Here is a 121,251-nt window from a genome sequence, read left to right on the forward strand (position 1 = left end):
ATTTGATTTATTGTCACATTTATTGGGATACAGTGAAAGTATTGTGTCTGAACAGCGTGCAAGAAAATAAATACTGTTCATAGAGTACATAGCGGAGAAGGAAAGGCTGCAGAATATAATGTTGCACTTACAGATAGGGTCGAGAGAAAGATCTGCATTCAAAAGTCTGATGGTGGCAAAGAACAATACAGCACAGGAACAGGCCCTTCGGCCCTCCAAGCCCGCGCTGCTCCCTGGTCCAAACTAGACCATTCTTTTGTATCCCTCCATTCCCACTCCGTTCATATGGCTATCTAGATAAGTCTTAAATGTTCCCAGTGTGTCCGCCTCCACCACCTTGCCTGGCAGCGCATTCCAGGCCCCCACCACCCTCTGTGTAAAATATGTCCGTCTGATATCTGTGTTAAACCTCCCCCCTTTCACCTTGAACCTATGACTCCTCATGAATGTCACCACCGACCTGGGGAAAAGCTTCCCACCGTTCACCCTATCTATGCCTTTCATAATCTTATACACCTCTATAAAGTCTCCCCTCATCCTCCGTCTTTCCAGGGAGAACAACCCCAGTTTACCCAATCTCTCCTCATAACTAAGCCCCTCCATACCAGGCAACATCCTGGTAAACCTCCTCTGTACTCTCTCCAAAGCCTCCACGTCCTTCTGGTAGTGTGGCGACCAGAACTGGACGCATATTCCAAATGCGGCCGAACCAACGTTCTATACATCTGCAACATCAGACCCCAACTTTTATACTCTATGCCCCGTCCTATAAAGGCAAGCATGCCATATGCCTTCTTGACCACCTTCTCCACCTGTGACGTCACCTTCAAGGATCTGTGGACTTGCACACCCAGGTCCCTCTGCGTATCTACACCCTTTATGGTTCTGCCATTTATCGTATAGCTCCTCCCTACATAAATTCATAATGCTAAAGTGCAAAGGGACTTGGGAGTCCTAGTCCAGGATTCTCTAAAGGTAAACTTGCAGGTTGAGTCCGTAATTAAGAAAGCAAATGTAATGTTGTCATTTATCTCAAGAGGCTTGGAATACAAAAGCAGGGATGTACTTCTGAGGCTTTATAAAGCACTGGTTAGGCCCCATTTGGAGTACTGTGAGCAATTTTGGGCCCCACACCTCAGGAAGGACATACTGGCACTGGAGCGGGTCCAGCGGAGATTCACACGGATGATCCCAGGAATGGTAGGCCTGACATACGATGAACGTCTGAGGATCGTGGGATTATATTCATTGGAGTTTAGGAGGTTGAGGGGAGATCTGATAGAAACTTACAAGATAATGAACGGCTTAGATAGGATGGACGTAGGGAAGTTGTTTCCATTAACAGGGGAGACTAGGACGCGGGGGCACAGCCTTAGAATAAAAGGGAGTCACTTTAGAACAGAGATGAGGAGAAATTTCTTCAGCCAGAGAGTGGTGGGTCTGTGGAATTCATTGCCACAGAGGGCTGTGGAGGCCGAGACGTTGAGCGTCTTCAAGACAGAAATTGATAAATTCTTGATTTCTCGAGGAATTAAGGGCTATGGGGAGAGAGCGGGTAAATGGAGTTGAAATCAACCATGATTGAATGGTGGAGTGGACTCGATGGGCCGAATGGCCTTACTTCCGCTCCTATGTCTTATGGTCTTATGGTCTTATTATTTCTACCAAAATGCATCACTTCGCATTCATCAGGATTGAACTCCATCTGCCATTTCTTTGCCCAAATTTCCAGCCTATCTATATCCTTCTGTAGCTTCTGACAATGCTCCTCACTATCTGCAAGTCCTGCCAATTTTGTGTTGTCCGCAAACAGGGAAGAAGCTGTTCTTGAGTCCGCTAGTACATCATCTCACCTTTAAAAAAATGATCTCAACTTTAAACTTTAACCTGGCTTTACATGTCCAGATTCAGCACCAATCCAGGATTAAGTTATAACCATAACCTTTTCTTCATGGGATAGGAAATTGTGAATTTCTTGTTATAAACCATTCCTGAAATGCTGCTGGTCCTGGAATGTAAAAGGGAAATTTGTGCTGATCTAGATTAAAGGGAACTGACCAAAATCAGTTGATCCTTTCAATTAGGTAAATATGGAAAAATGATTTCCTCTGGTGGGGAATCAAGAACAAGGGAACATTGTGTGAAAGATTGGAGCTCAGAGTGAAATCGGGCAGTAATTCTTCAACTGTGACGAAAAGTCAAAGGACCTGAAACCTTAACTCTGCTTTCTCTCTTGATAAATATGGGCAGACACGCTGAGTTTTTCCAGTTCTTGTAGCAATTCCACATGGAAATAGAAAACAAAGGGTGGAAAATCAGATTTAGGAGAATGATTCCAGGAATGAGAAACTTCAGTGATGAAGACAGATTGGAGAATTTGGGACTCTTTCACTTGGAGAAAAGACTGAGAGGAGATTTGATAGAAACATTCAAAATCATGGCGTGCAGAAGAGATTCACTGAGACAATCACAGGGAATAGAGGCTTTAGTTATCAGAAAAGATTCTAGAAACTGGGGCTCTTTTCACGAGAACTGATTGAAAATCTGGGGATGGGTTCAAAATTTTATCAGGCAAATGAGAAAAAACTATTTCCCAAGTCGATGAGTCAGCAACTAACAGACATCAGATTTAAATCATCACCAAAAGACTCAGAGCCAAGGATGAAATATTGAACAGATTGTACAACATTGAATTGGACTCTCACTGTCCCTGTGGATTTGTGATGTGGAGTTGCTGGTGTTGGACTGGGGTAGGCACAGTAAGTAGTCTCACAACACCAGGTTAAAGTCCAATGGGTTTATTTGGTAGCATGAGCTTTTGGAGCGCTGCTCCTTCATAACGCACTCACCTGATGAAGGAGCGGCGCTCTGAAAGCTCGTGCTACCAAATAAACCTGTTGGACTTTAACCTGGTGTTGTGAGACTACTTCCTGTGGATTTGTGTCCACACTGTCCCATTAAACACTGAGGACAGCTACATGGCTGTGTTACCGACACCTCCTCAGGATATCCAGGCTAAGAGAGACACTCTTGAAGGAATGGGCAGCTGGGACTTGTCCATGAGGGTAACCAGAGGTTTGAAAACTGAAATAATCCACAGTAATGATGAGGTGTTAGTCTTGTCTCAGTGGTTGCTTTCTCATATCTGAGTCAGGAGGCTGTGTTTTCAAATCCAGAGAATTGAACAGAAATTCCAGGCTGACATTCCACTGCAGTACTGAGGGAGCCCCGCACTGTCAGAGGTCCTGTGTTCCAAGTGAGACTGAACAGTCAGGCATAAGAGATCCATTGATGCTCTTTCAAAGAGCAGGGGATTTCTCCCCAGAGTCTTGATCAACCTTTATCCCTCAATCAAGATCACTCAAATACATTATCTGGATTATATTCTATGGGATCTTGCTGCGCAAATGAGCTGCTGCATTTCCAACACTGTCTGATTGGCCAGAAAAGCTTTGGAACAACCTGATGTCAGGAAAGGCTCAACACAAATATAAATGTTCCTTCAACTGAGAGAAGACCCAGAAATGGAACAGTGGAGAACAGGATTTCAGTTAGTCTCTTAACAAATACGCAACACACCGGGTGTTTGACACTGAGCTAATTTATTTCACCTGTATTCAGAATCTTAAACTCCAGCTCAGTTCTTCGGATGATTAACATAGTCATAGAGGTTTACAGCATGGAAACAGGCCCTTCGGCCCAACTTGTCCATGCTGCCCTTTTTTTTAAACCCCTAAGCTAATCCCAATTGCCTACATTTGGCCCATATCCCTCTATACACATCTTACCCATGTAACTATCTAAATGCTTTTTAAAAGACAAAATTGTACCCGCCTCTACTACTACCTCTGGCAGCTTGTTCCAGACACTCACCACCCTCTGTATGAAGAAATTGCCCCTCTGGACACTTTTGTATCTCTCCCCTCTCACCTTAAACCTTTGCCCTCTCGTTTTAGACTCCCCTACCTTTGGGAAAAGATATTGACTATCCAGCTGATCTGGCCCCTCATTATTTTATAGACCTCTATAAGATCACCCCTCAGCCTCCTACGCTCCAGAGAAAAAAGTCCCAGTCTATCCAGCCTCTCCTTATAACTCAAACCATCAAGTCCCGGTAGCACCTGAGTAAATCTTTTCTGCACTCTTTCTAGTTTAATAATATCCTTTCTATAATAGGGTGACCAGAACCGCACACAGTATTCCAATTGTGGCCTTACCAATGTCTTGTACAACATCAACAGAAACAAACTGAAAAAGTTAGAATGAACATGGTTCAATCCAGGATGTGATTAACAGCAGCAATAACAGCAGAATCCAATCTCTGCTGTTACTTGTGAACCCGCTGGTGTCTCAGTAGGTGGGATGAATTAGTGAATCTCTTCCCACACAGGGAACAGGTGAATGGCCTCTCCCCTGTGTAAACTTCTTTGTATCTCAGTAGGTGGGATGACTGAATGAATCCCTTCCCACATTCGGAGCAGGTGAATGGCCTCTCCCCAGTGTGAACTTGCTGGTGTGTCTGCAGGTTGGATGATTGATCCCTTCCCACACGCAGAGAAGGTCTCTGCTCAGTGTGAATACGGTGGTGAGTCAGCAAATATGGTTTCCTTTTAAAACTGTTCTCAGAGTCAGAGCAAGTGAAAAGTTTGTTCTCAGAATGAACAAGATGGTGTGTCTGAAGACAGGATAACTGAGTGAATCCTTTCCCACACCCAGAGCAGGTGAATGGCCGTTCCCCTGTGTGACTGCGTCGATGAGCTTCCAGATTGGATGGAGAACTGAATCCTTTCCCACAGACCTCACATTTCCACGGTTTCTCCATGGTGTTGGTATCCGTGTGTCTCTCCAGGTTGGATGATCAGTTGAAGCCTCATCCATACACAGAATATCTGTACAGTTTCTTCTCGCTGTGAATGGTGTGATGTTTTTCAGGCTGTGTAACTGGTTAAAGCTCTTTCCACAGTCAGTTCACTGGAACACTCGCACTCTGGTGTGTGTGTGTCTCAGTGATTTTCCAGTCATACTGATGTTTGAAATCTTTTCCCACAGACAGAACAGACCAACATTTCTCCTTCCACATTCAAAGGTCGATAATATTCGGCTCCTGATGAATTGAGTGAATTTTTCAGATATTGAAATGTGTTTCTCGACTGTAACTCCCTGTGGGAAAGGTGTTGAAAAAAGCTGTCAATGCAGGGACAAGATAACATTCAGAACAAACATTTCTTTTGGTTTGAGTTTGCTGTGTGTAAATCTTCCCCTTCTAACCCTCTGTAAGAGGAATTCCCAAAATCCATCACTGTCAGTCCAGGATACAAACTCTGAATTTGGTTATCTGAAGGGGATGAATGATCCGGGTTACAGGGAGGAGGCAGGGGAATAGCTCTCCATGAATTGCTCGTTCCGAGAGCCAGCACAGACGCAATGGGCCAAATGGCCTCTTTCTGTGCTGTAACAATTCTGGGAAATTCACAACATTCCCTCCTCCGAGCCCAGGATGACGACACATTTGATTTGATTTATTATTGTCACATGTGAAAAGTAATGTTTCTTGCGCGCTGTGCAGACAAAACATACCATTCATCGAGTACATAAGGGAGAAGGAAAGGAGAGAGTGCAGATTACAGTATTTCAGTCATAGTTAGGGTGAAGAGAAAGATCAGATTAATATGTGTACATGTGACCAGCTGCTCATTGCCCCCTATGAGGATGGCGGCTGTTAACCTGGGCCCATCACCCGGGCAATGCCCAGAGCTGCCAACCCTAATGGGGCAAATGTGGATTTGGGATTTGCAGCCTGAGGGAAGTGTTTGTGAATCTTCCTCGCCCACACACTGACTCTCTGCCATCCTGCCACTGATTGTGCAAGAAATCATTTGATTTTTAAAACTGGGATGTTAACAGGAGGGAAAGCTGAGTAAATCCTGTCAGAGACAGGAAGTGTCTGAACCCTTTCTCAGTGTGACTGTCCGACTGTGTCACTGAATGGGACGAGTTAATCCCTTTCATCATGCAGCTGGTAAGCTCTCCCCCAGCAGGACTGGATCGAGCTTCCAGCTCAGATAGGTGACTGAATCCCACCCTCAGTCAATATCAACAACAAGCTGCATTTATATAGCACCTCTACCATCCTCAACACACCCCAAAACCCTTCACAGGAACGTTGACGGTCTCACAGTGGGCTCTGATGAAAGGTCATCGAGCAAACATGAAGACTGTTTCTCCCTTCATAGATGGAGACTGAACATCTGAGTATTTCCCAAACCTGGAGGATTTTGCTTTTGGCCAATGTTAAGACCTGTGATTCCTGATATGTTTGAGTTTAAATCTCCAATTTGGTCCCCAGAATACCCAGGAAAATATCTGTAAAGTAAAAAGGAGGCAGGAGTTATACAATAAATGGCAGAGCCATCAAGAGTATAGAAACACAGAGGGACCTAGGTGTGCAAGTCCACAAATCCTTGAAGGTGGCAACGCAGGTGGAGAAGGTGGTGAAGAAGGCATATGGGATGCTTGCCTTTATAGGACAGGGTATAGAGTATAAAAGCTGGAGTCTGATGATGCAGCTGTATAGAACGCTGGTTAGGCCACATTTGGAGTACTGCGTCCAGTTCTGGTCGCCGCACTACCAGAAGGACGTGGAGGCGTTAGAGAGAGTGCAGAGAAGGTTTACCAGGATGTTGCCTGGTATGGAGGATCTTAGCTATGAGGAGAGATTGGGTAAACTGGGGTTGTTCTCCCTGGAAAGACGGAGAATGAGGGGAGATCTAATAGAGGTGTACAAGATTATGAATGGTATAGATAGGGTGAACAGTGGGAAGCTTTTTCCCAGATCAGAAGTGACGGTCACGAGGGGTCACGGGCTCAAGGTGAGAGGGTCGAAGTATAACTCAGATATTAGAGCGATGTTTTTTACACAGAGGGTGGTGGGCGCTGCCAAGTAGGGTGGTGGAGGCAGACACGCTGACATCGTTTAAGACTTACCTGGATAGTCACATGAGCAGCCTGGGAATGGAGGGATACAAACGATTGGTCTCGTTGGACCAAGGAGCGGCACAGGCTTGGAGGGCCGAAGGGCCTGTTTCCTGTGCTGTACTGTTCTTTGTTCTTTGGTTACAGGGAAGGTGGAAGCTCTTCATACCGGATGACACCAATCTCTTTATACCCGAAACAAACCAAGACCACAGTCACTGACACCAATCTCCTTCTGTCTGATATAAACCCCACACTGACACCAATCTCCTCCTGTCTGATATAAACCCCACACTGACACCAATCTCCTCCTGTCTGATATAAACCCCACACTGACACCAATCTCCTCCTGTCTGATATAAACCCCACAGTCACTGACACCAATCTCCTCCTGTCTGATATAAACCCCACACTGACACCAATCTCCTCCTGTCTGATATAAACCCCACACTGACACCAATCTCCTCCTGTCTGATATAAACCCCACACTGACACCAATCTCCTCCTGTCTGATATAAACCCCACACTGACACCAATCTCCTCCTGTCTGATATAAACCCCACACTGACACCAATCTCCTCCTGTCTGATATAAACCCCACACTGACACCAATCTCCTCCTGTCTGATATAAACCCCACACTGACACCAATCTCCTCCTGTCTGATATAAACCCGTGTGGTTTTTGCTACCAAATAAACCTGTTGGACTTTAACCTGGTGTTGTTAAACTTCTTACTGTGATATAAACCCCACAGTCACTTTAACCTGGTGTTGTTAAACTTCTTACTGTGTTTACCCCAGTCCAACGCCGGCATCTCCACATCATGATATAAACCCCACAGTCACTGACACCAACCTCCTCCTGTCTGATACAAAACCCCACACTGACACCAATCTCCTCCTGTCTGATATAAACCCCAGCCACTGACACCAACCTCCTCCTATCTGATTATAATGTAGCCCCACATTCTCAGAAAGAATATACACAAGTTTGTTATTTCGATTGGACTTTTTCCATTCCTGAGCTGAGGGGATTTCTGTACCACACGGGATGGGTAACATTTGGAGCCTCTCAATTCTCCATCAATTCCCATTCCCCTTCTTTCTGGTGGATAACGGAGCTCTCACTGTGTGTAATGTGCAGGTCAGCAAGAATTGTCAGCAAGGATTAATCAGCACTTTCTAATTGGAGATGTTCATCAGTGGAACCTCTCAAACATTTGTAGAGTTTGAACCAAAGATCAATTTAGGATTCAAGTAAAAGTTTAATACTTGTGCGAAAATAATTGCTGGTGGAATTCTCTGAATTCAGGGGAATGACCATAGACACATATTCTGAAAGGGAGACTGCAGGCCCAAGAACATAATCAGCCAATTATGGTTGTTAACATCAGATAAAGAAACCTGAATTGTCAGAATGAAATGGTTCAGTACTGGGCATTGTGAATGCCAGCAACATCAGTGGAATCCAAACCCTTCAGTCACTTGTGAACTTGCTGGTGTGTCAGCAGGTGGGCTGACTGACTGAATCCCCTCTCACACACTGAACAGGTGAATGGCTTCTCCCGGGTATGAATTCGCTGGTGTGTCAGAAGGTTGGATGAAGTTGTGAACCCTTTCTCACACATGGAACAAATGAATGGCCTCTTGCCAGTATGAACGCGCTGGTGTGTCAGAAGGTTTGATGAATTAGTGAATCTCTTCTCACACACAGAGCAGGTGAATGGCCTCTCCCCAGTGTGAACTCGCTGGTGTGTCAGCAGCTGGGATAACTGAGTGAATCCCCTCCCACAAACAGAGCAGGTGAATGGCTTCTCTCCAGTATGAACTCTCCAGTGTATCAGAAGCTCAGATGACTGCGCAAATCCCTTCCCACACACACAACAGGGGAACGGTCTCTCCCCTGTGTGAAATCGCTGGTGTCTCAGCAGAGTGGTTGACTGAGTGAATCCCTTCCCACACACAGAGCAGGTGAATGGCTTCTCTCCAGTGTGACTGCGTCGATGAATTTCCAGCAGGGATGGGTATTTGAATCCCTTTCCACAATCCCCACATTTACACGGTTTCCCTGTGGTGCTGGTATCCTTGTTTCTCTCCAGGTTGGTTGATCAGTTCAAGCCTCGTACATAGTACACGTGGATTCTATCTGCTTCAAATGTTGAAATGTTTTAAAGGCTATGCAACTTGTTAAAACAATCTTCCCTCCACATTCAAAGGCCAATGATACTCACACTCTGATTCATTGAGTATCAGATGTTGATGCGATGTTTGGTTTGCATTTCCTATCTCCAAATCCTCTGCTTCTAATAACCTGATAAAGGAGTTTAAAAAGTCATCACTGTCAGTACAAGATGGAAATTCAGAACAGACAGTTCTCATTTGGTGGAATATTTTTCACTTTCATTCCCCAAATGACTTTGACCCTGAATTGATCCTTAATTAAATATTTTCTCCACAAATCCTCAGCTTCTAATATGCTGTCAATGGGGTTTACAAATGTAACCAAATGTCAGTCCAGGACAGAAACTCTGAACAGACAATTCTAGTTTCTCTGGAACATTTTATCCTATCTTGTTCCCCCAAATCTGTCAATTCCCGTCCCACACACTCTCTGGATATCCAAATTAAGTTTTAGATAATTTTTTCCAGATCCTTTTAAAGTAAAGTCCATTTATTAGTCACAAGTAGGCTTACATTAACACTGCAATGAAGTTACCATGAAAATCCCCGAGTCGCCACACTCCAGCGTCTGTTCGGGTACACTGAGAGAGAATTTAGCATGGCCAATGCACCTAACCAGCACATTTTTCAGATTGTGGGAGGAAACCGGAGCACCCGGAGGAAACCCACGCAGACACGGGGAGGACATGCAAACTCCACACAGACCCAATCCGGGAAACGAACCCAGGTCCCTGGCGCTGAAAAGCAGCAGTGCTAACCACTGTACCTGACAAATTTAACAAAAAAATCCAATTTTAACAAAAATAACAAACTGAACATAATTTCATTCATACCTTGTGACAAAACAGGAATCTGAATCTTGTGCCAGAATGGAATGTGTGGAGATTTTCTCAGAGAAGCCTCAGTCACCCTCACTGAGACTAACTTTAAATTGTAAATTGTATTAATTGAATGGATTTGAAGCCCTGTCCCCAGAACATTGTGCTGTCTCTCTGGATTACTAATGCAGTGACATTGTCACTCGGTCAGTGTGTCCCCTTCTCTCTTTGTTGGAGATGGTTTGAGGGGAGAAGCCGGAAGCAGTGGACAGGGAGAGTGGAGAATGTTCATTGTAAACCCCGCCCCCCCGGCACTGACCTCTCACCCGACACCTCACAATGCCCGGGGACTGATTGACGGCAGCTCCGGGCCAATAGAAGGAGAGGAGGCTGGACGGTCGCGAGGGAGCTGCTGGTCCTCCGACCAATCGGAGTGAATGAGGGGCGGGGCTGAGTGAAGCATGCGCAGTGTGATTAATGGCGGTGGAGACATTCTTTCTCGGATCCACAATCAGTAAAGGTGGGAATGGCGGGGCGGAGGACGCGATAGACCAGGCGGGGGTTTGGAGAGGCGTCCTAAACATGTTACGTAAGCTGCGAACTCTTAAAAAGAACCCAGCGATATCAGAGGATGGTCCCGGCCCTCAGCGCAGAGCCTCAGCATTCTCCCAGTTACAGACCCGGGTTAATCAGGGCCATCGTCATCGGGGCACGAGCAACACGGCGCGTGCGCAGTCGCCGTCTTCAGTCGGCGCACAAGCAACACGGCGCATGCGCAGTAGCCGTCTTCAGTCGGCGCACGAGCAACACGGCGCATGCGCAGTCGCCATCTTTGTTTGGGGCAATGTTTTGGAATTACCACTGACAGAATGTGAATAATTTGACCATCAAACTGCTTTACCCTTTCACTTCCAATTTCTTACTGACGAGAACAACGATATCAGGGCAGTTGCAATCATTTATATTCATATTGTGTCTTTAACATAATAAAACAGCCCCAGACATTTTCTCACAAATATTAGACAGTGACATTTGATACTGAGCTATATTAGGACAGGTGACCAAATGTTTGGTCAAAGAGGTGGGTTTTAAAGAAAGCAGAGGTGATGGACAGGCAGAGAGATTTGAAGAAGAGATTGCAGAGCTTGTGGCCTGTGCAACTGAAAGGATGATTTGTAATGGTATAATGATTAAAACTGAGAATGCTCAAGAGGAATTAGATTATCGTTGAGATCTCAGAGGAGTGTGTGGCTGGAGAAGATTAGACACAGGAATGATTGTAACCATGGAGGAAAACAAAGATGAGAATTTTATAATTCTGATGCTTCTTAAAAGGAAGCATTTGTAGATCAGCAAGCATAGGGGCGATGGGTGAACATGATTTGGTGTGAGTAAGCATATGGGCAGTTTAGGATGGTTTGGAGGGGGTTGCTTAATGTTGGAGGCCGGTTGGAACTGTATTGGAATTGTTTAGTCTGGAGGTAAGAAAGGAATGGATGATGGATTCTGCAGCGACATGATGGCACAGTGGTTAGCACTGCTGCCTCACAGTGCCAGGGACCCGGGTTTGATTCCCAGCTTGGGTCACTGTCTGTCTGGAGTCTCCACATTCTCCCCGTGTCTGCGTGGGTTTCCTCCGGGTGCTCCGGTTTCCTCCCATACTCCAGAGATGTGTGGATTAAGTTGATTGGCTATGCTAAGTTGCCCCTTAGTGTCAGGGTTTAGCAGGGTAAATACATGGGGCAATGGGGATAGGGCCGAGGTGGGATTGTTGTCGGTGTGGGCTTTATGGGCCGAATGTCCTCCTTCTGCACTGTAGAGATTCTATGATTAACTGAGGCTAAGGCAGAGTTGGGGGATGTTACTGAGGTGGAAATAGATGATTTTGGTGATGATGATGATGTGGATATGTGGTCGAAAACTCTTCTCAAGTAAGACACCATGGTTGTGAACAACTTAGTTCAGCTTCAGATATTTAACATGGAGAGGGTGGAGTCAGTTATGAGGGTGGTGAAGTTTGTAGTGGGGACTGAAGACAATGACTCCAGTCTTCCCGATATTCAAATGCTGGAAACTTCTGCTCATGCAGTAATTGATGTCAGACAAGTCAGGATGTTGTATGAGTTGGAGGGGAACTAGGAGGTGATAATCTTCACATGCACCTACTACCCTGGTCCAGCTAAATGGTGGAGGTTGAGAGATTAGGAGATTCTCTCAGAGTTCTGGTCAGGATGTAGATGTAGAGAAACCCTCTCCTTCACCCTCTGATTCTTCCACCTCTCTCTCACCCCTTCGATAGATATTGGTTCATGTGTCAGTCCAGACCAGGCGGCAGGTTTCCTTCCCTGAAGCACATTAGTGAATCAGTTGGGTTTTTATGACTATCCAGCAGTTTTCATGGTCACTTTTTCTTAATGCCGGCCCCACAAATTACCCCATTCATTCAGCTCAATTTCACAACCTGTTTTTGTGTGTTCTCTCTCACTCCCTTTTTTTCTGTTTTAAATCAATTTCACAGTGTCTTAGAAGATTAGGATTTGCAGTTGGGAAACTGAAACCAAATTCCACATCAGGATCTCAGAGTCGCCTAATTTTTTGTGACCGGAATATCATCGGATTTTGAACATGGAAGGAAAAAGCACCGTTCACAGTGGGGAGAAACCGTACTCGTGTTCCGTTTGTGGACAAGACTTCAACCAATCATCTGGCCTGTTCAAACATAAATGCAGTCATGATGGGGAGAAGCCGTGGAAATGTGGGGTCTGTGGGAAGGGATTCAATTACCCATCCCAGCTGGAAACCCATCGGCGTGGTCACACCGGGGAGAGGCCGTTCACCTGCTCGGACTGCGGGAAGGGATTCACTAAGTTATCCACCCTGCAAAATCACCAGCGCACACACACTGGGCAGAGGCCATTCACCTGCTCTTTGTGTGGGAAGGGATTCACTCAGTCATCCACCCTGATTAAACACAAACTAATTCACACTGGGGAGAGGCCATTCACCTGCTCTGTGTGTGGGATGGGATTCACTCAGTCATCCACGCTGCTGACACACCAGCGAGTTCACACCGGGGAGAAGCGATTCACCTGCTCTGAGTGTGGAAAGGGATTCACTCACAAATCCACCCTGCTGACACACCAGCAAGTTCACACGAGGCAGAGACCATTCACCTGCTCCCAGTGTGGGAAGGGATTTGTTAATTCATCCATCCTAATTACACACCAAAGAGGCCACACTGATGAGAGACCGTTTAAGTGTCTGAAGTGTGGGAAATGTTTTAAAACCTCGCAGGAACTGGTGTCCCATCAACAAGTTCACACTGACGAGAAACCATTCAGATGCTCTCACTGTGGGACTGGGTTCAGGCGATCATCTCATCTCACTGTCCATCAGCGGGTTCACACCGGGGAGAGACCATTCACCTGCGCCAAGTGTGGGAAGAGATTCACTCAGTCATCCGCATTGCTGAGACACCAGCAAGTTCATAAATAACTGGAGATTGGATGTTGTTGTCAGTCACACTGGTCTGCACCTGCTGATGTTAATAAACTTCAGGCCAGTTATAGAGGCGAATATTCTGAACAACATTCAAATACACCGTCTTTGTGTTAATGTATTCGCTGTTGTCTTTTTAAAAAATCTGTGAATGGTTCTCCTTTTGAAGGGCCTCTCTCCCGTCTCCTCCGTCCTCATCTTCAACAACAAGTGTGAGGAGCTCGTGGAGCTTCTTTGTCTCTCAGATTGAGACAATCTGATCAGCTGCCTCCCTCCCTTCCACTGGACCACCAGACAAAACTCTCTCTGAAATTTCCCTTTCTCCAAGTACTGAACTCACATCTTTCTCCAATTCCTCTGCTATCTCCCATCAAACCCTCTCACTGCTCATCTTGTCCATGAGACCTCCCTTCATCTCCCTTTACCCTCTAAACCACTGATAACCCAACTTCCCCACATTATCTAATATTGTCAATGGTTCTCTCTTTTGACACTGTCCCTCTCATCTGTAACTCACCTTCACTGGTAAATCTCCTCTGCACCCCCTCCAATGTAATCACATCCTTCTTATAATGTGGCGACCAGAACTGCACACAGTATTCTAGCAGTGACCTCACCACAGTTCTATGCAACTCCAACATGACTTCCTTGCTTTTGTAATCTATACCTCAATTGATAAAGGCAAGTGTCCTACATGCCTTTTTCACCAGCCTACTAACATACACTTCTGTCCTCAGAGATCTATGGACAATCACACCCAGGTCCCTTTGTTCCACAGAGCTTACTAGTGTCATGCCATTCATTGAATTTTTCCTTGTCAAATTACTCCTTCCAAAAAGTGGAGCACTCTGAGCAAACCTATGCAGACACAGGGAGAACGTGCAAACTCCACACAGAGAGCTGTGGCACAGTGGTTAGCACTGCTACCTCAGAGTGCCAGGGATCCGGTTCAATTCCGGTCTTGGGTGACTGTGTGGAGTTTGCACGTTCTCTCCGTATCTGCATGGGTTTCCTCCGGGTGCTCAGGTTTCCTCCCACAGTCTGAAAGACATGCTGGTTCGGTGCATTGGCCGTGCTAAATTCTCCTTCAGTACACCCAAACAGGCGTCGAGTGTGGCGACTAGGGGATTTTCATAGTAACTTCATTGCAGTGTTAATGTAAGCTTACTCGTACTACCTGAGCCCAGGATTGAACTCAGGTCCCTGGTGCTGCTGATCACTGTGCCACCCTGCTGCCTGTGTTTTGAAAAATCATGTTAAAATCTGGAACTCAGATGGAACTATAGATTGGTGTTGAGTGGGGAGGTGTGGATCACTGCATTACTCCAGAGTGCCTTGGAATCAGATTTACAGAATGGATTCCTGTAATAGCAACAATCCCATTGCTATATGTTGGTCAGACTGAGGAAAGTATTTAAACTGGACACCACAGGTGTGTTAAAGGATAACGTACTCATGGAATTTATGAACTATCTGAAAGAATATTGAGAGCAAAGAAATCAATCTGGAAAATTGTAGTCACTTCACGTTGTTCCAGGAGAAGTGGGATTAGGTTGTGTAGATGTCAGGTTTTACACAGCACACAGTCAGCCTGTGGTTTCACCCTGGATGAAGAATCTCTGAATTGTACCATTCAAATCACTCAATGGGTTTATCAGGGGCCAGAATGTCTGCTCAGAAAGAGGAAGGTTGGTGTGAAACCAATGAGAAGTAACACACACACTCACAGACACCCTTACACACACACTCACAGACACCCTTACACAGACACCCTCACACACACACAGACTCTCAGATGCCTCAAAATATCTCCTGTTACTTTATTCTTAGTTTTTTTGAAATAAATCCTGAATTATAAAATCACACACAAATACTTGTTGAGCTTCCCCTGAAAGACATCGATACTGTTCATTTCACTCCCTGTGGTCATGATTTCCATATTCTCACCACTCTTTGGGTGGAGAAATTTATCTTGGATTTCCTATTGGGTTTCTTGGCGACTGTCTTGTATTGATGGTCTCCAGTTTTGCCTTTCTCCAAAAGAAGAAACATTATTTCAAAACCTTTTATAATTTTGAAGCCCTCTATTAGGTTCCCCCTCAGCCTTAATTTTTCAAGAAAGCGTGAGCGTGTCAATCCTTTCCTGATAGATAACCAAACACACAGTTTAAAAATCATTTATGGGATGTGGACATCGCTGGCTTGGCCAGCATTTATTGCTCACCTCTGATTGACCTTGAGAAGGTGGTGGTGAGCTGTTTTCTACATTTCTGGTATCATCATTAAAAATCATCTCTGTACCCTTCTCCAGTGCAGAGATATCTTTTTTATAATACGGTGACCAGAATGGCATGCAGTGGTCGGTAAGATTCTTGATCAGGGAGTCACAGGTTATCCAAAAGTGGTTTGAGCTTATCCATGGTTTTAAATCAGAATATTAAGAAGCAACAATTTAGAAATGATGCATTGTAAACAGGGAAAGAAAAACAGAAGACCCATGGCAGGTGACTAGCTGGGGTCTCAGCACTGATCCTGCATTACCCCAATAATCACTGCCTGCCAGTTGGAAAAAGACCTGTTTAATCTTACTCTATTTCCTGTCTGCCAACAAGTTTTCAATCTCAATACATTCGCCCCAATCCCATGTGCTTCAATTTTTATGAAGAAGTTGCTGTGTTGGTGGACGAGGGGAATCGGGTTCACATTTTCTATCTCAGGGCATAATCATCAACAACTTGTATTTACACAGAGTGTTGTGGGGCTGGAGGAGGTTACTGAGATACTGAGGAACTTTTTTAAATTAATTTTTACTGGATATAGGGGTCACTGGCTGGGCCAGCATTTCTTGCCCATCTCTAACTGCCCTCCATTTCAGAGGGCATTTGAGAGTCAACCACATTGCTGTGGGTCTGGAGTCACATGTAGGCCAGACCAAGTAAGGATGGCAGGTTTCCTTCCCGAAAGGACATGACTGAACCAGAGTGGTTTTGACAACGATCAACAATGGTTAAGGTTTGTCATTAGACTTTTAATTCGAGATTTTAATTGAATACAAATTTCACCATTGACTGTGGTGGAATTCGAACCTGGGTCCCCAGAGCCTTACCCTGAGTCCAGTGAAAATTCCACTGTGCCACTGCCTCAACTATTGATCCAATTGTTATTGTTTATCTCAGGGCGCAGAAACAACAGAATCCAACTTTGCCGGTCACACATGAAGTCGTCTATGTTTCAGCAGGCTGTAATACTGATTAAATCCCTTCCCACACATGGAGCAGTTGAAAGGTTTTGCCCCAGTGTGAACTCGCTGGTGTCTCTGCAGGCGGGATGGATCAGTGAATCCCTTCCCACACAGGGAGCAGGCGAACGGTTCTGTCCCAGTGTGAACTCGCTGGTGTCTCTGCAGGCTGGATACCTGAGTGTATCCCTTCCCACACACAGAGCAGGTGAACAGTCTCTCCCCGGTGTGAACTCGCTGGTGTCTCTGCAGGCAGGATGAATCAATGAATCCCTTCCCACACACAGAGCAGGTGAACGGCCTGTCCCCTGTGTGAATGTATTGGTGTCTCAGCAGGTCAGACGACTGAGTGAATCTCTTGCCACAAATGGAGCAGGAGAACGGCTTCTCCCCTGTGTGAGTGCGGCGGTGTGTCCGGAGGCTGGATGACTCGGTGAAAGCCTTCCCACACTCGGAGCAGATGAACACCCTCTCCCCGGTGTGAACAGGCCGATGTCTCAGCAGGTGTTGTGAAGAAGCAAATGCTTTCCCGCACACAGGGCAAACGTAAGGCCTCTCCCCTGTGTGAACACGCTCGTGCATCACAAGCTGGGATGAACAAGGAAACATCTTCCCACACACGGAGCAGAGGAATGGCCTCTCCCCAGTGTGAACTCGCCGGTGCCTCAGAAGATAGTAAGACCGAGTGAATTCCTTCCCACACACCGAGCAGGTGAACAGCTTCTCCCCAGTGTGAACTTGTTGGTGTGTCAGCTGGTCAGTTGATTGAACTTCTTCCTTTCTACACATTGAGGAGGTGAATGGTTTCCCTCCAGTGTGAATACTCTTGTGTGTCAAAAGGCGTGAAAATCGAGTGAATCTCTTCCCACACAGGGAGCAGAGGAAAGGCCTCTCCCCAGTGTGAACTCGCTCGTGTGTCAGAAGATGAGATGAATGAGCAAATCTCTTCCCACAAACAGAACAGGGGTACGGCTTCTCCCCGGTGTGAGTGCCCTGGTGTCTCAGCAGACTAATCCTTCTTTTGAAGGTCTTCTCACATTTAAAGCATTTAAAATGTCTCTTCTGAGAATGAACCAGTTGGTGAACGGTGCAGTGGGAGGACTGAGTGAATCTCTTCCCACACTGGGAGCAGCTGAATGGCCTGTCCTTGGTGTGAACTTGTTGGTGCTCAGTGAGATGCACTGAGTCACTGAATGACTCTCCACAATGAGTGCAGCTGAACGGTCTCTCGTGTGTGTGAAGGAGCTGGTGCTCTGCAAGGCGGGAGGACTGGCTGAACCTCTTCCCGCAGTGGGAGCAGCTGAACGGTCTCTCGTCAATGTGAAGGAGCTGGTGTTGGGCCTGTTCCTCAGACGTCTCAACGCTGTCCCCAGAGTCAGAGCTTTGAAGAGGCTTCTCATCAATGTGATCGAGTTGGTGAGCCAGCAGGTTGGACGAACACATGAATTTCTTCCCACACACGGAGCAGGTGAATGAACTCTCACTGTTGCGAGCTCGCTGTCGTGTCAGCATGTTTACCAGCTGATCAATCCCTTCCCACACGAGGAGCAGATGAACGGATTCTCACCAGTTTCCAACTGAGATGGTCAATTAAATCCCTTCAGATGCACAAATTTTCAGATCCCGATGAACCGATTGACTCTGTCAGACGTGAGATTCGATCATCCAGACTGCAGATCCTTCTCTTCAATTTCCTGCAAAATAAGTTTACAAAGAATTACATGGATGGCAGAGTGGTTAGTACTCCTGCCTCACAGCACCAGGGACCTGGGTTCGATTGTAGCCTTGGTTACCTGTCTGTATGGAGTTTGCACATTCTCCTCGTGTCTGTGTGGGTTTCCTCCGGGTGCTCCGGTTCCCTCCCACTCTCCAAAGATGTTCAGGTTAGGTGGTTGCCCCTTTCTGTCCCAAGATGTGTAGGTTAGGGAGATTAGCGGGGTAAATATGTGCGGTTACGGGAATATGCCTGGGTGGGGTGGTCTGAAAGGCCTCCTTCTGCACTGTAGGGATTCTATGAATACATGAGATACACAAAACACAAACAGGCCAGTCTATTTTTTAAATTCATTTTTAACGGGGTGTGGGTGTCGCCGACTGGGACAGCATTTATTGCCCATCCCCAACTGCCCTCCATTTCACAGGGCATTTGAGAGTCAACCACATTGCTGTGGGTCACATGTAGGCCAGACCAGTTAAGGCCAGCAGATTTCCATCCTTAAAGGACATCAGTGAACCAGATGGGCTTTTACGACAATCAACAATGGTTTCATGGTCAATATCAGACTTTTAATTGAATTTAAATTTCACCATCTGCTGTGGTGGGATTCGAACCTCGGTCCCCAGAACATTATCCTGGGTCTCTGGGTTGCTAGTCCAGTGATAGTTCCACTGTCTCCCCCGCCACCCCACCCCTGCCCTGATCTGTACTGGAATTTCTAATCCACACAAATCTCCTCTCATTCTGCTCACCTCAACTCAGCTTTTCAGTTCAACTTTTTAATCCTTTTTCTCTCATGTTCTCATCTGGTTTCCTTTTTAAAGCATCTAAGGTATTTGTCTCAACCACTTCCAGTCGCAGTGAGTTCCATATTCTAACAACTGTCCGAAGAAATAAATATCTCCTCCTGTTGATTTATTCGTCTCTGTTGTCTGTTCATGGTTCCCAGTATTGGAAACACCAACAAGTGGAAACATTCCATTCACATCCTCCGACTTATCCCATTCAGAAAGCCTATATCAGAAGAGACAACATTTTTCTCTTGGTTTGAGCTTGTTGTGTGTAAATCCTCCCTTTCTAACCCCCTGTTTAAGAAAAAGTATCCAAAATCCATCACGATAGAAAATCGCAATATTGTCTCAGGTACAAGTAATTCAGAAAACTATTATTTATTATGAGGGGAATTGAGTAAAAGCAGGGAAGTTATGTTTCAGTTGCACAGGGCATTGGTTAGACATATCTAGAGCAGTGTGTACATTATTGGTTTCCTTATTTAAGAAAAAATATGAGTGCATATTATTCCTTAACTGCTTTACAAGAAGCAGTTCATAGAAGGTTTAGTAGATTAATACCTGGAATAGGTGGATTGTCTGATGAGGAGCAGTGAGACAGGCTCTGCTTGAGTTTAGCTTCTGCTCGACTTCAAAAGAGTAAGAGGCAACCTCATTTAAACCTTCAAGATTCTGAAAACTCTTGACAGGGTGGATATGGAGAGAAGGGTTAAAGCAAATTACTGCAGATGCTGGAATCTGAAACCAAAAGAGAAAATGCTGGAAAATCTCAGGAGGTCTGGCAGCATCTGTGAGGAGAGAAAAGAGCTGAAGCTTCGAGTCCAGATGACCTTTTGTCAAAGTATAAAAAAGGCATAGAAAGTGGGAGATATTTACACTGTGAGGGAATGAAAGATGGGTCCAAGCCACAGGAACCAGGGGAAAGGATGCTAATGGCAGTCCATAGAGAGAATAGAAAGTGTGAATGGCCAAACAGCAGAGAAGCTGAAGAAGTTGTGATGGATGAAGATGTGGGGCGGGGGGGGGGGGGGGGGTGGATTGGAGGGAGGACAAATTGAGAAAAAGGGGGAAAGGCGAAGCAAAGGGGGAGAAAAGGTGCTGCCTGACCTGCTGAGACTGTCCAGCATTTTCTGTTTTGAATCTGGAGAGGATGTTTACTCTCAGGGGAGAATCTAGGGGGTCGCTGTTTTAAAAAACAGCATTGCCCATTGAAAACAGAGATGAGATGTTTTTCTCTCAGAGGGTCATGAATCTTTGGATTCACGTTCTTCAAAAGTGGAGGTAGAGCCTGATTTGAACGAGATAAATCTCTTGGGGCGACAGGGATCAGGGTATTGAATTTGATAATCAGCCATGACAATAATGAATGGCGGCGCACGCTCGAAGGGCCGAACGGCCGACTCCCAGCTTCTATTTTCTGTGTATGTTTCTATGGAAGAAGTCTCACCAGGTTGACTTGGTAGCAAATACAAAATAAACCTGTTGGATTTTAACCTGGTGTTGTGAGACTTCTTACTGTGTTCACCCCAGTCCAACGCCGGCATCTCCACATCATGTTTCTATGTAAACATGAGGAGCCTGGGGCTGAAGTGTAACCAAAAGCTGTGTAACTGCTTTAGGTAACTACACAGGATTTTCAACTCTCACCCTGAATATGTACATGGCCCATGGACTCATCGAGGCTGCAAACAGCAGCTGCAGCCTGGGTGGGTGAAGCTGTTTAGAAACCTATTGCTCGTTGTGCTAATGGACCGGGAGCTAGGACCTGGAGGGGAAGCAGAAACATGAAGCCCCGCCCAGTCGATGTTGCGTCACCGAGAGCATGCGCTCTCCTCCCTGCTGAATCAAGATGGCGGCCGTTAACCTGAGTCTCGTCTCGGGAAAAAGACCGGAAGCTGCAAACACAGACCGACGGGCTCATTTTCGAGATTTGAGGCCTTGACCAGGTATTTAGAAACCCTCTACGTCCATCCGCCGGTTCCATTACTCCCTCTATGTTTCCGCATCCTTACCGGCTGCTGATGAGACAGAGGAACTTCTCTCCGATTGCGATCACCCACACTGCGTGCTGCAAACGCCGTTGCTTACTGCGCATGCTCCAGACTGTAACATTACTGCGCATGCGAACCCCTTCCCGTGCGTTCCATGGGGACACCTCAGCCCCGGCCCTCATTCAGTCCGATTGGATGGAGGACCAGCCGCTCCCGCTCGGTCCTCCAGCCCCGCCCCCTATTCCTATTGGTCCGGAGCTGCCGTCAATCAGTGCCCGGGCATTGTGATGTGGAGCATGCGCAGTGTCATTGCTGTCCTTGGCGCTTGTTTGTCCCGGAGAAGCGGAGTCAGCGTTAGGCGGTGGCTGGGAGGATTTGGAAACACTTTGTGGATCCGCAAACCCTTCAGAATCATTGTCAGCTCCCTGGTTTGCAGCTGCGGGGCTTCTCCCTCCCTCCCTCCCGGGAACAGGCCCAGGTTAACGGCCCCATCCTGGCTCAGCCACTGGAGGATGGTTCACATCAGAGGATGGGGGAGGGGGACAATAAATAAGAGGTTACACTTTGGCCTCAAATCAATGAGGACTCTGATCTCTGGGAAGGAAGGAAACCCTGGGAGGTGGGCGGGGAGGATTCACAAACACCCGCTGGAGGCCCCAGTACCCCCAATAAGACCCATTGGTTTTATTGTCAGTCTGCAGACAGGAGCTGGAGAACTGAACCCATGATGTGGAGATGCCGGCGTTGGACTGGGGTAAACACAGTAAGAAGTTTAACAACACCAGGTTAAAGTCCAACAGGTTTATTTGGTAGCAAAAGCCACACAAGCTTTCGAGGCTCTAAGCCCCTTCTTCAGGTGAGTGGGAATTCTGTTCACAAACAGAACTTATAAAGACACAGACTCAATTTACATGAATAATGGTTGGAATGCGAATACTTACAACTAATCCAGTCTTTAAGAAACAAAACAATGGGAGTGGAGAGAGCATCAAGACAGGCTAAAAAGATGTGTATTGTCTCCAGACAAGACACGTTTACCCCACTAATCCTCTAACCTGCACATCTTTGACTGGGAGGGAAGCAGAGCATCTGGAGACAACCCCTAAAGTCACAGGTGGAATGTGCAAACTCCACACAGACAGTGAGGCAGCAGTGCTAACCACTGTGCCACCCTGTAGAGATGAACCTTTATTTTGAGATTGCTGTGTGTAAATCCTCCTCTTCTAAGGAGTTTCCGAAATCCATCCAGGATAGAAATTCACAACATTCTCTCCTCCTGCTCCAGCTTTGTCACCGGGATAATTCCACTCGTGTCTACTCAGTAGCTTCTCATTTGGGGTCTGCGGTTTACACAACATGTTTTCGGAGAATCTCATCCACCCACAGATCCATTGCTCCCGCCATCCCACCTTTACCCGTCGTGGATCCGAGAGAAAAGTGTCTGTTCATAATCATGGCTGACACTGCGGGTGTTCCAAACACAGGGCAGAACCAGGCCTGCCCACTGCTCTCCTGAGCTGTGGATAGGGGTCTCAACCAGGGGAATGATGGGTAAAAACACCACCACTGATGGTCCCAATTAAATGGTGAGAAAACCCAGAGGAAGATGCAGGTTCAGGGCTCAGTCAATGAGGAACTTTAGAGGCAGGTTTTTTCTGGTGGGCTGTTGGAAATAGTGGAGGTAGTTCATTGAGTGTTCACAATCTTGAAGTTATATGAGCTGCTTACACTTGTTATTGGGTGTGAGGATGCAGGAAAGAGGGAATGGGCAGAGCACCTCAAAACCTCCTAACATGTTGTAGATATCAAAAAGATTGACACTCAGCTTAACATAAAGCTGATTTATTTAACTTTTAACCAGAAGATTAAAAACATAACTGGCCGGGAGTTTATCATCAGTAGTAGAAACAGACCCCAAAGAATATGGTTCAGTAGTGGCTGTGATTAAAAGTAAAATACAATCAGTGTATTTCTGATTTATTTCTGAAATCACTGGGTCTCAGTGGATGAGACGAATGAGTGACTCCTTTCCCACATTCAGAGGAAGTGAACATTCTCTCCTCAGTGTCAATCCACTGGTGTACAGTGAGATGAGATTACCTGAACTCAGACCAAAATGACAACACTTGAATCATCTCTAGTCAGTGTGGATTTGTTGATGGGACAGCAGTTCCCCAGAACTTTTGTTGCACTTCCCGCAGTTCAGTCTCGTCAGTGTGAACTTGCTGGTGCGTCAGCAGGTGGGATGAATTAGTGAATCCCTTCCCACACTCAGGGCAGGTGAATGGCCTCTCCCCAGTGTGAACGTGTTGGTGCCTCAACAAGTTGGATGAATTAATGAATCCGTTCCCACACACACGGCAGGTGAATGGTCTCTTCCCAGTGTAAATCAGCTGGTGTGTCAGCAGAGTGGACATCTGAGCAAATCCCTTCCCATATTCTTTGCAGGTGAGCGGCCTCTCCTCAGTGTGAATCCACTGGTGTACAGTGAGGTCAGATGATTGTGTGAACCTACTCCCACAGTGAGAGCACCTGAACGGCCTCTCCCCAGTGTGAAACATGCTGATGGCGCTTCAGTTCCCCAGAACTTTTGTAGCCTTTCCCACAGTCTGTGCATTTGAAAGGTCTCTCCGCAGTGTGAACTAGTTGGTGTCTCAACAGATGTGATGAATGAGTGAATCCCTTCCCACATTCAGTGCAAGTGAACGGCCTCTCCCCAGTGTGAACGAGCTGGTGTCTCAGCAGGCTGGTTGAATTTGTGAAGCTCTTCCCACACTCGGTGCAGGTAAATGGCCTCTCCCCAGTGTGAACGCACTGATGAGTTTCCAGTATAACTGAGTAACTGAATCCCTTCCCACAGTCCTCACATTTCTCCATGGTGTGGGTGTCCTGTGTCTCTCCAAGTTCCACAGTCAGATGAAGCCTCATCCACAAACACACGTACGGTTTCTCCCCACAGTGAATGGTACTTTCTCCTTCCACATTTACCATCCAATGATTTCAGATTTTGATAAATTGGGTGACTCTATTAGATTCTGATGTGATTAGTTTGAGTTTTCAAAAGGGAGAAAAAGGAACGAGAAAGAAGCCACAAGCAGGCTGTGAAATTGAACTGAACAAATTTGTTAATTTGTGGGGCAGGCGCTAGGGAAATGTGACCATGAAAACTGACATTGTTGTGAAAAACTCAACTGGTTCACTGATAATGGGAACCTACCACCTTGTCTGGACTTACACCAGGCTCTCCTCTATGGGAGGGGAGGGAGAGGGTGAGAAGTGGAGCGACATGGGGTGATGGGAGGGAATTTTATTTACTTACAAACAAACCAACCTCCACCACCGAGGAGGACCAGGGTAGTCGGTGTATGTGAACATCATCCCTCCAAAATTCCCTTCAAGTCACACATCATCCTGACTTATCTGGCATCTTATTCTGGATGCACAGAAATTCCCTCCATTTAGCAGCATAGAGTTTTACAGCATAGAAAGAGGCCCTTTGGCCCATCATGTCTGTGCCAGCCAGCAAGCACCTATCTATCCTAATCCCATTTCCAGTAATTGGTTCATAGCCTTGAATACTATGGTGTTTCACCTGCTCATCTAAATGCTTCTTATATAATGTGAGGATTCCTGCCTCGACCACCCTTTCAGACAGTGAGTTCCAGATTCCCACCACTCTCTGAGTGAAAGGTTATTCCTCCACTCCACTCTAAACCTCCTGCCCCTTAACTTAAATCTATCCCCCTGGTTATTGACCCCTCTACTAAGGGGAAAAGTTCCTTTCAATTTACCTGATTTATGTTCCTCATTAATCTTGTACACTTCAGTCAGGTCGCCCCTCAGCCTTCTCTGCTCTAAGGAAAACAACCTCAGCCTAACCAGCCACTCTTCATAGTTGAAATGGTCCAGCCCAGGCAACATCCTGGTGAATCTCCTGTGCACCCTTTCTGGTGCAATCACATCCTTCCTATAGTGTTCCAAACAGAACAGCACACAGGACTCGAGTTATGAGTAACAAGTGTTTTATACAGCTCCAACATCATGTAGAGGATCAGAACGACCTTGGGGTCCGGGTCCATAGGACTCTTAAATTGGCCCCGCAGGTGGAGGAGGTGGTTAAGAAGGTGAATGGTGTGCTGGCCTTCATCAATCGAGGGATTGAGTTTAGGAGTTGGAGATAATGATGCAGCTATATCAGACCCTCGTCAGAGCCCACTTGGAGTACTGTGCTCAGTTCTGTTCACCTCATTACAGCAAGGATGTGGAAATGATTGAAAGGGTGCAGAGGAGATTTACAAGGATGTTGCCTGGATTGGTTGGCAGGCCTTATGAGGATAGGTTGAGGGAGCTTGGTCTTTTCTCCTCGGAGAGACGAAGGATGAGAGGTGACCTGATAGAGGTTTACAAGATGTTGAGAGGTATAGATCGGGTGGATTCTCAGAGGCTTTTTCCCAGGGCTGAAATGGTTGCTACGAGAGGACACAGGTTTAAAGTGCTGGGGAGTAGGTACAGAGGAGATGTCAGGGGTAAGTTTTTCACTCAGAATGTGGTGGGTGAGTGGAATCGGCTGCCGTCAATGGTGGTAGTGGCAAACTCGATAGAGTCTTTTAAGAGACTTCTGGATGAGTACATGGGACTTAATAGGATTGAGGGTTATAGGTAAGCCTATATATAGGCCTTGGTAGGTAGGGACATGACCGGCGCAACTTGTGGCCGAAGGGCCTGTTTGAGCTGTAGTTTTTCTATGTTCTATGTTCTATAACCACCTTATCTACCTGTCCTGCTGGCTTCAGGGATAATTGAGAATGCTCCCCAATGTCCCTCTGGTCCTTTATATTCCCTGGCCTTGTCCTCTCAAAATTCATCACTTCATACTTTTCAGGGTTAAGTTCCATTTGCCACTGTTCTGCCCACCTGACCAGCCTGTCTGTATCACCCTGCAATCCAAGGTTGTCCTCCTCGCTATTTACCACACCACCAATCACAATCTGTTCAATCATATCACACACCCGTCCCTGCTTTCTGTACCTACATTGTCCTTCCACACAGTGAAAACAGATGCAAAATATTCCTTTAATGCTTCAAATACATCTTCCGGCTCCACACCCAGGTTACCGAATGGGCAATTGATTCCTAACCTACCAACCTACTTACTCTTTCCCTGATTACCCTCTTGCCCTTAAAATATTTATAAAGCATCTTGTGATTTCTTTCCTTCTCTGCCACCGCTCTGCCTCATCAATAAGACATTGGGACTCAGAGGGTTGATGCAGTTTGATGGACAAGTTGTCTCCATTCTGAACACTGGGGAACAAGCCCCTCCCAGTCATTGACAATATTGCCCCCTACAAAGATGGTGATTACCCATGCGCACTGCCGCACATTGCCCCCAATAAAGATGGAGGTCGTTAACGCGCGGGCCGATCTCAGGGATCTTTGACCCGCTCGATGCAAATGGAGTAACCGGAGAATTTTGGGGGGAGTTTACAGATCCGCACAACCTGTTTATGAAGCCTTCCCGTCCACTCGCCGGTTCAATCGTACCCACCGATCGGCGATTTTCCGCTGACAAATTACGGATCCTAGGTAATAAGCATTCGCAGTCGCCATTACCCGTAATGCGCATGCTTCAGTCGGAGCCCCTCTTTCACGCTGATTGGTTGGAGGACCAACTGCTCCCCCCCCGCGGTCCTCCAGACCCGCCCTCCTCCTCCTATTGGTCCGGAGCTGCCGTCAATCACCCTCCCCGGGGCATTGCGATCTGGCACATGCGCAGTCCGGTCAGGCTGATGAGGCCGGACACGCGATCTGAATGTGGAGCATGCGCAATTCCTTTGTTCGCCTCGGGAGCGAGAGTCCTTTGTCCCGGAGAAGCGGAGTCAGCGTTAGGCGGTGGCTGCGAGGATCCGCAAACCCTTCAGAATCATTGTCAGCTCCCTGGTTTGCAGCTGCGGGGCTTCTCCCTCCCTCCCGGGAACAGGCCCAGGTTAACGGCCCCATCCTGGCTCAGCCACTGGAGGATGGTTCACATCAGAGGATGGGGGAGGGGGACAATAAATAAGAGGTTACACTTTGGCCTCAAATCAATGAGGACTCTGATCTCTGGGAAGGAAGGAAACCCTGGGAGGTGGGCGGGGAGGATTCACAAACACCCGCTGGAGGCCCCAACACCCCCAGTAAAAAGCTGCAGCTCCCGGCAGTGACCAGGAGAGAAAATAATTGATTTTATTTTCACTCTGTACAAAAGAACTGAACCCAGCCAGAATAGAGAGTGGGAGAAAAGATTTGTGAAGATATTTCACACTGGGTTTGCCAGGCTGACCAACTCTCTCAGAGAAAATGAAAGGACATCCTTCATGAGTCTGTCAGAGCAGGTGAGCAGTATTGTGTGCGGTGCTGCTGGAACTGCGTGGGTGGACAGGGGCTGGTTGGCAGCCAGAACAGTTGGAAGAGGGTGCTGCACACATCTATCTTATGGGTGAAACAGCACCATACGCCATGCAGCCTGGCACACTGGACTCAAACACGGGACAATCCAGTGAAATATGAGATGGTTGTTCAATGTGCGAGTTGGTTGCAGGACAGGGAGGAGGGAAAGTGTTCAGGATGAGGATTTACTGCTTTACAGGAACAAGTGAGGAAACGATGTTCCACAGAAGGTAGAAATGTCTGTTCTGAATTTCTATCCCATACTGACAGTGATGATGTTTCTCAACTCCTTTGACAGGATATTTGAAATATACAGACATTAAATCATCCAACCTGGAGAGACACGAGGACATCTACACCATAGAGAACCCATGGGAATGTGGGGACTGTGGGAAGGAATTCAGTTCTCCATCCCAGCTGGAAGCTCATCAGCGCAGTCACACTGGGAAGAGTCTGTTCATCTGCACCGCGTGTGGGAAGAGTTTTAGTCGAATGTTCAACCTTCGCACTCACCAGCGACTTCACACTGGGGAGCGGCCATTCACCTGCTCTGTGTGTATGAAGGGATTCAGCAGTTCATCTCACCTGCTGAAATACAAGCGTGCTCACACTGGGGAAAGGCCTTTCACCTGCTCCGTGTGTGGGAAGGGATTCACTAACTCATCTGATCTCCTGATACACCACGACTTCACACCGGGGAGAGGCCGTTCACCTGCTCCATATGTGGGAACAGATTCACTCAGTCACAAAACCTAATGAGACACCAGCAAGTTCACAAGTCTTCTGGAGGCAGATTCCCCAGTTATTGAACAGGTAATCACATCCTGCACTGACCCATGTTCATTCTGATAGCTATGGTGTGTTTCTGCTGCTGTTAATAACTGCTGTAACCAGCTTGAGTTAACAATTCAGGTATTTGTTCAAGTTCAGATGGACTAATGGATCAACCAGGGTCTAATTGAATAACAGAGCAGACTTGAAGGGCTGAACAACCTATTCCATTTCCTGAGTAGTCTGTCCACAGGACAGAACCGCTTCCCACACAGAGTAGGTGAATGGCCTCTCCCCAGTGTGAACTCGCGGTGTATCCGCAGGCTGGATGAAGCTCTGAATCCCTCCCCACACTGAGAGCAACTGAAGGGCCTCTCCCCGGTGTGAACTCGCTGGTGTCTCCACAGGTGGGAGGACCGAGTGAATCCCTTCCCACACAGAGAGCAGGTGAACGGCCTCTCCCCAGTGTGAACTCGCTGGTGTGTCCGCAGGCTGGATGAAGCTCTGAATCCCTTCCCACACTGAGAGCAGGTGAACGGTCTCTCCCCAGTGTGAACTCGCTGGTGCGTCCGCAGGCTGCACAACTGACTGAATCCCTTCCTTCACAGCACGCAAGAAACAATACTTTTCACTGTCTATGAATACATGTGACAATAAATCAAATCAAATCAAACCCTGCACATTCTTCCTTTTCTGATAACAGTCTAAGTCCCTCCTGAATGCCTCAGTTGAACTTGCTTCCACCCAATCTAGGCAGTGCTTCCCAAATCCGAACATTTGTGCTGGAAGGGATTTGCTCAGTCACCGTGTCTCATTGAACATTACCTTGCTCACACTGAAAGGAGTGTTTACATGTTCCCAATGTGTGAAAACCTTTAAAAGCAGACATGAAATGCGCATCACCAACTCATTCACATGAGGGAGATATCATTCACCTGATCCATGGATGCAAAAGGACTTTCCCTTTCTTCCAACCTGTTGAGACACCAATTAGTCCACAGAGGGGAGTAGTTTTTATCAGCTTTGGGTGTGGGAAAGGCTTCATTCAGTCATCCAACCTGGGTGGCACGGTAGCACAGTGGTTAGCACTGCTGCTTCATAGCTCCAGGGACCTGGGTTCGATTCCCGGCTTGGGTCGCTGTCTGTGTGGAGTTTGCACATTCTCCTCGTGTCTGCGTGGGTTTCCTCCGGGTGCTCCGGTTTCCTCCCACAGTCCAAAGATGTGCGGGTTAGGTTGATGGGCCGTGCTAAAATTGCCCCTTAGTGTCTTGAGATAGGTAGGTTAGAGGGATTAGCGGGTAAATATGTAGGGATATGGGGGTAGGGCCTGGGTGGGATTGTGGTCGGTGTAGACTCGATGGGCCGAATGGCCTCTTTCTGTACTGTAGGGTTTCTATGATTTCTATGAACCTGGTTAGACACCAGTGACTTCACAGGTGACTGTAGAGGTTGGCTTCTGCTGTCATTACTGCTGTTTTTTAAAAAAGTTTAAAGTTTATTTATTAGTGTCACAAGTAGCCTTACATTAACACTGCAATAAAGATACTGTGAAAATCCCCTAGTCACCACACTCTGGCGCTTGTTCGGGTACACTGAGGGAGAATTTAGTATGGCCAATGTACCTGACCAGCATGTCTTTTGGACTGTGGGAGGAAACCAGAGCATCCAGAGGAAACCCACACAGACATGGGGAGAACGTGCAGACTCCACAAAGACAGTGACAAAAGCTGTGGATCGAACCCGAGTCCCTGACACTATGAGCCAGCAGTGTTAACCACTGTGCCACAGGGCCACCCAATTGGACTGAACAATGTTCATTCTGCGAGTCAGGTTTTGCTTCTGACAATAATAACCGTCCTATCTTGACTGGGCTTTACTTCTGGATAAATATGAAATTCATCAACTTTTTAAAAAATATATATTTTTCTGGATTTTTTCTTTTCCAAAGACTACAGAGCTTTTACATTATTTCTGCTGAGGAACCATTATCACTCTCCATCCATTTCAGGAAACCTCATCTGGTAAAGATCTGTTCCCACAGGATTTTAGCTGTAGTGTCTGCATCATTTTTACAAACAGGGAAAGCTTCAACCACCAGCTAAATATACCTGTAATTAGCAGGATATACCAGTCTCCTCCTTTTAGTGTGGAGAGTGAGCCGGTATAATCAAGCTGCATTGTTTCCCAGGGAAGATCAATAATATGGGATGTGTTCATTAGGACAATGCATTTTGCAGGACCTGATTAGTTTAGACACAGATGAGGCACAGCTTCAGGTGCTGATGGACATTCTGACGCATCCTCAGCTGCTGATAGTATGATCATCTTGTATAATATTGAGGAGTCAAAAAACAAGAAATATGCCTTGCTTTGATCTTATACTACCTTTCTAAGGTGTGACTAAAGTCAAATTCAAACCATGCTTGTGATTTTAAAAAAACTCTATGTCAGATGAGTGAGTCCTTGCTGTGAGTGATGAGGAAAAGTTTTTTCTATGGTGCCCACCCTCTTTGCCCACAGTCACATTTGGGTCAGCGTCCTGATAAGTTTTTAAAAGACATTTACCTGGAGTCTGTCGTACAAGTCCCAACAATTGTGTTTTGAGTGGATCCCATGGAATCTCCTCTAGAGCAGCATTCCTGGTGATTCAGTTTGCCTGGTTATTACCATCACTCCCTTCACTAACTCCTGCTGCTGATCTACCTTCACCTCACAAATAGCAATTGTCCTGGACACTTACCAGCAACATCCCCAATCTTTCAGTTTGGAGTGGTGAGCAGTGGTTTCCTTTCTGCTGTGGAGAAGCCGTGTTTTCTCCCCCAAAGGGGTAGGTTTTCTGTGAGGGAATTACAACCAAAGGAGCTTTCAGAATATTTGGTGATTGTATCAGTAACAGTTTGAAGGCTGTGATCACAATAAATTCAGATTTCTGGGCCAACTGTTGTGGTTGTGGTGGATATTTAGTGAGGATATGACAACTGTTGTGGAGAATCAAAGACACAGCTCCAGTCTGATACGGACCTTGTTCATAAAACCAGATCACATAAACCCCAGTGCAATCTAACAGTGATTTGTATTTAACAGGTCCATTGGACATGAACATAGAACATAGAAAGCCACAGCACAAACAGGCCCTTCGGCCCACAAGTTGCGCTGATCATATCCCTACCTCTAGGCCTATCTATAGCCCTCAATCCCATTAAATCCCATGTACTCATCCAGAAGTCTCTTAAAAGACCCCAACGAGTTTGCCTCCACCACCACCGGCATCAGCCGATTCCACTCACCCACCACCCTCTGAGTGAAAAACTTACCCCTGACATCTCCTCTGTACCTACCCCCCAGCACCTTAAACCTGTGTCCTCTCGTAGCAACCATTTCAGCCCTTGGAAATAGCCTCTGAGAGTCTACCCTATCCAGACCTCTCAACATCTTGTAAACCTCTATCAGGTCACCTCTCATCCTTCGTCTCTCCAGGGAGAAGAGACCAAGCTCCCTCAACCTATCCTCATAAGGCATGCCCCCCAATCCAGGCAACATCCTTGTAAATCTCCTCTGCACCCTTTCAATGGCTTCAACATCTTTCCTGTAATGAGGTGACCAGAACTGCGCGCAGTACTCCAAGTGGGGTCTAACCAGGGTCCTATAAAGCTGCAGCATTATCTCCCGACTCCTAAACTCAATCCCTCGATTAATGAAGGCTAGTACGCCGTACGCCTTCTTGACCGCATCCTCCACCTGCGAGGCCGATTTAAGAGTCCTATGGACCCGGACCCCAAGGTCCTTCTGATCCTCTACACTGCTAAGAATGGTACCCTTCATATTATACTGCTGCTTCATCCCATTGGATCTGCCAAAATGGATCACTACACACTTATCCGGGTTGAAGTCCATCTGCCACTTCTCCGCCCAGTCTTGCATTCTATCTATGTCTCGCTGCAACTTCTGACATCCCTCCAAACTATCCACAACACCACCTACCTTGGTGTCGTCAGCAAACTTACCAACCCATCCCTCCACTTCCTCATCCAGGTCATTTATGAAAATGACAAACAGCAAGGGTCCCAGAACAGATCCCTGGGGCACTCCACTGGTCACTGACCTCCATGCAGAGAAAGACCCCTCCACAGCCACTCTCTGCCTTCTGCAGGCAAGCCAGTTCTGGATCCACAAGGCAACAGCCCCTTGGATCCCATGCCCTCTCACTTTCTCAAGAAGTCTTGCATGGGGGACCTTATCGAACGCCTTGCTGAAGTCCATATAGACCACATCCACTGCTCTTCCTTCGTCAATGTGTTTGGTCACATTTTCAAAGAACTCAACCAGGCTCGTAAGGCACGACCTGCCCTTGACAAAGCCGTGCTGACTACTTTTGATCATACTAAACTTCTCTAGATGATCATAAATCCTGTCTCTCAGGATCCTCTCCATCAACTTACCAACCACTGAGGTTAGACTCACCGGTCGGTAATTTCCCGGGCTGTCCCTGTTCCCTTTCTTGAATATAGGGACCACATCTGCAATCCTCCAATCCTCCGGAACCTCTCCCGTCTCCATCGACGATGCAAAGATCATCGCCAAAGGCTCCGCAATCTCCTCCCTCGCCTCCCACAGTAACCTGGGGTACATCCCATCCGGTCCCGGCGACTTACCAACCTTGATGCCATTCAATAGTTCCAACACATCCTCGTTCTTTATGTCCACATGCTCGATCCTTTCTGTCCACCGCAAACCAGCAGTACAACCACCCAGATCCCTTTCCACCGTGAATACCGAGGTAAAGTATTCATTAAGTACCTCCGCCATTTCTAACGGTTCCGCACAAACTTTTCCCCCTTCACCTTTTAAGGGTCCTATGCCTTCACATCTCATCCTTTTACTCTTGACATATTTGTAGAAAGCCTTGGGATTCTCCTTAATCTTACCCGCCAAGGCCTTCTCATGACCCCTTCTCGCTCTCCTAATTTCCTTCTTAAGCTCCTTCCTACATCCCGTATACTCCTCTAAATCCTTAGCACAATCACAAGGCTGCACAATACAGAGGGAACACTAATCTGTTTCATTCTGCGACTATGTCGTGGTTACACGAGTGATACTTTCCACTAATTCGCTGCCAGCACCAAAAAGGCATTCAGCCTCCCACACAAATGAGCAAGACTGGGTATGAATCTCCACATCATGAATATCTTTGCCAGTGCAGTGCCGGGTACTGGGCTGTACATCCCAGTGAGTGGCTGATAGAATAAAACAGCATGTTCCTTGATTTGTCATAAGAGGTAGTTATTTCTTTCAGCAGCCCACACTCACAAAACCAAAAATACAATGTTTACTGGGATTACAGATTGGGCAGCACTTGCTGAACAATCCTGAGTGTGCCAATACCTACACTCATAATCAATTGAAGATAATCAGTCGAGTTCATAATACAGCTCAGTTATAGTTGCGAGAAGCAACTTACATTTATACGCAGCGATCCTTTCCCTGCAAACAAAAGGAGAATTTTCAAGTCTTGCACCTTTTTTGAATTTCCCAGAAGCTTGAGAAACCTACAGTCTTCTATTGATTTCTCCATGGTGATGCTTCAAGTCAATGACAGTCCACCTATTGAGATCATTTGAAATTTGGAATTCTTCTGTTTGTCCTGATGAGTGCATGATGAAGAGATTCAGCAACAGGTCTCTCTTTTCAGCAATATTCAAGTTCAGTTCTAACAAGTATCTGTGCATTGTTTTATGTTCCTTGATAATTAAATGTGATCGTGGAAGTGTCACTGTGAATAATGTGCAAGTCAGTAAGAATTGTCAGCATTTTCTAATTGGAAATCTTAATCAGTGGAACCTTTCAGACATTGAATTGTACAGTTTGCACCAAACATCAATTTAAGATTGCAGGAAAAGTTCAGAAACTTATTATAAACAAGTTGCTGTTGAGAGTTCCTGAATTTAAAAAATCACAGATGGTGCTTTTAAAAAGGGACACAACAGCCCTGAAAATCAGTGACATCTCAGAATATTAAACTTCAGCCAGTTGCAGCGATTGTTAATGTCAGCAGAAACAAACCAAATATTGTCAGACTATCAATCCTGGATGTGATTAACAGCTGCAGTAACTGCAAAATCCAACTCCTGCAGGCAATTGTGAACTTGCAGATGTGTCAGCAAGTGGGATAACCGAGTGTATCCCTTCCCACACACAGAGCAGGTGAATGGCCTCTCCCCAGTGTGGGTGAGCTCATGTAAATGCAGGCTGCCAGACTGAGTGAATCCCTTCCCACACATGGAGCAAGTGAATGGTCGCTCCCCAGTGTGAGTGCGTTGATGAGCAGTGAGGATTGATAACTGCCTGAAACCTTTTCCACAGTAGGTGCAAATAAATGGCTTCTCCTCAGTGTGAATTCGCTGATGTGACAGGAGGCCGGATGAATTGGTGAATTCCCTCCCACACGTGGAACAGGTGAACGACCTTTCCCCAGTGTGAACTCGCTTGTGTGCACTGAGGTTGGATGAAGACCTGAACCTCTTTCTACAGGAAGTGCAGCTGAACGGTCTCTCCTCTGTGTGAACCCGCTGGTGTGACAGCAGGTTAGATGACAGAGTGAATCTCTTACCACAGACAGAACAGGTGAATGGCTTCTCTCAAAGAACAAAGAAAATTACAACACAGGAACAGGCCCTTCGGCCCTCCAAGCCTGCACCGACCATGTTGCCCTTCCGGGGACCATATCCCTCTATTCCCATCCTATTCATGTACTTGTCAAGGCGCCCGTTAAAAGTCACTGCCGTATCCACTTCCACTACCTCCCCCGGCAACGAGTTCCAAGCACCCACTACTCTCTGTGTAAAAAATCTGCCTCATACATCTCCTTTAAACCTTGCCCCTCGCACCTTAAACCTGTGCCCCCTAGTAATTGACTCTTCCACCCTGTGAAAAAGCTTCTGACGATCCACTCTGTCCATGCCGCTCATAAGCTTGTAGACTTCTATCAGGTCTCCCATCAACCTCCGTCGCTCAAGTGAGAACAAACCAAGTTTCTCCAACCTCTCCTCATAGCTAATGCCCTCCATACCAGGCAACATCCTGGGAAATCTTTTCTGTACCCTCTCCAAAGCCTCCACATCCTTCTGGTAGTGTGGCGACCAGAAATGAAAACTAGATTCCAAGTGCGGCCTAACTAAGGTTCTATGAAGCTGCAACATGACTTGCCAATTTTTAAACTCAATGCCCCGGCCGATGAAGGCAAGCATGCCGTATGCCTTCTTGACGACCTTCTCCACCTGCATTGCCACTTTCAGTGACCTGTGTACCTGTACACACAGATCCCTTTACCTATCAATACTCTTAACGGTTCTACCATTGACTGTCAATTTCCTATCTGTATTAGACCTTCCAAAATGCATTACCTCACATTTGTCTGGATTAAACTCCATCTGCCATCTCTCCACCCAAGTCTCCAACTGGTCTATATCCTGCTATATCCTCTGATGGTCCTCATCGCTAATCACAAATCCACCAACCTTTGTGTTGTCCGCAAACTTACTTATCAATCCAGTTACATTTTCCTCCAAATCATTTGTATATATTATATATATCCTGTGTGAATTTGCTGGTGTGACCAAAGACCGGATGGCCTGGCAAGCTCCTTCCCACCCAAGGAGCAGGTGAACGATCTCTCCCCAGTGTGAACTCGCTGATGTGCACTGAGGTTGGATGAACATGAGAACCCCTTTCCACAGGTGGAGCAGCTGAACGGCCTCTCCTCAGTGTGAATTCGCTGGTGTAACAGCAGTTGGGATGAGGGAGTGAATCCTTTCCCACACACAGAACAGATGAATGGCCTCCCTCCAGTGTGACTGTGCCTATGGTTTTCCAGCAAGTATGGATAATTGAATCCTTTACCACAATCATCACATTTCCATGGTTTCTCCATTTTCTCAGCCCCATTGTGACCATGTTGATCGGTTTCCAACCGGGATGGATAATTGAATCCTTTACCACAATCCTCACATTTCCACGGTTTGTCCATGGTGCTGGTGTCCTTCTGTCTCTCCAGGTTGGATGATTAGTTGAAGCCTCATCCACATACAGACCACGTGTATGGGTTCTCCCCACTGTGAATGGTGTGATGTTTTTCAGGCTGTGTAACTGGTTAAAGCTCTGTCCACAGTCAGTTCACTGGAGCACTCTCACTTGGGTGCGTGTGTGTGTGTGTCTCAGTTCGTTTTCTGTCACATTGAATTTTGAAATTTTCTTCCACTGACAAAAAAGGGAACGATTTCTCCCTCCACTGTCAAAGCAATCATATTTAGGTCATGATGAATCGAATGGCTCTGTCAGACCTTGACCTGAAGTTTGGTTTGAGTTTCCTGTCTGTGAAATTCCTCTTCTAGTTCCCAGCAAAAAGAGTTTTTAAAAAACTGCTTCAGAACAGACAATTTCAGTTTCCACGAAACATATCTCCATCTCATTTATCTTGAGCTGTATTCCCCATCCCACACACTCTCTCTTGTCCCTGAGCTGAAATCAAACTCATTGCCTCATCTCCACTCTGAGCCCAGCTCCCTCTCCCTCTCATTGCCCCATCTCCTCCCCGCCCACCTTCCAGAGTTTCCTTCCTTCCCAGAGATCAGAGTCCTCATTGATTTGAGGACAAAGTGTAACCTCTTATTTATTGTCCCCCTCCCCCATCCTCTGATGTGAACCATCCTCCAGTGGCTGAGCCAGGATGGGGCCGTTAACCTGGGCCTGTTCCCGGGAGGGAGGGAGGGAGAAGCCCCGCAGCTGCAAACCAGGGAGCTGACAATGATTCTGAAGGGTTTGCGGATCCACAAAGTGTTTCCAAATCCTCCCAGCCACCGCCTAACGCTGACTCCGCTTCTCCGGGACAAACAAGCGCCAAGGACAGCAATGACACTGCGCATGCTCCACATCACAATGCCCGGGCACTGATTGACGGCAGCTCCGGACAACAGGAAGAGGGGGCGGGGCCGGAGGACCGAGCAGGAGCGGCTGGTCCTCCAACCAATCGGAGTGAATGAGGGGCGGGACCTGAAGCATGCGCAGTGCGGGTAATGGCGACGGGCAGACGGACGGTTTTAGTTTGGAAGCGAGATCAATACGAGGTAGAGGGCGGCGTGCGGGGCATGATAAATATGGCGGGTGGGTGGATAGACTTTGCAAACATGTTGTTCAAACCCAAACCCCGGAAATGAACTTCCCGGTCCCCCCCTTTGTACCAAATGGAGCGGCAGCTTGTAGTGTTAGACCCGGGCTGACTGCCGCCATTGAGGCTGCATGTGGGAGGCCAGCAGGGATTGTGATCGGAGAGGGAAGCCCTGACGTCACAATGGAATGGGTGATAGTGTGACGTCACAATGGAATGGGTGTGGGTGTGACGTCACAATGGGATGGGTGAGGATGTGATGTCACAATGGAATGGGTGAGAGTGTGACGTCACAATGGAATGGGTGAGAGTGTGACGTCACAATGGAATGGGTGAGAGTTCCAGATGAGCTGAGACTGGGCTGGAGTCGGGCGATGGCACTGACATGTGGCCCGGTGGCACAGTGGTTAGTGCAGCTGCCTAACAGCGCCAGGGACCCGGGTTCAATTCCAGCCTCGGGTCACTGTCTGTGCAGAGTTTCTACATTCTCCCCGTGTCTGTGTGGGTTTCCTCCGGGTGTTCCGGTTTCCTTCCACAGTCCAAAGATGTGCCGGTTAGACGGATTGGCCATGATAAGTTGCCATTTGGTATCAGGGGGATTAACAGGTAAATATGTGGATAGGGCCTGGATGGGATTGTTGTCGATGGGCTGAATGGCCTCCTCCTACACTGTACTTTATTATTCATTATTATTAATTAATTACTATTCTGATTTACAGCTGTTTCTGAGTTTTAACTGTATCCTCTATTGTGAACACCGAGGCAAAATACTTGTTCAATTCATCTCCCAGCTCCTTATTTTTCATTATCAATTCCTGGACTCACTTTCTATTAGACAGTTAAGAAATGAGGTGGAGCAAGTGACTGAAGTGTCAGTCAGGGAGCACTATTGGGAGCACCAATAGTTTCAAAATAGCTCTGGAAAAAGATAGGACAGGTCCACAGGTCAAGGCCCTAAGCTGGAGCAGGGCCACTTTTGTGGGCATTCGGCAGGATCTAGCAGATGTCGATGAGGTGAGTTTGTTTGAAGGGAAAGGAGTGACTGGCAAATGGGAGGTTTTGAAAGTGTGATATCAAGAGTCCAGGGGCAGTATATTCCTGTTAAGATGAAGGGAAAGAATGGTAAATTTAGGGATCTCTGGCAGACAAGGAACGTTGAGGCTCTGGTCAGGTAAAAGAAGGAAGCATACATTGGGTTTAGGCAATTGGGGACAAGTGAATCACTCTGACTATAAAAAGTGTAAGAAAATACTGAAGAGGGAAATCAGGAGGACAAAAAGAGGGTATGATATGGATCTGGCAGGTAAGATTAAAGACAATTCCAAGAGGTTCTATAGCTATATTAAGAGTAAAAGGGTGGCTAGAGAGAGAATAGATCCCCTTAAAAATCAGTATGGTCATCTGTGTGTGGAGCCACAGGAGATGGGTGAGATTTTTAACGAATACTTCTCCTCTGTGTTTACTGCAGAGAGCACCATGGGTGCTAAAGAAATAAGGGAAACAAGTGGTGATGTCTTGGGCACACGCATGTTACTTGGGAGGAGGTATCTGCAGCCTTATAAAAACAAATTACTGCGGATGCTGGAATCTGAAACCAAGAGAGAAAATGGTGGAAAATCTCAGCAGGTCTGGCAGCATCTGTAAGGAGAGAAAAGAGCTGATGTTTCTTGTCTAGACGACCCTTTGTCAAAGCTCTGAAACATCAGTTCTTTTCTCTCCATACAGATGCTGCCAGACCTGCTGAGAATGGGGAGAGAGTGTGTGGGATGGAGATTTCCAGCTTTTGGGGAATGAGAGAGGAAAGAATGTTCCATAGAAATTGTCTGTTCTGAATTTCTATCCTGTCCTGACACTGATGACTTTTGGAAACTCATTTTACAGGATATTGAAAAAGGAATCACAGGCCGAAATCTCAAACGTCACGTCTAGACGTGACAGAATCGTGTTCCTTGGGACCTCAATATCATCGGACTTTGAATCCAGAAGGAGAAATGATTGTCCAGTCTGTCGATTTGAAAGGATTTGAAATGTCAGTGTGAGTGAAAAAGCATCAACACTCTGCCACACTTGAGTGAGAGTGTTCCAATGCACTGACTAAAGAGCTTTAACCAGTTACACAGTCTGAATAAATATCACACCATTCACAGCGGGTAGAGACTGTAATCTTGTTCTGTGTGTGGACGAAGTTTCAACTAATTGTCCACCCTAGAGAGAGGTAAGGACACCTGCACCATGGAGAAACCATGGGAATGTGTGGACTGTGGGAAGGGATACAGCTACCCATCCCTGCTGGAAGCTCATCGGCGCAGCCACACTGGGGAGAGGCTGTTCATCTGCTCTCAGTGTGAGAAGGGATTTAATCAGTTATCCAACTTACGGGCACACCAACGAGTTCACACTGGGGAGAGGCCATTCACCTGCTCTCAGTGTGGGAAGGGATTCACTCAGTTATCTGACCTGCAAAAACACCAGCGAGTTCACACTGGAGAGAGGCCGTTCACCTGCTCTCAGTGTGGGAAGGGATTCGCTCAGTCAACCAATCTGCGGGCACACCAGCGAGTTCACACTGGGGAGAGGCCATTCACCTGCTCTCAGTGTGGGAAGGGATTCGCTCAATCAACCAACCTGCGGGCACACCAGCGAGTTCACACTGGGGAGAGGCCGTTCACCTGCTCTCAGTGTGGGAAGGGTTTCAGAGTTTCATCCCGGCTGCTGAAACACCAACAGGTTCACGAGTGATGACAGGGGTTGGATTCTGCTGTTATTGTTTCTGCTCTCAGTTGCCTCCAGGACTGCATTTTGTTCATTCTCACAGTTGGTCAATGGGAAGGGTCAGAGGGTTTCTTTGTGCTGGACTGGCTGGTCTCAGCCTCCAGTGGGCTGATGCTCTTTGAGTCTTTTTGCGAATACCTGGTTTCAAATGTCACAAGGATCACAGAGTGACAGGGTGTTACGAAGTTTAGAGATATTTAGTCAGAAGAAAACAGAGGTTGGCAGTGCAAAGGTACATTTCTGAATGGAGGGCTGTGACAAGTGACATTCCTCAGGGATCAGTGCTGGGACCTTTGCTGTTTGTAATATATATAAATGATTTGGAGGAAAATGTAACTGGTTTGATTGGTAAGATTGTGGACGACACAAAGGTTGGTGGAATTGCGGATAGCGATGGGGACCGGCAGAGGATACAGCAGGATATAGATCAGTTGGAGACTTGGGCGGAGAGGTGGCAGATGAAGTTTAATCCGGACAAATGTGAGGTAATGCATTTTGGAAGGTCTAATACAGATGGGAAATATACAGTAAATGGCAGAACCCTTAAGAGTATTCATAGGCAGAGGGATCCAGGTGTACAGGTACACAGGTCATTGAAAGTGGCAATGCAGGTGGAGAAGATAGTCAAGAAGGCATACGGCATGCTTGCCTTCATCGGCCGGGGCATTGAGTTTAAAAATTGGCAAGTCATGTTGCAGCTTTATAGAACCTTAGTTAAACCGCACTTGGAATCTAGTGTTCAATTCTGGTCACCACACTACCAGAAGGATGTGGAGGCTTTGGGGAGGGTACGGAAAATATTTATCAGGATGTTGCCTGGTGTGGAGGGCATTAGCTATGAGGAGAGGTTGGAGAAACTTGGTTTGTTCTCACTGGAACGACAGAGGTTGAGGAGGGCGACCTGATAGAAGTCTACAAGATTATGACAGGTTGGACAGAGTGGTTACTCAGAAGCTTTTTCCCAGGGTGGATGAGTCAGTTACGAGGGGGCATAGGTTTAAGGTGCGAGGGGCAAGATTTAAAGGAGATGTACAAGGCAGGTTTTTTACACAGAGGGTGGTGGGTGCCTGGAACTCGTTGCCGGGGAAGGTAGTGGAAGCAGATACGATAGTGACTTTAAGATGTGTCTTGACAAATATATGAATAGCATAGGAATAGAGGGATATGGTCCCCGGAAAGGTAGGGGGTTTTAGTTCAGACGGGCAGCATGGTTGCTACAGGCTTGGAGGGCCAAAGGGCTTGTTTCTGTGCTGTAATTTCATAGAGAATAGAATAGAATCCCTACAGTACAGAAGGAGGCCATTCGGCCCATCGAGTCTGTACTGACCACAATCCCACCCAGGCCCTACTCCCGCAACCTCACACATTTACCCTGCTAATCCCCCTGACACTAGGATCAATTTAGTATGGCCAATCAACCTAACCTGCACATCTTTGGACATTTATTGGTGAAACTAACAATGCAATAACACGAAGGGCCGATAGTTAACAGTGCTATAAAACAGGTGGATGTAATCGTCAACAGAGCCCAATTCCCTAAACCTTTCTCATATAGACTTTCACCTGCGACCCCACAACATCTCCATCTCCCATGGTCCAGCGCCACATCAACACGTCCCCCCAGGATGCACATCAGAACTGGAGGCAGCTAGCTGCACTCCGCACCCATTTGCCTGTGATGCCCCTGGCAGGCGTCTGCTGGAGAGCTGGGACCGAGAGGGGTCCAGCCGTCTTCCTGGTGATACGGATGTATCCTTGCCTTGCCGTTCACCCTGCTGCTCTTGAGATGCACCGGTGTCAGGAAAGGGGGAGTCGGAAAGCCCTGCATCCCATCGGCCGGAATTCCCCTGGGTGGAAGGCCCCAGCACCGTCCCCAGGGCCCCCCTCCTCCCTCGAGGCGCCAATGGACCCCTGGATCACTCCATGGGACGGTGAAGCTGACTAGGGGGAGGGAGTGGTGATTGGGAAATTTTGCAGGGGTGGTGATTGAGGAGAGGGTTGGGGGGGGAGCTCTGCAGGAGTCCTGATGGGGGAGGGAGCTGGTGATCGGGGAAACTCTGCAGGGGTGGTGATTGGGGAGGGGGCGAGAGGGGGAACTCTGCAGGGATGCTGATTGCGGGGAGGGGTTGGTGATTTGGGGGAAACGCTACAGATGAGGAGATTGGCGAGGCGATTTCTGTGGGGAGGGGGGATGTCCACTGAAGATGGAAACTGGGAGAATGGAGCGCATGCACAATGACACCCCTCCAGATCAGCAGCTGGCTAGTTAGAGTTTGGAACATGCTGTGAAAACAGCCTTGGTGATTCCTTGCAGTGTATCTAATATGTGGGATACACTGCCACCATTGTGGGCTAATGGTGGAGAGTGAATGTTTAAGGTGGTATTTGAGATGCTGATCAGGCGAGCTACTTTGTCCTGGATAGGATTGACAAAATTGTTGCAGATACACTCATCCAGGTAGGGAATATTCCACCTTACTCCTGATTTATACCTGGTGAATCATGGCAAGTCTTTGGGGAGTCATTAAGTGAGTAACCTGCCACAAAATTCCCAACCTCTGATCTGCTCCTGTAACCTCAGTATTTAAATGACTGGTCAATGGTAACCCCAAAGTTATTGCTGGTGGGACATTCACTGATGATAATGCCATTGAATATCATGGGAAGATGGTTAGATTTTCTTGCTGGAAATAGATATTTCCTGATAATTATGTGGTGTCAGTATGAATTGACAGTATTAGCTGCAACCTGAATGTTGTCCTGGTCCTGCGCTGCATGCGGGCAGCTTCAGTATTCAGAGTTGTGAATGGTCATATACACTGCAATCATCAGTGAACATCCCCGTTTCCAACCCTACGATGGGGAGATGGTAATTAATGAAGTCGCTGAAAATGATTAGGCCCAGGAGACATGAGGAACAACAAAATATATTTATATAGCGCCTTAAAGTAATAAAACATCCAAGGAGCATTGTAAAATAAAGTATGATATTGAGCCACAAAGAAGATATTAGGTTAGATGACCAAGGTTTGGTCAAAGTGGTAGATTTTAAGGGGTGTGTTAAAGGAGTAAAGCGAGGTGGAGAGTTGGAGACGTGTAGGGATGGTATTCCAGAGGTTGGAGCCGAAGCAACTGAAGGTAGAGCTTGCAATGGTGAAGCAAGGTCAGGGACAAACTAAAGACCAGAATTAGAGCAGTGTAATATATTGAGGGTTGTGGGGCTTATCGGAGATTATAGATATTGGGACAGGCAAGGTCATGGAGTGATTTGAAACCAAGGATGAGAATTTTAATATTAAGTTGTTGCTTTACTGGGTGGATCATCGTGCACGAGGGTGATAGTGGAATAACACTTAATGTGAGTTTAAACATGGCCAGCAGAGTTTTAGATGAACCCTGCAGTGACCCTTGCAGTGATGACTGACCTCCAACAACCACAGCCATCCTCGTCTGTACCTGGTATATCCCCAACCGGTGGAGAGTTCCCCCCTGCCAAATCCCACCGACTCCAACCCTGTGTAGGTCCCTTTCTGCCAAACTCAGCCAAATGGTGTCTTGATGGATTTTCTTTGTTCTTTTTTTTGTTTTTTGTTTGTTTTCTTTGAGAAAACAAAATTTTCTTTGCTCTTTGTTCTGTTTGGAACATCCCAAATGCCCATCCAATTTCCTTTGTAATTGTTTATTGTCTCCACTTCCTCCACCCTCGTAGGCAGCGAGTTTCAGGTCATTACCATTCGCTGCATCAGAATATTCTTCCTCACATCTCCGCCCCCCCCACCTTGCATCTCTGACCCAAAACAAGTAATCTGTGTCCCCCCTCGTCCTTGTCCCTTCAGCTAATGGGAACAGCTTTTCTTTGTCCACCTTATCTAAACCTGTCAGAATCTTGTCCACCTCTATCAAATCTCCCCACAACCTCCTTTGCTCCAAGGAGAACAACCCGAGCCTGACATTGACAATAAAGAACAAACTAACAGAATATGTTAATACCTGAAATCAAATGGGAATGTTTAATTTCTGTTTTAAAGATATTGTGAATATCTTGTCCTGGACAATAAAGGAATCAGCTATAACTGAGCAAGAAGAAGACAGTTTCAATGTGGAATTGACTGGAATATTCTCTCTGGATTTAAACAATGGAGGAACTACAAATATGGAAGAAAATAAATTTCAAAACGTGAACTCTGAACAGACTGTTTTCAAAATAGAACTTGAAAATTCACAAATGAACAGCAATGAAGACTCTCCTTTTGCAGGAGGAACTTTGGATTATAATTATTGTAAGAAGAAAACCATCAGAAAAGACTGCAAGCAGTAATTTCCATCTTCAGTGGACTGAATTCCTGGACATGGAACCCAGCAGTGTGCTGTTACCAAGCTGGACTTGTGACTGTGAAGTGGACAATGGAGGGATTATTATGTCTGTTGCAGGTTATAAGATAGATCAACAGAGGAAAACATTGGATTTAGGAACAGGAGGAGGCCATTTGGCCCTTCGAGCCTGCTCCACCATTCAATAAGATCATGGCTGTTGTTAAGATATACAGCATGTTGTATATTGTAATATTCTAAATGGGATATTATGAAGGTGATACATTTTCATTTCTTCCTGTTTTTGTTACAAAAATCTAATTTCATAATTCCTATGTTTTAGAAATATGAATTTGTTGCAAGAATTGCTTTTAAAAAATGGAAAACCTGGATTGAGAATCTGATGAAAACACCCTCAGGGAATTCGCAGTCACAAAGCATGGCCCATGTTGGTTTAAGAAGTCAAAACTCGAGAGGTAAGAACTGTAAAAGGTCAGCTGGGATCTTTTAGCTGGAGACATTGGGTCTGACAATTATTGTACTGTTTTTGTTCAGTGAATTCTTCATGAAGACCTCAGGAAAAAGGTTTAGTTTTGAAGCTAAATATCTGTCGGACATTCCACCTGGTCTCTGTTACCATGGGGATATGTGATTCAGGGTGGCGCCTTGGTTAGAATTAGACCATAAGTTATAGGAGCAGAATTAGGCTATTCGGCCCATCGAATCTGCTGTGCCATTCGATCATGGCTGATAAATCTCAACCCCATTCTCCTGCCTTTTCCCCGTAACCTTTTGAGTCCTTTCCAATCAATGACCTGGTTCCAGCGGACAGTCTGCAGTTAGCTTGGAAGCCACCACTTGTGGGACCAGGAGCTGTGAACCAGCTGTGGGACTAGAAGCCTAGAGGACCATTGGAAACCAGGGGTGTTTCCAACATTTAAATCCCTCAGCAAGAATGCAGTGAAGCCCATGTTTGGACTGAGGAGTCCACAGTTTGAGAGCTTAAAGGAAAATTGGAAGCTTGATCCCGCCCGAGCGTTCCCCTGTTCGATCGGAATTCCACATTGGCCCAAAGCCTCAACCCCCCTCCCTGGGTGAGGTGCCCCACAGCCTGAGCCGCCTCGCGGAAATGTCCTCCGTGCCTTTTCCTACCGCGCGGAGGCGTTTCCTGTGCGGGCTGCTGCTGCACACCTTCCACTACCGCCTCCTCGCCTGTTGCCCGGATACACCTTGGCGGGCCTTGTTGCAACCGGGCGGCGGAGGTCCCCGCTGGAGGTCCCTCTACGGAGGGATCTCCCCCAATTACGTCGGGGACCTGGGGTGGAGGGTGATGCATGCAGCAGTGCCGCACAACCGTAGGATTCACTGGTTCACGGGCTCCGAAGACTGCCCTTTCTGTGGCCTTGTGGAGTCCGTGGACCATGTCTATGTTGTGTGTCTTAGGCTGCACTCCTTTATGTTTTCCTAAAGAACCTTTTATTGGTGTTTTGTTTGCACTTCAGTCCCACGCTCCCCTGATCTACGGACACCCGGTGCGGAGAGGGGAGGGGAGGGATGGCGACCTCCTCGTGAACCTGCTCCTGGCGATACGCGCCATTTACCGGTCCAGGCAGCGGGCGATCGAGGGGGCCGTCCATTCTGACTGTCTTCCCCTCTACCGCAGCTACGTTCGCGGCCGGGTGTCCCTGGAGAGGGAGCATGCGGTGTCCACGGGCGCGGTTGACGACTTCCGCGCCCGCTGGGCACCGCAGGGGTTGGGGTGCATTATTGACCCTAATAATCACATTTTAATTTGATGTTTTTAAGTTTCCTTTGTATTTTGATTTCTGTTCGGGCTGTTCCCCCTCCTTTTAGGGGAGCTGCCCCTTTTACTTTGTCCTGACTTAGAATATAGAACAGGACAGCACAGAACAGGCCCTTCGGCCCACGATGTTGTGCCGAGCTTTATCTGAAACCAAGATCAAGCTATCCCACTCCCTATCATCCTGGTGTGCTCCATGTGCCTATCTAATAACCGCTTAAATGTTCCTAAAGTGTCTGACTCCACTATCACTGCAGGCAGTCCATTCCACACCCCAACCACTCTCTGCGTAAAGAACCTACCTCTGATATCCTTCCTGTATCTCCCACCACGAACCCTATAGTTATGCCCCCTTGTAATAGCTCCATCCACCCGAGGAAATAGTCTTTGATCTGAGTTAGTTTATTTGGTTTGACCTAAAAAGAGGGCAACACCTGGGAGGAAATCAATGTTTCCCCCTTTCCATTTCTTTTCTCATTCTGGGGGAAATTGGGGACTTGCAGCAACTGAAGGGTAAGGAAGTGAATCCAGTCTGTATGTCCAGTCATATGGGCATAGACCTGTCTGGCAGCCTGCATGGAGATTTTCAGCTCTCTGTGTCCAGGACAGGAAGCAGTGAGCATGGATCTGTCAATCAGCCTCAATCAGCACCTTCAGGAGAATTGGGAGGGTGAATATTAGATACAGCAGAGTGAGAATGGAGGGAGAGTGTGTGGGATGGAGATTCACAGCTTTGGGGAATGAGAGAGAAAGAATGTTCCATAGAAACTGGAATTGTCTGTTCTGAATTTCGATCCTGTACTGACACTGATGACTTGTGTCAACTTGTTTTACAGGATATTGAAAGAGGAATCACAGGCTAAAATCTCGAACGTCACGTCGAGATCTGGCAGAGTCATATTCCTTGGGACGTGAATATCATCGGCCATTGAATCTGGAAGGAAATTTGAAAAGATTTCAAACATCAATCTGACTGAAAAAGCATCAACACATGGCCACACTCGAGTCAGTGTGTTCCAGTGCACTGACTGAAGAGCTTTAACCAGTTACACAGCCTGAATAAATATCACACCATTCACAGCGGGGAGAGACTGTACACGTGTTCTGTGTGTGGACGAGGCTTCAGCTGATTGTCCACCCAAGAGAGAGGTAAGGACACCTGCACCATGGAGAAACCATGGAAATGTGCGGACTGTGGGAAGGGATACAGAACCCCATGTCTGCTGGATGCTCATCGGCGCAACCACACTGGGGAGAGACCATTCACCTGCTCTCAGTGTGGGGAGGGATTCATTCAGTCATCCGTCCTGCGGGCACACCAGCGAGTTCACATGGGGAGAGGCCGTTTACCTGCTCTCAGTGTGGGAAGGAATTCACTCAGTTATCCCACCTGCTGAGACATCAGCGAGGTTACACTGGGGAGAAACCGTTCACCTGCTGAGTGTATAAAAAGGGTTCAGAATTTCATCCCAGCTGCTGAGGCACCAACAAGTTCACAGGGTTGGATTCTGCTGTTATTGTTTCTGCTCTCAATTACATCCAGGACTGCATTTTGTTCATTCTCACAGTTGGTCAATGGGGAGGGTCGGAGGGTTTCTTTCTGCTTGACTGACCAGTCTCACAACTTGGCCTCCAGTGGGCTGATGCTCTTTGAGTCTTGTTGCGAATACATGGTTTCAAATTTCTCTAGGATCACAGGGTGACCGGGTGTTGGGAAGTTCAGAGATATTTAGTCAGCATTTCTGTCTGAAACCCCACCAATGCTCATCCAATTTCCTTTGTAATTGTTTATTGTCTCCACTTCCTCCACCCTCGTAGGCAGCGAGTTCCAGGTCATTACCATTCGCTGCATCAAAATATTCTTCCTCACATCCCCCCCTACATCTCTGACCCGAAACTTTATATCTGTGACCCCCTCTCCTTGTCCCATCAGCTAATGGGAACAGTTTTTCTTTGTCCACCTTATCTAAACCTGTCAGAATCTTGTCCTTTGCTCCAAGGAGAACAACCCGAGCCTGACATTGACAATAAAGAACAAACTAACAGAATATGTTCGTACCTGAAATCAAATGGGAATGTTTAAATTCTGTTTTAAAGATATTGTGAATATATTGTCCTGGACAGTAAAGGAATTGGAATAACTCACCTTGGGTGTGGTTGAATGGAATATATCAATCTGGTATCCACCTACAGTCCAGTGAAAGTCTGGAATGTGTAGCTGGAAATCTTTCCCTCACAGCACTGTGGATGTACTTACACAACCTGGAGATGCTGGTGTTGGACTGGGGTAAACACAGTAAGAAGTCTGACAACAAGTTAAAGTCCAACAGGTTTATTTGGTAGGAAACGCCACTAGCTTTCGGAGCGCTGCTCCTTCGTCAGGTGAGTGGGATTTTTTATGATCAGAACTCCCACTCACCTGACGAAGGAGCAGCGCTCCGAAAGCTAGTGGTGTTTGCTACCAAATAAACCTGTTGGACTTTAACTTGGTGTTTTGAGACTTCTTACTGTGTACTTACACCTCAGGCATTGTAGCAGTTCAGGAAGGCAGTGTTGGGGTTGACCATGGTCGAGGCAGCTACATACAGCCACATATTCTGTTAGAATTGAAGAACTGCAGATTGAATGTGAGGCATTGTGGGACTGGACTATCTTGACCACATTCCTGTGACTGCTCAGTTTCTGCAATCACGGACCATTGAAGCTGCTTCGCAGAGCCCCGACAGAGGACCTGGTGAGAATATTTACTCAGAATGAGTTAGAATTAAACTTATTCCAGGACCAGCTGGTGTTCAGTGGCTGAGATTCCTGAATCTGTAAAAAGGGGGTCTGACCAATCAACAAACAGTGGTAGATAGTTGGTTAAGAAGTTAAAAAGCGTTCTCAGGCATTGTTTAAATTATTTTATCCCAAATTTGTGATCAGAACTGTGAGGGACTTGTGATCCGATATTCAGTGAAGTGACGATATACTCCAAGTAGCACTGGACTGAAAAGCAGACCTCTGAGAGTAGATTCTAATGGTTATAATCCTACCCAAGCATGGCCAGTGAAAAATCAGAGCTCTTACCTGCTATTTGGAAACTAAGAACAAGAAACTTATTGATAAAATTATTAGAGAATACAGCCAACGTTTCGAGACTGGAAGACATTTCATAACAGCTCTTATGAAGGGTCATCCATACTTGAAACATTGGCTCCACTCTGTCTCCACAGATGCTGCCAGACCTGCTGAGCTTTTCCAGTATTTTCTGTTGTTGTTTCAGATTCCAGCATCCACAGTATTTAACTTTTATGATAAAATGATTAGTTCTGATTGGAAACCCCACGACCCTCCCGCAAAACAGAGGGAGTGGTGGCAAAAGGGGAAAAAGGATAAGGATGATAAAGTCTGGGTTCTGATTCTCCGAGCCCATGTAGAATCAACAAAATGAGTGAAGCAGTTTATAAAGAACAGAAGTTATCCATCCCTAAAAAAATTCATCAAATAAAAGTAATTAAGTTATGGAATATAACAAAAAAATTCAGAGATGAAGTTTACAATCTAGTTTGTTTTGATTTTTTACTTGTGTAAAGTGGTATTATTGTGGGCCAATTTTTGAATATAACATCCCTGCTGTTCAATTCTATCTCTCGAGAATGGAACCCTATTTATGGGCCCCAGACCTTAGGGAAGATGTGAAGTTCTTAGAGAGGGTGCAGACGAGATTTGCACGAATGGCAACTCACATCATTAAAAAGTAGCTGGATCAGCACTTGGCAAGTCAGAACAGTTAAGGCTATGGGCCAGGTGCTGGTAAATGGGATTCGGTGGGAGGTCAGGTGTTTCTTGCGTGTCGGTGAAGACTCGATGCGCTGAAGGGCCTCTTCTGCAGTGTACGATTTCATGATGAGGCAATTCAGTTAGTTGGAGAGAGTGGAGCAGCTGAAATTTCTCTCTTTAAATCAGTCAAGACTTTAGGGTCTAGAATGGGGTCATTCGGTCCACTGATTCAATGCTGGCACTTTGCATATCAAACTCTTGTCCGTTCTATTTATTGACAGATCCATGCTCACTGCTTCCTGTCCTGGAGTGGAGATGCCGGCGTTGGACTGTGGTAAACACAGTAAGAAGTTTAACAACACCAGGTTAAAGTCCAACAGGTTTATTTGGTAGCAAAAGCCACACAAGCTTTCGGAGCCTTAAGCCCCTTCTTCAGGTAGAGAATAGAGAAACCCTACAGTACAGAAAGAGGCCATTTGGCCCATCGCGTCTGCACCGACCACAATCCCACCCAGGCCCTACCCCCATATCCCTACATATTTACCCACCATTCCCTCTAACCTACGCATCCCAGGACACTAAGAGGCAATTTTAGCATAGCCAATCAACCTAACCCGCACATCTTTGGACTGTGGGAGGAAACCGGAGCACCCGGAGGAAACCCACGCAGACACGAGGAGAATGTGCAAACTCCACACAGACAGTGACCCAAGCCGGGAATCGAACCCAGGTCCCTGGAGCTGTGAAGCAGCAGTGCTAACCACTGTGCTACCGTGCCGCCCCACCACTGTGCGACCGTGCCACCAGGTGAGTGGGAATTCTGTTCACAAACAGGGCATATAAAGACACAAACTCAATTTACATGAATAATGCTTGGAATGCGAATACTTACAACTAATCAAGTCTTTAAGATACAAACAATGTGAGTGGAGAGAGCATCAAGACAGGCTAAAGAGATGTGTATTGGACACTTTCAGCTCTCTGTGTCCTTGACACAGCTGGAAATCTCCATGCAGGCTCCCAGACAGATATATGTCTATCTGACTGGACTAACAATGTGTGGAATGTACAGACTGGGGGAACAATGGGTGGGGGCGGGACTCCCGGGTCCGCGTGCCTGAACCCGGAGACGTCACCGCGGAGCAGAGTGATTGCTATTGGCTGATTCAGGCAGGGCTCCATTGTGCCGTCACAATGATTCAGAGGGGCGTTCCCAGCACACAGTGTCCCATTGGCAGCAATATCACTGGTTACAGAAGCGAAATACTGCGGATTGGACACCAGCTCAGCGCGGCTGGCGGTCAAAGCCCCGCCCACACCCCACGTGGGCTCGGGTTCCGCCCCCTCATTGTCCACATGCGGGAGATTAGCCAATGGCAACGCGTGGAGGACCGGATGGGCGCTGGTCCTCCAGCCAATCAGAATCCGGGCCCTGTGTCAATGGCTGCGCGGAGCTTGGTCCATTGTCTGTGAGTAAAGTGTTTGAATTCTGCGCTCCAGAGGACTGTGGAGCCTCAGTCATCAAATATTTTCAAGAGAGAGATTGGTAACTTTTGAGGCATTGAGCAACCTGGGGGCTAGTTTGGGAAATAGTGGCCCTATGGAAATAGTGTGAGGTAGATCAGCCAATTCTCAATGAATGGTTGAAGCAGTTCGATGGGCTGAATGGCCAACTGCAGCTCCTATTTGTTATGATTTCTGTGCTGGACAGGAAGCAGTGAGCATGGATCTGTCAATCAGCTTCAATCAGCACCTTCAGGAGAATTGGGAGGGCGAATATTAGATACAGCAGAGTGAGAATGGAGGGAGAGTGTGTGGGATGGAGATTTACAGCTTTTGCACAATGAGAGAGGAAAGAATGTTCCATAGAAACTAGAATTGTCTGTTCTGAATTTCTATTTCTATTTCTAACTCATTTTACAGGATATTGAAAGAGGAATTACAGGCTGAAATCTCAAATGTCACGTCTAGATCTGGCAGTCATATTCCTTGGGAGTGAAATATCATCGGCCTTTGAATCTGGAAGGGGAAATGTTTGTCCAGTCTTTCGATTTGAAAAAAAATTCAAGCATCAGTGTGACTGGAAAAGCACCAACACACTGCCACACTCGAGTGAGAGTATTCCAATGCACTGACTAAAGAGCTTTAACCAGTTACACAGCCTGAATAAATATCACACCATTCACAGTGAGGAGAGACCGTACTGGTGTTGTGCTTGGACGAGGTTTCAACTGATTGTCCACCCAAGAGAGCGGCAAGGACACCTGCACCATGGAGAAACCATGGAAATGTGCGGATTGTGGGAAGAGATACAGCGCCCCATCTCAGCTGGACGCTCATCGGCGCAGTCACACTGGGGAGAGGCCGTTCATCTGCTCTCAGTGTGGGAAGGGATTCACTCTGTCATCCAGCCTGCAGACACACCAGCGAGTTCACACTGGAGAGAGGCCATTCGCCTGCTCTCAGTGTGGGAACAAATTCACTCAGTTATCCAGCCTGCAGACACACCAGCGAGTTCACACTGGGGAGAGGCCATTCACCTGCTCTCAGTGTGGGAAAGGATTCAGTCAGTTGTCCAGCCTGCGGACACACCAGCGAGTTCACACTGGGATGAGGCCATTCACCTGCTCTCAGTGTGGGAATGGTTTCACTCGGTTATCGAACATGTGGAGACACCAGCGAGTTCACACTGGGGAGAGGCCATTCACCTGCTCTCAGTGTGGGAAGGGATTCAGTCAGTTTTCCAGCCTGCAGACACACCAGCGGGTTCATACTGGGGAGAGGCCGTTCACCTGCTCTCAGTGTGGGAAGGGATTCAGAGCTTCATCCAGCCTGCGGACACACCAGCGAGTTCACACTGGGGAGAGGCCATTCACCTGCTCTCAGTGTGGGAAGGAATTCACTCGGGACTCCCACCTGTGGAGACACCAGCGAGTTCACACTGGGGAGAGGCCCTTCACCTGCTCTCAATGTGGGGAGGGATTCAGAGCTTCATCCAGCCTGCGGACACACCAGCGAGTTCACACTGGGGAGAGGCCGTTCACCTGCTCTCAGTGTGGAAAGGGATTCACTCGGTCATCCAGCCTGCGGACACACCAGCGAGTTCACACTGGGGAGAAGCCGTTCACCTGCTCTCAGTGTGGGAAGGCATTCATAACTTCATCCAGCCTGCGGACACACCAGCGAGTTCACACTGGGGAGAGGCCGTTCACCTGCTCTCAGTGTGGGAAGGGATTCACTCAGTCATCCCACCTGCGGAGGCACCAGCAAGTTCACACTGGGGAGTGGCCTTTCACCTACTCTGTGTGGGAAGCGGTTCAGTGATTCATCCAGCCAGCAGAAACACCAACAAGTTCAAACTGGGGAGAAACCGTTCACCTGCTCTGTGTATGGAAAGGGGTTCTCTCGGTTATTCTGCCTGCAGACACACCAGGAAATTCACACTGGGGAGAGACCGTTCAGCTGCTCTGTGTGTGAGAAGAGATTCAGTCTTTCATCTCAGCTGTTGGTACACCAGCGAGTTCACGAGTGGTTCCAGTGGTCGATTTTGCTGTTATTGTTTCTGCTTTCAATTATATTGGTCAATGGGGAGGGTCGGAGGGTTTCTTTCTGCTGGACTGGCTGGTCTCACAACTTTGCCTTCAATGGCTGATGCTCTTGTCTTGTTGCGAATACCTGGTTTCAAATTTCACAAGGATCACAGAGTGACAGGGTGTGAGGAAGTTCAGAGATATTTAGTCAGCATTTCTGTTTGAAACCTCCCAAATGCCCATCCAATTTCCTTTGTAATTGTTTATTGTCTCCACTTCCTCCACCCTCGTAGGCAGCGAGTTCCAGGTCATTACCATTCACTGCATCAAAATATTATTCCTCACATGGGCAGCACGGTAGCACAGTGGTTTGCACTGCTGCTTCACAGCTCCAGGAACCTGGGTTCGATTCCCGGCTTGGGTCACAGTCTGTGTGGAGTTTGCACATTCTCCTCGTGTCTGCGTGGGTTTCCTCCGGGTGCTCTGGTTTCCTCCCACAGTCCAAAGATGTGCGGGTTAGTTTGATTGGGCATGCTAAAAATTGCCCCTTAGAGTCCTGAGATGCGTAGGTTAGAGGGATTAGCGGGTAAATGTGTAGGGATATGGGGGTAGGGCCTGGGTAGGATTGTGGTCGGTGCAGACTCGATGGGCCGAATGGACTCTTTCTGCACTGTAGTGTTTCTCTGATTCTGTGATCCCACCCAAAACTTTAAATTTGCTTGTCATCCTTGTCCCATCAGCTAATGGGAACAGCTTTTCTTTGTCCACCTTATCTAAACCTGTCAGAATCTTGTCCATCTCTATCAAATCTCCCCTCAACCTCCTTTGCTCCAAGGGGAACAACCCCAGCCTGACATTGACAATAAAGATCAATCCAACAGAATATATTACTGTCTGAAATCAAATGGGAATTTTTAATTTCTGTTTTAAAGGTACTGTGAATATATTATCCTGGACAATAAAGGAATTGGAATAACTCACGTTGGGAGTGGTTGAATGGAATATATCAATCTGGAACCCACTTCCATTCTAGTGAAAGTCTGGAATGTGTAGCTGGAAATCCCTCCCTAACAGCACTTTGGGTCACCTACACCTCAGGCATTGTAGCAGTTCAGGAAGGCAGTGTTGGGGTTGACCATGGCCGAGGCAGCTACATACAGCCACATATTCTGTTATAATTGAAGGACTGTAGTTTGAATGTGAGGCATTATGGGACTGGACTATGGAGTCATAGAGGTTTACAGCATGGAAACAGGCCCATCAGCCCAACTTGTCCATGCTGCCTTTTTTTTAAACCCCTTAGCTAATCCCAATTGCCTGCATTTGGCCCATATCCCTCTATACCCATCTTATCCATGTAACTATCTTAAAGCTTTTTAAAAGACAAAATTGTACCCGCCTCTACTGCTATCTCTGGCAGCTTGTTCCAGACACTCACCACCCTCTGTGTGAAAAAATTACCCCTTTCGACACTTTTGTATCTCTCCCCTCTCACCTTAAACCTATGCCTTCTAGTTTTAGACTCCCCTACTTTTGGGAAAAGATATTGACTATCTACCTTATCTGTGCCCCTCATTATTTTATAGAGCTCTATAAGATCACCCCTCAGCCTCCTGCGCTCCAGAGAAAAAAGTCTCAGTCTATCCAGCCTCTCCTTATAACTCAAACCATCCAGTCCCAGTTGCATCCTAGTAAATCTTTTCTGCACTATTTCTAGTTTAATAATATCCTTTCTATAATAGGATGACCAGAACTGCACACAGTATTCCAAGTGTGGTCTTACCAATGTCTTGTACAACTTCAACAAGACGTCCCAACTCCTGTATTCAATGTTCTGACCGATGAAACCAAGTATGCTGAATGCCTTCTTCAGCATTCTGTCCACCTGTGACTCCACTTTCAAGGAGCTATGAACATGTACCCCTCGATCTCTTTGTTCTGTTACTCCCCAACGCCCTACCATTAACTGATTAAGTCCTGCCCTAGCTCAATCTACCAAAATGTATCACCTCGCGTTTGTCTCAATTAAACTCCATCTGCCATTCGTCAGCCCACTGGCACAATTGATCAAGATCCCGTTGCAATTGGAGATAACTTTCTTCACTGTCCACTATGCCACCAATCTTGGTGTCATCTGCAAACTTACTAACCGTGCCTCCTATATTCTCATCCAAATCATTAATATAAATGACAAATAACAGTGGACCCAGTACTGATCCCTGAGGCACACTGCTGGTCACAGTCCTCCAGTTTGAAAAACAACCCTCTACAACCACCCTCTGGCTTCTGTCAAGAAGCCAATTTTGTATCCATTTAGATACCTCACCCTGGATCCTGTGAGATTTTAACCTTATGCAACAACCTACCATGCGGTACTTTGTCAGAGATCTTGCTAAAGTTCATGTTGACAACATCAACTGCACTGCCCTCATCTATCTTCTTAGTTACCCCTTCAAGAAACTCAATCAAATTTGACCACAGCTCAGTTTCTGCAATCATCGACCATTAAAGCTGCTTAGCAGTGCCCTGACAGAGGACCTGGTGAGAATATTTCCTCATTGAGTTAGAATTAAACTTATTCCAGGACTGGCTGGTGTTCAGTGGCTGAGATACCCAAATCTGTGAAAAGGGGGTCTGACCAATCAACAAACAGTGGTAGATAGTTGATTAAGAAGTTAAGAAGCGTTCTCAGGCATTGTTTAAATTATTTTATCATAAATTTCTGATGAGAACTGTGAGGGACTATGACCCGATAGTCACTGAAGTGACGGTATACTCCAAGTAGCACTGGACTGAAAAGCGAGAGTAGATTCTAATGAATGGTTATAATCCTACCCAAGCATGGCCAGTGAAAAATCAGAGCTCGAGTGATCAAGAATAATAATGTGATAAGGTGCGAAGGAATAAGATCTCACTGTGTAAAAATCAAGTTGGGATGACATTTGTATCACATAGGAGTCAATGAATGGAATACATTGGGTATTGCACATCCCCTAGCCTGGCCTGATTGAACACATGAATGGGCTATTGAAACAATAAATCAAGCTTGACCACACACTCAAAGAGTGGCAAAGGCCTTACATAATTTGAATAATAGGCCACAAAAAGGAGGGGTGGCACGGTGGCACAGTGGTTAGCACTGCAGCCTCACAGCACCAGGGACCTGGATTTGACTCCTGGCTTGTGTCACCATCTGTGTGGAGTTTGCACATTCATAGAACATAGAACATAGAACATTACAGCGCAGAACAGGCCCTTCGGCCCACGATGTTGCACCGACCAGTTAAAAAAAAAAACTGTGACCCTCCAACCTAAACCAATTTCTTTTCGTCCATGAACCTATCTACGGATCTCTTAAACGCCCCCAAACTAGGCGCATTTACTACTGATGCTGGCAGGGCATTCCAATCCCTCACCACCCTCTGGGTAAAGAACCTACCCCTGACATCGGTTCTATAACTACCCCCCCTCAATTTAAAGCCATGCCCCCTCGTGCTGGATTTCTCCATCAGAGGAAAAAGGCTATCACTATCCACCCTATCTAAACCTCTAATCATCTTATATGTTTCAATAAGATCCCCTCTTAGCCGCCGCCTTTCCAGCGAAAACAATCCCAAATCCCTCAGCCTCTCCTCATAGGATCTCCCCTCCATACCAGGCAACATCCTGGTAAACCTCCTCTGCACCCTCTCCAAAGCCTCCACATCCTTCCTGTAATGTGGGGACCAGAACTGCACACACTACTCCAAGTGCGGCCGCACCAGAGTTGTGTACAGTTGCAACATAACGCTACGACTCCTAAATTCAATCCCCCTACCAATAAACGCCAAGACACCATATGCCTTCTTAACAACCTTATCTACTTGATTCCCAACTTTCAGGGATCTATGCACACATACACCTAGATCCCTCTGCTCCTCCACACTATTCAAAGTCCTCCCGTTAGCCCTATACTCAACACATCTGTTATTCCTACCAAAGTGAATTACCTCACACTTCTCCGCATTAAACTCCATCCGCCACCTCTCGGCCCAACTTTGCAACCTGTCTAAGTCTTCCTGCAAACTACGACACCCTTCCTCACTGTCTACCACACCACCGACTTTGGTGTCATCAGCAAATTTGCTAATCCACCCAACTATACCCTCATCCAGATCATTAATAAATATTACAAACAGCAGTGGCCCCAAAACAGATCCTTGAGGTACACCACTTGTAACCGCACTCCATGATGAATATTTACTATCAACCACCACCCTCTGTTTCCTATCCGCTAGCCAATTCCTGATCCAATTTCCTAGATCACCCCCAATCCCATACATCTGCATTTTCTGCAGAAGCCTACCATGGTGAACCTTATCAAACGCCTTACTAAAATCCATATATACCACGTCCACTGCCTTGCCCCCATCCACCTCCTTGGTTACTTTCTCAAAAAACTCAATAAGGTTAGTAAGGCACGACCTACCTGCCACAAAACCATGCTGACTATCACCTATCAATTCATTACTCTCCAAATAACTATAAATCCTATCCCTTATAATTTTTTCCAACATCTTGCCGACAACAGAAGTGAGACTCACCGGTCTATAATTCCCGGGGAAGTCTCTGTTCCCCTTCTTAAACAATGGGACAACATTCGCTAACCTCCAATCTTCTGGTACTATACCAGAGGCCAACGACGACCTGAAGATCAGAGCCAGAGGCTCTGCAATCACTTCTCTTGCCTCCCAGAGAATCCTTGGATAAATCCCATCCGGACCAGGGGATTTATCTATTTTCAGACCCTCCAGAATATCCTGCACATCCTCCTTATCAACTCCCCGTGTCTGCGTGGGTTTCATCCAAGTGCACCGGTTTCCTTCCACACTCCAAAGATGTGGGTTAGGTTGATTGGCCATGATAAATTGCCTCTTAGTGTCAGGGTGTTATAGGGTAAATAAGTATGGTTATGGGGATAGGGCCTGGGTGGGATTGTGGTCGGTGCAGATTGGATGGGCCGAATGGCCTCCTTCTGCACTGTAGGGATTCTATGAACCCTCTTGAGTAAGATGATAAAACAACCTGTCCCTTCAATTCTTCCCCCAGACAGGGAATATGACACACCTGTATGTAAGGGTGGCAAGGTGTGGGTACATATCTCAAACCAAACCCCACAGAAAAGGGGAGATAATTGCTGCTGGACATGCTTGGCTTGTATCTCCTAAGCTGCGTTCACTCCCTATGCATGGGGGATGGAAGGCATCCAGTAAAATATGCACTCAAAACAAATGTACTTGTGGAGAAGGACAGAAATATTATTTGTATAACATCACTGTCCAGGCACCCGTGCTCAGTGCGGCGGATTGTAGCCAATGGCCTTTTGTGATGGTATGTCCTCTACATAACTCCTCATACATGAAGCTTGTACCTTACAGCTGAGTCATGGCCAATGTCAATAGGAATTATCGCCAGTTAATGATACTATTATGCATGAATTTGGACAGGTTTGGTGGGGAGGTGATGGCCTCATGATATTATCGCTAGATTACTAATTCAGAACTCAGCTCATGTTCTGGGGACCCAGGTTCAAATCCCACCACAGCAGATGGTGACATTTAATGAAAAAGATCTGGAAATAAGAATCTCCTGATGACCATGAAACCATTGTCGATTGTCAGAAAAAAAAACATCTGATTCACAATGTCCTTTCGGGAAGCAAATCTGCCGTCCTTAACTGGTCTGGCCCACATGTGACTCCACGAATAATTTTTTAAAACTATGTCTGCATTACCAGCACTCACAATGTGCATCTGAATGCCAGATAGCTTGAACCCCCTGTAAACCAATGTTGGAAAGATGCATGGGACATATTTGATGTACATACTAATAGAACATATTATTTGATATAGACACACCCACGGTATTGTGCATCTGCCTTCAATTGAACTTAATAAATTATGCAGGTTTATTGAACAAAATACACACATTTCTGCACACCTAAGTCAAGACAGGCAACATTTTCTTAGGCAGAGTGTGGAAATGACCTATGCTTAAGGCAAACTTCACCAAACATCGGATGAACCTAATTGCCTCAGTTTTCATCTTTGGTGGGATGTTTTTAATGTATGGTCACCCAAAGCATCCACTGTTTTTACTTTAATGTTACATCCTGTTGTCATACTGCTACTTTGTACCCTTTTGTTGTTCATTTTAATTGTCTTAGAACCATAGAACCATAGAAAATTACAGCTCAGAAACAGGCCTTTTGGCCCTTCTTGTCTGTGCCGAACCATTTTATGCCTAGTCCCACTGACCTGCACTTGGACCATATCCCTCCACACCCCTCTCATCCATGAACCCGTCCAAGTTTTTCTTAAATGTTAAAAGTGACCCCGCATTTACCACTTTATCCGGCAGCTCATTCCACACTCCCACCACTTTCTGCGTGAAGAAGCCCCCCCTAATATTCCCTTTAAACTTTTCTCCTTTCACCCTTAGCCCATGCCCTCTGGTTTTTTTCTCCCCGAGCCTCAGCGGAAAAAGCCTGCTTGCATTCACTCTATCTATACCCATCAAAATCTTATACACCTCTATCAAATCTCCCCTTGTGGCACAGAGTGCGTGCAATGTTCACACAGGTCATTGCTGTGAAGGAACTTATACAGGTACAGATGGGATTGCTGCGTTGACTGCCGAATCTCAAGGTGGAATGTATAGAAAGTAAAGAGTTAAGATATTCACCAGTCAACTCAGCATTTATTCATGCTGTGAGAACCTAAAGAAGCAGCTGCGCTACAGAAACAAGCTGACCTTCCAGTGCTGTATTTGTATATTGTTTCCCAAGCCTGGGAATTTACCAAATCTTGTGTCAGGTTGTTTGTGCCGCACTGTAAAACACGGGGGGGCTTCGACCCGGGTACGTTGGTCTTCACCTTGGACCGGGATCACAAATGTTGCCAGGACCTCTCGAGCTCCAGACCAGCTGTCGTTAGAAGGGTCCCCGACAGGCAGAAGGCAGTGAGACTCATTGTTTTAATTTCTCTCGTATTATTTACTCTTTTTGAATAAACCATTATAATAGTTGAGAGATCATAATTCTGGTCTGTCTCTTATTTAACATTCACCTGGATCATTGGTGGCACGGTGGCACAGCAGTTAGCTGCCTCACAGAGCCAGGGACCTGAGTTTGATTCCCAGCTTGGGTCACTGTCTGTGTTCTCCCCTTGTCTGTGTGGGTTTCCTCCGGGTGCTCCGGTTACCTCCCACAGTCTGAAAGACGTGCTGGTTCGGTGCATTGGCTATGCCAAATTCTCCCTCAGTGTCACCGAACAGGTGCAGGAGTGTGACGACTCGGGGATTTTCACAGTGACTTCATTGCAGTGTTAATGTAAACCTACTTGTGACACTAACCGGAGGAAGCCCATGCAGACATGGGGAGAACATGCAAACTCCATGCAGACAATCACCCAAGGCTGGAATTGAACTCGGCTCCCTGGAGCTGTGAGACAGCAGTGCGAACCACCATGTCAGCCCATGTTTGCGACCAGGTGTCCCTGGAAAGGAAGCATGTGGTGACGACCAACACAAGGTCTTCAGTGGGCACTGTGGGGGCTGGAGAGCTTCATTCCTCCCCAGAACCACATCATAGTTTTACGTTTGTAACTTTTCATTCAGGGTTTAGTTTTTGGCTGTCCCTTTGAAGGATTCTCCCTCCCCCCCCCACCCCCCGCCCCTCCCCACCCCCCGCCCCTCCCCCCCCCCACCCCCCGCCCCTCCCCCCCACCCCCACCCCTCCCCCACCCCCGCCCCTCCCCCACCCCTCCCCCACCCCCGCCCCTCCCCCACCCCCCCTCCCCTCCCCCACCCCCCCTCCCCCCGCCGCCCGCCTTCCCATTCATTTGATTGTTTAATTTGATAATTTGATCCAAATTTCAATGTTAAAAAGAGAAGGGGAATTCATTATTGACCCCAAATCACAGAGAATATGGAACTTGGTCCATGGTGAGTGGTTGAGGTGAACAGCATGAATACATTGAAAGGAAAGTTAGATACACACATGAGGGAAAAAGGAACAGAAGGATATGCTGATCGGGAGGAGATGCAGTGGGGGAGGTGGAGGCTGATGTGGAGCAAATTACTGACAGGCCGATTGAGCCGGCTGGCCCGGCCCTGTGCTGGAGACTCAATGGAACAGAGACTCATGTATTTATCTGAGATCTGACTGCAGGATCGATCAAACAAACTCAGGCCAGTCTTAAGGATCATGGTGTTGTGATCTCAGTGAAAACAGTGTGGAGTAGACACAGCATCTCGGTTACAATGAATATTCATCTTCTGAAAGCCCTTGTGTTGCCGTGACAATGTGTGTCTGTGAAAGCTGGACTATCAGTAAGAGTGACGAGGCTCCAATAAAAGTGTTTGAAATGAAAGGACTCGGACGGATATTCCGTGTGTCACGGACGGCAAAGTGAATGACTGAGTGGGTGCTGGAGAAAGCTGGTGTTCACAGGAAGCTGTCTGAGGCTCTGACATCCCGGAAGCTCACCTATTTTGGACATGTGTTGTGAATAGGGAGGGAGTGTTTGGAAAAAGAGGTCGTGTGAGACAGAACACCTGGAAAATGTGTACAAGGAAGGCCCGAGATGGGTGAATAATATCAGAATGTGGACCGGCCTCTCGATGGGACAGGCAGTGGAGAAAGATTGTTCAGAGCGCGGCCAACCCTCAGAACGAGGACGGATGAGCGACAAGACACCTGTAGTGGTAGGAAAAAGACTATTTATTATCCAGGGTAAAATTAATGTACTCGATAGAAACTAGGAGCAGGCTATTCGAGTCTGCTCCACCATTCAATATGATCATGGCTGATCCTCGATCTCAATGCCATATTCTCCCCACACCGCTTGAAGCCATTAAAATCTAAAAAAAATCTATCTCTTCCTTGAATATATTCAGTGACTTGGATTCCACAGCCTTCTGTGGTGGAGAATTCCACAAGTTCACTACCCTTTGAAGAATTTTTTCCTCATCTCAGTCTCATCTGACACCTGCTTTTGTGGATCATTTCAGTGGAAATGTGCCCTCACTCAAAGGGAATCAGCCACTGGAATTAAAATTGAGACACCAGTTCAGCCAAAAGCAAGAAACCCTCTGACCCTCCCACTTCACCAACTGTTAGAATCAATCCTGGATATGATTAACAGCAGCAATAACAACAAAATCCAATCCCTGTAATCACTTGTGAACTTGCTGGTGTCTCAGCAGGTGGGATGACCGAGTGAACCCCTCCCCACACTGAGAGCAGAGGAATGGTCTCTCCCCAGTGTGAACTCGCTGGTGTCTCAGCAGGTTGGATGATTGAGTGAATCGCTCCCCACAGTCAGAGCAGCTGAATGGTCTCTCTCCAGTGTGAACTCGTTGATGTGTCTGCAGGTTGGATGATTGAGTGAATCCCTTCCCACACTGAGAGCAGGTGAATGGTCTCTCCCCAGTGTGAACTCGCTGGTGTGTCAGCAGCGTGGATGGCCGAGTGAATCCCTCCCCACAGTCAGAGCAGGTAAATGGTCTCTCTCCAGTGTGAACTCGCTGGTGTGTCTGCAGGGTAGATAAATCACTGAATCCCTTCTCACATTCTGAGCAGGTAAATGGCCTCTCCCCAGTGTGAACTCGCTGGTGTCTCCGCAGGGTTGATAAATCACGGAATCCCTTCTCACACTCTGAGCAGGTGAATGGTCTTTCCCCAGTGTGAACTTGCTGGTGTCTCAGCAGATGGGATGACTGAGTGAATCCCTTCCCACAATTGGAGCAGGTGAATGGTTTCTTCCCAGTGTGCACTCTCTGGTGTCTCAGCAGACTGGAGGAATCTCCGAATCCTTTTCCACACACAGAGCAGGTGAATGGCTTCTCTCCAGTGTGAACTCGCTGGTGTGTCAGCAGATGGGATGACTGAGTGAATCCCTTCCCACAATTGGAACAGGTGAACAGTCTCTCCCCAGTGTGAACTCGCTGGTGTTTCAGCAGAGTAGATAAATCACTGAATCCTTTACCACACACGGAGCAGGTGAACGGTCTCTCCCCAGTGTGACTGCGTTGATGTGTTTCCAGCACAGACGGGAATCTGAATCCCTTTCCACAATCCCCACATTTCCACGGTTTTCCCATGGTGTAGGTGTCTGCGTCTCGGTGCATTTCCTGACACTCTGATGGTTAAACAGGCAATGGTTTCCCCGTCCTAATGAGTGACTCTGTCAGAGCTTGGTGTGAAGCTTTGAGATTTCTGTTGCCAAATCCTCCCCTTTTAATATCCTGTAAAAGGAGTTTAAAATCTCATCACAGTCAATACAGCTCAGAAACTGAGAACAGACAATTCAAGTTGCTGTGGAACATTCTTTCCTCACTGGCTTAAAGTGAATAATGAATTTAAAACATTATTGCAAGTCAGCAAATCAATCAAAATGCTCACAAAGGAGTGGAATTTCTCTCCAGATGTACAGAAATCAGAAATAGTAAAATTATGTTTAATTCATACAGAATTTTAAGAACTCATAATCTCTACAGAGCAGAAAGAGGCTCTTCAGCCCATCAAGTCTGCACTGATGACTCAGATGAATGAACATGGTTCAATCCTGGATGTAATTAACAGCAGCAATAACAGCAGAATCCAACCCCTGTAACCACTTGTGGACTCGCTGGTGTCTGAGCAGGTGGGATGACTGAGTTAATCCCTTCCTACAGACATAACAGGTAAATGGCCTCTCCCCAGTGTGAATTCACTGATGTGTCAGCAGATGACACTAAAATAGGTGGTATTGCAGACAGTGAGGAAGGTTATCAAAAATTGCAGCAGGATCTTGATCAGCTGGGGAAGTGGGCCGAGAAATGGCAAATGGAGTTCAATACAGATAAGTGTGAGGTGTTGCATTTTGGAAAGTCAAATCAAGGTTGGACTTTCACGGTGAATGGCTGGACCTGAGGGAGTATCGAGGAACAGAGGGAACTTGGAGTTCAAGTGCACGGTTCTCTAAAAGTAGAGTCACAGGTAGGTAGGGTAGTGAAAAAGGTTTTTGGCATGCTGGCCTTCATCAGTCAGGGCATTGGGTATAGAAGTTAGGAAGTTATGTTGCAGTTGTACAGGAAGTTGGTGAGGCCGCAGCTAGAATATTGTGCTCAGTTTTGGTTGCCTTGCTATAGGAAAGATGTTATTAAAGTGGAAGGAGTGCAAAAGAGATTTACAAGGATGTTGCCAGGACTCAAGGGACTGAGTTATAGAGAGAGATTGGATACACTAGACTTTTTCCTTTGGAGCGTAGGACACTGAGGGGTGATCTTATCGAGGTGTATAAGATCATGAGAGGCATGGATAGGGTGAACATACTCAGTCTTTTTCCCGGGGTTGGGGAATCAAGAATGAGAGGGCATAGGTTTAAGTTAAGAGGGGAAGAATTAATGGGAACCTGAGGAGCATCTTTTTTACACAGAGGGTGATACATATGTGGAATGGACTGCCACAGGAAGTGGTTGAGGCAGCGACATTGACAACTTTTAAAAGGTATTTGGACAGATACATGGATAGGAAACGTTTAGAGGGATATGGGCCAAATGCAGGCAAATGGGGTCAGCTTGGGTGGGCATTTTGATCGGCATGGACCAGTTTGGGCCGAAGGACCTGTCTCCATTCCATCGATTCTATGATTGGATGACTGAATCCCTTTGCACACACAATGCAGGTGAACGGCCTCTCCCCAGTGTGAACTTGCTGCTGAATCACACCAGCCCCAGAGCCAAGGAACCTCTCACAGATAACAGAGCACAGCACTAAAAACTCTGAATTGTAGGTGAATGTTCAATAATACTCACCTCTGGAACAATTTCACTCTTTTCAAATTTAAAACCTCCTCCTGGAGCCTGCAGCTGGAAAGATATCAGAAGTACTGGAGTCAGGGAAAAATTGCAGTCATCAAATCTTCTAACTCCCTGTAAAAGGAGGTTACAAGAGTCATGTGTCAACTGTGGTTAGAAATTATGAGATAAACATTTTCCTTGTTTGAGATTGCTGTGTAAATCCTCCCCTTGCAACTCCCTGCTAAAGGAGTTTCCAAAATCCATCAGTCAGTCCAAGATAGAAATTTGTAACATTCTCTCCTATTTCCTTGTGTACGATTATTTAAGATCAATAAGCTTACATTGGGAGCAGTTCAGACAAGATTCACTAAGCTGATTCCAGGCATAAATGTGTTTGTTTTATGAAGAAAGTTTGGGCAGGGTGCATCTGTACTCATTAACTTTTAGATAAATGAGAGATGAGCTTACTGAAGCATGTAAGATTATGTTGGTGCTTGACAAGATAAGTCCTGAAAGAATGTTTCTCCAAAATGGGAAATCTAGAACTGCAGGCAATTTAAAAATAAGGCTCTAAGACAGAGATGAGGAGAAATTTCTTCTCTGAGGACCAATAGCCTGTGGAATTCTCTCCCCCAGTGAGCAGTCAAGGCTGGTTCATTGAGTATATTCAAGACTGCTTTCGACACCATTTTCACTCCCAGTCATGGGTTAGGGAGGTTGGGGCTGGAGGAAAATACAATGATCAGATGAGACATGAGTTTACTGAATGGTCGAGCTGAATGTGTCAATGGCCTGCTCCTGCTCCTAATTCTGATGATCCTTTTCTTCTGTTATTCGGATGGCCACACATTCACCCTGCATAACCACCCCCTCTGAAGAGGGTGTACAGTAACCCAGCCCTGTTAGTCAACGAATCAAACATCTTCTCTCCTGGTCACCAGGACCCTGGAGCTCCACCCATTGCAGATGCCAGAATCTGAAACAAAAAGAGAAAATGCTGGAAAATCTCAGCAGGTCTGACAGCATCTGTGGAGAGAATAGAGCCAACGTTTTGAGTCTGGATGTCCTTTCGTCAGAGCTAAGGACAAAGAAAATCAAAAAGAAATTGAGGGTGGGGGAGGGGGAGCTGTAAAACGACAAAAAGAATGTAAATTAGGGTAAAGATGACAGAGAGAAGTGCTAAAAGTGTCCATTAAGGGATCATAATGTGTGAATGGCAGAATAGAGATACAGATGGTTCAGGCAGTTGGCTTGAACGGTGGGGTGGGGGTGGGGGAGGCAAGGAGAGTGGGATTGGAAAAGTGGAAAAATGAAAGAGAGAAAGAAGGATGATAAAAATGGATGAATGAGATGAAAAGAAGAAACAGGATTAAATAAAATAAATGGAAATGGGGTGATGGTGGAGGGGAGTGTTCATGCTCTGAAGTTGTTGAACTCAATGTTCAATCCAGAAGGCTTTAAAGTGCCCAATCGTTCCTCCAGTTTGCGTTGGGGTTCACCAGAACATTGCAAGGATGGACATGTGGACTAGAGCGTAGTGTGGTCTGTTGAAGTGGCAAATGACAGGAAGGTCTGGGTCCTGCTAGAAGGTGCAACACCTGCCCCTTTACCTCCTCTCTGCTCACCATCCAAGATCCTAAACACCCCTTTCAGGTGAAGCCGTGCCATCTTTATCCTAATTACATTCCCTTTGTCCCATTCCACCCCATAGTATAAATCTTTTCTGATTCTCTTTACTCTTAGCTCTGACAAAGGGTCATCCAGACTGGAAACATTAGCTCCATTCTGATTCTGTCCCCACAGAAGCTGTCAGACCTGTTGAGCTTTTCCAACATTTTGTCTGGTTTAGCTCCGCCCACTGACTGCGCATGCGCCCTGCTCCCCGCGGAACAAAGATGGCGACCGCGGCACAGGGCCTGATCCCGGATAAAATCCCCGCAGCTGCAAACCCGAGACCCGTCGGGTCTGATTCCGACCTTGCGGCCTCCAGCGGGTGTTTGTGAAGCCTCCGCTCCCTCCCCACCCCGGCTCTGCACCGCCCTCCGCCCCATCGACTCTCACCGCTGGAAAAACCGTCTCCCGCACTCGCAGGGCTCCGAGTAAAGTGACACTGCGCCTGCGCATTGGGCGCCTGTGGCGTGAATAGGGCACCTTCACACCCGCAGCGAATGCTGGGTGATAACTGCACCATTGAATTCTCAAACAGTTAATACAAAATAAAATTGTTAACATTTGAGATAACAAAATATTGTGAATTGGTGATTTGCTGTGCTCTATTTCTGGAAGATCCGCTGTGGATCACACAGAGGTATCAAAGTTTTTACACCGTTTCCCCTCTCACTCATAGAGTCATAGAGGTTTACAGCATGGAAACAGGCCCTTCGGCCCAACTTATCCATGCCGCCCTTTTTTTAAACCCCTAAACTAATCCCAATTGCCCGCATTTGGCCCAGATCCCTCTATACCCATCGTACCCATGTAACTAAATGCTTTTTAAAAGACAAAATTGTACCCACCTCTCCGACTACCTCTGGCAGCTTGTTCCAGACACTCACCACTCTGTGTGTGAAAAAATTGCCCCTCTGGACACTTTTGTATCTCTCCCCTCTCACCTTAAACCTATGCTCTCTAGTTTTAGACTCCCCTACCTTTGGGAAAAGATATTGATTATCGAGCTGATCTGTGCCCTTGATTATTTTATAGACCTCTATAAGATCACCCCTCAGCCTCCTACACTCCAGAGAAAAAAGTCCCAGTCTATCCAGCCTCTCCTTATAACTCAATCCATCAAGTCCCGGTAGCATCCTAGTAAATCTTTTCTGCACTCCTTCTAGTTTAATAATATATCCTTTCTATAATAGGGTGACTAGAATTGCACACAGTATTCCAAGTGTGGCCTTACCAATGTCTTGTACAACTTCAACAAGACGTCCCAACTCCTGTATCCAAACTCCTCTGTTGATGGTGCTGATTCTGGCGGGGTTCAATCGCACAGTCACTGGTTCCTCTCTCTGTCCCTGATACTGAATATTCACTCTTCTATATAATGATACAACACAAATAGAAACCATTTGGCCCATTATGTCTGTGTTGGCTCTCTGGAAGATCTATCCAATTAATTCCACAGCCCTGCTGGCAGAGTCAGAACAATGTATATCTGCTGCAGTAATCTGAGACCTTAATGGAAAAAGTTTTCCAGTCGGATAGTTCTCAGACACAATTGCCCTGTGGAAAGATTGATTATCCAATTCATTGAGCAGATATAAAGTGCCCATTAAGCACACAAAGTGCCTGCCAGAGATTAATTATACATTTCTGCAGACCCCCATATACTGTAGTGATATTATCCTAAAGGGACAAGGGAGTATTCCAGTGTGTTAAGAGTAATTGATTGATGGAATTACAAAGAAAAAGAATTAATGTCCTAAATCTTCAGAATTATTACTTGGCTGGGATGTTTCAGTATGAAAGAATCCCACATATTAGTCAGGCAAAGAGGTCATGTCCAATGGACCTGTTAAATACAAATCACTGTTAGATTGCACTGGGGTTTATGTGATCTGGTTTTATGAACAAGGTCCGTATCAGACTGGAGCTGTGTCTTTGATTCTCCACAACAGTTGTCATATCCTCACTAAATATCCACCACAACCACAACAGTTAGCCCAGAAATCTGAATTTATTGTGATCACAGCCTTCAAACTGTTACTGATACAATCACCAAATATTCTGAAAGCTCCTTTGGTTGTAATTCCCTCACAGAAAACCTACCCCTTTGGGGGAGAAAACACGGCTTCTCCACAGCAGAAAGGAAACCACTGCTCACCACTCCAAACTGAAAGCTTGGGGATGTTGCTGGTAAGTGTCCAGGACAATTGCTATTTGTGAGGTGAAGGTCGATCAGCAGCAGGAGTTAGTGAAGGGAGTGATGGTAATAACCAGGCAAACTGAATCACCAGGAAAGCTGCTCTAGAGGAGATTCCACGGGATCCACTCAAAACACAATCATTGGGACTTGTACGACAGACTCCAGGTAAATGTCTTTTAAAAACTTATCAGGACGCTGACCCAAATGTGACTGTGGGCAAAGAGGGTGGGCACCATAGAAAAAACTTCCCCTCATCACTCACAGCAAGTAAGGACTCACTCATCTGATACAGAGTTTTTTTAAAATCACAAGCATGGTTTGAATTTGACTTTAGTCACACCTTAGAAAGGTAGTATAAGATCAAAGCAAGGCATATTTCTTTTTTTTTGACTCCTCAATATTATACAAGATGATCATACTATCAGCAGCTGAGGATGCGTCAGAATGTCCATCAGCACCTGAAGCTGTGCCTCATCTGTATCTAAACTAATCAGATCCTGCAAAATGCATTGTCCTAATGAACACATCCCATATTATTGATCTTCCCTGGGAAACACTGCAGCTTGATTATACCGGCTCACTCTCCACACTAGAAGGAGGAGACTGGTATATCCTGCTAATTACAGGTATATTTAGCTGGTGGGTTGAAGCTTTCCCTGTTTGTAAAAATGATGCAGACACTACAGCTAAAATCCTGTGGGAACAGATCTTTACCAGATGAGGTTTCCTGAAATGGATGGAGAGTGATAATGGTTCCTCAGCAGAAATAATGTAAAAGCTCTGTAGTCTTTGGAAAAGAAAAAATCCAGAAAAATATATATATTTTTAAAAAGTTGATGAATTTCATATTTATCCAGAAGTAAAGCCCAGTCAAGATAGGATGGTTATTATTGTCAGAAGCAAAACCTGACTCGCCGAATGAACATTGTTCAGTCCAATTGGGTGGCCCTGTGGCACAGTGGTTAACACTGCTGGCTCATAGTGTCAGGGACTCGGGTTCGATCCACAGCTTTTGTCACTGTCTTTGTGGAGTCTGCATGTTCTCCCCATGTCTGTGTGGGTTTCCTCTGGATGCTCTGGTTTCCTCCCACAGTCCAAAAGACATGCTGGTCAGGTACATTGGCCATACTAAATTCTCCCTCAGTGTACCCGAACAAGCGCCAGAGTGTGGTGACGAGGGGATTTTCACAGTATCTTTATTGCAGTGTTAATGTAAGGCTACTTGTGACACTAATAAATAAACTTTAAACTTTTTTAAAGAACAGCAGTAATGACAGCAGAAGCCAACCTCTACAGTCACCTGTGAAGTCACTGGTGTCTAACCAGGTTCATAGAAATCATAGAAATCCTACAGTACAGAAAGAGGCCATTCGGCCCATCGAGTCTACACCGACCACAATCCCACCCAGGCCCTACCCCCATATCCCTACATATTTACCCGCTAATCCCTCTAACCTACCTATCTCAAGACACTAAGGGGCAATTTTAGCACGGCCCATCAACCTAACCCGCACATCTTTGGACTGTGGGAGGAAACCGGAGCACCCGGAGGAAACCCACGCAGACACGAGGAGAATGTGCAAACCCCACACAGACAGTGACCCAAGCCGGGAATCGAACCCAGGTCCCTGGAGCTATGAAGCAGCAGTGCTAACCACTGTGCTACCGTGCTGCCCAGGTTGGATGACTGAATGAAGCCTTTCCCACACCCAAAGCTGATAAAAACTACTCCCCTCTGTGGACTAATTGGTGTCTCAACAGGTTGGAAGAAAGGGAAAGTCCTTTTGCATCCATGGATCAGGTGAATGATATCTCCCTCATGTGAATGAGTTGGTGATGCACATTTCATGTCTGCTTTTAAAGGTTTTCACACATTGGGAACATGTAAACACTCCTTTCAGTGTGAGCAAGGTAATGTTCAATGAGACACGGTGACTGAGCAAATCCCTTCCAGCACAAATGTTCGGGTTTGGGATGCACTGCCTAGATTGGGTGGAAGCAAGTTCAACTGAGGCACTCAGGAGGGACTTAGACTGTTATCGGAAAAGGAAGAATGTGCAGGGTTTGATTTGATTTATTTGATTTGATTTATTGTCACATGTATTCATAGACAGTGAAAAGTATTGTTTCTTGCGTGCTGTGAAGGAAGGGATTCACTCAGTCATCCAGCCTGCGGACGCACCAGCGAGTTCACACTGGAGAGAGGCCGTTCACCTGCTCTCTGTGTGGGAAGGAATTCACTCGGTCCTCTCACCTGCGGACACACCAGCGAGTTCACACCGGGGAGAGGCCCTTCAGTTGCTCTCAGTGTGGGGAGGGATTCAGAGCTTCATCCAGCCTGCGGACACACCAGCGAGTTCACACTAGGGAGAGACCATTCACCTGCTCTCAGTGTGGAAAGGGATTCACTTGGTCATCTAGCCTGCGGATACACCAGCGAGTTCACACTGGGGAGAGGCCGTTCACCTGCTCTCAGTGTGGGAAGCGGTTCTGTCCTGTGGACAGACTACTCAGGAAATGGAATAGGTTGTTCAGCCCTTCAAATCTGCTCTGTTATTCAATTAGACCCTGGTTGATCCATTAGTCCATCTGAACTTGAACAAATACCTGAATTGTTAACTCAAGCTGGTTACAGCAGTTATTAACAGCAGCAGAAACACACCATAGCTATCAGAATGCACATGGGTCAGTGCAGGATGTGATTACCTGTTCAATAACTGGGGAATTTGCCTCCAGAAGACTTGTGAACTTGCTGGTGTCTCATTAGGTTTTGTGACTGAGTGAATCTGTTCCCACATATGGAGCAGGTTAATGGCCTCTCCCCAGTGTGAACTCGCTGGTGTGTCAGGAGATCAGATGAGTTAGTGAATCCCTTCCCACACACGGAGCAGGTGAAAGGCCTTTCCCCAGTGTGAGCATGCTTGTGTTTCAGCAGGTGAGATGAACTGCTGAATCCCTTCATACACACAGAGCAGGTGAATGGCCGCTCCCCAGTGTGAAGTCGCTGGTGAGTGCGAAGGTTGAACATTCAACTAAAACTCTTCCCACACACGGTGCAGATGAACAGACTCTTCCCAGTGTGACTGCGCTGATGAGCTTCCAGCTGGGATGGAGAACTGAATTCCTTCCCACAGTCCCCACATTTCCATGGGTTCTCTATGGTGTAGATGTCCTCGTGTCTCTCCAGGTTGGATGATTTAATGTGTGTATATTTCAAATATCCTGTAAAAGCAGTTTAGAAACATCATCACTGTCAATACGGGATCGAAATTCAGAACAGACATTTCTACTTTCTGTGGAACATCGTTTCCTCACTTGTTCCTGTAAAGCAGTAAATCCTCATCCTGAACACTTTCCCTCCTCCCTGTCCTGCAACCAACTCCCACATTGAACAACCATCTCATATTTCAATGGATTGTCCCGTGTTTGAGTCCAGTGTGCCAAGCTGCATGGCGTATGGGTGCTGTTTCACCCATAAGAAAAATGTGTGCAGCACCCTCTTCCAACTGTTCTGGCTGCCAACCAGCCCGTGTCCACCCACGCAGTTCCAGCAGCACCGCACACAATACTGCTCACCTGCTCCGACAGACTCATGAAGGATGTCCTTTCATTTTCTCAGAGAGAGTTGGTCAGTCTGGCAAACCCAGTGTGAAATATCTTCACAAATCTTTTCTCCCACTCTCTATTCTGGCTGGGTTCAGTTCTCTTTTGTACAGAGTGAAAATAAAATCAATTATTTTCTTTCCCGGTCACTGCAGGGAGCTGCAGCTTTTTACTGGGGGTGTTGGGGCCTCCAGCGGGTGTTTGTGAATCCTCCCCGCCCACCTCCCAGGGTTTCCTTCCTTCCCAGGGATCAGAGTCCTCATTGATTTGAGGCCTCTTATTTATTGTCCCCCTCCCCCATCCTCTGATGTGAACCATCCTCCAGTGGCTGAGCCAGGATGGGGCCGTTAACCTGGGCCTGTTCCCGGGAGGGAGGGAGGGAGAAGCCCCGCAGCTGCAAACCAGGGAGCTGACAATGATTCTGAAGGGTTTGCGGATCCACAAAGTGTTTCCAAATCCTCCCAGCCACCGCCTAACGCTGACTCCGCTTCTCCGGGACAAACAAGCGCCAAGGACAGCAATGACACTGCGCATGCTCCACATCACAATGCCCGGGAGCTGATTGACGCCAGCTCCGGACCAATAGGAAGAGGGGGCGGGGCTGGAGGACCGAGCGAGCGGCTGGTCCTCCAACCAATCGGAGTGAATGGGAGGCGGGGCCGGTCTGCGACTGAAGCATGCGCAGTGCGGGTAATGGCGACAGACGGACGGTTTTAACCTGGAAGCGAGATCAATACAAGGTAGAGGGCGGCGCGCGGGGAATGATAAACATGGCGGGTGGGTGGAGAGACTTTGTAAACATGTTGTTCAAACCCAAACCCCGGAAATGAACTTCCCGGTCCCCCCCTTTGTACCAAATGGAGCGGCAGCTTGTAGTGTTAGACCCGGGCTGACTGCCGCCATTGAGGCTGCATGTGGGAGGCCGGCAGGGATTGTGATCGGAGAGTGAAGCCCTGACGTCACAATGGAATGGGTGAGAGTGTGACGTCACAATGGAATGGGTGAGGGTGTGAGGTCACAATGGAATGGGTGGCGGTTCCAGATGAGCTGAGACTGGGCTGGAGTCGGGCGATGGCACTGACATGTGGCCCGGTGGCACAGTGGTTAGTGCAGCTGCCTCACAGCGCCAGGGACCCGGGTTCAATTCCAGCCTCGGGTCGCTGTCTGTGCAGAGTTTCTACATTCTCCCCGTGTCTGTGTGGGTTTCCTCCGGGTGTTCCGGTTTCCTTCCACAGTCCAAAGATGTGCCGGTTAGACAGATTGGCCATGATAAATTGCCACTTGGTATTAGGGGGATTAACAGGTAAATATGTGGATAGGGCCTGGATGGGATTGTTGTCGGTGCAGGCTCGATGGGCTGAATGGCCTCCTTCTACACTGTATTTTATTATTCATTATTATTAATTAATGACTATTCTGATTTACAGCTGTTTCTGAGTTTTAACTGTATCCTCTATTGTGAACATCGAGGCAAAATACTTGTTCAATTCATCTCCCAGCTCCTTATTTTTCATTATCAATTCCTGGACTCACTTTCTATTAGACAGTTAAGAAATGAGGTAGAGCAAGTGACTGAAGTGTGAGTCAGGGAGCACTATTGGGAGCACCAATAATTTCAAAATAGTTCTGGAAAAAGATAGGACAGGTCCACAGGTCAAGGCCCTAAACTGGAGCAGGGCCACTTTTGTGGGCATTAGGCAGGATCTAGCAGATGTCGATTAGGTGAGTTTGTTTGAAGGGAAAGGAATGACTCGAAAATGGGAGGTTTTAAAAGTGTGATATCAAGAATCCAGGGGCAGTATATTCCTGTTAAGATGAAGGGAAAGAATGGTAAATTTAGGGTTCTCTGGCAGACAAGGGACATTGAGGCTCTGGTCAGGTAAAAGAAGGAAGCATACATTGGGTTTAGGCAATTGGGGACAAGTGAATCACTCTGACTATGAAAAGTGTAAGAAAATACTGAAGAGAGAAATCAGGAGGACAAAAAGAGAGTATGATATGGATCTGGCAGGTAAGATTAAAGAAAATTCCAAGAGGTTCTATAGCTATATTAAGAGTAAAAGGGTGGCTAGAGAGAGAATAGGTCCCCTTAAAAATCAGCATGGCCATCTGTGTGTGGAGCCACAGGAGATGGGTGAGATTTTTAATGAATACTTCTCCTCTGTGTTTACTGCGGAGAGCACCATGGGTGCTAAAGAAATAAGGGAAACAAGTGGTGATGTCTTGGGCACACGCATGTTACTTGGGAGGAGGTATCTGCAGCCTTATAAAAGCAAATTACTGCGGATGCTGGAATCTGAAACCAAGAGTGAAAATGCTGGAAAATCTCAGCAGGCCCAGCAGCATCTGTAAGGAGAGAAAAGAGCTGATGTTTCTTGTCTCGATGACCCTTTGTCAAAGCTCTGAAACATCAGTTCTTTTCTCTCCATACAGATGCTGCCAGACCTGCTGAGAATGGGGAGAGAGTGTGTGGGATGGAGATTTACAGCTTTTGGGGAATGAGAGAGGAAAGAATGTTCCATAGAAATTGTCTGTTCTGAATTTCTATCCTGTACTGACACTGATGACTTTTGGAAACTTATTTTCCAGATATTGAAAGAGGAATCACAGGCCGAAATCTCAAACGTCACGTCGAGATCTGAGAGAGTCATATTCCTTGGGACCTCAATATCATTGGACTTTGAATCCAGAAGGAGAAATGATTGCCCAGTCTGTCGATTTGAAAAGATTTGAAATGTCAGTGTGAGTGAAAAAGCATCAACACTCTGCCACACTTGAGTGAGAGTGTTCCACTGCACTGACTAAAGAGCTTTAACCAGTTACACAGTCTGAACAAATATCACACCATTCACAGCGGGGAGAGACTGTAATCTTGTTGTGTGTGTGGATGAAGTCTCAACTGATTGTCCACTCAAGAGAGACGTAAGGACACCTGCACCATGGCGAAACCATGGAAATGTGCAGACTGTGGGAAGGGATACAGAGCCCCATCTAAACTGGAAGCTCATCAGCGCAGCCACACTGGGGAGAGGCCGTTCACCTGCTCTCGGTGTGAGAAGGGATTTAATCAGTTATCCAGTTTACGGAGACACCAGCGAGTTCACACTGGGGAGAGGCCATTCACCTGCTCTCAATGTGGGAAGGGATTCAGTCAGTTATCTGACCTGCAGACACACGAACGACTTCACACTGGGGAGAGACCGTTCACCTGCTCTCAGTGTGGGCAAGAATTCACTCAGTCAGCCGACCTGCAGAGACACCAGCGAGTTCACACTGGGGAGAAACCATTCATCTGCTCTCAGTGTGGGAAGGGATTCACTCAATCATCTGACTTGCGGACTCACCAGCGAGTTCACACTGGGGAGAAACCATTCACCTGCTCTCAGTGTGGGAAGGGTTTCAGAGTTTCATCCCGGCTGCTGAGACACCAGCAAGTGCACGAGGGGTTGGATTCTGCTGTTATTGTTTCTGCTCTCAGTTACATCCAGGACTGTATTTTGTTCATTCTCACAGTTGGTCAATGGGAAGGGTCAGAGGGTTTCTTTGTGCTGGACTGGCTGGTCTCAGCCTCCAGTGGGCTGATGCTCTTTGAGTATTTTTGCGAATACCTGGTTTCAAATGTCACACGGATCACAGAGTGACAGGGCGTTAGGAAGTTTAGAGATATTTAGTCAGAAGGAAACAGAGGTTGGCAGTGCAAAGGTACATTTCTGAATGGAGGGCTGTGACAAGTGACATTCCTCAGGGATCAGTGCTGGGACTTCTGCTGTTTGTAATATATATAAATGATTTGGAGGAAAATGTAACTGGTTTGATTGGTAAGTTTGTGGACGACACAAAGGTTGGTGGAATTGCGGATAGCGATGGGGACCGGCAGAGGATACAGCAGGATATAGATCAGTTGGAGACTTGGGCGGAGAGATGGCAGATGGAGTTTAATCCGGACAAATGTGAGGTAATGCATTTTGGAAGGTCTAATACAGATGGGAAATATACAGTAAATGGCAGAACCCTTAAGAGTATTCATAGGCAGAGGAATCTGGGTATACAGGTACACAGGTCACTGAAGGTGGCAATGCAGGTGGAGAAGATAATCAAGAAGGCATACGGCATGCTTGCCTTCATCGGCCGGGGCATTGAGTTTAAAAATTGGTAAGTCATGTTGCAGCTTTATAGAACCTTAGTTGGACCGCACTTGGAATCTAGTGTTCAATTCTGGTCACCACACTACCAGAAGGATGTGGAGGCTTTGGAGAGGGTACGGAAAATATTTATCAGGATGTTGCCTGGTGTGGAGGGCATTAGCTATGAGGAGAGGTTGGAGAAACTTGGTTTGTTCTCACTGGAACAACAGAGGTTGAGGGGGGGCGACCTGAAAGAAGTCCACAAGATTATGAGGGGCATGGACAGAGTGGATAATCAGAAGCTTTTTCCCAGGGTGGAAGAGTCAATTACTAGGGGCATAGGTTTAAGGTGCGTGGGGCAAGGTTTAAAGGAGATGTACAAGGCAGGTTTTTTACACAGAGGGTGGTGGGTGCCTGGAACTTGTTGCCGGGGAAGGTAGTGGACGCAGATACGATAGTGACTTTTAAGATGTATCTTGACAAATATATGAATAGCATAGGAATAATAGAACAGTACAGCACAGAACAGGCCCTTCGGCCTACGATGTTGTGCCGAGCTTTATCTGAAACCAAGATCAAGCTATCCCACTCCCTATCATCCTGGTGTGCTCCATGTGCCTATCCAATAACCGCTTAAATGTTCCTAAAGTGTCTGACTCCACTATCACTGCAGGCAGTCCATTCCACACCCCAACCACTCTCTGCATAAAGAACCTACCTCTGATATCCTTCCTATATCTCCCACCATGAACCCTATAGTTATGCCCCCTTGTAATAGCTCCATCCACCCGAGGAAATAGTCTTTGAACGTTCACTCTATCTATCCCCTTCATCATTTTATAAACCTCTATTAAGTCTCCCCTCAGCCTCCTCCGCTCCAGAGAGAACAGCCCTAGCTCCCTCAACCTTTCCTCATAAGACCTACCCTCCAAACCAGGCAGCATCCTGGTAAGTCTCCTCTGCACTCTTTCCAGCGCTTCCACATCCTTCTTATAGGGAGGTGACCAGAACTGCACACAATATTCCAAATGTGGTCTCACCAAGGTCCTGTACAGTTGCAGCATAACCCCATGGCTCTTAAACTCCAACCCCCTGTTAATAGAGGGATATGGTCCCCGGAAAGGTAGGGGGTTTTAGTTCAGACGGGCAGCATGGTTGCTACAGGCTTGGAGGGCCAAAGGGCTTGTTTCTGTGCTGTAATTTTCTTTGTTCTTCATTCTGTTTGGAACATCCCAAATGCCCATCCAATTTCCTTTTTAATTGTTTATTGTCTCCACTTCCTCCACCCTCGTAGGCAGCGAGTTTCAGGTCATTAACATTCGCTGCATCAGAATATTCTTCCTCACATCTCCCCCCTCCCCCCCACTCCCCCTCCAATCCCCCCCCCCCCCCCCCCCACCCCTTGCATCTCTGACCCAAAAGAAGAAATCTGTGTCCCCCTCGTCCTTGTCCCTTCAGCTAATGGGAACAGCTTTTCTTTGTCCACCTCATCTAAAGCTGTCAGAATCTTGTCCACCTCTATCAAATCTCCCCTCAACCTCCTTTGTTCCAAGGGGAACAACCCCAGCCTGACATTGACAATAAAGAACAAACCAACAGAATATGCTTCCTCCCTTCCATTTCTTTTCTCATTCTGGAGGAAATTGGGGACGTGCAGCAACTGAAGGGAAAGGAAGTGAATCCAGTCTGTACATTCCACACATTGTTAGTCCAGTCATATGCACATATATGTTTCTGACAGCCTGCATTGAGATTTTCAGCTCTGTGTATCCAGGACAGGAAGCAGTGAGCATGGATCTGCCAATCAGCCTCAATCAGCACCTTCAGGAGAATTGGGAGGGTGAATATTAGATACAGCAGAGTGAGAATGGAGGGAGAGTGTGTGGGATGGAGATTCACAGCTTTTGGGGAATCAGAGAGGAAAGAATGCTCCATAGAAACTAGAATTGTCTGTTCTGAATTTCTATCCTGTATTGAAATTTATTTTTTTTGTAAACTCCTTTTACAGGATATCAGAAGGTGAGGATTTTACAGACCGAAATCTCAAATCAAACATCACGTAAACATCTGACAGAGTCACTCAATGCATCGGGACCTGAATGCTATCGGCCTTTGAACCCAGAAGGAGAAATGTTTCTCTGTTCTGTCTGCTTTAGCAGTCTTTAAACATCAGTGTGACTGGAACAGGACTGACACACACACACAATCAACTGAGATTTTCCCATGCAGTGACTGTGGAAAGAGCCTCCCAGTTACACAGCCTGAAAAAATATTGCACCATCACAGCAGGGCACTATAATCTTGTTCCGTGTGAGACTTCAACTGATGGTCAAACCTGGAGCAACACAAGGATACCTGCACCATGGATAAACCGTGGAAATGTGGGGACTGTGGGAAGGGTTGCAAAACCCCCTCTGAGCTGCAAACCCATCGACGTATTCACACTGTGTGTGGGAAGAGATTCACTCGGCTATATCATCTCCAGCGACATCGGCTGGTTCATACTGGAGAAAGAGCATTCATCTGCTTTGAGTGTGGGAACGGATTCGCTCATTTACCCGATCTGCAGAGACACCAGCGCGTTCACACTGGAGAGAGACCATTCACCTGCTTGGTGTGTGGGAAAGGATTTCTGCAGTTATCCAATCTGTCAAAACACAAAGTCACTCACAGCAATGAGAGACCCTTTAAATGCTCTGACTGTGGAAGTGGTTTCAAAAGCTCTCGGGAACTGACGATCCACCAGCGCATTCACACTGAGGAGAGACCGTTCAGCTGCTCTCACTGCACAAAGACATTTAGAACGTTATCTCACCTGCGGGAGCACCAGCGAGTTCACACCAGGGAGAGACCGTTCACCTGCTCTGTGTGTGGGAAGGGATTCACTCATTCATCCAGCCTGCTGAGTCACAATCTCACTCACACCCAGGAGAGACCCTTTCAATGCTCTGACTGTGGAAGTAGTTTCAAACGTTCTGGGGATCTAATGATCCACCAGCGCATTCACACTGAGGAGAGACCGTTCAGCTGCTGTGTGTGTGGGAAGGGATTCACTCAGTCATCCAGCCTGCGGAGACACCAGCGAGTTCACAAATGATGACAGGGGTTGGATTCTGCTGTTATTGCTGCTGTTAATCACATCCAGGACTGAACCATGTTCATTCTGACAGTTGGTGAAGTGGGAGGGTCGAAGGATTTCTTTTTGCTGGACTTGGCCGGTCTCACAACTTTGCTTCCAGTGGGCTGATGCTCTTTGAGCTTGGGAGAGCACATTTCCTCTGAAATGATCCACAAAAGCTGATGAAGGACATGTATTTTATCCTGGATAGTAAATAGTGTTTTTCCTACCACTACAGGTAGATCTGAAATAAATACAGAAAGGACTGGAAAAACGCAGCAGGTCTGGCAGCATCTGTGGAGAGAGAAACAGAGTTAACATTTCACACTACTGGATGGGAGTCAATCTAGTAAACCTCCTCTGAACTGCTTCCATGGTATTTATAAAATGGGGCAGCACGGCGGCACAGTGGTTAGCACTGTTGCCTCACAGCACCAGGGACCCAAGTTCAATTCCTGGGTCCCTCGTCCGATTCACTGTCTGTGTGTTGTTTGGACATTCTCCCCGTGTCTGTGTGGGATTCCTGCGGGTGCTCCAGTTTCCTCCCACAGTCCAAAGATGTGCGGATTAGGTTGATTGGCTATGCTAAATTGACCCTTGTGTCGGGGGGATTAGCAGGGTAAATGTGTGGGGTTATGGGAATAGGGTCTGGGTGGGATGCTGTTTGGTACAGGCTCAATAGGCAGAACGGCCTCTGTCTGTACTGCAGGGATCCTACGATCCTTTATTTAATTGGAGACAAAACTGCACCCAGTGTTCAAGATGCAGTTTCAGCAACGCCCTGTATAACTGAAGCATAATATCTTTACTTCTGTGTTCAATTTCTCTCAGAATAAAGGACAGCATTCCATTTGTGAGAACTTTGATTTATTTGAACTAAGATTTATGGGGTTCTCTTGTTTACAATAACTCCATAACTGTAAATCACACCAGGTTCCAGTGACTTAACCATGTGGCCAGAAAGAATACTTTAAACGGTGAATTCAGGAAGTTTATTAACCATTAAAAATGTAACAAGAAAGATAAAAAAGGAAAGTATCGATTAACAGTGAAAGGAGAAAGTTTAGCTTTAACAATTGAACATATGAACTTATGAAAGGTTATGGGGAGAAGGCAGGAACATGGGGATGAGAAGCATATCAGCCTTGATCGAATGATGGACCAGACTCGATGGGCTGAATGGTCTAATTCTGCTCCTATATGTTATGAACAGACTTCTCTCTATCCTTCTCAGACCAGGACATGAAGTGATGGCTCCAAAAACATGGATAACTTGTAAAATCAACAGCTCCCAACACCTCTCTGTAGGGCACAGTGGTTAGCACTGCTGCCTCACAGTGCCAGGGACCCGGGTTCGACTCCCAGCTTGGGTCACTGTCTGCAGAGTCTGCATATTGTCCCCGTATCTGGGTGGGTTTCCTCCGGGTGCTCCGGTTTCCTCCCAAAGTCCGAAAGACGTGCTGGTTAGGTGCATTGGCCATGCTAAATTCTCCCTCAGTGTACCCAAACAGGCGCCCGAGTGTGGCAACTCAGGGATTTTCACAGTAACTTCATTGCAATGTTAATGTAAGTCGACTTGTGACACTAATAAATGAAGTTCCTGGGAAAATCCCCCAGTCACCGCACTCTGGCATCTGTTTGGGTGCACTGAGGGAGAATTTAGCATGGTCAATGCACCTAACCAGCACATCTTTCGGACTGTGGGAGGAAACCAGAGCACCCGGAAGAAAACCAGGCAGACACGGGAACAACGTGCAAAGTCCACAGAGTCTCCCAAGCCGGGAATCAAACCCATGTCCCTGATGCTGTGAGGCAGCAGTGCTAACCAGTGTGCCACCGGGCCACCCTAACAAGTATTGTTATGTTTTTTCTATTCTGTTGGCATCAGAAGGCAATATCTTATAATTCCCACACATTTTAAACATTCTTTACATCTTTATCATTCTAAACGTTAAAAACTTTTGTGTTCAAATTTACATTTCCAGCCTAACAACTGCATTAATGAATCATTTATTCTTTAATTGTCTCTCAATTCAGGCTGTCCATTTAACTAATCTCCTGCTTTACAATTGTGGGAACTTCAGTCCACAAATAAGACAATTAAATGCATTGTTAAAAGCAGGATGTTCTTTATATAAATAAATAACAACGTTTAAAAATCATTGGCAAACAAAAGGAAACAGGAGCATTGGAACCAGCCTGGACTTGCAGACTGAAACCCCGCCCAAAGCCCGCACGTGCTCAGAAGGGAGAAAGGTTGAGAAGAACACTCTGTAACACTTCTCCTCCCCTTAAATTTCAATCCCCCATCGGACAGAAATACAACAAAGTAATGTCTTTAACAATACGGAAGTCTGTCAGGAGCTTTGTGGTTACATTGCGACCTGTACAATACCACTGGTAAATCTTGTAATGGTGTTTCTGGAATGGGAGGTGAAGAGGTAGTTTGAGAATCTGTACATGAACATTCCTCTTCCACTCCCACAGCAGAGTCAACTGGCAAAGCTGGAACCATTTCCTGGTGAACATCCACAGCAGCATGCCCCTCTGCCATGTTCTCAGTAATGGTTGCTGACTCTGAAACTGTTCCTGACTCGGGGTCACACCGCAAGCGAATATGGTCTTGGTGTCTGCGAACAACTCTTCCGTTTTACAGTCTCACCACCCAAGATACTGGACCACTTTGGTTTAAAATTATTCCCGGTAACCACCTTTGGTTACTCCCAAAGTTTCTGATGTAAACCTGATCACCCGGTTTGAACTGCCTCTCTTTGGCGCGGTAGTCGTGTCCCTCCTTCTGCTTCTCTTGTCTCCTGCTCACTTTTGCTCTGAGATCTGGGTGAAGCAGATCCAGATGAGACTTCAGCCTTTTACCTAGAAATTCCACAGGAGAGTCCGGTTGTGGATTGTGGTGTGATGTGAAACTGGAACAAAAATCTTGAGAGCTTGTTCTTAAAGTATCACCTGCCATTCTCTTCAATCCCTCCTTCAGAGTTTGAACAGCTCTTTCTGTGAGACCATTTGTACAGTAAGAAGTTTAACAACACCAGGTTAAAGTCCAACAGGTTTATTTGTTAGCAAATGCCACGAGCTAACAAATGCATTTGCGAACAAATAAACCTGTTGGACTTTAACCTGGTGTTGTTAAACTTCTTACTGTGTTTACCCCAGTCCAACGCCGGCATCTCCACATCATGAAGACCACTTGTAGCCAGATGAAACAGTGAAATGAAATAGAAATAGAAACCCTACAGTACAGAAAGAGGGCATTCGGCCCATCGAGTCTGCACCGACCACAATCCCACCCAGGGCCTACTACCATATCCCTACATATTTACCCAACTAATCCCTCTAACCTATGCATCTCAGGACACTAAGGGGCAATTTTTAGCATGGCCAATCAACCTAACCCGCACATCTTTGGACTGTGGGAGGAAACCGGAACACCCGGAGGAAACCCACGCAGACATGAGGAGAATGTGCAAACCCCACACAGACAGGACCCAAGCCAGGAATCGAACCCAGGTCCCTGGAGCTGTGAAGCAGCAGTGCTAACCACTGTGCTACCGTGCAGTACGCACACAGCGTAGACCATTCCTTTACAGGAATTCCTGAAACACCTCACTTGTAAACAGAGTGTCGTTATCTGAAACAAGTCAATCTGGTAACCCAGGGCTTGTGAAAATTTGACAGAGCTTCTCCTTTGTCACAGGAGCTGGAATATTACTCATGGTCTGTGCTTCCAATCATTTTGAATGCACATTTACAACGACCAAACACATGTGATTCATGAAAGGCCCCGCAAAGGCCACATTTAGTCTGGACCACGGCCTATCAGGCCACTCCCAAGGATGCAGTGGGAATGTACCCAGTGTGTTGTGCCTGATTCAATCGACAAACAGTTTATTGAGTTACGCCAGCGGGGAGAAGCCACAGGGGCTGACCATGTGCAACTCCACCCAACAAAGAATATCGTCAATTCTTATCCAGTTACTCAGCCCATCCCGGCTGGACACAATCCAATCAGAATGGTGATAGATTACATACATTATAGGTTCAATAAAATTAGTATCTGGGCATCATGGGGCTTTGTGATCATCTCATGGACAGGTGCCCCCATCATGATGCTTTCCAGACCCCCCTTGGGGGGGGGGGTCTTTCTTGGGCTTTCTTTGTACATAGACTCCCTTAGTTAGAAATGGGGTGGATTAAAAGTTCTCAAATGGATGTCAGCACCCTTCCTTTGTTTTAATCTAATGACCACATGGTCTGGGAATCATTTCTATTTAATACTCTCTCTTTTTAAACTCTTTTCTTCAGTATCCAATTCCAGAATTTTCCTTTTCTTTGTGTTACTTGCGTCAGGAATAAATCTTTGGACCTGACAGGAAGTTTAACCCAAGATCAATCCAACACAGGATTGGTCAGAATCATTTCACATGTGTTAAATTTTAAATAACCATTACAAATTAAAACTCTCATTCTCACATGGGTGAATTGTATCCGGATTAAAATTCCCACATGTTTAGTAAAATATCCTGGAATCCTGTCTCTGGCCAGTAAATATGGCTCCAGGTTCATAACTTCTGAACAAAAAAAGTTTTATTGATCACACTTCCTTTTTTAAAAATCTGTTTGATTTAAATCACAGACAGAAAACCTCAAAGCTTGAAGCATTCATCCCACAAATATCATCCACACACAAACAGAGAAACTTAGCATGTGCTTTACAACAACAATAACCAAAATTAATTACTGAAGTGTTCTTGTGATTCTGTTTTTAAACTTCCAAAAATGCCTTTAATTAAAGACTCAAGGTGAGGTTAATTCCCCAGAAAGATAAACCTTAACAAATGTAGCCCAAAACAATGATAAAACATATCTACAAACATCCACAGAAAACAAACAAAACACACAGATTCTCACAGCTCGTAAATTTCAAACAATGAATCCTCAGCATTCTCTCTCGCAGATATAGCTTCTTAAAGTGACAGAGCACTACAAGCTCACAACTCCTTGATTAAAATAAGATCCAAGATCCTTCATTATAACTTCACCATTTTTAAGCCAACCTACAAGGACTGATTTTAGAGGCAACATCTTGTCTTTGGTGATTTAAAATCCTAAACACGTTACACTCAAACACCAGCAAAATCTTTGTTCTTTATCTGGGGATAAAACTCTCAGTTATTCCAAATTCCTCCAGGCTCTGCTTAATATTTCCGCATTTAACTTATTCCCAGAAATCCTCAATTATAAACTAAAATAGACACATGAGTTTCCGGGCAGTCACAGGAATATGGTCAAGATAGTCCAGTCCCACAATGCCTCACATTCAATCTGCAGTCCTTCAATTATAACAGAATATGTGGCTGTATATAGCTGCCATGGCCATGGTCAACCCAACCCCAAGGGTGCCTTCTTGAACTGCTGCAATGCCTAAGGTGTACGTACACCCACAGTGCTGTTAGGAAGGGACTTCCAGTTACTGAGAGAGACAAGAGATGAAATTGCTGGGCCTCTAACAGAAATCTTTGTTTCTTCATTGGACACAGGTGAGATCCCAGAGGATTGGAGAATAGCAAATGTGGTCCCGTTATTTAAGAAGAGTAGCAAGGATAACCCTGGTAATTATAGGCCAGTGAGCTTGACGTCCGTGGTAGGGAAATTGTTGGAGAAGATTCTTAGAGATAGGATCTGTACACATTTAGAACTGAATAATCTCATTAGCGATAGACAACATCGTTTTGTGCGAGGGAGGTCATGCCTCACAAATTTGGTTGAGTTTTTTGAGGAGGTGACAAAAATGACTGACGAGGGAAGGGCCGTGGATGTCGTCCACGTGGATTTTAGTAAAGCGTTTGACAAGGTCCCTCATGGCAGGCTGGTGCAAAAGGTTAAATCTCACGGGAACTAGCTAGATGGGTACAGAACTGGCTTGGCCATAGAAGACAGAGGGTAGCAGTGGAGGGGTCTTTTTCTGATTGGAGCTCTGTGACTAGTGGTGTTCCGCAGGGCTCTGTACTGGGATCTCTGCTGTTTGTGATATATATAAATGATTTGGAAGAAGATGTAGCTGGTCTGATTAGTAAGTTTGCGGATGACACAAAGATTGCTTGTTTTGGGTCAGAGATGCAAGGGGGGGGGAGTGGGAGGGGGGGAGTGGGGGGTGGGATGGAGTGGGAGTGGGGGGGAGATGTGAGGAAGAATATTCTGATGCAGCGAATGGTAATGACCTGAAACTCGCTGCCTACGAGGGTGGAGGAAGTGGAGACAATAAACAATTAAAAAGGAAATTGGATGGGCATTTGGGATGTTCCAAACAGAATGAAGAACAAAGAAAATTACAGCACAGAAACAAGCTCTTTGGCCCTCCAAGCCTGTGGCACCCATGCTGCCTGTCTGAACTAAAACCCCCTACCTTTCCGGGGACCATATCCCTCTATTCCTATGCTATTCATATATTTGTCAAGACACATCTTAAAAGTCACTGTCGTATCTGCTTCCACTACCTTCCCCGGCAACGAGTTCCAGGCACCCACCACTCTCCGTGTAAAAAACGTGCCTTGTACATCTCCTTTAAACCTTGCCCCTCGCACCTTAAACCTATGCCCCTAGTAATTGACTCTTCCACCCTGGGAAAAAGCTTCTGATTATCCACTCTGTCCATGCCCCTCATAATATTGTAGACTTCTATCAGGTCGCCCCTTAACCTCCGTCGTTCCAGTGAGAACAAACCAAGTTTCTCCAACCTCTCCTCATAGCTAATGCCCTCCACACCAGGCAACATCCTGATTAATATTTTCCGTACCCTCTCCAAAGCCTCCACATCCTTCTGGTAGTGTGGTGACCAGAATTGAACACTAGATTCCAAGTGCGGTCTAACTAAGATTCTATAAAGCTGCAACATGACTTGCCAATTTTTAACTCAATGCCCCAGACAATGAAGGCAAGCATGCCGTATGCCTTCTTGATTATCTTCTCCACCTGCATTGCCACTTTCAATGACCTGTGTACCTGTACACCCAGATCCTTCTGCCTAGGAATACTCTGAAGGGTTCTGCCATTTACTGTATATTTCCCATCTGTATTAGTTGGTCTAGTTGGGCACATGAGTGGCGCAGGCTTGGAGGGCCGAAGGGCTTGTTCCTGGGCTGTATTGTTCTTTGTATTAGACCTTCCAAAATTCATTACCTCACATTTTTCCGGATTAAACTTCATCTGCCATCTCTTCGCCCAAGTCTCCAACTGCTCTATATCCTGCTGTATCCTCTGCCGGTCCCCATCGCTATCCGCAATTCCACCAACCTTTGTGCCGTCCACAAACTTACCAATCAAACCAGTTACATTTTCCTCCAAATCATTTATATATATCACAAACAGCAAAAGTCCCAGCACTGATCGCTGAGGAATGTCACTTGTCACAACCCTCCATTCAGAAATGTACCTTTGCACTGCCAACCTCTGTTTTCTTCTGACAAAATATCTCTAAACTTCCTAACACCCTGTCACTCTGTGATCCTTGTGACATTTGAAACCAGGTATTCGCAAAAAGACTCAAAGAGCATCAGCCCACTGGAGGCTGAGACCAGCCAGTCCAGCACAAAGAAACCCTCTGACCCTTCCCATTGACCAACTGTGAGAATGAACAAAATGCAGTCCTGGATGCAACTGAGAGCAGAAACAATAACAGCAGAATCCAACCCCTGGAATCACTCGTGAACTTGCTGGTGTCTCAGCAGCCGGGATGAAACTCTGAAACCCTTCCCACACTGAGAGCAGGTGAACGGCCTCTCCCCAGTGTGAACTCGCTGGTGTGTCCGCAGGTCAGATGACCGAGTGAATCCCTTCCCACACTGAGAACAGGTGAATGGTTTCTCCCCAGTGTGAACTCGCTGGTGTGACTGCAGGTGGGATGACTGAGTGAATCCCTTCCCACACTGAGAGCAGGTGAACGGTCTCTCCCCAGTGTGAACTAGTTCGCGTGTCAGCAGGTTGGATGACTGAGCGAATCCCTTCCCACACTGGGAACAAGTGAATGGCCTCTCCCCAGTGTGAACTCGCTGGTGTCTCTGCAGGTCGGATAACTGACTGAATCCCTTCCCACATTGAGAGCACGTAAATGGCCTCTCTCCAGTGTAGACTCGCTGGTGTCTCTGCAGGTCGGATAACTGACTGAATCCTTTCCCACATTGAGAGCAGGTGAACGGCCTCTCCCCAGTGTGGCTGCACTGATGAGCTTCCAGCAGAGATGGGGCTCTGTATCTCTTCCCACAGTCCACACATTTCCATGGTTTCTCCATGGTGCAGGTGTCCTTACCGCTCTCTTGAGAGAACAATTAGTTGAAACTTCGTCCACCCACAGAACAAGATTACAGTCTCTACCCGCTGTGAATGGTGTGATATTTATTCAGACTGTGTAACTGGTTAAAGCTCTTTAGTCAGTGCATTGGAACACACTCACTCAAGTGTGTCAGTGTGTTGATGCTTTTTCACTCACACTGACATTTCAAATCTTTTCAAATCGACAGACTGGACAATCATTTCTCCTTCTGGATTCAAAGTCCGATGATATTGAGGTCCCAAGGAATATGATTCTGTCACGTCTAGACGTGACGTTTGAGATTTCGGCCTGTGATTCCTCTTTCAATATCCTGTAAAATGAGTTTACAAAAGTCATCAGTGTCAGTACAGGATAGAAATTCAGAACAGACAATTTCTATGGAACATTCTTTCCTCTCTCATTCCCCAAAAGCTGTAAATCTCCATCCCACACACTCTCTCCCCATTCTCAGCAGGTCTGGCAGCATCTGTATGGAGAGAAAAGAACTGATGTTTCAGAGCTTTGACAAAGGGTCATCTAGACAAGAAACATCAGCTCTTTTCTCTCCTTACAGAGGCTGCCAGACCTGCTGAGATTTTCCAGCATTTTCTCTCTTGGTTTCAGATTCCAGCATCCGCAGTAATTTGCTTTTATAAGGCTGCAGATACCTCCTCCCAAGTAACATGCGTGTGCCCAAGACATCACCACTTGTTTCCCTTATTTCTTTAGCACCCATGGTGCTCTCTGCAGTAAACACAGAGGAGAAGTATTCATTAAAAATCTCACCCATCTCCTGTGGCTCCACACACAGATGGCCATACTGATTTTTAAGGGGATCTATTCTCTCTCGAGTCACCCTTTTACTCTTAATATATCTATAGAACCTCTTGGAATTTTCTTTAATCTTACCTGCCAGATCCATATCATATCCTCTTTTAGTCCTCCTGATTTCCCTCCTCAGTATTTTCTTACACTTTTTATAGTCAGAGTGATTCACTTGTCCCCAATTGCCTAAACCCAATGTATGCTTCCTTCTTTTACCTGACCAGAGCCTCAATGTCCCTTGTCTGCCAGAGATCCTTAAATTTACCATTCTTTCCCTGCATCTTAACAGGAATATACTGCCCCTGGACTCTTGATATCACACTTTTAAAACCTCCCATTTGCCAGTCATTCCTTTCCCTTCAAACAAACTCACCTAATCGACATCTGCTCGATCCTGCCTAATGCCCACAAAAGTGGCCCTGCTCCAGTTTAGGGTCTTGACCTGTGGACCTGTCCTATCTTTTTCCAGAACTATTTTGAAACTATTGGTGCTCCCAATAGTGCTCCCTGACTGACACTTCAGTCACTTGCTCCACCTCGTTTCTTAACTGTCTAATAGAAAGTGAGTCCAGGAATTGATAATGAAAAATAAGGGGCTGGGAGATGAATTGAACAAGTATTTTGCCTCAGTGTTCACAATAGAGGATACAGTTAAAACTCAGAAACAGCTGGAAATCAGAAAACAGGAGTGTGGGATGAACTCTGAAAAAGCACAATTCCCAGGGAAGTGGTCCTCAGCAAACTGTTGGAGCTGTGGGCTGATGAGTCCTCGGGTCCTGCTGGGCTTCATTCTCGGGTCTTAACAGAGGGAGATAGTTGATGTGTTGTTCAATTTTCTAAAATTCCCCATCGGGAATTGGATAAAGGGAAACCGGTGGATGCGCTGTACTTAGATTTCCAGAAGACATTTGATGAGGTGCCACATCAAAGGTTATTGCAGCAAATAAAAATTCATGCTGTGGGGATGACATATTGGCGTGGATAGAAGATTGGCTAACAGCAAACAGTGGGCAGAAATGGATCATTTTCTGGTTTGAGAGAGAGAGAAACCTGGGCCAACCTTTCCAGAGCCTGCAGCCTCCCTGGATTCACTTCCTTTCCCTTCAGTTGCTGCAAGTCCCCAATTTCCCCCAGAATGAGAAAATAAATGGAAAGGGGGAGAAAAGAAAGTGTTTTACTCACAGATGTTGGCGACAGGGGGAAGTTTGAGTCTGTCTGAAGATCAATCTTCATTCACACAAAGCCCACGCTCTGATTGGCTGGAAGACCAGAGTCCTTCCGGTCCTCCAACTCTTCCCATTGGTCAATACCTCAGCATGAAGATCAGAGGGTGGGTTCTCCCCCGCACATGCACAACTTCCCCTCTCCCTCGCACACTATTCTGACTTGTACTGAAAGAACAGAAATTTATTTCATATAAATACTGGGAAGACTGAACCCATTGTGTTCAGTCCCCACTACAAACTCCACTCCCTCACCAACAACTTTATCTCTCCTCCTGGCAACTGTCTGAGGCTGAACCAGGCTGTTCACAACCAGGGTGAAATAGTTCATCCCAAGATGAGCTTCCAGCCACATGTCCACATCATCATCAAGACCACCTTCATTCATAGAAGCATTGATAGTAATTAATTAATAACAATGAATAATAAAATACAGTGTAGAAGGAGGACATTCAGCCCATCGAGCCTGCACTGACAACAATCCCATCCAGGCCCTATCCACATATTTACCTGTTAATCTCCCTGATACCAAGTGGCAATTTATCATAGCCAAATTATCATGGCAATTATCATGGCCAGGGGCGGCGCGGTAGCACAGTGGTTAGCACTGCTGCTTCACAGCTCCAGGGACCTGGGTTCGATTCCCGCTTGGGTCACTGTCTGTGTGGAGTTTGCACATTCTCCTCGTGTTTACGTGGGTTTCCTCCGGGTGCTCCGGTTTCCTCCCACAGTCCAAAGATGTGCAGATTCGGTTGATTGGCCATGCTAAAATTGCCCCTTAGTGTCCTGGGATGCGTAGATTAGAGGGATTAGCGGGTAGAATATGTAGGGATATGGGGGTAGGGCCTGGGTGGGATTGTGGTCGGTGCAGACTCGATGGGCTGAATGGCCTCTTTCTGTACTGTAGGGTTTCTATGATTTCTATGAATCCGTCTAACCGGCACATCTTTGGACTGTGGAAGGAAACCTGAACACCCGGAGGAAACCCACACAGACACGGGGAGAATGTAGAAACTCTGCACAGACAGCGACCCGAGGCTGGAATTGAACCCGGGTCCCTGGCGCTGTTAGGCAGCTGCACTAACCACTGTGCCACCGGGCCACATGTCAGTGACATCGCCCGACTCCAGCCCAGTCTCAGCTCATCTGGAACCCTCACCCATTCCATTGTGACGTCACTCTCTCCCTCCCGTTCCATTGTGACGTCACACCCTCACCCATTCCATTGTGACGTCACACCCTCACCCATTCCATTGTGATGTCACACCCTCACCCATTCCATTGTGACGTCACACCCTCACCCATTCCATTGTGACGTCACACCCTCACCCATTCCATTGTGACGTCACACCCTCACCCATTCCATTGTGACGTCACACCCTCACCCATTCCATTGTGACGTCACACCCTCACCCATTCCATTGTGACGTCAGGGCTTCACTCTCCGATCACAATCCCTGCCGGCCTCCCACATGCAGCCTCAATGGCGGCAGTCAGCCCGGGTCTAACACTACAAGCTGCCGCTCCATTTGGTACAAAGGCGGGGACCGGGAAGTTCATTTCCGGGGTTTGGGTTTGAACAACATGTTTACAAAGTCTCTCCACCCACCCGCCACATTTATCATTCCCCGCACGCCGCCCTCTACCTCGGATTGATCTCGCTTCCGAGTTAAAACCGTCTGTCCGTCGCCATTACCCTCACTGCGCATGCTTCAGGTCCCGCACCTCATTCACTCCGATTGGTGGGAGGACCAGCCGCTCCCACTCGGTCCTCCAGCCCCGCCCCCTCTTCCTATTGGCCCGGAGCTGCCGTCAATCAGTCCCCGGGCATTGTGATGTGGTGCATGCGCAGTGTCATTGCTGTCCTTTTGGCGCTTGTTTGTCCCGGAGAAGCGGAGTCAGCGTTAGGCGGTGGCTGGGAGGATTTGGAAACACTTTGTGGATCCGCAAACCCTTCAGAATCATTGTCAGCTCCCTGGTTTGCAGCTGCGGGGCTTCTCCCTCCCTCCCTCCCGGGAACAGGCCCAGGTTAACGGCCCCATCCTGGCTCAGCCACTGGAGGATGGTTCACATCAGAGGATGGGGGAGGGGGACAATAAATAAGAGGTTACACTTTGGCCTCAAATCAATGAGGACTCTGATCTCTGGGAAGGAAGGAAACCCTGGGAGGTGGGCGGGGAGGATTCACAAACACCCGCTGGAGGCCCCAACACCCCCAATAAGACCCATTGGTTTTATTGTCAGTCTGCAGACAGCAGCTGAAGAACTGAACCCAGTAAGAGTTTGAACAACACCAGGTTAAAGTCCAACAGGTTTATTTGGTAGCAAACACCATTAGCTACCATTAGGTATTTGCTACCAAATAAATCTGTTGGACTTTAACCTGGTGTTAAAACTCTTACTGTGTTCACCCCAGTCCAACGCCGGCATCTCCACATCAGAACTGAACCCAGACAGAGGAGAGGGAGGGAGCAAACTGGGAGTGGAGAAAAGAAATGGTGAGATGGGTTTGGATTTCAGCCCAGGGAGGAGGGAGAGTTTGTGGGACAGGAATTTATTGATTTGGGGAACAAGAGAGGAAGAAATGTTCCAGAGAATTAGAATTGCCTGTTCAAAATTTCTATCCTGGACTGACAGTGATTAATTTTGTAAACTCCTTTTACAGGTGAGGTGAAGAAACATCACATCAAAATCAGACAGAGTCTCGATTCACTTGGACTTAAATATCCTCAGACTTTGAACGTGGAAGGAGAAATGTTTGTCTTCTGTCTGGAGGAGAAGATTTCAAACATCAGCGTGACTGAAAAAGCACCAAGATACACGCACACCCGAGTGAGAGTGTTTCAGTGAATTGACTGTGGAAAGAGCTTTATCCAGTTACGCAGCCTTAAAAAACATCACACCATTCACAGCAAGGAGAAACTGTACACGTGTTCTGTGTGTGGATGAGGCTTCAACTGATCGTTTAACCTGGAGAAACATAAGGACACCAGTATCATGGAGAAACCGTGGAAATGTGGGGACTGTGGGAAAGGATTCAGTTACCCTTCTCTGCTGGAAAACCATCGGCGCAGTCACACTGGTGAGAGACCGTTCACCTGCTCTGTCTGTGGGGAGGGATTCATTCAGTCATCGGGCCTTTGGTCTCACCAGAGAATTCACACTGAGGAAAAGCCATTCACCTGCACCTCCTGTGGGAAGAGGTTCAGGCATTCTTCAGCACTCACTGTGCACCAACACACTCACACCGGGGAGAGACCATTCACCTGCTCCGTGTGTGGGAAGGGATTCACTCAGTCATTCCACCTGCTGTCACACCAGTGAGTTCATACTGGGGAGAGGCCGTTCACCTGCTCCGACTGTGGGAAGGGATTCACTGGGTCATCCCACTTACTGTCACACCAGCGAGTTCACATTGAGGACAAACCATTCAGCTGCCCTGACTGTGGACAGAGTTTCAGACAAGCATCCTCCCTCATTGCACACCAGCGAATTCACACTGGGGAGAGACCGTTTACTTGCTTTGTGTGTGGCAAGGGATTCACAGTTTTACCCAGTCTGCTGAGACACCAGAAAATTCACACTGAAGAGAAGCCATTCAGCTGCACTGACTGTGGAAAGAATTTCAGGCAGTCATCCAACCTCACTGCTCACCGACGCACTCACACTGCAGAAAGACCATTCACATGCTCCGTGTGCGGGAAGGGATTCAATCGGCCATCCAACCTCTCTGCTCACCAGCGAGTTCACACAGGGGAGAGGCCATTCACTTGCTCCGTGTGTGGGAAGGGATTCGCAAAGTCTTTCAACCTGCTGGCTCACCAACGCACTCACACTAAGGCCATTCAACTGCTCTGTGTGTGGGAAGGGATTCACTCAGTCACAATGGCTCCTTAGACATCAACAAGTTCACAAGTGACTGCAGGGGTTGGATTCTGCTGTTTTTGCTGCTGTTCAGTATTGACAGTCTGACAATATTTTATTTCTGCTGATGTGAACAAACCCTATAACTAGTTGGAATTTAATATTCTGGAAATGTCACTGATTTTCGGGGCTGCAATGTCACTTTTTAAAAGCAACACCTGTGATCTTCCCTCTTAACTGAAGAACTCTCACAGGAACCTGTTGAGAATAAAATTAAGAACTTTTGCTTCAATTCTAATTTGATCTTTGGGGCAAAATCTACAACTCATTCTCTGAAAGATCCATCTGCAGGGCACAAAGTATTTATTTTCAATGCTTGTATTGAGATTTTCTGGAAAGCTGCTCTTTGATTTTTAAGGGCTATTTTTTGGTTTCCAGGGCATCGTTTTCCATTCTCAGTAACTCCTTTATTAGTGATGTAGTCACGTAGTAACATTACCTTTTGTGTTTCTGTTAGTTTACTTCTTTGAATAAGATAGCACAAATACTGAAGACTGTGTATATATTAAATCTTTTAAATTGGAATCTATGAATGATATTTTTTGTTAACTTATTTTAAAAATACTCCCATACTCTCTTTCCAAAATGAGAATTCTAACTATTTGACACAAGGTAACTGAATCAGATGTTTACTGGTTCAGACAGTGGAGCAGGAAAAATCTCTCCCGATTCTGATCTTCATTGTGTGTGGATTTACATTGATAACCCATCAATAACCTCACTACACCAGCTGAGATCCGCTCTGACCGGGGATTCTGTATGTTGTCTGTGAACGTTAAACTGCAAATCAAAGCAGTTTAGAATATGAACCTGGATGAATGGATCTCAATTTCTAATGTGACGACCCAAGTGATTGTAAGTACGTTCACAATATCTGTTTACTCAAATTCCTGAGCTGTAAACCCCACCTCCTGAGATATATAAAAATAATCAAGACTTGTTCAGCAGAATGGGGAAAGCTCTGCCGATGGTCGGATCATTCCTTTTGAGGCTCACACTGCTATGAAACTAGTTCTGTAGCAGGAAGACACAACTCCTCCACACATCACCGATAGGCTGCTGAGTCAGGGAACTTCTTTTCTCAAAATAGGTGGCAAAGCTGTTCCTCCAGTTTGAGACTGTCTATGCAGATGTAGCAACATCAGGAGAGACAGAATCTGTGATTGGAGGAGATGGTCCTCACAGTTTCTGTCTCTCCCATGTACAGGATGATTTATTTTTTCCAGTAGTTCCTCCCAAGACAGAATTTCTGCGGGCCTTTTGGCAAGTCATGTTGCAGCTTTATAGAACCTCAGTTAGGCCGCACTTGGAATATAGTGTTCAATTCTGGTCGCCACACTACCAGAAAGATGTGGAGGCTTTGGAGAGGGTGGAGAGGGTACAGAAAAGATCTACCAGGATGTTGCCTGGCATGGAGGGCATGAGCTATGAGGAGAGGTTGGAGAAACTTGGTTTGTTCTCACTGGAACGACGCAGGTTGAGGGCGATCTGACAAAGTCTACAAGATTGTGAGGGGCTTGGGCAGATGGATAGAAGCTTATTCCCAGGGTGGAAGAGTCAATTACTCGGGGGGCATAGGTTTAAGGTGCGAGGGGCAAGGTTTAAAGGAGATGTACGAGGCAGAATTTTTACCCAGAGGGTGGTGGGTGCCTGGAACTCGCTGCCGGGGGAGGTAATGGAAGCAGATACAATAGTGAATTTTAAGGGGCGTCTTGACAAATACATGAATAGGATGTGAATGGAGGGATATGGTCCCCAGAAGGGTAGGGGGTTTTAGTTCAGTTAGGCAGCGTGGTTGGTGCAGGCTTGGAGGGCTAAAGGTTTTCCCGTGCTGTAATTTTCTTTGTTTTCTTTTGAGAGTGAATTCACCATCCACAGCCGTTCACTTTGAACCCTGGTTTGAAATATTCTCACTCTGGGTTTAAGGCTTCCTGGCGTAATACACAGATTTAGATCTTACCACCGAACAGCAATTCATATCCTCATCCCAGTCCCAGATTTAAATGTTGTTGTCCAAACTAGAAAACATATATAATTTGACTCTTTTTAAACCTGATTCACCACACCCTGCCACACTAACTACAACAGATTGTGTTTGGGACCAGTTGTTCTGTTAAAGTCTGTGTTGTTCTCAATGATGACAGTTTTAACCTCTCCATAACCTGTCCTAACCCTTCTGCCCTCCAGGGGCTCTGTTTTTCTGATGGTGACATTCCCTGTTTACCCAGTCAGCCCTTGAATTGTTTGTGAATCCAGTCACATGTCGGTTAGACTGGATCAGGGCGGCAGATTTCCTTCCTTAAAGGGCATTAGAGAACCAGGTGTGCTTTTACAACAATTAATTCATGCTCATCAATATTGTTATTGAAACGTGGTGGGATTCAAACCCAGGTCCCAAAAGCATTATAATAAATAGAGAAAATGCTGGATAAACTCAGCAGGTCGGTTCTTTTCAGAACTCCAGCATCTGCTGGATTTTGCTTTACCTCCAAATCATTCCCCTGGATTACTCCTGCTCTGGCTCTAATTCCAGTCAGCTCAGACAACAAAAACAGGTTTCACAAAATCACAAACATTTAAAAAAGGAGGTAGTCAAAAGGCAGATAACTATAGGCTGGTTCGCTTAACTTCTGTAGGAGGGAAAATGCTTGGATCTATCATCAGGGAAGAAATAGCGAGACATCTGGATATAAATTGTCCCATTGGTAAGACACAGCATAGGTTCATGAAGGGCAGGTCATGTTTGAGTAATTTGGTGGAATTCTTTGAGAACATTACATGTGCAGTGGACAATGGGGAACTTGTGGATGTGGTGTATCTGGATTTCCAGAAGGCATTTGACAAGGTGCCGCACCAAAGACTGCTGCATAAGATAAAGGTGCACAGTGCTACGGGTAATGTATTAGCATGGATAGAGGATTGGTTAACTAACAGAAAGCAAAGAGTGGGAGTAAATGGGTGTTTTTCTGGTTGGCGATCAGTGACTAGTGGTGTGCCTCAGGGATAAGTGTTGGGACTGCAATTGTTTACGGTTTACATAGATGATTTGGAGTTGGGGACCAAGTGTAGTGTGTCAAAATTCGCAGATGACACTAAGAGCAAAGTGTACAGAGGACGCTGAAAGTCTGCAAAGGGATATAGATAATCTATGTGAGTGGGCGAGTGTCTGGCAGATGGAGTACAATGTTGGTAAATGTGAGGTCATCCATTTTGGTAGGAATAACAACAAAATGGACGATTATTTAAATGGTAAAAAATTGCAGCATGCTGCTGTGCAGAGGGACAGGGGTGTCCTTGTGCAGGAATCTCAAAGAGTTGGTTTGCAGGTGCAGCAGGTAATTAAGAAGGCAAATGGAATTTTGTCCTTCATTGCTGGAGGGATGGAGTTTAAAAACAGCAAGATTATGTTGCAGCTGTATAAGGTGCTGGTGAGGCCACACCTGGAGTACTGTGTACAGTTTTGGTCTCCTTACTTGAGAAATGATATACTGGCACTGGAGGGGGTGCAGAGGAGATTCACGAGGTTGATTCCGGAGTTGAGAGGGTTGGCTTATGAGGACAAACTGAATAGACTGGGGCTATACTCATTGGACTTCAGAAGAATGAGGGGAGATCTTATAGAAACATATAAGTTTATGAAGGGAATAGATAAGATAGAAGCAGGGAAGTTGTTTCCACCGGCGGGTGAAACTAGAACTTGGGGGCATAGCCTCAAAATAAGGGGAAGCAGATTTAGGACTGAGTTGAGGAGGAACTTCTTCACACAAAGGGTTGTGAATCTGTGGAATTCCCTGCCCAGTGAAGCAGTTGGGGCTACCTCATTGAATGTTTTTAAGGCAAGGATAGATAAATTATTAAACAGTGAAGGAATTAAGGGCTATGGTGAGCGGGCGGGTAAGTGGAGCTGAGTCCACAAAATGATCAGCCATGAGGGCTCGAGGGGCCAGATGGCCTACTCCTGCTCCTAGTTCTTATGTTCTTCCCACAATCCCCACATTTCCATGGCATCTCCCTGTGACTGCAAATTATGTTCCAAAAGGCCAGATGATTGGTTGAAGCTTTCACCACACCTGACTAAACCTCTGACTAACCTGACTAAAACGGAGGATAAAGTATTGGTGTCTGTAAGGGCTAAAACAATACCCTTGGCTTCCTTGTAGATCTGTGGCACCAAGTTCAAGACTGCTTCATGAATCATCCTCTTGGCCTCCAGCCTGTCAACTGTCCATGAGAATCTCATGTTTCAGAATGTTCACTGCTCATTCTTCCAAAACCAATGAGTATCGGTGCAACCCTTCCCCAAAAGACAACGAGTTGGATTCTGCGAGGTCAAAGGATTTTTGTGTGGTGCACCCCCTGGCCTGCTACGATTCCTGTGGTGGGTGGGATGGGAGAATTCTCCCCTACACCTTCACAACCTTTCCTCAAAAGCCAACACCTTCATCTTAGGAATGGGCCTGGTGAACGTTCTCTGAACTCATTCCAATGAAAGCATGTCATTCCATAAGTAGGGAGACCAAAACCGCACACAGTATTCCAGCTGCTATCTCAGCAATGTCCTGTGTAGGTGCAGCAAGTTCCCTTTTTCAAACTCCACCCCCTTGCAGTAAAGTCCAACACTCCATTTGCCTTCTTCTTTACTTGCTGTACCTTCATCCTATTTTTTCACGATTCATGTACAAGGACACCCAGATTCCTCTCTACGGCAGTATTCTTCAGTTTCTGTACATTTAAACAATTTTTTGCTTCTCTATTCTTCCTGCCAAAGTGGAAAAGCTCCCACTTTCCCGCACTGTACTCCATCTGCCATTTTTCTGTCCATTCAGGTAACTTATCTGTGTCCCTTACAGATTTTTTGTAATAACCTCACAACTTGCTTTTCTACCTATCTTTGTATCATCAATTCTGGCTTCATCCAAGTCATTGATCAAGGTGGCTGTTTTTCTCTCTCTCAGTTGTGGGTGATATTTGTCCCTATTCTCCTGGAAACTGAATGAATCTTGTTCCAAACTGGGTTCAATATCAGACATTTCAGGGAGTCAGGAATCATTCGCCCCTGAACCTACACTGGTAAAACCCCAGGCAGTTCCTCAGTAAGGATTTTTCTGGTTCCTCACCATATATTAGTCAGGATACTGAAACCCAGCTTTTTTACAGTCCACTCCTGGAGGCCCCACTCCCTGAGCCGACAAAATTCAGCAGTGTCAGTGCTGAAGTTTCACAGTGGGAGTGATTCCCAGAGTAACTGTCAATCAGATCACCATTGATGTCCAGGTTTGTGTAGTTTTATTTATCCTGATGTCTAACACACACACATCAATAAAACAGGGAATTCCTGCAAACAAACTGCAGCTTCTTCTCTATCTGGAGATCCAATGTTTGTTGAATAATTGTCCCAGCGGTTAACAGGCTCCTGTGAACTCATCCAACTCGTATTTTAATACTGACTTTAACAAATATATTTTAAATAGGTTTATTTTAAATGAGTTAAAACCAGCCTTAAAATGGTATATATAGTATAACAACCATAGTACGTTTCAGACTGGAAACTTTAACCTGCTGTTTCACTTTCATTTAGGAGCAGATCCCAGTTTTACACCAATCTCTGATTCATGTATCCAGCATTCACCGTCATTCTAAAAGCAGAAGTTGCTGCAAAATCTCAGTAAGTCTGACAGAATCTGTAAAGACAGGAACAGTTAATGTTTCCAGTTGAATGTGACTCTTCTTCAGTGTCAAAACATTCGCTCTGTTTCTCTCTCCAGAGATGCTGTCAGACCTGCTGAGTTTTTACAGCACTTCTTGTTTTTATTTACGAGTTCAGGACTCAGACAAGACAATCCACAATACAAATCTTACAACTGGGCCAGGGTTTATTAACATCAGCAGAAACAGACACCAATGAAAATGGTTGGGACCTCGATGTGATTAACAGCAAAATTCAGTCCTTGCAGTCACTCGTGAACATGATGGTGTTTCAGCAGGTGAGGTGACTGAGTGAATCCCTTCCCACACACGGAGCAGGTGAATGGCCTGTCCCCAGTGTGAATTCGCTGGTGCTTTACCAGGTTGGATGATTGACTGAATCTCTTACCACAATCAGAGCAGGTGAATGGTCTCTCCCCAGTGTGAACTCGCTGGTGTCTCAGCAAGGTGGATGAATCAATAAATCCCTTCCCACACTCGGAGCAGATAAATGGCCTCTCCCTATTATGAATTCTCTGGTGTTTCAGCAGGTCGGATGAATCAGTGAATCCCTTCCCACAATCAGAGCATCCTCCCCATTGACCAACTGTGAGAATGAACAAAATGCAGTCCTGGATGTAATTGAGAGCAGAAACTATAACAGCAGAATCCAACCTCTGGAATCACTCGTGAACTCGTTGGTGTCTCAGCAGGTGGGATGAAACTCTGAATCCCTTCCCACACTGAGAGCAGGTGAATGGTCTCTCCCCAGTGTGAACTCGCTGGTGTATCCGCAGGCTGGATAATCGAGTGAATCTCTTCTCACATTGAGAGCAGGTGAACAGCCTCTCCCCAGTGTGAACTCGCTGGTGTCTCTGCAGGCTCGATGACTGAGTGAATCCCTTCCCACACTGAGAGCAGGTGAACGGCCTCTCTCCAGTGTGAACTCGCTGGTGTCTCAGCAGGCTGGATGAATCACAGAATCCCTTCCCACACTGAGAACACGTGAACGGTCTCTCTCCAGTGTGAACTCGCTGGTGTGACCGCAAGTGGGATAACTGAGTGAATCCCTCCCCACACTGAGAGCAGGTGAATGGCCTCTCCCCAGTGTGGCTGCGCCGATGAACTTCCAGCTGTGATGGGGCTCTGTATCTCTTCCCACAGTCCCCACATTTCCATGGTTTCTCCATGGTGCAGGTGTCCTTGCCTCTCTCTTGGGTGGACAATCAGTTGAAGCCTCGTCCACACACAGAACACGGGTACCGTCTCTCCCTGCTGTGAATGGTGTGATATTTATTCAGGCTGTGTAACTGGTTAAAGCTCTTTAGTCAGTGCACTGGAACACTCTCACTCGAGTGTGGCAGTGTGTTGGTGCTTTTCCAGTCACACTGATGTTTGAAATCTTTTCAAATCAACAGACTGGACAACCTTTTCTCCTTCTAGATTCAAAGGCCGATGATATTCAGCTCCCATGGAATATGACTGTCAGATCTGACGTGACGTTTGAGATTTCGGCCTGTGATTCCTCTTTCAATATCCTGTAAAACAAGTTTACAAAAGTCATCAGTGTCAGTGCAGGATAGAAATTCAGAACAGACAATTCTAGTTTCTATGGAACATTCTTTCCTATTTCAGTCCAAAAAAGCTGTGAATCTCCATCCCACACACTCTCCCTCCATTCTCACTCTGCTGTATCTAATATTCACCCTCCCAATTCTCCTGAAGGTGCTGATTGAGGCTGATTGACAGATCCATGCTCACTGCTTCCTGTCCTGGACACAGAGACCAGAACAAATAGGAGCTGCAGTCGGCCATTTGGCCCATCGAGTCTTTTAAACTATTCAATGAGATAATTCGTTCATCTACCTCAGCATCATTCTCCCCACACTAAACCCATATCCCTTGATATCTTCAATATCCAGAAACCAATCAATCTCTCTCTTGAAAATAGTTGATGACTGAGGTTTCACTGTCCTCAGGGGTTGAGAATTCCAAAGCTTTACCACATCCTTGAGTGAAGAAATCCCCCCACATCTTAGCTTTTGCTCCATCTTCTTGTCTGTTCCCCATAACCCTTGACACCCTTGTCAGTCAAAGATCTGTCTAACTGGAATATATTCAATGATCCTCAGCCTCCACTGGTCCCTGGGGAAGAGAAATCCAAAAGACTAACAAGCCTCTGAGGGAAGAGATGTCTGGAAATATATAACGTAGCTACAGTTCCATATTACAAGATATTCAGATCCCAAGGAATATGACTGTCTAGACGTGACGATTGAGATTTTTGCCTGTGATTCCTTGTTCAAAATCCTGTGAAATGAGTTTGCAAAAGTCATCACAGTCAGTATAGGACAGAAATTCAGAGCAGACAATTCTAGTTTCTATGGAACATTCTTTCCTATTTCATTCCCAAAAAGTTGTAAATCTCCATCCATATCTATGGATTCTATTTAAAAATGAAAGTGGATGGGCACTTGAAGGAAATAAACTTTCAGGAGAATGGGATATAGAGTGGGAATGGGACTGGAATGTTATACAGAGAGTCAGCATGGACTCGAGTTACCGAATGGATTCCTTCTGTGCTGTAATGACTTTATGACTGGAAATGTATAACATCGCTGCAGTATTATATTACAATGCAAGAAATAATAATAAATATATTTTATTACAGAAACATAAATAATGTATCTAATCTGGGTACCATATAATAACACTAGACATATCTCTGTCCTATATTAACCTTCTGTCCCCTTAAATGTCAGCCATCTCCTGCCCTTTAATTGTGAACATTAGGAAAGAGACCATCCTTTTAGACAGAAAGAAGATTAACGTTTCAGGGTGGGCAGAATGAATTGCAGGGAATAAAAATGTATCAGATTTTGTTGGTCAATATAAGCTCAGAAGTGGAAAGGAAATGATCTCCAGTGGAAGAGAAACAATTCCTGAACATTGTAAGACTAAGCTGGCAAATCAGCAGTGAATAGAGTTGTGAAGTGATAAAAACCTCATCAAGACATTGCTTGCGGAAATAATAGTTAAAATACACCCATTATTAGAGGCAGAGGAAGGTAGACAATGTCAGAGAGCTGATCAGGGAGGGCAGAGGTGAAACAGAGAAATGGATGGCCGTTTAAAAATTCATAAAAAGCATGGTTAGCAAGTTTGCAGACGATATTGAATTCGGAGGTATCGCTGATAGTGAAGAAGGTTATCAAAAATTACAGGGAGATCTTGATCAGTTGATCGGTTAGGGAAGTGGGCCGATGATTGGCAAATGGATTTCAGTACAGATAATACAGAGTACAGAGGCACAACCTCAGGCTAAAGGTCCTTTAAAACAGAGATAAGGACGAATTTCTTCAGCCAGAGAGTGGTGAATTTGTGGAACTCTTTGCCGCAGAAGGCTGTGGAGGCCAAGTCATTGACTGTCTTTAAGACAGAGATAGATAGGTTCTTGATTAATAAGGGGATCTGGGGTGATGGGAAAAAGGCAGGAGAATGGGGGGAGAAAAATATCAGCCATGATTGAATGGCGGAGCAGACTCGATGGGCCAAGTGGTCTAATTCTGCTCCTATGTCTTATGGTCTTAAGTGTGAGTGTTGCATTTTGGAAAGTCAAACCAGGGGAGGACTTGTACAGTGAATGGTAAGGCCCTGGGGAGTGTTGAGGAACAGAGGAACCCAGGAGTACAAGTACATAGTTTGTTGGAAGTGGCAGCACAGGTAGACAGAGTGGTGAAGAAGGCATTTAGCACACTGGCCTTCATCAGTCAGGGCACTGAGTTTAGGAGTTGGGACATTATGTTATAGTTGTATAAGTTGTTGATGAGGCTGCACTTGGAGTACTGTGTACAGTTTTTGTAACCCTGTCATAGGAAAGACATTGATAAACTGGAAAGAGTGAAAAGAAGATTTATGAGGATGTTGCCGGGACTAATGGGCCTGAGTGATAGCGAGAGGTTGGACAGGTGAGGGCTTTATTCCTTCGAACACAGGAGAATATGGGGTGACTATATTGAGGTGTATTAAATCATGGGGGGCATAGATAGGATGAACCCACATTGCCTTTTTGCCAGGGTAGCGCAATTGAAAATTAGAGGGCATAGGTTTAAGGTGAGAGGGGAAAGATTAAAAGGGACCTGAAGGGCAACATCTTCATGCAGAGGGTGTACATGGAATGAACTGCCAGAGAAAGTGGTTGAGACAGGTTTAAACATTTAGAAAGCATAAGTACATGAATTGGAAAGGATTAGAGGGATATGAGCCAAACATGGGCAATTGGGACGAGCTGGGAGGGCACCATGGTTGGCATGGATCAGGTGGGCCCAAGGGCCTGTTTCCGTGCTGTATTGCTCTATGACTCTATGTGTTGGCTGCGTCAGCATCTATTGCGCATAACTCATTGCCCTTGAACTGAGTGGTTTGCATTGCTGGGGGATGTGGTAATTTCCTTCTTTAAAGGACATTATTAAATTGGATGGATTTTTACAACAATTGTCATCAATGGACTTCTAATTCTGGATTTTTACTGAATTCAAATTTCAACATCTGCCATTGTGGGATTCGAATCCAGGATTCACAGTGTATTGCCCTGGATCCCTGTATTACTAATCCAATGACACTGTCACTGCACCATTGCCTGCCCATCCATGGTAAAGGAGTCACAATAGCCTGAGATCCATGGAATCAGAGCATGCTCTAAATTTAAATTAATGCTCACTCACACTCACCCCAAAACAATTTCACTGTTTTCAACGTTTTAAATCTGCTGGAGTCTACGTCTGCAAAGATCTCAGGGAGATTGGTGTCTGGGAAAAATGTTGCAATCTTCAAATCTTCTCCCTGTAAATGATGAAAATTATAGGTGCAATTCAATGTTAGAAATTCAAGACAGACAAACATTTCTTTTGGTCTGAGTTTGCTGTGAGTAAATCCTCCCCTTCTAACCCCCTGTAAAAGGAGTTTCCAAAATCCATCAGCATCTGTCCAGAACAGAAATTCAAAACATTCTCTCCTATTGCTTGCACAGAATTACTTTAGTGGGACAAAATTGCAGTGGAGGCAGTTCAGAGAAGATCCAGTTGGTTGATTCCTGAAATGAGGAGTTTTATCTTTCAGGTTGAGCAGCTGGGGCCTGTACTCTTTGGAGTTTAGAAGACTGAGAAGTAATCTTATTGAAACATCTGGGAATTTCAGGGTGGCATAATGGTTCGCACTGCTGCCTCACAGCACCAGGATCCCAAGTTCAATTCCAGCGTTGGGTCACTGTCTGTGTGGAGTTTGCACATTTTCCCCTTGTCTGTGAGTTTCCTCAGGGTGCTCCAGTTTCCTCCCACAGTCCAAAGATGTATGGATTAGGTGGATCAACCATGCTAAATTGACCCAAGTGTCAGGGGGATTAGCAGGGTAAATGCAGGGGGTTGTGGGGATGGGGCTGGGTGGAATTGTGGTTGGTACAAACTTGATGGGTCGAATGGCCTCCTTCTGCACTGTTGGGATTCTATGATTCATATGATATAAGGTGCTTGACAAGGTAGATGCTGAGGATGTTTCCTTTGGTGTGGGAATCAAGTCGAAATAAAGGATTTAAGATTAAGATGAAGAGAGATCTTTTCTCTCAATGGGCTATTGATCTTTGGAACTCTGTCTTCACCAGAGAGGATTGGAGGCAGGTCATTGAATATATTCAAAGCTGAGGTTCTGATCCACAAGAAAGTCATGGGTATTGACGGGGTGGGGGCAGCAAAGTCATAGATTCATAGAGATTTGCAGCATGGAAAACGGCCCTTTGGCCCAACTTGTCCATGCTGCCCTTTTTTTTAAACCCTTAAGCTCATCCCAATTGCCCACATTTGGCCCATATCCCTCTATACCCATGTAACTATCTAAATGCTATTTAAAAGACTAAATTGTACCCGCCTCTACTACTACCTCTGGCAGCTTGTTCCAAATACTCACCACCCTATCTAACTGCAACGGGATCTTGATCAATTGGGCCAGTGGGCTGACGAATGGCAGATGGAGTTTAATTTAGACAAATGCGAGGTGATGCATTTTGGTAGATTGAACCAGGGCAGGACTTATTCAGTTAATGGTAGAGTTACAGAACAAAGAGATCTAGGGGTACATGTTCATAGCTCCTTGAAAGTGGAGCCACAGGTGGACAGAGTGGTGAAGAAAGCATTCGGCATACTTGGTTTCATCGGTCAGAACATTGAATACAGGTGTTGGAATGTCTTGTTGAAGTTGTACAAGACATTGGGAAAACCACACTTGGAATACTGTGTGCAATTCTGGTCACCCTATTATAGAAAGGATATTATTAAACTAAAAAGAGTGCAGCAAAGATTTACTAGGATGCTACTGGGACTTGATGGATTGAGTTATAAGGAGAGGCTGGATAGACTGGGACTTTTTTCTCTTGAGCGTAGGAAGCTGAGCAGTGATCTTAGAGAGGTCTATAAAATAATGAGGGGCATAGATCAGCTGGATAGTCAATATCTTTTCCCAAAGGTAGGGGAGTCTAATACTAGAGGGCAGAGGTTTAAATTGAGAGGGGAGAGATACAAAGTGTCCAGAGGGGCAATTTTTTCACAGAGGGTGGTGAGTGTCTGGAACAAGTAGTAGTCGAGGCGGGTTCAATTTTGTCTTTTAAAAAGCATTTCGATAGTTACATGGGTATGATGGGTATAGAGGGATATGGGCCAAATGCGGGCAATTGGGATTTTTACAAAAGTGCGGCATGGACAAGTTGGGCCGAAGGGCCTGTTTCCATGCTGTAAACCTCTATGACTCTATGACCCTCTGTGTGAACAAATTGCTCCTCTGGACACTTTTGTATCTCTCCCGTCTCACCTTAAACCTATGCCCTCTAGTTCTAGACTCCCCTACCTTTGGGAAAAGATACTGACTATCTAGCTGATCTGTGCCCCTCATTATTTTATAGCCCTCTATAAGATCACCCCTCCGTCTCCTGTGCTCCAGAGAAAAAAAGTCCCAGTCTATCCAGCCTCTCCAAAGTAGACATGATCTTATTGAATGATGCAGCAGGCTCGATGGGCCGAATGACTGGCTCCTGTTCCGAATTCTTCTTCGGATGTGCTTGGATAGTTGCGCATGCGCCCTGCAACATATTGTCCCTCTGAAGATCGTGGTTCTGAACCAGCCCCTGAAACCACGCCCGTTATGACCAGCCCGAGAGCATGCGCTCTCCTTCCCCGCTGGAACAAGATGGCGGCCGAAAACCGGGGCCTGTTCCTGGGAAAAAAAACCCAAGAGCTGCAAACCCGGAACCCGCATGGTCTTATTCGCGCCTTGCAACCTGCAGCGGGTATTTGTGGAGCCTCCGCTCCCTCCCCACCCCGACTCCATTCCTCCCTCCGCCACACTGACTCTCACCCGCTGAAAAAAACGTCCGCCGCACTCGCAGGGCTCTGAGCAAAGTGGCACTGCGCAGGCTCCAGATACAGCACTGCGCCTGCGCAATAGGCTGTGTGGACTGAACAGGACACTTTGACACCCGCAGGCATACTTGGGAATTAACGGCGCCATTGTCAATCAAAGACATAATAGAAAACTATCTGGTGCAATTGAGATTAATTAATTTTTAAAAATACATTCCTCTGAATTTGTGATGAATTGGCCTGTGTACTAAGCAGATATTAAGGTTCCATTTAAAATTAAAAGAAAAGATGCTGATAAAACGCAGCAGGATTGAGAGAGAACCCACAGAGGCAAGTTATGAATAGAGTTCAGACTGAAGCAACAATAAAAAAACGCACACGGGGGGCCAGGAACTGAGTTCTGCATCCAACAGACAGCCTAATTCATGCCAGCTCCTAACTGTGTTTCTAAACTCGAACCTATAAAACAGTACCACAGAAATAAAACTCTGGAGAGACTGGTTCCGGGACAAAGAAAATAAATACTGGAGATAGTCATCAGGCAAGGCAGCCTGTGAGAGTCACAAACAGAATTGAGGGTTCAGGTTGCTGACCTGCCCTCAGTCTGCAATTAAACATTTAGAGTCAGTCACTGATTAATGGCGGTCACAATTCCCACAATGTTCGGCGCCTCAGAAACCCCTCCATTCAAAAGTTGTTCGCCGGAATTCACTAATCATAGAATCCTTACAGTGCAGAAAGCGGCCATTCGATCCATCGAGTCTGTACTGCAACGGCAACAATATATTCTGCACCCGACTCTTTTCCTTTCCCCCTATGTACTCTATCAATTTACTTTTTTTCTGTACAGCACGCAAGAAATAATACTTTTCACCGTATCCCAGAACATGCGACAATAATAAATCAAATTAGACACTACATATCTTGGACACCAAGGGACAAATTTACCTAACCTGCACATCTTTGGGCTATGAGAAAAAAACCGGAGCACCCAGAGGAAATGCACACAGACAGAGGGAGATTGTGCAAACTCCACACATGAGGTGGAGATGCCAGCGCTGAACTGGGGTGAGCACAGTAAGAAGCCTCAAAATACAAGGTTAAAGACCAACAGGTTTATTTGGAACCACAAGCTTTCAGAGCGCTGATGAAGGAGCAGTGCTCTGCAAGCTCGTGATTCCAAATAACCAAAAGAGAGAATGCTGGAAAATCTCAGCAGATTTGGCAACATCTATAAGGAGAGAAAAGAGCTGACATTTCGAGACCAGATGACTCTTTGTCAAAGCTTTGATAAAGACTCATGTGGACTCGAAGCATCAGTTCTTTTCTCTCCTTACAGATCCTGCCATATCGGCTGAGATTTTCCAGCAACTTCTCTTTTGGTTTCAAATTCCAGCATCCGCAATAAGTTACTTTGATTCCAAATAAACTTATTGGACTTTAACTTGGTGTTATGAGACTTCTTCCTGAGCAAACTCCAGAGAGACAGTCACCCACCACTGGAATCGAACTCTGACTCAGTGAGGCAGCAGTGCTAACCACTGTGCCACAGTGAAGGTAGTTTGCCGCAAATTTCGGGTGATAACAATGGGCTGGATGTTGCTCAGAATGTGGAGCACTGCAGCAAAGTACAGAGAGACAGAGCAGCAGACTGGACTGAGAAATGGAGTCTGCAGACTGGAACTGGCAGCATGAGGAGAGGTTATTTAGTCTACAGCAATCTACAACCCACCCCTATTACCGAGACAGTGAGACAGAGATTACAAACACTCACCAACACAGCTCCACTGAAACGTCCCAGGAAAAAGGGGGAAATCTGTGGCAGTTCATGTCCTGATATAGCCCCAGGACTGTCACTCAAAGCCCCAACCCGGCCCAGTTCTCAGCTCAGCCTCTCAGCTTGCAGCTTCCTGCACCTTGAGGCAACCCTGTCCAGGTGTGGGAGGTCTGTGGAACCACAGACTGGGGGGTGGGGTGACCTCCTGCTGTGCCCCAAATAGTTTCTCCTTCCCGTCCCCCTTGGCGCTCTAAGATCTGAATGTTGATCTGTTGATGGACATTGCAGAGCCTAACTGAGCTGCGCCTGTCCCTTATCCTGGGTCACTCCCTCCCCCTGGGGTCAGTGTGTTCAGTTCGCTGCTTCTTTCCCTGCTGAACCTCCAGACTGGAAGCATTAACTCCATTCTCTCTCCACAGATGCTGTCAGACCTGCTGAGATTTTCCAGCATTTTCTGTTTCTGTTTCAGATTCCAGCATCCGCAGTATTTTGCTTTTATCTTCATTTAAACAAACATTCTTTGACGGCCTTTACCCCCATTGCTCCTTTCCAGAGCTTCCCACCTTCTGCTATTGTCCGTAACTCCCACATTAACTCTGTCATTCCTCCCCTTTACCCCGCTCACCCTGTCTGAAATCAGCTCAGAGTTTTACCGCCATCTCCCCCTCCCCCAGCCTCCACATCCCAACACCCGGAATCTCTAACCCAGCGGTTCCAGTTTGTCTGGTTTGAGTTCAGATTTGCCGCAGCACCGACAGGATTTCACTTCAAACCAGCCGGAACTGACTGCTCACAAATCCCAAAATGTTTCTCCAGCAGCCCGGGCTTGTTAACGTTGTTTAAAGTCAGCGCCCAAATGCAGTTACTCTCCTCAGTTTAAAAAACTTCTCCGTTTAATCTAAAGTATTATTCGCACCAGACGCAAACACAAAATTGTGAACGTTACCCTACCACCGCCCCCCCCCCCCCCCGCCCCCCCCCCCCCCCCCCGCCCACCACCCCCAGACCCGAGCTGGGGTGTCCTGAGTAAGAGACATCTGTTCCAGGTGTGACAATTCTTACACATTGTCTGGTTGGAAATATTCATGAATGAAAGCAAGTTGCTGCTTTTGTCAAAAGGGTCACCTGAATTCGAAACGTCAGCTCTTTTTGTCTCCTTACAGATGCTGCCAGACCTGCTGAGATTTTCCAGCGTTTTCTCTTTTGGCTGGAAATACTCAACAAGTCAGGCAGCCTCTGTGGAGAGAGGAACAGACTGAATGTGACCTGTCATCGGAACTGGGAAATATATTATTATTTCTCGCAACTGAAAGAGACACTTTACAGCCTTCAGAACAAAACTGAGCTCAACAATTTTACACCACAATCTCTGCCCCCATTGTGATCTGTGTTTCGTTGCTGCTTTTTTCACCTCATTTCCCTCTTGTTTACTTTACATTCAGACTATCGCTCACCGGCTATTCACACCTCATCCAGAACATCTTTTGTGTCTTTACTTGTTCAATTACCACTCGTTTTGGTCTTGGGCCGTGAAACATTTTGTCAGTTTGCAGATCTTTCATTTTGTTCTTCTCCACCTCCCTCTCTCAATTCTTCAGAGGTCAGTCTTTGACAAAGGGTCATCTGGACTCGAAACGTCAGCACTTTTCTCTCTTGACAAATGCCCGTGACCGCTGAAGTGCGTCATGGGCATTCAGCCTCTGATCTTTGGGTAAGCATTCTCCAAGGCGGCCTTCACGACACACGACAGCGCAGAGTCGCTGAGCAGAAACTGATAGCCAAGTTTCGCACACATGAGGACGGCCTAAACCGGGATGTTGGCTTTATGTCACACTGTCAGTAACCCCCACAGCTTGCCTCCTGGACTTGCTGGCTGTCCTGTCTGGAGACAATACACATCTCTTTAACCTGTGCTTAATGCTCCCTCCACTCACATTGTCTGTATCTTTAAGAACTGGTTGGCTGTAGAGATTTGCATTCTAATCAGTATTCTGTAACTTGATTTTGTGTCTCTGTGCCCTGTTTGAGAGCAGATTTCCACTCCATCTGACGAAGGAGCAGCGCTCCAAAAGCTAATGGTATTTGCTATCAAATAAACCTGTTGGACTTTAACCTGGTGTTGTTAAAACTGTTACTCTAAATATATCCCCATCGCTCCGGGTGGGAGTGGAATTGATGATTTCTTGACTGTCTGTCTGCACTGCTGCCTCACAGTGCCAGGGACCCGGGTTCAATTCCCAGCTTGGGTCACTGTCTGTGTGGAGTCTGCACGTTCTCCCCGTGTCTGTGTGGGTTCCCTCCGGGTGCTCCGGTTTCCTCCCACCGTCTGAAAGATGTGCTATTTAGGTGCATTGACCCAAACAGGTGCTGGAGTGTGGCGACGAGGGGAATTTCACAGTAACTTCATTGCAGTGTTAATGTAAGCTTTACTTGTGACTAATAAATAAATTTAACTTTTAACTTTAATTTTGTGAACTCATAGAATCGTAGAATCTTACAGTGCAGAAGGAGGCCATTCAGCCCATCGAGTCTGCACCAACCACAATCCCACCCAGGCCCTATCCCCGTAACTCCACATATTTAACCTGCTAATCCTCCTGACACTAGGGTCAATTTTGCATGGCCAGTCAACCTAAGCAGCACATCTTTGGACTGTGGGAGGAAACCGGAGCACCCGGAGGAAACCCACGCAGACACGGGGAGAATGTGCAGACTCTGCACAGACAGTGACCCAAGCCAGGAATTGAACTCAGGTCCCTGGCGCTGTGAGGCAGGAGTGCTAACCACTGTGCCACCATGCTGCCCTCATCTCCTTGAACAAATAGTAAATTGTAGAGATTATAAAGTTTGAATTGTAATATCTAATGGTGTAAAATATCTGGGAGCAGAGTGGATGTGATAAAGGCTGGAATACAGACTGTGGGAATGAGGCTGAAACTGCTGTGCTCAGTGAATGGTTCTTATTGGAGGGAGGGATGTAGCGGGATCTTCCTTGTTACTCCACTTACAGACCGATGTTTGAGGGTCTGCCGATAGCTGCGAGTGTCTCTCTCTTACAGGCCTTGAAATTTCAAAGGCCGGGGAATGCTGTACTGGGGCAAGTCCACAGGAGAGAGAGCGCTGAACCAGGCTCACCGTTTATACCTGACCGGTAACCTGATACTTATATCACACAGCCATCCCAAAACCGCCACCAAGGCCTGAGTGATTCTCTCCCTTGTCAGTGGGACAACGGCCACCCTGCACCCACTCCACTCGAGTAGGTCTCCAAGAGAGAGAACAGAGAGACTCTGTTCTTTATCTCCTGACCAGCAGTCTCCCTTGAGTGAGCGGGTTCGAATCGCTCAGATCACCCTCGGTTCTAGACTCCGGATTTATGGTAAGGGATATTGAAACTGTGACCTCGTCAGAGTGCACTGATGAGAGAACAAGAGGCAAGACGGACTCCAAATGAGTTTCAAAACTTACAGTGATTTATTTAACAATACAATCAACCTCTTCAATACCCCACCACACATGAATAAAACTTATACTTTATACTACACTATGGGAGAAATGCAAATGGGTACAATGTATTCCTGAACTTTAAAATTACAATACACCACCCCTCCCCTTGCCTCAACCTCTATCCTATCCTCGGGAGCTTCGCATGGTTGGCTGGGATACTCACAATTCTAAAAGGGTCGGCTTTGTGGTCGGCTCAAATGTCTTAGTGCAGGGTCGAAACTGAAGAGAGCTCGGTCCTGCTTGTCTGTGTCTCAGCTTGTGATTCTGGAAGAGAGCTTGGTTCTGCTTGTCTGTGTCACTGCTTGCGATTCTGGAAGAGAGCTTGGTTCTGCTTGTCTGCTTTTCAGCTTGCGATTCTGGAAGAGAGCTTGGTTCTGCTTGTCTGTGTCCCTGCTTGCGATTCTGTAAGAGAGCTTGGTTCTGCTTGTCTGTGTCACTGCTTGTGATTCTGGAAGAGAGCTTGGTCCTGCTTGTTTGACTCTCAGCTCAATGTATCAAAAACACCTTCCCTGCCCCCGTAGGTGATTTTCAAGGACAATGGGGCTTTCGATCACTGGCAGTTTCAGTTTAATTTCGTCAAGTCCACACACAAAAGGCTGGAACTGCCTTGACCCCCTGTGGGTCGTTATTTCAATGTCTTCTGTGGATGGGCCGATTTCTGTGGCCATGGACTCCCTGCTGGTCTGTTTACTGTCCTTTGTCCTTCTGATGATTCGATCACTGGTGTGTCTGCCTTTTTGGCCACTTACATATTCAGGGATCTCACACCTTTTTTTCTCTTAGCACAGTCCACAGGCAGGTTATGTTTGTCCTGCCGAGCCTTCTGGGAGGTTTTTATCAGCCAGCAGCCAGAGTTGGCCACTTTTAAACTGGCAGGTTTCTCCTGAGTCCTTTTAAAATATGGAGGATTGCCCTGAAACTTACAGGGATGGGAGGAAGGAGAAAGGGATGGATGGTGAGAGGGAGGGATGAGTGAGGTGGATGGAGGGAGATGGGGGTGAATGTGAGAAGCTGAAGTTTACATTTGGAGAGGTTCCCAGTCTCTCTGATCAGCTGAACTGGGGAAGCTTTTGCGCAGACTGCACTGCTGCTGTTTCCCCTCCTATCCACCAGGGGTCGCTGTAGGCCTCCCAGCTGCTGCTCCGCCCAGTGTCACCACTTGCCCACTCCAGCCCCTCCAGTACACCTCCCGGGCCATTCTTGCCATCCTGCCAGGTCTCGGGTACTGAGGCCAGTAGTAAAGTTTATTTATGAGTCACAATAAGGTTTACATTCACACTGTAATGAAGTTACTGTGAAAATCCTCTGGTCGCCACACTCCGGCACCTGTTCGGGGACACTGAGGGAGAATTCAGCTTGGCCAATGCACCCTAACCAGCACATCTTTTGGACTGTGGGAGGAAACCGGAGCACCCGGAGGAAATCCACAGACACGTGGAAAATGTGCAAACTCCACACAGTGACCCAAGCCGGGAATCAAATCCAAACCCCTGGTGCTGTGAGGCAGCAGTGCGAACCACTGGGCCACTGTACCGCCCAGTGCTCTAAGGTTAAGTTTCTTCTTCAAACCGAAGAAGATTCAGTGTCACATCAGGATGGGGAAAAGGGAGTCCATTGGCTTCAGATGGATAATGGTAAAAGTTAATATCCCAATTTATTCACTTTATTCCTTCAAGCTGAGGTTTACAAAGTGAAAATTCCACTGTTTACAGCAGTGACTAAATAAGCAATGACACTCATCCTATATTTAAATTAGTCTGGAATACACCTCAATTTCACACAGGTTAACATTTTTCAAGCATTTGGAACCCCAAATGTCTGCTGATGTGTCATCCAGAGCTGTTTTCCTGGCAGTTTGTGTCAGTAGCAGGCTGCCGTTACCATCCACTCTTGGGCAGGGTGAGGAGACAGCTCCGACACCGACCTCAGCTGGAATGGGAATTGAACCATACATTAGTCCGCAGGCCAGCAATGCTGCAGGAATTGCAAAGGGGCTGCACAGAGGTCCAGAATTAGAAGAGGGGGTTGTGAAGATGGAGGAAGCGTCTGCAAGACATGAGGACATTTTGGATTATCTCAAAATTACAGAATGCGGGAGACCAGTCAGGAATGTGTTGAAATTGTCAAGTCTGGCAGTAAAGTGTGGATGTGGGATTCAGCAGCAGATGAAGGGCTGCACGGTGGAACAGTGGTTAGCACTGCTGCCTGACAGCAGTGGGTTTCTGTGTACGTTCTCCCTGTGTCTGAGTTTCCTCTGGGTGCTTCCGTTTCCTCCTACATTCCAAAGATGTGCAGGTTAGGTGGATTGGCCATGTTAAATTATCCGTTAGCGTCCAAAGATGTGTAGGTTAGGGGGGGTTAGCAGGGTAAATGCACAAGGGTACAGGGCCCATCGAGTCTGCACCGACTCTCCAACAGAGCATCTTACCCAGGCCCTATCCCCGTAGCCCCACATATTTATCCCGCTATTCCACTGTGTTACTTATTCATCACAATAGGGACCAGAGTCTGAGGTTATAAATGGGTGAGTTTACTCCAATAGTAATTCTTTCGACATCTGACAAGTTTACAGCTATTAACATCCTGCCTATCAAATAGCTCCAGCCTACATATGAGAGGACCAACATTCAGAGCTTTCAAATCTTTATCCTGAAGTTACAAAACAGACTTTAGTCAACGGCCTGCTGATACATCGGCACATTCACACAGGGGTGGATTGGACTGTGATCTGTTTATTATTCATCTTTAGTTCAATACAGTTTCTGAGTGATTTAAATTTAAAACAAGGTCTGCAGGTGTGAAGATTTATTGACACATGAATGAGAGATGCTGTGGGGTATTCTACAAGTCCAACAGGGCTGATTTACATCAGAAAAACTCCAACTATCAGTATAAACGTAATTTAGTTGTGATGTAATTAACAGCAGCAATAACAGCAGAATCACACCCCTGTGATCACTGGTGAACTCGCTAGTGTCTCACCAGGTTGTGTGACTGGGTGAATCTCTTTCCACACATGGAACAAGTGAACGGCTTCTCCTCACTGTGAACCTGTTGGTGTCTCAGCAGAGTGGATGACCGGGTGAATCCTTTCCCACACTCAGTGCAGGTGAACGATCTCTCCTCAGTGTGATTTCGCTGGTGTGCGAGCAGAAGTTTTCTGCTTTTAAAGCTCTTCACACAGTCAGAACATCTGAACGGTCTCTCATTTGTGTGAACAAGTTGGTGTGAAGTGAGAGAGGATAAACAATTGAATCTCTTCCCACACACAGGGCAGGTGACCGGCCTCTCCCCAGTGTGAATTCGCTGGTGTACAGTGAGGTCGCCTGATCGCCTGAAGCCAGTCCCGCAGTGAGAACACGTGAATGGTCTCTCGTCAGAGTGAACACGTTGATGGTGACGTAGTTCCTCAGAACTTTTATAGCCCTTCCCACAGTCTGGACATTTAAACCGTCTCTCTTCACTGTGAACTCGTTGGTGTTTCTGCAGGTTGGATGATCGGTTAATCCCCTTCCCACATTCAGAGCAGGTGAATGGCCTCTCTCCAGTGTGAATGCGCTCATGTGCCACAAGATGGAATGATGTCCTGAACCCCTTCTGGCAGTGGGAACAGCTGAACAGTGTGGAACTGGTGTGAATGTACTGGTGCTCCCGCAGTGTGCATCGAGTTTTAAAATTCTTTCCACACTCAGTGCATTAAAACTCTCTCCTGACGGTGTGAACTCGCTGGTGTCTCTGCAGGGCAGAGAAATCTGTGAATCCCTTCCCACACACGGAGCAGGTGAAAGGCCTCTCCCCTGTGTGAATGTGTCGCTGTATCAGCAGGGCCGATGACTGAGTAAATCCTTTTCCACATTCAGAGCAGGTGAACTGCCTCTCCCTGCTGTGAATGCGCTGGTGTATCAACAGGCCAGCTGTCTGAGTGAATCCCTTCCCACACACAGAGCAGTTAAAAGTTCTCTCTCCAGTGTGAGTGTGTTAGTGATTTTCCAGGTCAACTGGATAATTGAATCCTTTCCCACAGTCTCCACATTTATACGGTCTCTCCCTGGTGTGACTGCGCTTGTGACTCTACAGGCCAGATGATTGGTTGAAGTCTTGTCCACACACAGAACACATGTATGGTTTCTCCCCTCTGTGAACGGTGCTTCTTTCTTCCATGTTGAAAGGCCGATGATGTTTAGATCCTGATGAATCGAGACACTCTGTCAGATCTTGATGTGATCCTTGATTTACAATTTTCTGTAATTCCTCACCTTCCAATCCCCTGAAAAATGAATTGAAAACAGAAAGAGGGAAACATGAGAGACAAGCCATTAAAACACAAAATACGAAATTCAGCTGAACTAATTTGGTAAACTGTGGAATTGGGACTAGGAAATAGTGGATATGAAAGCTGCTGGATTGTGACAAAGACTCAAACTGTTCACCAATGCACTGAGGGAAAGGAACCCTCCACCTCTTCAGAGCCTACAACAAGAATCCAGCCTTTATGCAAAAGAGGAAAAGATCAGGAGGAAGGTGACGGAGAGAGACTTTATGCATCAGCAACTCAACCAGGATTTTGGCAGAATCTCCTCAACCCACAATCTTCCCCACCTGGAAGTACCAGAGCAGCTGGGACGTGGGAAAACCACACAACTTCCCGACTTGGACAAATATCACTGTCCCTTCAATGTGACTGGGTTAAAATTCTAATACTCTTGCATTGTGGGAGCACCTTTACTATACGGACTGCAGAGGTTCAAGAAGAAGGCCAACTATCACCATCACAAAGGACAATTGGTGATTGGTAACATATCACTGTCTGTGATAGTAATTCAGGACAAATACCTGGGCCTTGTCAGTAATGTCTACTTCCAAAGAATTTTTTATTTTTTTGCAAATCTGTATGAAACCTGCAAGCTCATATGTTCATAAGATATAGGAGCAGAATTAGGCCATTTGGCCCCTTGAGTCCACTCCACCATTCAATCATGGCTGATATGCTTCTCATCCCCATTTCCCTGCCTTCTCCCATAACCTTTCAACCCATAACCAATTAAAAATCTGTCCAACTCCTCCTTAAATTACTCACTGCCCAGCATCCACCGCACTTTGGGGCAACAGATGAAAGGAAAACAAGGAAACAAAACCAATGACCGCTACAATCCAGGAGGACAAGGACAGTGGACAGATGGGAAAGCCATCACCTGGAAGTCCCCTTCCAAACCACTCAGCATCTTGACTTTGAAATATGTCACTGTTCCTTTACTGTCATTGGATCAAAATCCTGGAATTCCCTCACTAACAACACTGTGGATGTACCTACGCCACATAGACTGCAGCGATTCAAGAAGGCAGCTCACCACCACCTTTTCAAAGGCAGTTAAGGATGGGCAATAAATGCTCGTCTAGCCAACGACTAGAATCAATTGAACGATTTTTAAAATGACTTGGAATATCCATGAGAAAACAATCCTGACAGTTACTCAAATAAATACTTCACTCAGTCACACCAGCTTCTGAGTTTATATTTGACTGAAGTGGTTGGATTTTGCTGTTGTTTGTGGAAAACTTTGGGGCATTTGCGCAGTCCATTACACAAACTAGCCTCCCATCCATTGTCTCCATCTACACTTCCCGCTGCCTCGGAAAAGCAGCCAACATAATCGAGAATGTCACACACCCCGGACATACTCTCTTCAACCTTCTTCCGCCAAGAAAAAGGTACAAAAGTCTGAGATCATGTGCCAACCGATTCAAGAACACCTTCTTCCCTGCTACCATCAGACTTCTGAATAACCTAATTCTCATTAATTTGATCTTCCTCTACAGCCTAACTGTGACTGTAATACTACATTCTGCACTCTCTCCTTTCCTTCCCTATGTACAGTATGCTTTGTCTGTATAGTGCACAAGGAATAATGCTTTTCACTGTCCACTAATACATGTGACAATAATAAATCAAATCAAAAAAGAACCACACGCACTCCGGACACCCTCTCTTCCACCTTCTTCCATCAGGAAAAAGGATGCAAAAGTCTTGAGATCATTTTCCAACTGACTCAAAAACAGCTTAATCCCTGCTGCCATCAGACTTTTGAATGGAGCTGCCTTATATATTGTTTTGCTACACCGTGGATATGTCTGTAACACTACATTCTGTACTCTTTTCTTTCCTTCTCTCCTATCCGCTCGATGAATGGAATGCTTTGTCTGTACAGTGCGCAAGAAATAATAATTTTCACTGTAAACCATAACGTGACAATAATAAATCAAAATAATCCACCAGTTCCCACTTCTGTTCTTTCTGATGAGTGAAGGATCTGTGCACAGCTTTTTCGACCCTCCTCCCAATCTCCACATCACAGCAAAAAGATCACCAGTCAACAACAACGACTTTCAATGACGGAGGATTTACCCAGCATTCGCCGCGGTGGTGAATGTCCCATATTTACACGAGAGGAAGGCACTGCGCAGGTGCAGTATCACCAGTATTGGCGCATGCGCAGTCAGTCATGGCGATGGGGTGCGTCTCTCTTTTTGTCTCTTTGCCACGGGAAAGGAAGCGGAAACTCCGAGGGAGCGATGGAGCCGGCTCTGGAGAAGAAGAGTTTCTAAACACCTGGTGGGCGCTCAAACCCTGATTGAGACTCTGCGCTTCCGTGTTTGCAGCTCCGGATCTTTTTCCGCCCGAGGCCCAATTTCAGGTTAACGGCCGCCATCTTGGATCAGCGAGAGGCGCATGCGCCAGGGTCTTCGTGGCGCAACAGTGAGGGCGGGGTTTAGATTTTACAGTTCCCACCGGGTCCTAGTTTCCAGCACATCAGAGTTATAATTATTTATTCGTGTCAGAAGTAGGTTTACATTGACACGACAATGAAGTTACTGTGAAAATCCCCTAGTCGCCGCACTCCGGCGCCTGCTCGGGTCCACTGAGAGAGAATTTAGCATGGCCAGTGCACCTAACCAGCACATCTTTCGGACTGTGGGAGGAAACCTGAGCACCTGAAGGAAACCCACACAGACACAGGGATAATGTGCAAACTCTACACAGACAGTGACCCAATCCGGGAACTGAAGCCAGGTCTAACCACTGTGTCACCGTGCCTCCCAGCAAACTGGGCAACAGGTGTCTAAACAGTTTCACCCGCTCCCAGCCTGCAGCTGATGTTTACAGGAGTCCATGAACCATGTACATATTCAGTGTGAGAGGTTGCAGTTCCTGAAGGAGCTGCTTCTCCACTTTTAGTTACACTTCTATTCTGCCCCATGCGCCTAATGATTAGCTGCCCATGTGGAGGAGGCTTGGGAGGTCAGAGGGTCTTTTCCTGGACCTGCTCTTGGGGCTGATTAAAACAGTGATTTGTAGATCAGCATGGGGTAACTAGGCTGTTGGCCTCTCTTCCATGGTCTTGTCCATGCTCTTGTGGTCCTGAAGAAGTGTGCAGTGTCGACTGGAACACTCGATACCTTCCACAACTCAGGGTACAGAGTGTCTCATAGACACTGGAAACAAAGTTCTGGTTTAGTTGAGATGGAAGTTTGACTGGACCACAAGATTGGGGAAACAAGAGAGAAAATAATATTCCATAGAAACTAGAATTGTCTGTTCTGACTTTCTATCTTGTGGTGACAATGATACTGACTCTGTCAATGTCTTTTACAAGGTCCACGAGGGCGATGAATTGCAGATGGGAAACTGAAACCAAACATTACATCAAGATCTGATAGAGTCCCTCAGTTCATCAGGACCTGAATATCATCAACCTTGAAATGTGGAAGGAGAAATGTTTTTCTATTTTGGCGGCGAGGAAAGATTTCAAACATCAGTGTGACTGGAAAAGCACCAAGACATACACACACACCCGAGTGAGAGTGTTCCAGTAAACTGACTGTGGAAAGAGCTTTAACCAGTTACACAGCCTGATTTTAAAAAAAAAATCTCAGTAATCACAGCAGAGAGCCAAAGGATGAGAAGATCTTGGAGCAGAATTAGGCCATTGGGCCCATTGAGTCTGCTCCACTATTCACTGATCTGAGATAATCCTGAACTCCACTTTCCTGCCTGATCCCCATGACTCTTGATTCCCTTACTGAGAAATAATACACAAGTTCTTTATGTGGACAAGGCTTGAACAGATTGTTTAACCTTGACGGACACAAGGACACCCGCACCATGGAGAAACCATGGAAATGTGGGGACTGTGGGAAGGGATTCAGTTACCCATCATTGCTGGAAATACATCGCCGCAGTCACACTGGGGAGAGACCATTCACCTGCTCTGTGTGCAGGAAGGGATTCATTCAGTCATTCCACCTGC

At 46.4% G+C, this 121,251-nt stretch overlaps 6 protein-coding genes across 6 annotated transcripts; 2 read left to right on the top strand and 4 right to left on the bottom strand.

The window, feature by feature from the left end:
* Window positions 1-3,588: 3,588 nt before the first annotated feature.
* LOC144486982 (uncharacterized) lies at window positions 3,589-10,281 on the bottom strand. Its single transcript, XM_078205023.1, has 3 exons — window positions 9,987-10,281; window positions 9,204-9,283; window positions 3,589-5,160 (listed from the first exon to the last, which is right to left on the bottom strand). The coding sequence occupies exon 3, from the start codon at window positions 4,820-4,822 to the stop codon at window positions 4,328-4,330; it is 495 nt and encodes a 164-aa protein (XP_078061149.1). The 5' UTR covers window positions 4,823-5,160; window positions 9,204-9,283; window positions 9,987-10,281; the 3' UTR covers window positions 3,589-4,327.
* On the top strand, window positions 10,108-96,464 carry LOC144486984 (uncharacterized). The gene is given in 12 exon segments (XM_078205025.1): window positions 10,108-10,491; window positions 12,490-13,463; window positions 39,862-40,293; window positions 41,894-42,076; window positions 47,653-47,779; window positions 47,782-47,891; window positions 52,490-53,482; window positions 53,637-53,713; window positions 71,603-71,930; window positions 93,638-93,945; window positions 94,279-94,489; window positions 96,432-96,464. Coding segments are annotated over 11 exon segments (3,669 nt in total). The 5' UTR covers window positions 10,108-10,491; window positions 12,490-12,596.
* On the bottom strand, window positions 14,945-21,295 carry LOC144486979 (uncharacterized). Its single transcript, XM_078205018.1, has 2 exons — window positions 21,228-21,295; window positions 14,945-18,401 (listed from the first exon to the last, which is right to left on the bottom strand). The coding sequence occupies exon 2, from the start codon at window positions 18,217-18,219 to the stop codon at window positions 16,678-16,680; it is 1,542 nt and encodes a 513-aa protein (XP_078061144.1). The 5' UTR covers window positions 18,220-18,401; window positions 21,228-21,295; the 3' UTR covers window positions 14,945-16,677.
* On the bottom strand, window positions 62,959-63,912 carry LOC144486978 (uncharacterized). Its single transcript, XM_078205016.1, has one exon. The coding sequence runs from the start codon at window positions 63,910-63,912 to the stop codon at window positions 62,959-62,961; it is 954 nt and encodes a 317-aa protein (XP_078061142.1).
* LOC144486981 (uncharacterized) lies at window positions 73,714-81,131 on the top strand. Its single transcript, XM_078205021.1, has 3 exons — window positions 73,714-73,776; window positions 75,626-76,481; window positions 79,169-81,131. The coding sequence occupies exons 2-3, from the start codon at window positions 75,976-75,978 to the stop codon at window positions 79,221-79,223; spliced, it is 561 nt and encodes a 186-aa protein (XP_078061147.1). The 5' UTR covers window positions 73,714-73,776; window positions 75,626-75,975; the 3' UTR covers window positions 79,224-81,131.
* Window positions 96,465-100,196: 3,732 nt separating the features above from the next.
* Window positions 100,197-119,652, bottom strand: LOC144486985 (uncharacterized). Its single transcript, XM_078205026.1, has 3 exons — window positions 119,570-119,652; window positions 100,954-101,410; window positions 100,197-100,794 (listed from the first exon to the last, which is right to left on the bottom strand). The coding sequence occupies exons 1-3, from the start codon at window positions 119,650-119,652 to the stop codon at window positions 100,528-100,530; spliced, it is 807 nt and encodes a 268-aa protein (XP_078061152.1). The 3' UTR covers window positions 100,197-100,527.
* Between the last annotated feature and the right edge of the window lie 1,599 nt (window positions 119,653-121,251).

Source organism: Mustelus asterias, unplaced genomic scaffold (assembly GCF_964213995.1).
Source record: "Mustelus asterias unplaced genomic scaffold, sMusAst1.hap1.1 HAP1_SCAFFOLD_548, whole genome shotgun sequence".
Taxonomy (NCBI): domain Eukaryota; kingdom Metazoa; phylum Chordata; class Chondrichthyes; order Carcharhiniformes; family Triakidae; genus Mustelus; species Mustelus asterias.

What these genes read in the sequence shown, in the direction of transcription:
- LOC144486982 (XM_078205023.1), bottom strand. Translation starts at nt 4,822, where the DNA reads ATGGAGAAACCGTGGAAATGTGAGGTCTGTGGGAAAGGATTCAGTTCT.
- LOC144486979 (XM_078205018.1), bottom strand. Translation starts at nt 18,219, where the DNA reads ATGCTGACACGACAGCGAGCTCGCAACAGTGAGAGTTCATTCACCTGC.
- LOC144486978 (XM_078205016.1), bottom strand. Translation starts at nt 63,912, where the DNA reads ATGCACCGAGACGCAGACACCTACACCATGGGAAAACCGTGGAAATGT.
- LOC144486981 (XM_078205021.1), top strand. Translation starts at nt 75,976, where the DNA reads ATGGCGAAACCATGGAAATGTGCAGACTGTGGGAAGGGATACAGAGCC. An exon ending in CACCAGCAAGTGCACGAGGG is followed by an intron (nt 76,482 to 79,168) that starts GTTGGATTCTGC and finishes CTCCTTTTACAG; the next exon opens with GATATCAGAAGGTGAGGATT.
- LOC144486985 (XM_078205026.1), bottom strand. Translation starts at nt 119,652, where the DNA reads ATGGCGGCCGTTAACCTGAAATTGGGCCTCGGGCGGAAAAAGATCCGG. An exon ending in AGCGCAGAGTCTCAATCAGG is followed by an intron (nt 101,411 to 119,569) that starts GTTTGAGCGCCC and finishes CTGTGGGAAGAG; the next exon opens with ATACAGAGCCCCATCACAGC. An exon ending in ACCTGCTGAGACACCAACGA is followed by an intron (nt 100,795 to 100,953) that starts GTTCACGAGTGA and finishes CTGAAACACCAG; the next exon opens with AGAATTCATAATAGGGAGAG.